The 142,842-nt window shown below is 50.0% G+C and overlaps 2 protein-coding genes across 3 annotated transcripts; both read right to left on the reverse strand.

The window, feature by feature from the left end:
• Positions 1-6,874: 6,874 nt before the first annotated feature.
• AMOT (angiomotin) lies at positions 6,875-83,597 on the reverse strand. Of its 2 annotated transcripts, XR_007243355.1 has the most exons (13): positions 83,243-83,597; positions 63,138-64,054; positions 58,889-59,345; positions 57,800-57,944; positions 45,024-45,116; positions 33,966-34,111; positions 24,216-24,365; positions 23,536-23,729; positions 21,019-21,141; positions 14,903-15,135; positions 13,751-13,978; positions 9,576-10,661; positions 6,875-9,486 (listed from the first exon to the last, which is right to left on the reverse strand). XR_007243355.1 is itself a non-coding variant. In XM_048482986.1 (12 exons), the coding sequence occupies exons 2-12, from the start codon at positions 63,995-63,997 to the stop codon at positions 10,561-10,563; spliced, it is 2,730 nt and encodes a 909-aa protein (XP_048338943.1). In that variant the 5' UTR covers positions 63,998-64,054; positions 83,243-83,597; the 3' UTR covers positions 6,875-10,560. The 2 variants fall into 2 exon arrangements, 1 of the variants encoding a protein (XP_048338943.1); XM_048482986.1 differs by having other exon boundaries at positions 6,875-10,661.
• Positions 83,598-106,757: 23,160 nt separating this feature from the next.
• LOC125425372 (phosphoglycerate kinase) lies at positions 106,758-125,374 on the reverse strand. The gene is made up of 10 exons (XM_048482987.1): positions 125,302-125,374; positions 124,561-124,716; positions 124,304-124,448; positions 117,171-117,274; positions 115,743-115,862; positions 109,248-109,362; positions 108,614-108,793; positions 108,318-108,495; positions 108,002-108,100; positions 106,758-107,236 (listed from the first exon to the last, which is right to left on the reverse strand). The coding sequence occupies exons 1-10, from the start codon at positions 125,331-125,333 to the stop codon at positions 107,196-107,198; spliced, it is 1,170 nt and encodes a 389-aa protein (XP_048338944.1). The 5' UTR covers positions 125,334-125,374; the 3' UTR covers positions 106,758-107,195.
• Positions 125,375-142,842: the final 17,468 nt, after the last annotated feature.

Genomic DNA, 142,842 nt, shown 5'->3' on the forward strand with positions numbered 1-142,842 from the left:
AAATCTCGAGGAATTTCCCAGCCTGAAGCTGGCAGGCCTAGACACCTCACCTGCACTAACTTGCTATATCCGTCTGTCCATTCCCTTGATCTAGGGAGGGGAAAGAGCAGCAGTGACATAGTGGTTAAGAGCAGGTGCATTCTAATCTGGAGAAACTAGGTTTGATTCCCCGCTCTGTTGCTTGAGCTGTGGAGGCTTATCTGGGGAATTCAGATTAGCCTGTGCACTTCCACACACACCAGCTGGGTGGCCTTGGGCTAGTCACAGCTTTTCGGAGCTCTCTCAGCCCCACCTACCTCACAGGGTGTTTGTTGTGAGGGGGGAAGGGCAAAGAGATTGTAAGCCCCTTTGAATCTCCTTACAGGAGAGAAAGGGGGGATATAAATCCAAACTCTTCTTCTATCCATCCAACACACTCACAAGGGCTGTTTTTTTCACGGTGAAATTGTACCTGAGTGGACCCAGGATCTCACGTACAGGGTCAATTTTGCCCCAGTCTGTGATTCTGCATGGATCCCGACTTCTGCCCCTGGACGGCTCCAGCTATTTCTGCATGGGCACAGGGCTTTATTCATTAGCCCCACAATCTATTCCGCGCATGCACAGACAACCTCTGGTTGTGGTTTGATGTGTAGTTTCTGCTCAGCCAGCCTGGCCTTGGTAACATTCCACGATCTGGGCTGTTTGCCCAGGATGGCTGCTTTCGTTAACCTTGCTGTCTGCGCTTATCATGTATGTCTGAAGCTTGCCTTTCTCTATCGTGGGAAACAGTGTTGGGAGTAGTGGGCGGAGTAGATTTGCCCATAAAAGCGGCAACCTGCTGGGGGAAAGTCAGAATCTGCATTCCATGTACTGTGTATCGCGAAGTTTAAGTAATAAAGAACTCTTCAAAGTTACTTGATTTCTAGTCCTTCCAGGTTCCTTACAAGGAGGCTGTGGACTCAGGCATTGAGTCTTGTGGCACAAGTGGGTTCACTAACTGATTAGCAAAAACTCTGCTTAAAAATACACCCTTCCTTGTGAGCAATGTTTTTCTTTTTAGCACTAGGGAGGGAACAAATGCCGATTTAAATGTTAGGACAAACCTCTGTGGTTGGTGCATTCGATGTGGATAAATTCTGTCAAGAGCCTCAACAGATTGCAAATCTATAGTCTTTAGCCTATTTCCCAATAATATTTTTAAGTTATATTTGGAATCCCTCAGGGAATTCCATTTGGGGAGGCTTCCTTTATAGTTAAATGCGATCACACAGATTTTGTTAGGCATCAGTTTAAGCTGCTGCTGGGAAATTTTGTTATTGCTGATTTTACACTTTTTCCTAGGACTTTGATTGTCAGAATTGCCACTTGACACTTCTGTAGCAGGGTCGTAGCTACTGGTTGCTTGAACTGATGTGGAATTTCCTGTATTTTTTGCTTTGGGAGGAGAGTCATTGGCATGACGCATGCGTGGTTTTTGTTGTCTAAGCAGCCTGTCTATTTTTCCATCAAGGGATCTTAAATGCACATAATTTTTTTCCAAGGTTACTGCTGTCAAGTTACAGAGCATTATTGCATCATTCTTAACTTCTTTGCTTTACTAATCCCACTGTGGTTGAATTGAGATAAGGAAATTTCAGGGCTTGGTTGGTCATCGGTAGGGACACTATTTTCAGTAGTCTCGATGTGCTCATTAGCTTCGGATGACTGTGCGTTCTGCTCTGCAGTCTCTAGATGACTCAGCAGGGCAAACCGGTTGGCAGTTGGAACTCCAGTGTGATGGATGCAATCCTCAGAAGAGTCTCTTGTGGCAAAATATGTATTTATTTTTAATTGTTTCTGAGCTGGCCAAGTGTTCAAATCCTCCATGTCATGCTGACGCTATCTGGCACTCATATTCTATCAATGAATTAAAACAGATTAATACAAACTGTTGTTACAGTTGGGGTGGGCACCTTAAGTTAATTGATTAGTTAAAACTTCCCCTTAAGGCTTTGGGGATTCTAAAACCTTAAGGCTTGAAGATTCTAAAACCAAAACAACAATGAAACCCAATAAAACAGTAAAACAATTAGCTAGGAGCTAGCAGTTACTAAATTTTTTTTAAAGAAAACCTTTAAAAAAAAAGTTAAACGGACTCTAATTACCCTAATAAAAGGACACTGGTATCAAGCCCAGGAATAAAGTTGTTAAAAATTAAAATATACTAAAGCTAAATTAAAAGCCAATAATAGCTAGAAGATAGTAGGTTTAAAAGTTTTAAAAGAGACTCAAGTAACACAGAACCCAGTCAAATGAGTGCAACTGGCATGTCACCAGCATTAAGAATGATAAAACAATTTTAGATTAAAAGGAAGTGCTAATAGATAAAAAGTGAGCGAGGGTTAGAGGGAGCATCAGGCATGCCGCGCCTGGGTTTCTTCCTTTTGGACTTGGCCATTTAAGCAACCAGGCATCTCACCTCTCCATCAGCTTGTATGGTCTCTTGATCTTCCAAAGAGTTCACCAACAGCAAGGATTAGGACGGCACATCTGCTCAGTTTTGGGACACAATACAGCTTCCTATCTTACTAACCCTTGGCAGCTCCTGTGACCCTCCACAGATGTTTCCTCTTCATAGCTAGTAGCCATAATCACACAGTGCTTATGTAGATCTGTGTGGGGTCTGAACAAAATAAGTTGGTACCATGAGTCAGAGTGGCTGTAATGGGAAGATCTGAATCGACCTCCCTGTAACAGGAGCAGCCAAGTCCTACCTCTGAGTTCCTGATATCTGTCCCTTTCCTGAGAGAACACTGTGGCTAGAACCAACCCTAGCTGAACACTGGCACTCTCCAATATGGGGGTTATGAAACTTTTTGAGCCTGTGGGCACCTTTGAAATTCTGGCATAGCGTGATGGGCACAGCTACAAAATGGCCACCGCAGGTGAAATAGCCAGCAACAAAATGGCTGTTGGATCTTACCTTTAGTCACACAGTGATGGTTTGATCGAAGCTGCTGCCAAAGCAATGTTTTTCTTTTTTTAAAAATCTGCACAGCTAATAAAATCTCCAATGGCCAATCAGAAGCCTTGCTGGGCAAACACCCCCTCCCCCGGCCCTGCCCATTTTCTTCAAATGCTTGGTGGGTGCCATAGTCCCAACTGCTCTAACACATCTACATATGTCAGAGCTCCAACTGGCATATCTATATGCATTAAGTGAATACTCTTCAAAATTCTGATTAATATCACAAGGCAGTTTTGTTTAACATGATAAGTGTAATGGGGTCCTTATATTCAAGGCGAGGGAGAGATATTATCCCACCACTAGCCACCAACTGTAACAGGACATGTGTGGCCTGCAATCAAGGTTCCCACTAATCTGACCATTGGGGTTTCCTTGGCCACCCAAAATATCCCAGGTTAGTGTTCAGGGATCTTCTTTTTACTCTGCTGCCACCATTAAAGAGAAGTAAGTAGGAATCCCAAAACTGCTGCTGGCTGCCAAATATAATAAAGGATCCCACCTCACATTCGCTCTTGGTCTGAGGGGAATGTCCTTCAGAGTCCCATATACAGAAATAAAGGGAACTCAACATTGGCTGGGATTCTAGTCGCTCCGACAGGCACTCTTCAACCCCTCACACACAAACGCAGGCTGGCACGAGGGTAACTTGAACACAACAAATTAAATTTATTTTAAAAACAAAAGAAAGGCTTCTTAAACTGGCTCAGAGAAGGACTAACGCTTGATGGTTTCAAAGAGGTTTTTTTCACTTAAAAGTTACAAAGCTTCAGATGTTACTTAGGTTTTACACACACGCACGCAGGGGTCTCTTCAGGAACGATTTTGCTTTAGTTCTAATAAATTTCTTCACAAACACTGGTCCTTTCTGATCCACAACCCACTGAATACACACACACACAGTCTATGCCCTGTGAGATTGTGGCATACGAAGCCTCCCTCTCTCACACTAATCCCAAACTGACCTCACTGCCACTAGATCGGGCTTTTCCCAGACTGGTGTTACACAGGAGTAGGGCAGACTCTAGGTCTGGACAGGGTTCACTGTCAAGCCACTGACTGGCGTGTCACTTTGCACCAAACTCAGGGCCTCCTTTCTCTGACAAGCCTCCTCAGCTTGTAGAATGGCTGGACTTCTGTCAGCTAACTCGGCTGAGACAGAATCCTTCAGCTTCAGACCTGACAGACTGCTGTCTGGCAAACTCTTCCTGAATCTCTCTCCCAATCGTGACTCCTTCTGATCTCTGTATCAGAATCTCTTCAGAGAGAGTGTATCTGCTGACAGGCTCTGCTCTGTCTATTTATACTGCCAGCACTCTGGCTCCCCCTATCCCTGGCCATAGGCAACTGTGCCTTTGCTCAACCAATCAAATGGAGTCCTTAGTATAGTGGAGCCTGCTGCCTTAACTCTGGCTGTTACTAAGGCCTTTTCATTAGGCCTTTTACCCACACCAGCCCTTCAGTGTGGGGCAAGTCCATTACATTGAGCTACTCACCACAACCACCACCACACCAAGAGTTTTTTTCCCCCTTTTGAATGCTAAGAAACAAAACATGAAAGATCTGGTTGTGGCAGGACTGTGAAAGAGGACAGGCTCTGGATCTATGACCAATAGCTGTTTTTCAGAGTGAAACTGGAAAGGGAGAGAAACCAGTCCAAGTCAGGTCTCCCACTGCTTTTCATGCTCTGATGTGATGTTACTTCTAACCAGAATCTGCCAAAGGAATGATCACCCTGTGACAGTGCAGCTCTGGAAGCTAAAACCTCCTTGCTTTTATGAGATTTAGCATCATTTGTGCTATTAGTTTTGAGATCTGATTTTAACTTATGGTTTTTAATATTTTGTATCTGTATAATTTTTGCAATTTCAAAATATGTCCAAATTTTTATTTGGAAATTATATATTGTGGTTTTTATACTCATTTAACAATTTCTGGTCTTTGACCTAATAAAACTGATGATTTACTGGATTTTCCCAGGTTTGGCTCCTGAAATTGAAAAGTGTTCATTTTGTCCCAGGTTTGCAAGAAAATACTGAAGATGACTGATTTTGGACAATTGTCAATTTCATCCCATGGGAAAGGAGATGGTGATTAGAATACAGAAACAGAACCAATACAAGCTGTACATAAGAGAGACACACCATTTGCAGGGTTTGCTTGCGGAATGAATAGTTCCCATACAAAGGAGAGCATGTAGTTTATCTTTTATCATTTATCTTCTCAGTAAATGAAATTGCCCTTATTTTAAATGGGCAACACATATCTTCCAGCCACAGTATGCATTATCCCAACCCTAGAGTTCGGAGGACATGTAGTGGTGCACATCAAAGGTGAAAGATATGCATATTGCCCAATTCACACACAATAGTGCTTGAACATACTAAGAGAACTATAGCTGAACAAGGGCTTCTGACCTGTCCATCTGGTTGGGACCCTGTAGGCTTCTTTTCATTTTCAGAACACGCATTCAATCCAGGATTTTTATGGATACAATATATATGTGAGATATATTTCTGGTTTATATTGATGCTAACAGCTATATATGATGTGGAGCAGCATGAAACAGGCTAAAAGCAAGTCTGGAAAAACAGCAAACAGTCAATAGAGAGTTAATCTACTCATTTGCTCCCTTGATGTCCACACCCAAGCCAGAGCTAGTTAATGGAGTTGCGAATGTACACTGCGCCTTGAATTGAGATGCAACCTTTCTTCCCTTCAGCTGTTCCTAAAACCTCCTGAGTACTCCCATCCCTGATTTAATCTCGCTGCCTCTGCAAAATTACAATAGCCAGAGACTGACTCTGCCGGCCACCTATTCAAGGTGCTTCTAATGTAATCAAGAGAACAATTGGCTACCAACCCCTGGGGTTCAGAACAATAGACAGAGCTGCTAATTAGCTCAGTCCTGTAACCCAACACAGATGCAAGAAACAAAACCTAATGCAAAGGGTCTCTTTTCCCGCCAAACCCTATAAAAGTCCTGCTCACCTTAAGCTCATTGCTAATTTCTAACCTGAACCTCCCTTGGTATGAGACATGATATTGTCCTTCTATGGGATCTCTGTGCTGGCATAGAGTCCCTGCCTTCTACTTTGTCTGCTGCATTGGAACCATTAGGTAACGTATCACCCTGCTTCCTCCCACTTCCCATTCTATCATCCAAACCTATTTTTCCCACCTTTTTATATCTCTAGGAACTTGTATGTATGTGCCTCCATATCTTACTGTATGTGTGCTTGAAACCAAATTTATAAGAACATAAGAACAAGCCAGCTGGATCAGACCAGAGTCCATCTAGTCCAGCTCTCTGCAACTTGCAGTGGCCCACCAGGTGCCTTTGGGAGCTCACCTGCAGGAGGTGAAAGCAATGGCCTTCTGCGGCTGTTGCTCCCAAGCACCTGGTCTGTTAAGGCATTTGCAATCTCAGATCAAAGAGGATCAAGATTGGTAGCCATAAATCGACTTCTCCATAAATCTGTCCAAGCCCCTTTTAAAGCTATATAAACATTTTAAACTTGATTTGGACTCCTTGTGTTACTCTGCGGAACGCTCCATGCCATTTCCCCCCATATACATAGTCTCAAAGATCCCAACCTAGCCTCCTCTCGCGTTACCAAGTGAGTTACCTCTTCCCAAAAGCGCTGCCAAGCTGAGTTGCTCTCCCCATTGCTCTGCCAAGCTAAGCTCTTTCCCCAACATATTTGCCAAACCGAGCTATTCTTCCCCATTGCTAACCCCAAAAGAAATCCTTCCCCCTGTTAAGCTAGGTAACATCTGGCAGTGATGCTTATGTAATTTAAAGACGGGGAGCCAACTTTAGAAATGCTTCTCATCAATGGCCAAATGTGGTTACTAGGAATATAAAACCCACTAAGAAAATGTAAATCCATATAAATTTGGTTTTAATACAATTGTTATACAGAAAAAGGCAACATTGCTACAATATCTAAAAGCTGTTAACTAAACAGTTCATTTTCGTTCAATGTAGGCTTTTGTATTTTGGACTTTAAAAGACAAGCAGCATACACTGGTCCCTTCCTTCTGTAGTTCTTCCTTATTGGATGCAATTTATCAAATGTTAATAGAGTTATTGTTCCATGTATACATATGAAGAAACTGAATATGTTGCCTATGAACTGGTCTTTCCTTCACCAGAAACGAAGGTGCAATGGGTCCAATATGATCTTAACAATTTTGCCGCCCCCCCCCCCCCCATTGAGTCTCATGATAGCCCTTTCCGTTTTCTGGTGCCCATCAGAAACAAGAAGGAAAAGTCTGCCAAAGGCTTTTGGTGCATACTTTTGGGCAAGAGGCCTCCTCTTTAATTATGCCAGGCCTGGCTAACTCACCTGGTGACGCAGCCAGTGATCACTTACCAATTGTGTGTTAATGGCCTGCCAGATCTCCAAGAGGCACCCAGATGGCCTTAATTTTGGGTGGTGAGTCTAGAGTCTGCCCTTTCTGAAGGATGCTTCAGTGAGCAGGGGGACACCCAGCCGAAGAGCAGCTCAGTGCAGGAACAGCAGAGCTGCGGAATCTGTGGCTCTCCTAGGTCTGGCAGAGAAGAAGGGAGCTGCCTTTTGCTACACTGGATCTGCAGGGCAGCCAGGTCCTAACCAGGACATTGGGTTCCTGTTGCTGTTCTGCTTGTCCCACCTCACCTCTGCCTTCCTCCAACTTTGGGACAAACTGCAAATCCAACTTGCTTCAGAAGGTGACAGGGATGGGAGGATGACAGGCTGAGGAGGGGTGAAGTTGCAACCCTGTGAATTTGGCATCAAGAAACAGGAGGTCTCTTGAAATCTTAGGAGGCAACATTTGGCTCATGCAGAAAACAAAGATAATTTTTAAGACCCACCCCACAAGGATGTAACCATAGTACAGAAATGAGAATCCTGCACTCTCCCGAAAGTTGGTTCCACTGGATCATATGAAATCAACTCTTAGCAGGAGAAGCATAATGCTGCCCACTCCCTATCCAGTGGCTAAGGCAGGCGTTGAGTGGCCACCATTTCTTCTCAGAATCCCAGAGCACCCAGCAGCTATTGGTTCTTTGGTATAAGGATGCTGTAAGGCTCCAACTAAAGGCTGAGGAGCCCTGTGAGAAGAACACACCAGGAAATGCCCAGATATGGGCCTTGGATTTAGCACTGACCATACAAAGGGAAGAAAAAGTGTGCTTTAGCAGTTACTGAAAAATATAGAGCTAACACTGTCCTCTGAATTCTTTGCAAAAGGAAATGTATTTTCTGTACAGTACAGTTATAATGATGAGGTTTACATTCTAGGCATAAAACACAAGTTCCTATACAAGTTCAAGGAAAGAAATATATCGAGGCACCAAACAAAGACATTCAATGTTTTGGAACACTGCAGCATTTCCCTAGCCAGGCAGTCACTTCACACTCAAGGCTGTCTTGAGATAAATGGAATTGCAGTGAAGACACTGGAGCGTGTGAGAAGTAACCGAGCCTAAAATCCATTCACCTTGTAGAAACAATATACAGAGTTCCCGCAAGGCCACGTACAGCTTTGCTTTGATTACATGAGTTCATCTCAACTCTAAAGCTTGGTTCACACATGAAGGTCATCAGGGTTTTATAACATTTGTCTCATTTCTGGTACAAAAGCGGGGGGATGCTGTTTGCCGAGAATCTGCTTTCCTTTCTGGATAAGTGGACCAAAGGCTGTGCATGACCCTAAGGACCTATCTTGTCTAGATTCGCTTGAGGAAAAAAAGTATTGGGTTGACAGGCCCTAATTGGCGGGTGTGGACAGGAACTGTCTACGTACCCTCAGATCCTGTAACAAACCCAGCAAGTGTCAAGTGAAACACAGCTTCTCCAGAACCCCCCTTCCTCCTTTAATTTAGGGCGGAACTTGAAACCACAGAGAACTTCATCTGTGACCTGTCTGGAAGTAAATAAACCAATCTTCTTGGTGCTTCTAACATACTGTGAAAAGTTATTTCTACAGAAAGAAGTTATGCAGAAGCTCCAGAGGCCTTCTGGGATGCAATTCATGCTTTGCCTCTTGTGGTCCAGTGTGATGCTAGGAGCTTTCCCTTCAACACACCACACTGTAGAGAGGATGCTCGCCAGACTTGTGCCGCTTAGAAGCTCCCTGAGCAATGCAAAGGGAAGGAGTAGGGAACTCATCTCACACTGCTGAAAAGGTCCGGTCACACTTCACCTTTTGTTGCAGGTTCCACTCATGGCTTCTGTATATTTTTATTTTCATATTCATATATGAAGCCATATCAAAAACAGGAGAGAGGAAGAGCACACACCATCGCTAACAGGTGGGAACTTTAGGAACCACTTAAATAGTTAATGTCAACGTTGTGCACTGAAGGGAATAATTTTTCTTTTAGAAAAAAATCTCAGCAGAAACTGTTGGCCAGATGCTGCAAGGAGAGTGGTGCTGGCTCCCAGAGAGAGGAAAAATGAAAGTTACTCCACATGTTTCCACTGTAAATGATGGTTTTCTAATAATTTCTGCAGAAGGAAAAAAGCATTTTGGATTTCAGGAAAATGCAAGATTGGCAACCTGGAGAGTTTCTTTATTTCTTAAAACACTGACCCACCTTCAAGTCACTATTATCACGAATAAGGCACTAAATTCTTAGTTGTTAATAGACAAGTATTAGGAGGACAGCTGTTGTCCTGGAATGAGCTGGTGACCGACTGGCAAGGCATTTTGGAAATCTGGAAAAAACAACGGAGAAAAATCTTCACTCCGGTCATGTGAAGACAAACCTCTTCAGCTACTGAACAATCCCAAGGCCCTGTTGTGGTTTGATACACGACCACTAAGAGAACACAGGGTGATTTCTGTGAAGGCAGCTGAAAAGCAGAGAACAGAACTAAAAGCAAAACGAACTGATGCTGCTTATTCAGTGAAATCCTGAAGGAAAAAAAACATCTTGACATATATGAGCATAGCAAACTCTCTTCATCTCAGGATATCTAACACAGAGAATGCTGAGAAGTGCAGGCACATTGTGAAAATGCAACACTCGCTCCATCCTGGAATGTTTAGTGAAAATAGACACACTCTCACAAGGAGAAGGAGATTCCTGACATGTCTTGGAGGTTTATGTATTGTTGATACTCAGGAATATCTGAATATTCAGGTCATTTACATGACAATAAAAAATGACAGCACCGAGATATTGTATGGCCAGTGAAGAACCTGGTGATAACAGGCTTGGTAAAGGCCTAGCAGACTTCAAAAGTTAACGATTTTTCTTTTCTTTTTTAAGACAGGTTTTTTAAAACAATACTGACAAAAAAATTAGTGCATTTAAGACCTTGATTCATCCAGATGCCAACAGATCCAGTATTTTTTGTTTAAAAAGATGGTTGGGCAAAATTATCTTCTCAAAAAGATCAAATCTACCCTAATGTTTTGGAACAAATTATAAATTAAGCTGTCCATACTTTAGGGAGTGTATATACTGTGACATACAACTGTACATTCCTTTATGAATCAGGTATTTGAATTTGCTAACTAAAAAAGAAGTCCGGGGGCAGGGGAGCGAGGCTCTTCTGCTCCAGCTGCACATTTCTTCAGATGAGATACTCCACCATTTCTGTGTCGTTGAGGTCCTGCCCCAAACTTTGAATGGGGTTTTTTCTTTCCAGGGTGCTGGAATGGAAAACTGGGCCATCTACAAATGGGGGGAGGACACAAATGAAAGAAGGCGTGAATGCTTACAAAGCGGGTAAACAAGCCACAGTATCAAAATTCTCTTTTATATCCAATCATTATTGTTATTGTAGATTTCACAGCTGGTTGTTGTCCTTTCATTACAATTCGAACCTCACCCAGAGGCCTAGGAAGTTGTAATGTATTGGCGCAGTATTCGTGCAGATCCCAGCAGGGCTGCTTTCTGAATCTGACAGATGTTAATTTTGTCAATTCGAAGATGTTTCAAGTGCTGCCCTGGTGTTTTCGGAATGGCGTCCAGCATGCCGACTGCTCAGCTGGTTTGTGCTATAGATGTTAAAGCACGATTTTCAAATTGTGGTTTAATTAATTGATTGATTTGGTATACCGCTCTACTCCCGAAGGGCTCTGAGTGGTGTACAAGCATAAAACAAGTAAACATAATCATATAATACATTGAAATCTATTAGAATTTACTAAAATCCCATTAGCAGCAATACCCCACATAGACTTATTTGCAGGCCCATAATTGTGATAGGGAAGGCACGGGCACTGCAAGACCCTCCGCAGAGGAGGGGATGCACTCAGAGACCCCCATTCGTGAGGACCAGGCCACCCAACACCAAAGGCAAAGAGCAGGCTTTACTTTGCCCACAGGAGCAATGGCAGCCACACACTTAAAGGAAAGAAAGGGACTGCCCAGTGAGGTCACGCCCGTGGCTTCCAGTAACTGCAACTGCCTCTGCCTCCAAGGCCCAGACTGCTCCTACCATTATGATCACACCATATTGAGCTCTGTTTCTTCTAACGCTGAAGTGTGACTGAGCGTTTTGGATCTGCCTTTTACTTCAAAAGCTAGCCAGTGGCCCTCTATCTAGTGCCAACTTTAGGCATTCAAGTTAGGACACTGCTCACCAGAACTGTTCTGACCTAAAGTTAGCCAGTTTTTGCATTGGTTCAATGAGATTTTGAGCCAGTTAGTAAATGGCCCTGGTGTGTACATGCTGCAGGTGCAACAACATTCTACCTCCGAATGCACTGAAAATACATTCATGACGATACCTGTTCATGCACTCTGTCCACTGCAGAAAAGAACCTTCACACGCATTAAGTACCAGTTCATAGTACCATCTGCATGTGTTGTACCTGCATGTGTCACTTGCTGCATGGCTTGTAGAATGTACATGCCAAATGTGGGCATAACTACTACCCCCGCCCTCCAACGTATATATGATATTCATACCTGGCACAGTCACATGCATACATCCCAATTCACCTGATCTCCCTGAACCTAGGAGGAGATAGTGGGAGTCAAGTGTGTGCTTGGGGTTATTCATGACAATGAATACTGAACCCAGCTGAGGTTGCTCCACTGCCGCCCCACCATGTGAAGAAGGTCTCCCACTAGGGCAGTCTGATAAAGGCATTAATAAACATTTCTAAGTGATGGCAGTTCTGTGTGTACATGTCAGCATATTCTAAACTATGTGGAGCAGTTCATTTTTAGCGGCTGCTAGACTTCCCACACAACTCAGGCATGTGTACCATATGGATTACCTCTCACACACTGGCATGGATAGCCCAGGTTAGCCCAATCTTGTCAGATCTCAGAAACTAGGCAGGATGGGGTTGAGTTAGAACTTGGATCCTCAAGGAGGTCCATCCAGGGCTGCTACATGGAGCCAGGAAATGACAAGACACTTTAATTTGTCTCTTGCCTTGAAATCCCTACAGCCACTGGCATAGGGCAGCTTTTCCCCACAGCTGCCAACGTGGCTAGTTCATTGTGGAACATCCCAGCCTTCTCCTCCAAAAGACGTAGGGAAGATCGTACTGCGATAAGGTCTGAAGTAGTTGCCCGGAATGCCCCTACTCTGTACTGACCTCCCCCACACTTTCTCCCACCTACATTCTCCCCCCCGAGACCCCCCTGACTTTCTCCCCAGTGGGGTCTGAAAGTGGCTTATGTGACTGTTTTCCTCTCTTCCATTGTATCCTCACAAAATCAGATTTATGAGGTACGTGAGCAACTGTCCCATAGTCTTACCAGGAGGTTTCCATGCTATTGAGGGGGTATGAGTTTGGGGGTCTCCTAGATTTTAGTCCAACACTCTAATCGTTACACCGCACTATCCTTGACCAATTTACATGCCCTTAAATCATAAAGTGCAACTGGAAACTGATTTGAACTATAGCAAAATAAGGAAGCAAAGGTTTACAGAGGGACAACTTGAAAGTACAGTTGACTTCTTTGTCACTTGGGGGCTTGTGGCCTGCTCTAGACGAACAGCTCATTGTATGGGGGAACTGGGATTAATTCAGACTGCAGGTGGGGAATTTGCAGGATTCAGTGGTACCCACAAAAAAAAAATTAAATTCTGATACACTGAAAACAAGCAAGTCAGAAGGGTAGGCTGAAACTCTTCTCCCCAACAACTGGTTATCCTGATTTCCCAGGGCAACCGGGGAAGGGGGGAGGGGGCCGAGAAAATAATGTAATCATGCAAATCACCCCCTCCCCTTTTGCAGTCTGACGCCATCCCATCCAGGAAGTCAGTTACTACATGATATGATGCTTTTCTGAACTTGCCTCTGTCATGGTTGCTTTCCACAGGCTCTTGAAAAAGAAACACAACATTGCATAGAGCCAGGATTGGGGAGACCCAGGTTTGGCTCTCCACTAGTGCCATAAATGCTTGGTGGGTGACCTTGGGCCAGTCACATTCTCTTAACCTAGCCTACCTCACAGGGTTGTTGTGAGAATGAAGTGTAGGAGAGGAGAATGATGTAAGCCACTTTGATCCCCACTGGAGAGTAAGGCTGGGGATAAATGAATTAAACAAATAAAATAAATGTTCACCATCAGAACTGACCCAGAATCAGGGCATGACTTACAAACTTATAAACCCTGCTCTTAGGAGCCTTCGCAGGGGTGTTTCACATCTCTTGTTAGGGCTGTACATTAACATGTAAGTGGGATGTGAAACTCAAAGCTCATTCTGCTGTTCTGTGCCCCAGAAGATCGGCCTGCCCCCAATGGTTCAGAAACAGCCATAGAGTACAGTCCTGGCACTAGAAACCTGAAGTTACCTGCTTTCTCTGCAGTGTAGGACAGACTCATAGCAGGGAGCCTCCCCTGCACTGGAGGAGCAGCAGTGGAGGCCGGGATCTTGTTCTGCTCACTGCCACGGTCTGTCTGAGTGCTACAGTCTCGGCTGCCAGTTTTTGAATGCGCAGAGAGTAGCGGAGTAGAAGGAAGAACAGGTGAGGGGGTTGAAGGGATGGATTCCGAGCGGCATTCTGTTCCCAGCAGAACACCTGAGAGAAGAGCAAAGAGAGGGCGAGATTTCAAGACAGGTACCCAACATCTGCACATGCCCACCTTGGTCCCAGCAGCAGCTTCCCTTTTTAGCCAATGATGTCAGACCCTCACATGTCTACAGACACTGCTTATGAACCATTCTGAAGAGTTCTATAAGCAAAGCAACTGAAACAAATTTTGATTTATTCAATTTAGATCCTGTCTTTTCCCAGCCAAGCTGGGTTTAGAGCGGCTTCCAAGAAACAATGCACCAGGCGCTTTCCCCCCTTGCTATGCCTCTGGGCATGAGTCTCATATGACAAACAATTCTGTCAGGCTGGGGCCAGAATCTGGCTGTGGTTGAGGACAGCCAGGTACTTTTGGGGCAGAGACTACCAGGAAGCTGTTTCTTGAAGGGCATAAAGCTCTCTGGGGAATATATCGGGAGAGGCAGCCCCGCATATACAATGGTCGCAGATTGTTTAGGGCAGTGGTGGTGAACCTTTGGCACTCCAGCTGTTATGGACTACAATTCCCATCAGCCCCTGCCAGCATGGCCAAATGGCAGGGGCTGATGGGAATTGTAGTCCATAACAGCTGGAGTGCCAAAGGTTTGCCACCACGGGTTTAGGGCTTTTTACAGGTAAGTACCAAAACCGTGAACTTGATCTGGTACTCAATCTGGAGCCGGTGCAGCTGGTGCAGCATGGGATGGCATGGAGTTGTGAACCTGGGCTTCCCACACTTGGGTCCAGCACTCTTAGCCACTGCTCAAATCTCAGCGGCTATCTAATGTGACAATCATCAGTAAAGGAGAACTGTGCAGTCACACTGCCTTATTTTCACCTTGCTTATTGCTGCCATGAAGTCACTTGCGCAAGACTATAGCCCAGTTGAGAGCTGCGCCAAGTTCCTCCCCCACCTGATTACAAATAAATTACCTAAGCTGCCTTTCCAGCTCTTGTCCTCCCTCTTCTCTTCCAGAATGGGGGTGCTGCTCAGTGTGGAGGAGTGGGAAAGCAAGCCAGACCCCGTGTTGGAGATCGACATCAGGGACTTGGCTGGTCTCATGGAAGACAGCTGATCAGTCTTGCTGGCCTCTTTCCGAGACCGCTGTTGGAGGACTTTAATCATGGCGTCCTTCTCAATGATCTGAGCATGGAGAGTTTTGATCCTGGGAAGAGACAAAAGATACTCTGTGTTACGGCTACCACCCTCTTTCCAGACAGTCAGGGAATGATGCAAACAGAGGTCATCAGCCAAAGTACCCAATGCTTCCTGGCCTAGCTCAGAATCACCTTCTCAAGAAGAGGAGCACCTTGATTAATTTCTTTGGGCAACAAAAGCCACAACTTCAGAACAATGTATTTATGAAACTCAATGGCATTGCTATCAAGACAAGAAAAGACAAATGGGAGGGGAAAATATACCCTTGTTTACTGGGACAATTCCTTACATAACACCTAATGCTGTGAGGTGGGCAATGTTTCCCTTCTGTCCAAATTGTCCATTTGGTGCTGGAGAAACACGATGCTTACAAGACAACAGGAACGTGCAAATTGGAGAGCAAGGCAAACTGAGAACTGAGCAAGGACTCTTCTACAGAAGATGAAAATTACTCTGGGGCATTAAAAAAATGACAAGAAAAACCTCAGGCCCCTTTACTTGCCAGATAATGGAGCCTCTTTCCATGCAAGACCCAATGTTGTCATTAATTTGAGAGGGTAGCCATAATGGTCTACAGTAATACAAGTAGACTCAAGTCCAGTAGCATCATAGAGAACAGCATGATTTTGGGGGTATAAGATTTTGAGGGAGATAAATACATCTTTGTCCTGGGAAAAGGTTCAAGCTGCTAAATTTCTGCCTGACCCACAATTCTTTAACATTTAAAAACTTCGTTAGACATCAGGTTGGACAGTCCAAACAGACAACTGAGAAACTAAGCATCTGTTCACACTGTGCCAAACTAAAGTTTGGCATTACCATAGTCAGGTGAGACAGGTCTGATCTCCATAGCAGTGGCGTAGTGGCTAAGAGCAGGTGCATTCTGATCTGGAGGAACCAGGTTTGATTCCCAGCTCTGCCGCTTGAGTTGTGGAGGCTTATCTGGAGAATTCAGATTAGCCTGGGCACTCCCACACACACCAGCTGGGTGACCTTGGGCTAGTCACAGCTTTTTGGAGCTCTCTCAGCCCCACCCACCTCACAGGGTGTTTGTTGTGAGGGGGGAAGGGCAAGGAGATTGTAAGCCCCTTTGAGTCTTCTACAGGAGAGAAAGGGGAATATAAATCCAAAACTCTTCTTCTTCATAGTAGAGTGGGGAATTTGGCAGCAGCAGTGGTGTAGTGGTTAGGAGCAGGTGTACGCTAATCTGGAGGAACCGGATTTAATTCCTCACTCTGCTGTTTGAGCTGTGGGAATTCAGATTAGCCTGTGCTCTTCAACACACACCATTTGGGTGACCTTGGGCTAGTCACAGTTAGACTTGGAGATTTGGGTACACCGAATCCTGGATTTGGCCCGAATCTGGCGCATTTGGGAATATTCAGCTGAATATATCCTGCCCGAATATGAACGAATGGAAATGCAAGGCATTTGGGCTTTTGGGGGATATTTTTTGGTGTTTTTTTGCATTTTGGCCTGCAGGGGATGCATTTTTAAGTTGCATTAACATAGGGCATCATCCAGAGACACTTGATGGTGTCACCCAAATTTTGGTGAAGTTTTGGTCTAAGGTCCAATGTTATAGACCTCAAAGTGGGTGCCCCATCCCCCTTGTTTCCAATGGGCGCTAACAGGAGCTGGGGCTACCACTTTGAGGGTCCATAACTTTGACCCCCTGAATCAAACCACACCAAACTCAGGTGATATCATCAGGACAGTCTCTCGATGAGACCCTGGAATTTTGGTGCCAGTAGCCTGACAGGCACCCGAAGAAATCTGCCCCGATTCTCTACTCTGCAATGCCTTGGAACCATTGTAGTCAATGGGGGATTTCTGAGTGTGAAGCAGGATGCACATTTGTGAAGATAGTGGATCCAGACTTTCAAGGTGGCTCCAAGAGGTCCTTCTGGTAATAGAATGCAGGCTTGGTGAACTTTGCTTCTGGGGGTTCAATTTTATGGGCCCCCAAAAGGCTTATTTTGTTTCTCCACTCCAACAGATGAAGTCTGCTGGCTGAGTTATCTCAGAACTCTCTCAGCCCCCCACCCCATCCCCACCCCCAGAAGCAAAGTTCAGCAAGCCTGGATGCTATTTCCAGGAGGCCTCCTGCAGCCACCTTGGAAGTCTGGTGCTTCTAGCATCAAAAATCTCTTGTAAGATCTTGGGGGGATAAGAGCAGAAAGTCTTCTCCTCTGATGAAACACAACTTACACAAGCAGGCAGCTGTTTACACTGGCAGTCCTGTGCTTTTACTGAAAGATTGGACTGGTGTTAGCAGCAGATGAAAGAAACTGTTGAGTGTTAAAAACTGTATGGAACCATGGTGGTCTACAATGAAACTGAAATACAACCGAAATATGACACTTGTTTATTAGACCAGCCCAAATGTAACAAAACAGCACAGACTTTTGAGTTCAACAAGCTTGATGTTAAGTGCAACACAGGTGAAGGAGGAAAAGACATTAAGTGAGCACAAAAAGGAAAAATCAAAATTTCTGCTCTAAGTTAGAAGTCTCGTATAGGCCCTGAATAACAGAAGCCAAAATCTGCAAAGGGAAAGGCTACGTAGGCTTTTGCACACAGCTCATTGATATTCTGGCCTAATGGAATTCATAGTGCTAGCAAAAGACCCCTTTGTTCTAAATCATACCTAGGAATGCAAGAATCCGACAACGGCCCAGCATTTGTTTCTCGTGTAATACAACAGGTCAGCAAGGTCCTAAGGATCCCTTGGAAATTGCATGGGGCCTGGCAGCCACAATCATCTGGGATTGTGAAGCGCATGAACAGAAGTTTAAAGATTTCTCTGACCAAGATTTTACTAGAGACCACTCTGAAATGGCCAGAGGCCCTCCCTCTAGCCCAGGGGTAGGGAACCTGCGGCTCTCCAGATGTTCAGGAACTACAATTCCCATCAGCCCCTTTCAGCATGGCCAATTGGCCATGCTGGCAGGGGCTGATGGGAATTGTAGTTCCTGAACATCTGGAGAGCCGCAGGTTCCCTACCCCAGCTCTAGCCCTTTTGCGGGTCAGAACTGCTCCAAACGGGCCGTGGAAAGTTAGCCCTTTGAAATACTATTTGGAAGGCCCTATCCTGTTACAAAACCCTACGCCATTGAAGTGGGGGCGGTGGGAGATGTTCTAACTGTGCAATACTTGTGTCGCCTAGCTGCCTCAGTCTCGCACCTACATCGAGATCTCAACGAACTCCACCCTGTGGGTCTCACAGTTCCGCTACATCCATTCGAGCAAGGTGACTGGGTATTCCTGAAATCGTGGAAAAAGGAACCGCTGAATCCAGTCTGGAAAGGTCCACACCAGGTTTTGCTAACTACTTACTCCTCTGCTAAACTACAGGAAGTGAAACCTTGGATCCATTACACTCGGCTGAAATGTGCTGATCCGCCTCCTGTAGTCCACGCCCGAGGAGAAGCTACAAAGCAACCGGACGTGTGGACCTCTGAACTTGACCCAGCTTTGCGCCTGTGCCTACGTCATCACAAGCACAGTCATCCAAAGGCTCCGCCTCCCCAGGTTGTCTACCTGAGGGAGGGGAATCGGCTACTGACTCAGACTCTGAATAATTCCATTTGCCCATGAGCCACAGGCTGCTCTGATCTCTGTACTTCTCAGGTTTTCCCCTGATATAGGGACTTGGGCCCCGTTTGCTCACGGACGCTTTGCTGCAGAAGACTTTAATCAAGATCCACAGATCAAAATCAACGCATCTGCAAGACTGGGGTAGCTACTCGATCAAGAGTGTTGTGCTTTTATTATTGACTATACGTTACGCTTTGTTTTGCTTTGTTACTTATTTACATGAATTCTCATTCACTATATATCCCCGTCCCATATTATATTCTACCACCTCCACCAGTCCCGTGGACAGGGGCGTGGGTAACTGTTGGACCAGCCCCTTCCTTTTCAGCGTGCCTACACTATTTCTCTTCCATCTACCAACTCCGCGATTGTGAAGGAAAGACCGTAGCTTTCCTTCTAGTATTCCAGAGAATCCCGGCTGTATCTAGCCAGTGGGGGCCGCCTAGGGGGTCGCTTTTAGTAAGGGCAAACAGAGCAATGAATCTGACCCTTGATCAAATAGTCTACAGTTGCTTGACTACCCTTGAAAATTTCATTTGTTATCCCATATACTCGCCCCGTTTGTTTTGGCAATCAACTCTCCCCCGGCTTACCATTTGTGATTGCCAAGTATACACTTTAGGTCCAAGATGTCCACACATACGTTTCTAGCCAACCTTAGTTTCCTGCTATTGGTTTCCGCACTTCCTGATCATCCTTTAAAGCCTCCTCTGCAATATATCGCCACCTTGGGAAATCTTTCTGATTGTTGGCTATACTATAAAACCCAAATAGCTTATATGGGGACCTGGGCACATTATACTCACATTCCCAAGACTTTAGCCTGGTGGTTTGACTTTACTGATGGTCCTGGTGATTTCTATGACTATACAGAATGGCCTGCCAACTCCCCAAAGCAGTTCGAATGGGTCCAGGTATCTTCCAATTGGAAGTTAGACACGGTTGGGAACTGTACACCACCTCAGTTTGCACGGGCCATGTGCAATTATTTCCGTTATGTTTGCGAAAGACAGAGGGCACCAAAGACTACGGTTCCTTGGATCCGGAAAAATGTGGTGCCATCCTGTCTTTCAGCCAGTTTGAATGGATGCCAGAAAAAGGAGAAGTCGTTTACATGGCCCGACCCAGAGGCAGCCTACATGGCTACTTGAAAGTTTCTGACTCCCACACCACTGTTTATTTCTCAGTCCATTCTCCTGAAGCCTATGGACACATATACAAAATAGCCCAGTTGAACAACATTACTCAAGCCTGGGAGGGGACAGCAGAATCTATTTTACCCTGGTTAACCTTAATGTATACTTGTACCTATGAAAAGGTGTTAACTGCCAGTATTACTGAACCCTGCCAAGTTCTCGATTCCATCGCTCAGAAATTTGGTCGATCTTTACTGCTTTCAGAAAAAGGATTGTATTTTATATGTGGCCCTGTTGGCCAGAAAGTGATACATGCTGAATGGAAAGGTTTATGTTCTTTTGGGACTGCTGTATTAGAACTTGAAAAATGTGACTCAATCCCTCCCGGGCAAGTGTTAAATCTAGGCAATCGTTTCTCTCGGGCTGCCCCCACTAGGGAGGTTATTCTAAACCCTCTAGTGGGCGAGTCCCATCCATGGTGAGGAACTTTCCTTCGTGCCTTGTTCCCCTTTTATGGTGTAGCCGAAATTGAAAAAGCTGTCAAGAATCTTTCAGCCATTGTTGAGTTTTGACTATTTGATTGCGACTCTCCTGATGCTAGCGAAGCCCTCGTTGGGTTGAATAAAATTATTTCTTTAATTTTATTCTGTTATCGGTTTGGCTTATTAGCCTCTGGGTCTGTACCCCTCACCTGTGGTAACAATTTCAGCGCATGATGGCAAAGCATGATGATTTTCTTAAAATTAAGACCAGGAGGTGTTGATGATTAAGATCACATATTGCAGAATCAGGTTTCAATATGCCCCAGAGGCTCTTGGGATAAAGAATTAAAAAAATGAGTTATTCTCTCTTTGTGCTTTTTGGAGAAGTATTGCCCCACAGTGGAATTTTGAGCTGTAAAGGAGCCCTCCTAACTTGACTTTCTCCCATGACAGTGACCAACTTCCTGAATTGCAAATAAAGCCCAGTGATACATATGAAAGGGATGCAGATGTGTGAATGCGAGAAGCAAGTAACCCCGCCAGCAGGGCAGCACAGCAGGAAAGCCTGTCAAAAAAGCAAGCAACAGCCTGGCCACTGGCCTGCATCTGGAAATGGCACTTTTGGGTTTGACAAGAAGCAGGAAGACAACAGCCGCTCAGCCTGCGTTTTACCTGCCCTCCATATCAAGGCACCTCCTGTTGGCCATCATAATCTCCTCCTCTTCCTTCTGAATACGAGCTTCCAGGGAAGTGTCGTAACTGGCATTGGGGGAGTGGCTGATGACAGTGGTGTCCCTGAGAACAAGAAGATCAGAGGTGGATGGCAAGTCAGCAGTGAGTTATCTCATCCACTCACATTTCCTTCAACAGCTTTGGGGAGAGTAAATGCAAAGTTTAATTATCTCCAACTCCAAGCAAGCTACCCTATGCACAGGATCACAAAATGCAGGACTACATTGACTTGGACTGTGAGGAAATAGGGGGATAGATCAGAAAAATGTTTATAAAATATTCTGTGCTGCAGAAAAACAGCATGCAAGACAAACATAATCAAGCCTAGCTTTCTCAAAAATATAACCCTTTTCTTTATTCAGGGTTTTTGTTCCAAGAAGCCCCACCCCTGCCCCAGTTCTGGTAACGACTCAATCATCAAACCTTTTTTTTAAATGACAACACTGAAGTTAAGAATATGGTGTAAATATTATACTGAAGGAGGCCAGAGCACCAACCAAAGATCCAAACTCCCAGGATAGAGAAAGCAGCATCTATATCTCCTTTTAAAAGGGTGGCAAAGTGTTACAATTATTTGGCATGTTTCTACCAAATGTTTTGGCTGGCATGATTAGATTTCTTTCCATCTCCTTTTCTTGGTACATGTAACAAAGCCTATAGTTCTCTAAAACATGCCCATTTTCTTTGTTCAGGGTTACTGTTGAAAATGTTCTTTAAAAATTTGACTGTTCTGTTCAGTAACAAACACAAGGGTAAAACCTATAGGAGTATAGAAAACAGTTCTACACGGTGCCTATTCAAAAGGCTATCACACCAAATTACTGGTTGCCTTGACTGAGTGAAGGAATGGTACAAACTACTGAAATGTTTTAAGAGACTTAACATCCTACTTTGGATTCAGGTGCCTTTTGTCATTAGAGATAATGTTTGCCTATTTCGGGGATGCTGATGTCTCAAGCAACTGTCTCAAGACGCAGCTGAGCCTGCTGATCTAGATAGAGATGAGAAGGAGAAACTTTCAAGGGTCAACTTTGCCAAGCAAAAAACGTGAAACTCTGCTAATACATTTTTTAAAAAATAGAAAAGCCTTAATGTGACAAAGCAGAGGGGAGGGCAAATGAAGTTAGCTAGTGATCAAAAGCTGCTAAACTCTACCTAGTAATTATAAGGTCTGGGTCATCTTTACACATCTGCATGCCAGAGGTCCACAGGCAAGCCTTAATTCCAGTAGGTCTTGCAGGAAACTGAGAACTTAGGGTGGAGGCTGATGCCCACAATGTGAAATTTAGGCCCTTGCAGAATTTGGTTGACAGAACAGCTCTGTTTGAACTAGTTTCTTGCATTTGTGAACATGCATCTAATGAACACGCAGAAATTGGGGGGAGGGCTTGCAGTGGAACTAGAGGCAAATATAAAGACAATATGGGCCTCATGGTTTGGGACTGAGCTACCTGAAGGCCACTCTTTTCCCTTATCTTCCAGCCTGGGAATTAAGATCACAGGGGGAGGCTCTCCTGACTGTCCTTCCAATCAAAGGAGCTTGCCTGGTAGGCACAAGAGCAGACCTCTTTAGTGGCAGCCCCGCAATTATGGAACAGGGAGGTATACCTGGCCTCCTCACTTTGAATTTTCAGGAAGCTGCTGAAGATTACTTTATTTAGGGTTGGCATTTGGTTAAATTTACTAGCAGTTCTAAATTGTTACTTGGATTTTGGTTTTTATATTTTATTTAAGCATTTTTATTTATTTTGTCTCTTGCACTCTGCCTTCAGTGCTGTAAGGAAGAAAAGTGGCTAACAAATGCTTTAAATAAAGAAATAATAAAACAAATTCCGCTTTCTCCTTCCACTGCTGCCCACCTCAAACCACACCTGGTTTCATTTCTTATCACCCTTCTTTTCTAAAAACGGGGAAAAAAATCAAGAGGCAAGAGAATTGGCAAAATAGGTATTATTTATTCCAAGCATTTTTAACAGAATGGGGGAGGGTGTGTGTGTATAAAGAAATGGTTCCCACTCTTGTTTGGCTCTGCATCCTAATCCTGAACAGGATTAGAGACAGGCAAAATAGAGGGCCAGGGATCTGGAAACCAACCCCAACAAGGAAAGACTGGAACTGGATATGCTTAGCTCAGGGCAGGCTGAGGGGAAACTGCACTCAGCAAATGGCGGGGGGGGGGGGGGGGGGGGGGACATTTATTCTCTGATGCACTAGAAGGTAAGGTTGTACCTAATGTCCCAAATTACAGGAAGACAGACATTGGTAGAATACTAGGAGAAACTTGTAAAGAAATGTTTGACAATAGGACCAATTGCTGGGGTGGTTGCAGGTTCCCTCTACCTGGACATTTTCAAACAGAGCTTACAGAGCCTTCTGTGGGGGATTTCCTGAGCAAGAGTTTGGACTAGATGGCCTGCAAAGCTCCTCTCTGCCCCAGGATCTGAATTCTGTTGTTACCTCTGTGCAGCAACAGTAGCTGCTGCATCCAATGCAAACTGACGCATCACACTTTCTTCTAGGTACTTCTGCTCCCACTTGGTCATGTCAGCTTCCAGAGCAAGGATCCTCTCCTCTTTTTCCCGCAGGAGCTCCATCAGTGAGGTGGCATTACACTCTGAGATGCTGGCAGGCTGAGATGCAGCACCCTGTCGCTAATGGGAGAAGGCAAGAGACAAGTCAGTTGGCCAACTGACTAGCAGCCTGGTGCCAAGACACACTTTCACAGAGACACACAGATCATAACTGCTTCTTTGAAGGTAAAGAGTGGTTTATACAAGCAAAAGCCAGCATTTTCAAAAGACACTACAGTTGGAGGTATGGTTCCATCACGCCCCAGAATGGCTTCAGCCTCCAATCTGAAAAAAGTCCTCTGTGCATCTCATCATGGGCTAAAATCTCTTCTGGCCATGGAACAGACCAGTCAGACAACTGCTCAGGTAAGAGGCTAGCTGCAATGCACACTGAACTCAAGCATTTTTTTTGAAACAACAAAGTAGCAAATAAAAAAACAACACTCAAAAAGCCCAGAAACTTCCCCAAATACAAAACCATCTCCATTTGGTTTTCATCTTTGCTTAAAAAAAAGAAATTCACTAGATTCTGCAGTTTTAAAGAAGAAAGCACTCAGTCCCCTGTACCTGCTGCATCCGGAGGGACTCCAGCTCCCTCTCCAGCCTAGTTCTGAGCCGGTGCTCCAGCTGTTCTCGCTTTTCACAGGCGGACTGCAGCTGAGCCAACGCCTGCTGCATTTTCTCCACCTTGTCCACATAAACATGCTTCTTCTTCACCTGCATCAAAGGAAGGCAGCAGATTGTACATTGTATGCAAAAAGATTAAAAAACATCCTTCCAAAGTTAATTGGACAAGAGCAATACGGCTTTATTAGAGGTAGTGATATCTGTCGCCTGTTAAGGAATGTATTAAATGTAATAGAACATGGCAAAAATGAAAAATATGCAATGATAAAGTTAGATGTATACAAAGCGTTTGATACAGTTAGTCATAATTACTTATTTCAAACTCTAGAAAATTTTGGGTTTGGAAACAACTTATAAACATTATATGAGAGATTTATAAAGGAGGAAGGGCAAAAATAAGAATTAATGACGGGTGGACAGGAATTGTTAATATTGAAAGGGGAGTGAAGCAAGGATGTCCATTATCACCACGTCTGTTTATATTGGTAATGGAATTTTTGACAGAAAGGATATATAATAACGGAAGGATAAAAGGTTATAAAGTGAATCCGGCTGATACAATGAAAGAATTAAAAATAATTCTAGAAGACTTTCAGAAATATTCGGGATTGAAAGTTAACATGGAGAAAACAGAAATAATGGGGGTTAATGTGGAAAAAAGACAATTAGAGAGAGGATTAGTAAAAAAGAAGATTAAATATTTGGGTATTACAATAACACATAGAAAGGAGAAGATGTTTAAATATAATTATGAAGCAAGGTGGAAAAAAATATTAAAACAAATAAAAGAATGGGATAAGAAGACCTTATCGATCACAGGAAAAATAAAAGCATTAAAAATGTGTATATTGCCGAAAATTTATTTCGAACTCTTCCGTTGGAAATTAAGAAGAAACAATTTGAGGAATGGGATAGAAAGCTGAAAGCTTGGGTGTTTAATAATAAAAAACCAAGAATCGTGAATAAGATTATATATATGACAAAAAATTCTTTAGGTTGGGGGATTCCAAAAATGCAAGAATATTATGAAGCATTCCAGATTAAGAGTCTGATGAGTATAAACGAGGATAAAGTAAAAAATGGATTAAGTTTGAAAATGAAATAAACGAAGGAGTTGGTGCACATGGTATCTTCAATAAAGAGTTGAAGAAAGGAAATCAAAAAGCAATAGGACCAAGAAAGGTCTTGCTAGATATATGGGAAAAATGGAGAGGTAAATGGTTGCCTGACACCCTGGATGTGGCACCTTTGGGAAGTGTGGCTGGCAAAGAAGGAAAAAAAGTAATAAAAATATTGAAAAGAAAAGGAATTCAAACTGTGGCAAATTTGATTAGGGGAGGAGGAGAAATTATGACATTACAAACTTTTATAGAGATAGGAGGAAACGAGAACTGGTTGGTTTTGAGAGGCATTTGGGAAAGGATAAAGGTTTCACGAATAAGAGGAGAATGTATAATGTCGAAATGTCTGGAACTATATGGAAAATGCAAAGGGAAAATTCTAGGGCATATATATAAATATATGGTAGATGATAAGGAATTCATGATAAGAACATTGAAACAAAAATGGGAGAAGGAAGGATTTCTAGACACTGGTAATACTGAAAAATTAATAGATAGTTGGAAAAATATAAAGATTGAGAAATATATGGAGTTAGATGGGAATTGTAGTCCATAACATCTGGAGTGCCAAAGGTTTGCCACCACTGGTGTAGGAGGATTATACCTGGTGAGCGGCTAACAACAGTGCAGGCTTTTGCCCTTGCTGAAGGAGACTGCAGCCTTTCCTAATCGGTCTGTCCAACTTGTATACTACCCTTTCTTCCAGGTGCACAATGTGACTTATATATAGCTCTCCTTCCCTTTTTTTATTCTCACAACAACACTGTGAGGTAGGTTAGGCTGAGAAAGAGTAATTGATTCAAGATCACCCAATGGGCTTCATGGTGGGTGGACTTTTGCATTCAGATCTCCGCAGTTCTACAGAGTTCTTGGAAGGGGTCTGAAAGTTCATATGTACTCTAAGCATTGTCATTTGGATCTTTTGTCATTATGAATGGATGCAAGATCTAATGTTCCTTAGTGATATAATGAATCATCTACAGATTTCTCAACTTGGCACTCCAGAGGAAGGATAAAATTGTTTCTGATTTCACTCAGACAATTTTCAGGTTTCAGAATAAGAGTTTCTCAAAGAGACACATTGTCAAGAAATTCAATTTATTTTCCCAATCTCAAAAGGCGAGTCAATGCATTCCCTAATATTGAAATAAAAGATGGCAAACATGAATAACACAAAGATAAATTACAAAGATAATTTTCTATACAGGTTTAAGAACTTGGAAAATCTGAAATCCTGCTTCGCCTTTCTTGTAAATCCACTGATGTAATCAATGATGATTGTCCAATTCCCAAACCCCTGGTGCCATGGAAATGGAACTAATTGAATTACAGGAGGACCTGGGCCTGAAGATGATCCATAAATTTCAATCTACAATTGAGTTTTGAAGGCAAGTTCCAGAAATAAAATATCCTGAACTGAAGAAAAGGTGCATAGGACTTATCTCGATTTTCAGCATAACATACTGCTATGAATCCTTGTATTCTGTAACGAAGTTTGTGAAGTCAAAGTATCAACACCTGACAGAGCTAATTCATACAGCCTTGGCATCGTATCACCTGGATTTTAAACAACTCACATCAAAGATGGAGACTTGCAATATTTCTTCTAGCAGTAATAGCCAGTAGCTATCTCTAATCTGCATATTTTTCTCCATATTTTGACCGGATAGTTAGAGTCTTAGACAAAGAAGCATAATAAGCATTTTTCTGTTTCTACATCTTTTGTTTTCATTTTTGGCTAACTCATTTAATGTTAATAAATATTATATATATGATTAATTATTATTGTGTATTTCTTAATATTTATATAAAAGGTCTGTAACAAACTGCCTATTGCAGTAAAAAATGAGTGTCATATTTGTTCATGTCCTGTGGCTTTGAAACATCTGAAGTTTATTCTATGTGGCTCTCATATTAAGCCAGTTTGGCTACCCTTGCCTTACCCTATCTCTAGCTCAATCAGCATTCAAGGAAATAGCCCCACCCTCTTTCCATGTAGCAACAGTCATAGACTGCAAGGTGTCTGTTGGACTCAACATACTTGCTTGGCTCCAATTTACATTTGGCTGGTTTGGGGGAAAAGTGAGTCTCTACTTTATTTTACTTTTCAGTTATGTTATCATAACATTGCAATTTGGAAATGGAACACAGGGGAAGGGTAGTGCCTATGCTTACTTGTTGAAATACCATATGGTTGCATACACAAATATGTACCCTCTTAATCTTTCTGTTGTCTCTTGGTACAAACTGAAGCAAACTGCCAGCAAACTATGAGTCTGCAGTGCCCTTGTGGCTGTAGCTTACTCAACGTTAAGATACTGCAGCCAAATCCAGATCCCACCCCCCACCCCCCCCAGAAATGGAATTGGAGACAACATTTCCTGAATGCATCAACAGGCTGAGGGCAAAGAGGGAAAGAGAAGCAATACTGAGGAAGGATCACGCTTTGGGGGCTGCTGGGAGCCCCATTATTCAGCCTTGGAGTCTCCAATATTTTACAGCCATGGGGCACCTTTGGAATTCTGACACAGGGTAGTGGGCACCACCACAAAATGATCACCACAGAAGACCGACAGATTACACACACTGTCTAAATGCAGGGGACAGGAGGAACAACTTTTCTTTTGTGTGTGTGAGTGGAAAGGGACAGCTGGTGGCAACAGAGGGATCAGAAGTGAAGGAAACACTCCTGCAAAGGAGAGTAGAGGATCTGGCTTCCATTTGTTTGATTGCAATAAGCTATGGAGCTCTCATGAAGTGTGCCTAATTCCACAAGCACCTCAGGAGTGCAAATATAGCCTTGTAGCCATCCAGATGTACAACTTATGAGAACCAGAATTCGAGATCCACACCATCTTTTTGAGCCACTGCAACTGAAGTACCTCTAGACGTTTTCGTTGCAGAGTTGTAAGGGGCAATGTGCAGCCAGTATGTCTCCCATTATAATCCACTACAGAAAAAATGAAAGCTGAGAGATTTTGTTGCAATAGATTGCCATAATGCCACAGCAATATAATGATTACTTTTTAAATGCTCAAAAGAGGGAGGGATGGGTAGCTGCAGGGATCAAAGTCATGGAAATGGTACTGATGTGGGAAGGACCTGGAAACAGGCATCTTCTCACCCACACAGCATCCAATGGCACTTGGACCATGATCTTCTCAAAAAGATTGTACCAAAGAAAGACAGGAGCAAAGAAGGCGGGGGAAATGCAGGAAAAACAGACAACAATGCCATGTGGATGCTCCCTGAAATAATGCTGTGGAAAGGAAGCCAAGGTGAAGCAGAACACCTCCGCATAAACAGCCTAGTCTAAGAATCTAGGATGCTATTCCAAGAAAGTCTACATAGAAAGACTGGCTTTCCTGCTTTCCTACTTTATTCCACTGGGTCCAGGAAATACTCTCAGAGCTGCAGCCTAATCTGAGAAGATCTGGAGCACTTTGTATCTAAAACAATAAAACCTATTCAAGGTAGCCCAAAACATGTAGTAAAATAAACTGAACCGCTGCCAACTGAGCCAGGGATGCTTATGGACACATCACTGCCAGCTGCACTTGTGATCATTGCTCAGCCCACCTCCAACCTAGCAAGCATGGCTACTGTGTACGAGGAATGAATCTGGACTCCTCTTTAGACTGCATCCAGGAGGCCAATGCCCAAGTCATTGTGAAGGACCCACAAAACGGTCATGGCTTCTCGTGAGGCTGTGCCCTCAACCTTTCCCTCAAGTACCACCTGCCATTTTTGTCCCCATCATAAAAAGCCTGCGCTGGCTGCAGCCCAGCCCTCTCCCACTGCTTGGGAATGGAGACTGAACAGAGACGGAAGCAGCCTTCCCTTGTGGCTCATCTCCGGCTCAGAGTTCCACCTGACCGATCCAAAAGTTCCTCAAAAGTTCCTGACACACTCCTACATCTACAGAAGTATTCCTGGCTACACAATGCTTTTAGGAAACAAAAGGCAATGGAAATCCAGGCTACAGAGAGTGTCTTTAGCAAGACAATACACATCATTCAGAAACCTCGCCATTCAGTTCTTCCTCTGGGACAGTTGCCAGCACACCAGCATAGCCAACATTGGGTAGCTCCCGCTTGGCCACCCATTTGATGATATTAGGAGTTCAATTAGCAGCTGTCAACTCTTAAAATTTCCCCTACAGAAATGCAGGAAATTACTGAATTGTAACCTTGGCACAAGACAGCAGGAGCTATGAAGAACACCAAGAACTGCCAACTGGTGAATTAAAACACTCTCAATTAATTGACAGGAATCTGATCAATTATACTTCCATAGGAGTCCAAGCATTTTGTTGTTCCTAGCACCATCACAGAGGAGGCCTTCTGTCTTGCCTGGTAAGAGACTTAGTTTTTCTCCACCTTTTCTCAAAGACAGAGCACTTTTTTAATGGAGAATCAACATGACCTCATGCTCTAATCATCCTGCTTCCAGATTTTCCTCATTCTCAATATCCCCAAACTTGCCTTACTCAGATCTCTTTGAAAAGAACACTGTCCAGGCACCAGACATTTCACCAAGATGGAATGATGTACATTAGTCTGCTGAAAACAGCATATCTCTTATCAACCCAACTTTCCTTCCATCAGTTATTTCCCTAACACTTTTTCCTACTGTGCCATCACAGGGCTTTTTTTAAAAAAGGTCATTGCTACTAAACTATAGCACTGTAAAGACCTTAAAAAGCAATCTTCAGTCCTTTTTATTACAGGGATATAAGGAGAAAGACAGTTTTGTACTGGTTAACTGAAAAGGAATAGGGAAAGCAAGCTGCAAGACAACTGCAGGAATACTATTTGTATGTCAGTATGGCACTAGATGACTGCAGTGATCTATCACTGTAATGATGATGGCAAGGGTCTATCACAACGTATCTATGTCAGTCTTTAACTGAAGTGTCATAATGTTATATTGCTCGAGTAAAGAAAAGAAAAAAAGGGTGAGTTCAGAAAGAGGAAAGTGTGCAGAAACCCCCCCCCCCCCACATGTCAGCATATCTGTCGCCAGCAGGCAGGTCTCTGCATCTGCAGCAGCCATTAAAGCAAAGGAGAGAAAGTGGATGAAGTGTTATGATGGCTTCTGTCACTGCCTTTTATAAGTATCTGTGCTGAAAACAGAGTCAGAGTGCTGTAGTGGTAAGGGTAATCTGGAGAACTGGGTTTGATTCCCCACTCCTCCGCCGGAACGAAGGACTCTTATCTGGTAAACTGGATTTGTTTCCCCGTTCCTACACATTCAGTCTGTTGAGTGACCTTGGGCTAGTCACAGTCCTCTCAAAGCTCCCTCAGCCCCACCTCCCAAAGTGCCTCTTGTGGGGAGAGGAGGGGAAGGCGACTGCAAGCTGCCTTGAGACTTCTTACAGGAGAAAAAGGGGGATATAAATCCAAACTCCTCCTCATCTTCAAGCTGTATAGAATTGCACAGAAGAAATAAAACTGGAACCCCCTCCCACACCCAAAATGTTCCCTTCCACAATTCCCTCAGGAGCTTGAGCAGGATGATTCCACACACGCACCCCTCTCAGCTGCTCACAGCACCCCAAACCCTTGGCAGCATTTTTAGTCCCAGCATCACCAGTCAGCCACAGCCCTATCTGAAGGCTTTCATTTAAAAATGATCCTAGCCTCATGGCTGCAAAGATGAACTTGGAAGGACACAAGAAACAAACAAAACAAACAAACAAGTGACACAAAGGTTGGGGAAAAGCAAACAGAAGAAACATGACTGCTTGAGCTCTTGGGGCTCCACAAACCCAGATTTTTCACATTCAAACATAACTCATGTTCATTCAACTCTGTATCTTCAGGCTGAAAAGTCTAAGACTTTTCAGTTTAGAAAAGAGGTGGCTGGGGGGTCAGTTTATAAAATTATGAGTTGGGTGAACAGAATGGACAAAGGGAATTGTTCTTTCTCTTCCACAATATTAGAACTTGAGGGGCTGTAGATTCAGGATTGACAAAAGGAAATCTCTCTTTAAAGAACAAGTGATTAAAATGTGGAATTCACTGCCAGAGGATGTCGTAATGGCCACAGGCACGGACGGCTTTCCAAGATGATTAGACAGATTTATGGTGAAGAGGTCCACCAATGGTTACTGGCCCTGGTGACTAAAAGGAACCTCCATATACAAAGGCAGCAAACCACTGAATCCCAAAGGAAAAAAAATCCCACTGCCCTGTTGCTGGACCTCCAAAGGAACTGGTTGACCACTTGCATGAGACAGGATGCTGGACTACGTGGACTACTGGTCTGATCCAGCAGGGCCTTTCTTGTGTTCTAATGAAGGCTTCTGAAGCCTCTATGCCCAATTCCTGATCTCCAGAGGAACTGGCTGGCTACTGTGTGAGACAGGATGCTGCACTAGATGCACCACGGAAAGCCATGAGTGAAGCCACGGGGACTGTGTGTGGAAGTGTGTGCTGGCTAGTCTCTGCCACCTTCCCTGACGTCTGAGAGGGTTTAGGAGCCAATTGCTTAGTAGAGCATTAGTTAATGTAAGTCCTGTTATATAAAAGCCTAGAAGTGGTGGTGATTACCCACTTCTAGCCAATGCCATGAACCACTCACTTTCAGCTCATCAGCCCCCCCCCCACAGCTTGGGGGCGGGGCTTACACAGGATGGGCAAAAAGCCAACACTAACAAAATAGTAAAATGTGGCAGTTACTCTCTCACATGCTCGCCCTTCTCCCTCACTGCTGAATAAGTACAGTCATTGTACTGTCTGCAGCTGTCTGAGCAGGTGCAGGCATTGGCCACTTCCTGTGGGAGGGTTATGCCTGCTGGCGGCTGCAGCTGTGCTGTTAACTGTTGTGTGGCAATACAGGCATCCGGGAAGAGGAGGAGGGAGCTGGTGACATGGGGCAAAGGGGGGAAGAAAGGCAGGAGGGGTTGGCCCCCTCAGTGGGTGCTGTTAATCTACCGACAGTTTTATAGAGCCCATCGTATTTGTTCATCCAACAGGCTTTACTGCTAGTTTGTGAACAAATTTACATACTGCACTCTTAAAAATTTTAGGCTATTTCCATTATTAATAAGGGCAAAATATGACTGGTTTTGTAACTGGGTTATCGTTTGACACAGTGATTTATGACATGGTGTTATTTTACTGGAAACTGAAGGCTGTGTAAGGAGCCATTGTAAGGAGATATAAATGGTTTCCAGACATGTATTGTTAGCAAGTACACAGAAGAACAAGCAGTTGCAGCTGCTACAAATCTCTTCACTTCCTCACTTCATCCCTAGCAAGAAAGGTCCATTCGTACCCTAACAGTTTGTCCCAGTTAGAAATGAGAGAGCTTCAGCTTTCGAAATGGTGGCTACATATTGAAAAAAAGATCTTTTCCTTGGGCTTCTCTTGGGAGGCCCTACAAATGCTCACCGCTCCGGAGATTTACCATCGCTTAAAGTCTAGATTATTTGATCAAGAGTACCAATTTCTCCTGAGCAAAGCACAAAGCTCTTGCTCTCCAATAGTCTTTGGGATTATCCCTCAGAAAAACTAGCCCTGCTATATATCACCGCAACAACTTATTAATTACAATTAGCAGATGGGTCATTGACCAGAGCAAGGTGTAACTCTTTTCCGTCAGCACATCTTCAAGGTCGCTTCTCTGGTATTCCACAAGATGAGCGTCGCTGACAATTCTGTCCTGATACAACTGATACACTTTCTCATATTCTGCTCCATTGTTCAAAGTACAACAACATCAGAACCAATTTGAGAACTGTGTTACCAACAGGATTTATGCTCCTCTCTGATAAAACAAAAATGGCTAAGCTTCTAAATAGCTCTAGTGTGGAAATACCTGAAGCTGTTGCTGTATTTTTGCTCGGTGTGCTGCAAGTTGAGCAATAATGATCTTTCTATTGCATCTGAAATTCTTGGCACCGGTTTTATGCCTAATGAAGGTTTCTGGAGGTCCATTCGCAGGTGCACGTGGTGATGGCACAAAGCCCCAGCTGGAGGCTACCGAAGCGACAGAGGGCATCCGCAAAAATTCCCCGGCACCAAGAAGTCCAGATGCCCAGAACCCAGAGCAGCACTTTAGCCTCTGTGGAACCTGTGACTGAAGATCCAACTATGATCAGGAAGGTGCTGGCTGTGCACCTCTGGCTCTCAAGGTGACACCAGGTGCAGCTCTCGCTTTCCAGCTGCTGCACTCTTACTCCCAGTGCTCCTCAGAAGAATCCTTACCAAGCTTGCTGCAGCCACACATTTCTGCAACTTCACATAGTATGCAGCTTCCTCCCCCTAGTAGTCTTCATGCTTACTGTCATAATGTACTTTGGTGAGATTGTAACTTATAATAAAAACAGGTATGTGCTGTGCTGCAATGGCCAGTCTGGCCCTCCAATCTAATGGAAGCTCTTTCTGTGTAATATGTCAATGTTTTAAATTTACCTAACGTGAAGCAAAGCTAAAGCAAGCCACCACACATTTTTGGTACCATGTAAAAAGAACTCCCAGCAGCTTCTTTGATCCTGAGTCACCCATGGGTGCATTTAACTAAGTGGGTTATGAATGACCTCGTATGAATACAAAACGAATACCTCTTCCTCCAGTTTCACCACCTTGGCCTGAGCATTGTTCAAGGCCTGATCCCGGATCTCGATGTGCCTCCGCTGATCCTCGTTTGTGGAGCGAGCAGCTGCCAGTTCTACCTCCAGCTTCTCTTTCTCCCTCTGGGTTTCTTTATCTGCCCAAACAAAGTGGGAGGGAAGGAAAGAGAAAAGATGAACTTAAAAGTGGACAGAAGAGCCAGGCCAAAGATTACGACAGCAACCTCTGACTGCAGTCTCCCTTTCAAGGAGGATTAAGAGAACCCAGAAATAAGGAAATCTTGGACATGAAGACAGACATAGCAGCAGAGAGGTTAAGGAAAGGGGACTTCTGGATCTGCAGTGAAGAGACTGTGAGTGTGTCTCATTAGGGTAATTTCAGTAGAAGGGAAAAGGAGAAAACCAGTCAATGGGGGGAAAGAGAGCAGTTGGAGGTGAGAAAGGCTGTTGGGAATAATCAGTATGCTCTAACAGTTTAATAACAGAAGGGAAGTTTGATGGTGGATGGAGAGAGAAGCTGCATTAACAGGGTTGTTGTTTTTTAGAAGGATGGAAGTCAGTGGTGGGGTTAAACGCAACAGTCAAGGAGCAAGAGGAGAGATACAGCATCCCTGTGCAGTAGAGAAGAGATGAAGTGGAAGAGCAGATGGCAACCAAAAGAAGGGAGGGGAGAGGTTCAAGGGCTCAAGTGGAGAGACTGAAGAAGGTCCAAAGGGTGGTCACCTCATTAACTCAGCCACAGACAAAAAGATTGAAGGCTAAGTTGAAGAGAAGGTACACTGTAAGGAACAGATGTGGAGAAGCTGCAGCAGTGATCATCAACTGTTTCCCTGAAGGAGGCAAAGACTTGAGTACAGAATGGGAAGTGAGAATGATGAGGGAGGCCTTCATGGGAGAGGAGAGAGATGTAGGAGTTGGGATGGCTGGTGAGGAGAGGACAGAACCAACAAACTCTTCTGCTCTCCACACAAGGAGTTCATGCTCTTGAGAAGATGATCTAAGTCAGTGGTGGCGAACCTTTGGCACTCCAGATGTTATGGAGTACAATTCCAATTGGCCATGCTGGCAGGGGCTGATGGGAATTGTAGTCTATAACATCTGGAGTGCCAAAGGTTCGCCACCACGGATCTAAGAGGTCAGACATACAGAGTGAGATGAGAATGGGAAAGTCAATGGTCCACGGGGAGATTTGGGCAAATGAATAAAGGGTTCAATGGGAAAAAAGAATTGGACAGATAATAGGACAGCATTATCAAAACACAACAAGTGGACACAAATGAGAACCACACAGATTACACCTTCCAGAAGCTGCTTCAATTGTGTATGAGCGACACCAGGTCCCAGGTGATACCGGGAACCCTACTAGTTAACAGACTATTTTAGAGGTTTGCTGTTAAGTATTACAAGAAGTAATGTAAGTGAAGCACTCTGAACATATGAAAACACTATGGAACAACTAAGCATAAATATACAAAGCTGCATTATATGGAGTCAAATTCTGTGTCATTTATTTATTAATTGAAAACATTCTAACCTGCCCCTCTGCCTCACAGAGGGCCAATCATCAACACTGAGAAGACAAGCAGTAAAATTCAGTTTGCCATCACTGTTAACCAAAAGCCCCTTAAAATCACTCTCATTGTCTTCCTGAAGACTTACAAGGCAGACAGGCTTCTCAACCCTAATGGGAGAGAGTTGCATAGGACCACTACCAAACAAGTTGCATAGAGGTCATTACAAAACAAGTCTGTAAGTGGGTTGAAGTTACTGTAACTATCCTGAAGTGTGATTCAGCAAGAGGATGATGTTGCAGGGAGTGTAAGTAATACTGGGTGAGGTGGTTTGTTTGGTATGTAAACCCTAGGTTATAAAGGACTGTACAGGTAAGAACTAGCATCTCTCTATTAGCCCAGAAACAGCCAGGCAACAAGTGAAGAAAGATGTCTCAAAACAGGTGTCGGACTCTCGAACGTGGAAATAACAGAGACCATAGGAAAGTACAAAAGCAGTTTATTCCAGGTAATATGAAGAGTAACAATGTAAAGCAGGATCTGAGCTAGAGAGCTCAGATCCAGGACCTATATCCTTTAACACACACACACCCCGTTTCGCCCACACCAAATGTCTACTACAGTTTCTACTACAATTACACTACAGAGCTTCAAAGGACCTGGGAACCTTTCACACCTCTTTGAAGGTGGGCTGACGCCAGGAGATTGCCAGGAAGGGAAGAGGGAAACAAGGAAACATTTGCAATTCACACACAGCAAGACATCAAAGCACTGACAGGCATGGTCCTGACAACAGGCATAACAGATTCAAACTGCTAGTCAAAGGAAAGCAGCCATTCTGCACCAACTGAAGTTTCTGAGTTGTCTTAGTTGTCTACAACCCCATTCCACAGAGTGTTACACAAGTCCAGTCTTATTGTAACAACACAGAACCACGAAACACAGAACCAGATCAACTATTTCAAGGGGGATAATCTCCATGTCAAATGCAATTGATAAAAGGCCCTTAGATAACCTATCAACCCATTTTTCCAACAAGGCGCAAGTCCACAAATGTTTGAGCTCTTGACTGGGTCAACCAATGGCAGATTCAACTAATCAAAGATGGTGAAACAACCCCTCTTAGATCATCCACTGGGCTTTTGGAGTGTCCAACCGCTGATAAGTGCCCCCCCTGATAAGTGCCCTGTGCTCGGGGTCCCTTTACCATCTATGGGACCCCTTTCCCCCTCTTTGGGAGAGTTTTAATAAGGGTTTTATTGTTGATGCTGTTTTATTATATTGACCACTGTGTTTTACTTTAATGGGCTTTTAATTGTATATGTTGTACATTTATGCTGTCCACCGCCCAGAGCCCTTCGGGGGTAGGGCAGTATACAAAACTCAGTAATCAATCAATCAATCAATCAATCAATCAATCAATCAATCAATCAATCAATCAATCAGGCTTCGTGACCAGCATCACCTCTCTCATCTGTATTTAGTTTGTTCTCCCTCAGTTACTTGACCACGGCAGCAGTTACTACAGTCTCCCCCAGTTACTCGACCCAGCAATGCCCCAGGGGCCCTGCAAGGAGGAAGGGCTTTCTTCTCTTTTACTACTGATGGTCCTTTCTGGAGACACTGATGACTGAACCTTCAACACTTGGCTTGGACAAGTAGTTTGAACCTGGAACCTTCTGTATGGGTTAGGCCTCAAAACTTAAGCCAATAAACGGACCCTGTAGTATTGATCAATAGCGTTTATTGATGAGGCATCCAAGCACCAAACCTTGGCAAAGCCAGTTCAGACAAACCCTTTATCCCCCTGCAAGTCCCCCGTCCCAAATTCCCAAGAAGTTGTGAAAAAGTCCCAGGAGCTGAGGTACCCCAAGGTCAGTAGCAATAGTAAGAGAGAGCCACCTGGCTTCCTGCCCCCACAAGATAACGGATGCAACTCCATTTCTCATGAGACCAGGGTGGCAAGGGGAAGCCTAGTTATCTACAAAGCGTGTGAAGCCATAAAGTAATTTCCTGTCTGGGTCTGAGCAGATTACACAGACCTGTTCCGTGTGTAAATGAGAGGACAGCAATCCCCAACAGGGATCAAGGAAAGAATGTCCAGGATGGCAGTGGTAACATAAAGCAGGCTGGTTGCATATTTCTTTTAGCAGCATTGATTTGTAACATTAAGCAGTTACAATGAGGTAGGAATGCATCTTAATCACATAGATACAATCCCCCTGGACAGTATGCGCTCAGTCAATGACTTCACCTTCATCAACCAAACTGACAAGTTTCAACAAACTCAGTAAAACAGACCTAAATTTCAATATCAGTTTTAATTGCAGTGTTTCACTCTTTGAAAAGGGGAAATTACAGAACTTTTATTACACTTAACAGTTATATTAAATGTTCATTAATTTCCCTGTTGGGGATTGCTGTCCTCTCATTTACACACGGAACAGGTCTGTGTAATCTGCTCAGACCCAGACAGGAAATCAAATCCATCAGGTCAAGGCTACTCAACCTTACCTTCTGTGGTGTGAAAGCCTTTTCTGTTTGCTGACAATTTTGTGCTTTAACTCATATCAACCTCAAACTTATGTACCGTATATACTTGTGTATAAGTCGACCCACATATAAGTCGAGGCACCTAATTTTACCACAGAAAACTGGGAAAACTTGTTGACTTGCGTATAAGTCGAGGGTGGGAAATGCAGCAGCTATTGGTAAATTTCAAAAATAAAAATAGATACCAATACAATTACATTAATTGAGGCATCAACAGGTTAAATGTTTCTGAATATTTATTTCAAAGAAAAACAGTAAACTAGCTCTGTAAGTGGAAAAGGGAGTCAACAAAAACAGTATGGTCTCAACAATAACTTTAAAAGTACAATAACCTTAGCTCAACCAGCAACCAAGCTAAACCACAAGAGTTAAAATCCTTCAAAACTGGATTTTTGGTCAGGGGAGGAATATTTATGTTAGCAGTACCAACATTTCAGAGTATCTTTAGGAGACCCTCCTGATGATACCACCCAGGTTTGGTGAAGTTTGGTTTAGGGGTCCAAAGTAATGGACCCTCAAAATGTAGCCCCATCTGCTATTGGAAACAATGGGGGATGGGCACCCCCTTTGGACCCCCTAAACCAAACATCACCAAACCTGGCTGGTATCAGCAAGAGATTATCCTGATGATACCACCCAGGTTTGGTGAAGTTTGGTTCAAGGGGTCCAAAGTTATGGACCCTCAAAATGTAGCCCCATCTACTATTAGCTCCCATTGGAAACAATGGGAGATGGGGGCACCCTCTTTGGGGGTCCATAACTTTGGACACCTTGAACCAAACTTTACCAAACTTGGCTGGTATCATCAGGAGTGTTACCTGATGATATTCTGAAATTGTGGTGCAGCTAGCCTAAAAACTGCACTCCTTGGCGGCCAACAAAATAAAAACCCTAAAATATTTTTTAAAATACAGCTGACTCATGTATAAGTCGAGGGGGGGGGGCTTTTTCAGCAAAAAAAAATGTGCTGAAAAACTCGACTTATACACAAGTATATACGGTAGTCCCAAAGGACAGTGAATCTCGACCCTTCCTCTCTACAGGCAATCATAAATAATCCAGGGTGTGATACTGGGAACAGAATGTTGCCTCCAGTTTGACTGATTCCCATCGTAAGTTTTCCCACTGGGTCTTTTCAAATTGTAAAACTAATCACCCAATCACCTGTGGAATGCAAACCTTCCCCCCATCCAAAGGACTGAATGCAGCACTTTAAAGAAGGAATCATTTGTAAGAAAACAGAACTAAGACTCTGCATGCCACTGAAGCTTGTGGTGGGTGGTACGCAAAATCAGAGTTTGTACTAGTGCAGAAGGACTTAGCCGGCCAGCACACCAAGTGCAGAGAGCTTTTTTTTCTTGGTGGGGGGCAAAAGGGGAGAGGTATCCAGCCATGAACAGAGTGGTTCTCCATACTAATCTTTAACCAAGGCCCACTAGTTTGTTGGAAGCAAAAAAAGCTCACAAGAAATCCAAATCCAAATGGGGTGCAGTCTGCTTGAGCCTGAATTTCCACAAAAAAGATGCACATAAAGAGTCCAACTTTTCTGAATATCCTGGAATCTCTACAGATGGCAGATGCAATAGTGCGGAATTCAGACTTTTCAGGAAGAAAACAGGCTAAATCCAAGAACTCATGGAATACAGGCCTGAACAGCAAAAATGATGGAAGAACACAAGAATGTTGTACAGCATACTTTTTATACAGCTGCTGCCACACTCAGCTTTCCATTAGTTACTGCCAACACTGGCTCAGCTACAGTATACACCTTTGGAATAAAAAAAAAGTCCAGCCCTACCAAATGCCAACTTCCCATGACCAAGGAATGACACCCAATGGAAACCTGGTGACAGAGCTAAGAAATGCTGTGCTTGCAGTGTCAGGACTGCAACTCCCAACATGCACCGTTCCCGCCTTTTTCCAAAAAGTGCGGGAAAGCAAACTGAAAAGCTACATCCCACTGGAGCTTCAGAACCAATGAGAGACCAGGAGCTGGGAGGAAGGGAAAAGCTGATTGGTTTCTTTCTGTTTTTGTAAATAGTTTAAATACTGGAACTGAGGACAAGAACCTAGGGCGACATATATCAATAAAATTCTGTTTTAAGCTGCTTTGAGTGTTTTAGCCTTACATTGTGCTGGAACTCACCCTTATTGTTGTACCACATACCACGAACGTCTACAGGGACTTCATCCCTGACTTCCCCTCACTGACCTTCTCTGCACCAAAGGTTCCGGGCCCGGTGGGGCCAGGCCGGGGTCACCACTTGCCTGGACAGCAGAGTGCCAGGGGGTTTCCAGGCACTCAAGGGAATCTTCACGTCGGAACCGGTATTGGTGCATGCGGACCCCAGCAAACCGTTCATTCTACATGTCGACGCTTCGGACGTTGCTTTGGGGGTTGCTTTGCTCCAACGGGGGGAGGACGGGAAGCTACATACTTGTGCGTACTTGTCCCATAAGTTTTCCGGCCCGGAATGAAATTGGACAGTGGGTGGCAAGGACACCTGCACCATCCACAGGGCACTGGCGACCTGGAGACATTGGTTGGAGGGGGCCCAACACCCCTTCGAGGTGTGGAGTGACCATAAGAACCTGGCCTACCTCAAAACGCCCAGCAAGTTCACCACCAAACAACTCTGGTGGGCTGACTTCTTTGCTTGGTTTAATTTCACCCTTAACTTCTTCCTGTCCATCCCGGGTGGACGCCCTATCCCGGCTCCCGGACTCCGCTCTGGCCAAGCCTCGTCCCATTGGCACGGTCTTCTCCCCCACTCAACTCAGCCTCCAGGCTGTTACTCGTAGCTGAGCGCAGCAGCCAGGTGCCACCTCCGATCCCCCACCCACTCCACTGCTTCTGGAAGCAGAACTTCACAGCCTCGCGTCTTCGGTACCTGAGGGGGAGTGGGCGGCGGGCAACCTCTCGGAGGGGGGGCTCTGGTGGAGAGGGGACAAGGTCTACATTCCAGCCAGCCTGCGTGCCAAGGTGCTGGCGGGTTATCACGACGCCAAGTCGGCGGGTCAGGAGGCAGTTCTGGTGGCCCTCCCTCCGCAAGGATGTGGCGAGTTATGTCACTGGCTGCCCTGTGTATGCCTCGGCAAGTATGTCCCGGGTCTCCAGCCTGGGCTGTTACAACCACTACCTAGCCCCGAGGCCCCTTGGCAGACCATCTCAATGGACTTCATTAAGCTTGCCCACAAGTAAGGGGAAAACAGTTGTTTGGGTGGTAGTGGATTTGTTCTCCAAGCAGGCCCACTTCGTCCCGTGGAATGCTCAGAAATTAGCCCGCCTCTTCCTCACGCACATGTATAGACTCACGGGGTGCCTCGGAAAGTAATCTCGGATTGGGGCCCCCAATTTGTCTCCAGGTTCTGGTGGCAGTTTATGAAGCTACTGGGGGTTGAGCTGGGATTGTCTTCCGCCTACCATGCGGCCACAGATGGGCAAATGGAGAGGGTGAATGGGATTCTGGAACAGTACCTGTGGTGCTAGGCTAACCAGCACAACAATAATTGGGCTGACCTACTGCCCTTTGCCAAATTCACATACAACAATGCTGCTCATACTAGTACCGGGCAGAGTCCCTTCAGGGTGGTGTATGGCCAGGACAATAACCCGTTTCCCCTAGAGGACTCTATTCCGGATGGGCCGGCTGACCTGCAGGAGTGGATTGCGTCTCTACACGCCACCTGGCGGATTGTACAGGACTCACAAGGTAAAGTTAAGGCGGATTATAAACGTTTCGTGGACCACAAATGGCGAGCAGTCGTTTATATGGTGGGCGATCGGGTGTGTCTTTCCACCCAAAACTTACGGGGCCTCCCGGGGATCAGGAAACTGGGTGCCAAGTTTATCAGGCCCTTTCGCGTCTCCCGTGTGGTCAATCCGGTAGCTGTAGAACTTGAACTTCCGAAAAACTTTACATTTGCTCACCCTGTCTTTCATGTTAGCCTGTTAACGAAAGCTGCCCCTCCGGATGCTTGGCACCCCAACCTCCCCCTGGCTGAGTTGTACGAGGTGAATGGCGAATTGCACCAGGAAATTAGCAGATCATTGATTCCCGGTTGCACAGGGGTCGGCTACAGTACTTGGTCCAGTGGAAGGACCTACCCTCTGGGTTCAATGAGTGGGTGGGAAGCTGTCATGTGTTGGCCCCGCACTTTGTCCGGGCGTTTCACCATGCCCATCCAGACAGGCCAGGTGGAGGGGGGGCTTAGAGGGAGCAGGCTGTCAGGACTGCAACTCCCAACATTCACCAGTTCCCGCCTTTTTCCAAAAAGTGCAAAAAAGCAAACTGAAAAGCTACATCCCACTGGAGCTTCAGAACTAATGAGAGACCAGGAGCTGGGAGGAAGGGAAAAGCTGATTGGTTGCTGTCTGTTTTTGAAAATAGTTTAAATATTGAAACTGAGGACAAGAATCCTGCATTCCAGCACTCTGTACCTAGGGTGACATATATCAATAAAGTTCTTCTTTTTAAAGCTGCTTTGTTTGAGTGTGTTTATCCTTACACACAGGGTGTTAGGACAGGGTGTTAGGACAGGTCCATTCAGAGGGCCATCGACCTTGGGCTAGGCACCAGCTCGTCTGCTCCCCCCTCCTCTCCTTAGCATCAGACTTGTAAGCAGGAAGGGCCACGGCCCTCCTAGGTGTTGTGGCTCCTGCCTTTTGTGTTAACGTTTTGTAATTGAATCACTGTATTGTTTCCTCTGTTTCTATGTTGCAGCTGTGGCACCTTGGCCCGGCAAGGGCGGGCCCAAGGCTGTGGGGTTTTAGTGTCCTTAGAAATCATCTATCTCTCATTATGCCTTGATCACCAATAAAGTCTATAGTTTTAAATCTACAGATTGCTTTATTCCGGGACTGAGGTCTTACTCAGGGCTCCAACAAGATGATTCCTATTACTCCGTTAGCAGCCAATCATGCACAGGATGCATTCACATCCCATCCACTAGTGGAATGTTACCTGAAATTATCCCTATTGTGGAAGCAGTTCCATCCTGTGGTGGCTATGGGGTGGTGCAATGCTCTGAGGCAACTGCCTTCTGCGCTGAAAAATGCCTCGTCCATCTACTCTGGCATCTCCTATGAATTCTTGATACTTCAATTGCTCATGAACAAATAAAAACGAAGGACACAAGCTTTAAATTAAAGGTTGATAGTATGTAAGCTAGAGAGCCAGCATAGCATAGTGATCAAGGGTAGCCAGATGTGACTTGACAGCAAGGAAAAAAAGCATGTAAGCGATGGGCTCCCTAAAGGTGCTGCCCCCCCTTCTTGGGGGGCAGGACTACATGGGGAACCCCAGCAGTGCCACCTTGGGTTGCAGACCCCCCAGCAGCCCCACTGAGCTCCAGGGGCTTTCCTGGCGGATGGCAGCCTGGCTGAGTCCGGATGAGAAAGACGATGCCAGGTTTTAAAGGAGTTATTACCTGAAGCCCTGCAAGGTTGCACTCGTTGGGGCTGTTTGATGGGGAGGCGGGGGTAGGTGGGAATTGTTTGCTTCTGCATTGCCAAGGAGGGCAGGAGACATGGGGAAAGCCTTGCACATGGATCTTGGAAGGTTTACTTCAGAATAAGCCAGTGAAGGGTAAGCTTGTAGATCGTGGAAAGGAGGAAGGCCAGGATCATCCTCAGCCATGGTTGTCGCGGGTTGCCAACTCCCGGCGGGCAAATCCCAGGACATTTGGGGGTAGATTCTCAGAAGCTGGCTTTTGGGACCAGGGCAGGAGCCATGCTCAGTGAGGAATATGGCTGTCGAGTCCACCCTCCATGGCAGACATTTTCTCGGGGGGGGGGGGGGGGCAGAGTTCAGCCCCCTGGAAGTTGACAACTGCATTAAAGGCACCAATTTTGATCCACCATCCAAGTGGAATTTGAGGGAGTTCTTGGGGGGGGGGGCATAATCAGTCTTTCAACCCAAGAAAAGAGAAATGGGTGAAATGGGGATTCTATTGCAGGTCATTTGAATCATGTACAAAACAACAGACTTATCCCCCCTTCCTTTTTGTTTGCTTTGATGGGTAAAAAAGGGCCCCAAAGAAGGGAACTTCTCCCTGCATGAGAATATATACAGTGTTATCTTCATTTTAGATGTCAAAAAGTATTTGCGGCTCCAAGTGTTTTCTTTTCCATGGAAAACGGGTCCAAATGGCTCTTTGGGTGTTAAAGTTTGCCGACCCCTGCACTAGAACAAGCTTTCTTCCTGCAGTTGACCCCACCCCAGCCCTCACAAAAAGCCCAATACAAGCCTTGCTACCTGGAGGCTCTTTTCCAGAGTCACAAAATCCCAGTCTCAGAAGGAAAAGGTTGCCTTCACCCTTCTTAATGCTGAGGCTGACTCAGGGTCTTCCACCCAGAGGGGTTCCCTGGGCTCTGGCTGGCTGACCAGCACTGGGATCTGCATGAGGCCTAAAGCACGAGGACTGGTCCAGAGCCCTGGAGGAGAGGTAGGACTTTTGAGGGTGATTGCCACAATAAGCAGGAGATATTAATTGTAAGTAGCTGTGTTGGTTCATCAGAATAAAAGCCCAAGACTATTTTGTGCACACGCCCAGAAAAACAGAGACATAGTACATTTCTTCTGCATTTATGGAAAGGGAAACTATATCCTTACAAGGAATATTGCCACGATGGACATTCACTCCCATTGTGCACAAGAAACCTTGTGCATAATTGGCCTCAGTGATGTTTCAGAGAAGAGGTATGCTTAGAAAGGAAAGAAGCACACCAGGCCTCCTCTGTGTGATCTGCTCACCACAATTCTATGCAGCAATGAAACAGCTGAAGAATACAAGTTAGTACGAAGAGAGGTTCAACACTGGGCTGCTCCACATCAAGATCCAAGCATCACTTTTTAATGCATGAAGCTGAACAATTCTCAAGTCTTCCCTGTGGCATCACCTCAAACCTATACTTACCATGTTTATCTCGCTTTAAGTATTCACATAAGAGTTGTTACAAATTAGGATAGTAATCTGGACTCACTTTGTGCAAAGAGCTGGGAGATCGTTTTCCTATTCTCCTCAGAACCCTCAAACTCTTTTTCTGCCAGTTGCTTGTTGGCTGTTTCCATGCGTTCTGCAGGGACAAAACAAATTAAAGAAAATTAGGCAGTTTATAAAACCCAAGGAGCCTACTGGCCACGTGTACATCTTATTTGATATGTGGCACGCACACACACACACACACACACACACACACACACACACACACACACACCTGCCGCAACATCTGCATCCTCCCAAACGTACAAACACACAAATAAAAGACCTCAGAGGACACAGAAATGTTTTGCCTAGGAAAGCACGTCGTGAAGCACAAAACAGGGTTAGCATTTCAAGCAGCATTTACTTCTTAGGGTAGCTTGCCCCCACCCCACCGCACACACAAAATCTTCCTTGTACAAGGAAACAGATTCAGCTGCACAAAGCCATTCTATCTAAAGGCCCTTAATAGCAAACTCATTTCTCTGTGTGAATGTCCACAAGATTGCCTGAGGCAAAGAAACATATTATGCCACACAAGGGAAAGACACAATCCCTAAAGCAAAGGACTCTGGGAGATGCAGTCCAAAGGGTGCCATTTCCGAAGCAAAGAGGGACTGACTGGACTACACCTTCCACAAGTCTTTGCTTTAACCACTGTCATCACTGATATGTCTTCCCTCCCCACTCTGAGAAATGCAACTCGTACACACAAAGCCTCAGCCCCACTCACATACCATTCCAAAAAACCCCTCCCACACACACCAGCCTCCTCAGGTGGGGAAAGCACCTGCAGTCAGGTCTCCTCCCAGTGGCCATTCAAAGCCACTGCCCAAGAGCCCCACCACTTGAAAGGAGAACATTAGAAGCAGCATCCGCCAGGCCTCTCCATCACCTAGGATGCACATGGGAAAGGGGGTGGGACTGCTCCAAGGATGTGGGAACGGATCAGAATGTGTATAAAATTGTTTAATCAAGGAGGATTAAGTTATAGAACCAAGGATTTGCAATGAATCAAAATGGAGCTTCTGTGTAAGTGACCAGCAGAAACTTGCATGTTTTGCAAAAGGTCAGAAGCCAGGTTTCTCAGTGAATATGAAGGCCAGCAAGATAACATCTTTGGTATCTTGGCACTGAGGGCCTACGTGACAGAAGACAAGATGCATTTTATTACCTTGTTTTCTTGGTTAGGTTTTTGGGTTAGAACTAGCTAAATGAATGTGATTAGTTAAATTACAAAGTGGTTTTTCTATATAGTTAAATGAACACAAATGATAATGAGTGATTCATATTTACATGTATTAGTATTTTCTATAATTCTATTGTCTTAGAATCATTGTATAATTGTTAGAATCATGTTTTAACATTTCATGCTGGGGAATTGAACAGAGAGGTTTTATGATCCAAAAGAATGTCCTGCAGACCTTGAGGACATAGCTCTCTCTGAGAGCCAAACTTGGCCAAACGGGTTTTTCTTGAAGACAGTGAGCTAGCTTTTATGGCAGTCCTTTGTATATGCCTAGAGGCCATAAGCTAACAGCATGCAGCGTGTGACGTAGAATAAGAGGTTGTCTTTATTCGTGACCAGGAGACAGATTCTGACCAATTAGATTTTTAAGGTATATGGATCATAATACGTAGAGTAAGGGGAAGGACTGTGTGACGTCTTTGCATCTACAAAAATTCAGGTCTTCCTCTACTGGCGGTGTCTCTCGCTTGAGAGCACCAAGGCCGCTCCTTCGGGAGAGGTCATCTCCTGTAACATTCTAAACATTGTATTGGGGCGTGCCTCTCCTTAGGGAGAGGTCACCTTCTGTAACTTATCTGTATTCTGTAACGTTCTAAATTCCAGGTCTATCACTCGAGGGCACTGGGAGTGTTCACATTCTGTAACTTGCTATATTCTGCTAAGTAAAACTGTCTGTTTGTTTTTCTAATATCAGATGTCTTGCTTTTATTTCTAACTTAGTTTTTCTTAAAACTAATCTTGCTGTGTAGGACCAGAGAGCGGATCTGGCCCCACAAGGAGGACCAAGCACTGCCCATAGCAAGCAGGGGGAGGGGCGGGGGCACGTGGCCAGGCCTCTCTACTACCAGGGAGATAACGGAAAGGAAGGACACTGCCAGCAGCAAGGCTCTTGCTGCCCAGCAAGTGGCCCATCCCAGCCAGGCCGTCAAGAAACTCATAATCACACTCCCTAACAGTTTTCTAGAGCCCACTGTATTTGTTTGTACAAGAAGTTTTACTGCTAATATTTGGATATTTGACTAGTGGCACACATTTTAAGCAGAATCTTACAAAGAATACATTTGAATTAGGAATGTTTGCCAAGCCCCTTTGAACACTGATGCATTGCTGAGAACCCACTTTTCTTTGGCTTTCCATCCTACCACAATGCCAGAGTAGCATCAGGAAGGCCAGAACCACACGAGGCAGCCACCTGAGTCCAACTGCTGCCTTCTTTCTGAAACAGGTGAGTGTGACAGGCTCTTTTTTTAAACCAAGGGTATCCACAGTGCCCGTCTGATGACTCTGGGGCACTCAGTTGGTTTTGAGATATAAAGTTTCCCCTCAGTTACAGCATAGGAAGTGTTAAAGTTTTGGGTTTACTGGTGTGAGTTTTGCGAGTGAGCAAGAACATGGAGGTCACTGAGGAGGAGATGCATGTAAATACCATATATAAGTCAACTTTTCCAGCACATTTTTATGCTGAAAAAGCCTCTCGCAACTTATATCGGGTCTTATACCCAAGAATATAAGGTATTTGCTGTATGTGCTGTAGCTGAAGCTCTGTGTAACCTGTCAGGACCATGCCTGTCAGTGCCTAGATGTCTTGCTGTGTGGGAATTGCAAATGTTTTCCTGTAAATGCTTTTCTGTTTCCCTCTTCCCTTCCTGGCATCCTCCTGGCGCCAGCTCATCTGCAAGAAGTTGTGAATGGTTCCCAGGTTCTTTGAAGCTCTGTAGTGCAAATGTTGTAGAAACTGTAAGGGACATTTGGTGTGGGGCGAAATGAGGGGGTTGAAGGATATAGGTCCTGGATCTGAGCTCTCTAGTTCAGATCCTGCTTTCTATTGTTACTCTATGCGTTGCAAGGAATAAACTGCTTTAGGACTTTCCTACGGTCTATTATTTCTACGTTCGAGAGTCTGACATTAAGCAGGATCTCCCAGTTTGACCCGCACTCGGATCCATGGCCGGGAAAGGATGGAACAACTGGCGGGTCCCTCACTGGCGAACCTGATGAGGGAAAGGGGCTGGTCCTGGAGAAGGACGAGGAGCCCTGCGACCCGGACTCAGGAGATGAGAAGGATGCCCTCATACCCGACCGACATGATCCTCCCTTGGGTGCCACGCGAAACACCAGCGGTGGGGAGAGCATGGGATCACCCTACTCTTGAGCCCCCTCTCAGCAGCCGTGCTGGGGGGCCAAGGCGGCTGGGCGGCGTGCGTCCACTTGGCTCACACAGCCCATAGACCAGGACATTTATTCGGAGTGGGACCCAGCAGTACAAAGTGAGTGGTCGCGGGCCCAGGTTCAGGCAGGGGCGTGGGCCCCTGAGCAAGGCGCGGTTGTCTGATGGCGAGAGCGAGATGAAATGCGGCAGGAGATACACTTCCTACAGCACAACATGGAGCTCCTCTTGGCCCGCGCAGAGGCAGCAGAGCGGGATCGTCAGGATCTGCCGCAGTTGCTGCCGCCGCAGCCTCTGGAGGGGGAGTGGCCAGTGCCCATGCCCCCCAACGACAGGCCACCCGGGCAGCTGGTGCCACTGGGCCCTCCTGGGCCGCAACCACCACAGGCCCCACAGCGGCGGCGGCGTTTAAAGGCCCGTTTTGACGGTACGATGGAGAAGCTGGCCTACTTCCTCGTACAGGTCGAGGCGCATATGGAAAAGCACGGCAGTGACTACGAGGATGAAGTTGAGCAGGTACATGAGGTGGGGGCTCTCCTGGAGGGAGAGTTGGTACGTGGGACTTTACAAGGGCTGAATTGCATTCCTTCCCTCACTTCATGTTGGCTCTGCGGCGGCAGTTCAAGGATCCGTTCGTGGTGGAGAAGGCCCGGGTCAGGCTACGTAGAGTGCAGCTACTGAAACAACGGGGCAACCCTCCGCTGGCTTCCCCCTGTCCCCCGTTGGAGGGCACCTCCCCAGCTTGTGGTGGCAAGGAGGCAAGGGAATCGCTTTATGCTCGACGGTGGCGGCTGGGGCTCTGCCTGAGTTGCGATGGTGAAGGGCACAAGGCGGCTGTGTGTCCGAGTAAGAAACCTGACTCTCTGGTGGTCCCTGCCAGCGGCACAGTGAAGGCCGGGGCCGACTACGGATCCAGGGAAGAAGTCCCCATTCAAGAAGGGTGTGGGACTACAAGTGGTGTCGGGCAAGGCTAGTTCAGCCTCCGAGGAAGCAGGTGGTCCCGAGTCCAGCAAGGAGTCGGTGGGAAACAACAGCAACCTGGCCTGAAGTGCACCCAATGCCAGGGCCCTTCGAAGGGCACGGAACTGACGGTGAGTGGAACCAGTGGCCCGTTCCTTCTCCCAGTGACTGTGTCAAAACAGACTTGTGGGACTAGTGTGCTGACACAGGCTCTTGTTGACTCAGGATGCACCCGCAGCCTAATGCAGCCAACCCTTGTAACCCTGTTGGGGCTACAGCAGGTCCCCCTGCACTGCCCCATCCTGTTTGAGCAGATGGATGGGGGCACATTGGGGGTAGCACCAGCCACGCATCGGATGGAGCGAGTCCTGCTCCAATGTGGGGGGCACTGGGAGGAGTGGCGGTTCATCATCGCGGAGGTGGCCAAATATTCCCTGGTGCTGGGGGTGCCTTGGTTGCGGGGCCACGATCCGGATATCTCCTGGTCCTCCAACTCTATTCGATTTGTTGATTCCCCCTAGGGGCGACCATATTTCTGGTCCCCCGCCGATGCGGGTGGTGGTCTCCCATGAGGTGGCTGGGGGTGCACTGGACGCCTTGGCCATCCCTCAACCCTACCGGGACCTCTGGAGGGTGTTCGAAAAGACGGAGTGCGACAAGCTGCCACCCCACCGTAAGACTGACTGTAAGATTGAGTTACTCCCTGGGGCTAAGCTCCTGAGAAGTCATCTTTACCCCATGAATCCATCGGAAGCCCAGGTGCTTCAGGAGTTCTTGGACAAAAACTTGAAACGGGGCTTTATAAAACGGGTGACCAGTGACTTTGCCGTGCCTGTCCTGTTCGTGCGGAAGAAGGATGGCTCCCTACGCTTGTGCACTGACTATCGGGGACTGAACGCAGTCTCCGCTTGTAACAACTACCCCCTCCCACTGATCAAGGACTTACTAAGTTGCTTAGGCGAGGGCAAGATTTTCACTAAGTTAGACTTGCAGAAAGCCTACTATCGGCTGCAGATTGCCAAGGGCTACAAGCATCTGACGGCTTTCAACACGAGGCTGCGCCAGTTCGCCTACCCTACAGCATCCTCCCGTTCGGATTATCCAGGGCGCCCGGAACTTTCATGTGTTTGATAAATGAGTGCTTCGGGAGTTTCTGTTCAAGGGGGTGGTAGTGTATTTGGACGATGTACTAATTTACTCCCAGTCAGAGGAGGAGCACATCGCAGCTGTGCGGGCTGTGCTACAGCGGCTCCTCGACAATGACCTGTCCGTGAAGCTTTCCAAATGTGACTTCCATAAGGAGCAACCAGACCTTCTGGATTACCGGATCTCCAGCCGGGGGTTGGAGATGGACCCGGGTAATGTTCGAGATATGGTGCAGTGGCAGGAGCCCCGCACCAGACGTCAGTTGCAGTCTTTCCTGGGCTTTGCCAACTTCTATCGGGATTTTATACCAGACTTTGCCCAGCTGGCACTCCCTCTCACCGATTTGCTACGCACGAAGGAAAAGAGGCCAGCGGCGACGAGGTCTTCGGTTCCGCTGCCGTGGTCACCGGAGTGCGAGGCAGTGTTCCGGCACTCAAACGCACCTACACGTCGGAGCCTCTCTTACGCCATGGCGACCCCTTCAAGCCCTTTGTTATTCACGTTGACACTTCGGACAAAGCTATGGGCGCGGCCCTACTGCAGAAAAGGGAGGACGGGAAGTTGTATCCCTGCACCTATTTTTCCCTCAAGTTATTGGGGGCTAAGCGTCACTGGACGGTTGGTGACAAGGAGACGGGAGCAATCAAATGTGCTTTGACTACTTGGCATCACTGGCTGGAGGGAGTGGCCCTTCCTTTCAAGGTGTGGACTGACCATAGGAACGTGGCTGTGCTCCGCACCCCGGGGAAGTTGTCCACCAAGCAACTTCGTTGGGCTGACTTCTTCTCCCGTTTCAATTTCACTCTGCATTTCCTCCCCGGGAAGGCCAATTGCCTAGCTGATGCCTTGTCTCGATTGCCAGATCCTTCCCTGGGGAACCCCGCTCTGGTCGGGACGGTGTTTTCTCCCTCTTAACTGGGCTTGGCGGTCGTCACTCGAAGTCAGGCAGTGTTTTGCTCCAGCCCCCCGGCCATTCCCGCCTCGCTGGAGGGGGCCCTACGGGGCTACAGGGCTCCCATGATGTCAAATCGGCAGGTCACTTTGGGTTTGTGAAAATGTTGCATTTAGTCCGTGGACAATTTTGGTGGAAAACGTTGAGGGGGGATGTGGAGGCTTATGTGAAAGGTTGCCCTACATGTGTGATGGCCAAGAGGGCGCAAGGGAAGGTGTCCAGTCTCCTCCAGCCCCTGCCGGCGCCCCCCGCGCCCTGGAAGGTGATTTCTATGGATTTCATTACCGATCTCCCGGCCAGCAGAGGGAAGTCGGTGATCTGGATGGTTGTGGACTTGTTTTCAAAGCAGGCGCACTTTGTCCCTTGCGCCTCGCTGTTGACGGCGAGCAAGTTGGCCCTCTTGTTTGTGACTCATGTCTACCAGCTCCACGCTGCTCCTGATAAGATAGTATCAGACAGTGGCGGGCAGTTTATTTGCAGTTCTGGCAGCACTTTCTGAAGCTGCTGGGTACAGAACAAGCTCTTTCCTCAGCGTTTCACGCAGCTACCGACGATCAGAGCGAACGCACGAATGCGACGCTTGAGCAGTATCTACGGTGTTACATTAATTTCCAACAGGACAATTGGGTTGACCTGCTGCCTTTTGCTGAATTTGCCTATAATAACGCGGTGCATAGCAGCACGGGGAAAAACCCCTTTGAGGTTGCGCAAGCTTTCGGTGACAATGCGGCGTTAAGCCGTTTCCATTTCACCTGGGGAGGTTCAGCGGGGGCCGTGGAACTTCAGGAATGGAGTGCAGTCCATTTGGCAAGCATGGGGGCCGATGCAGCAAGCCCTGGAGAAGGCAAAGCAGGGGTACAAGCGGCAGGCCGACAAGAAGCGGCAGCCAGTTACTTTTATGGTGGGGGACTGGATGTACTTATCCACCAAGAACTTGTGGGGGCTGCAAGGGTGTAGGAAACTGGGGGGAAAGTACATTGGCCCTTTTCAGGTACTCAGAGTGATTAATGATGTGACAGCCGAATTACAATTGCCAAAAAACTTGAAGTTTGTACATCCTGTTTTTCATTGCAGTCTCCTCAAGAAAGTACCTCCCCTGGATGACTGGCACCCTCGGCCGGTGGTACCGGTAACAGTGAGGGGGGAGCCTCACTACGAGGTGGAGGAAGTTTTGGACTCTCGGGTGCACTGTGGCCGGCTACAGTATTTGATCGCATGGACTCATTTCCCCGGCTGGGGACAATGAGTGGGTCAATTCTAAACATGTTCAAGCCCCTCGCTTAGTGAAGGCATTTCACCGGGCTTACCCTGATCGCCATGGGGGGAGGTCTTAAGGGGGGAGGAATGTCAGGACCATGCCTGTCAGTGCCTAGATGTCTTGCTGTGTGGGAATTGCAAATGTTTTCCTGTAAATGCTTTTCTGTTTCCCTCTTCCCTTCCTGGCAACCTCCTGGCGCCAGCTCATCTGCAAGAAGGTGTGAACAGTTCCCAGGTTCTTTGAAGCTCTGTAGTGCAAATGTTGTAGAAACTGTAAGGGACATTTGGTGTGGAGCAAAACGGGGTGTGGGGGTGTGATAGTTCCTGGATCTGAGCTCTCTAGCTCAGATCCTGTTTTCTATTGTTTACGCGTTGTAAGAAATAAACTGCTTTAGGACTTTCCTACGGTCTCTGTTATTTGCACGTTTGAGAGTCTGACATAACCCAGGGAGCTAAAGAACTCAGATTTTCCATACAAGGAGGGAAGGAAAGGCTCCATTTCCTCAGAGGCCTGTAGCTGGAGGCCTGTGGCTGGAGCCAGAACTTCACAGAGTTCAGTTGTTATGAACTGTATTTGCATATTTCAGGTATGAGAATGTTTGTATTAATTGTTGAGAAGGGGATATTATGTTTATATTGATTGACTATTAATTTGTATTTTGGTTTCCTGTTATAAAATGTTATAATGGGTGCTATATAAATATTATTTTCCTCAGAATTGTTAAGAGGCATATTTCAGGGCTACCCTTGAAGGCTTGACAATAAGGAGAGAAGGCTTAGCAAAAAACAACAAAGCTGCAAGTCCATCAACAGTGCCACAGGACACAGCTTGAGAGAACTGTAAAGGACTGAGCCCCTGCTAGTCTGTTTTGCATAGCAGGCCAGAACTATTATATGTTGATTATTGTTTCTGTATTGGTTTGTCATATTTCATTGATATACTGCACACTATTGTTTATGAAACAGATTTAAAGTTTCTTTTGTTGTATAAGTCTGGTGAATGTTAAGGGTCACAAGGTGGGATCACACTGTCAAAGACTTGAACTCTTTTTCCATTTCTGATAATATCCCTCTTAAAATCTAAGTTGGGTTACATTTGGACATACAGATGAGGAGGAGGAATCCAGTTTTGAAGGATTTTAACTCTTGTGTTTCAGCTTGGTTGCTGATTGAGCTAAGGTTTTTGTACTTTTAAAGTTATTGTTGAGACCATATTGTTCTTGTTGACCCTTTTTCCCCACTTGCAGTGCTAGTTTACTGTTTTTCTTTGAAATAAATATTTAAAAACATTTAACCTACTGATGCCTCAATTAACGTAATTTTATTGGTATCTATTTTTATTTTTGAAATTTACCAATAGCTGCTGCATTTCCCACCCTAGACTTTATACACGAGTCAATAAGTTTTCCCAGTTTTTTGTGGTAAAATTAGGTGCCTCGACTTATATGTGGGTCAACATACACAAGTATATACAGTTACAAAGTAGATTTATTATTTACAGGCTGGTTTTAAAGAAAAGATTGGCAACTCAGGACTACAGATGGTCAAAGGAGAAACCAGCCTGCGGCACATAAACTGTAGCTAACTCTGGGTTCAGAGTGTGGTTTGAATTCCCCTTCCTTTCTTTTCATTCTTTTAGAAGTTCACTGATTTACAAATCTTGAGCAGCAGAAAAATGGAATAGTCTTCAGTTTTTGAACGCATGGGATAAAATAGAAAATTTTGTGACTACTAAAGTAATCTTAGTGTCTTTATCTGTAAGCAAATAAAATAGAGATTTCAAAATATGGAGAGGTGCCATTTCCATAAGTGACTTAATATAGTAATCCCTGATACTCTAAAAAAGCATTCAAGAAGAACATGAAACAATGAGTCAATCTTATTATGGCCACAAGGGCAAATTCTATCAGAATAAGACCCAATCAAAAATCTTCCTTTAAAATTAGGGTGTAAAGTACTTAATCACACAAACAGAAAAGCTCTACAGTGGTGCAGAGCAGGCATGATGATTTGGTAAACCTCAATCACTGGAAAATCAGGAAAAAAAAATTTCTGCTTTTTTCTGGTTGTTCTTCCACAGATAAAAAACTCCAGGTGTATTCAAAAAGCTGAACACACCTGGGGCCAAAAAGCTTTTTCAATCCCACCCCTTCCCAGGGAGAGCCCTCCATGCTGCACTGAATGGAGAAGAATCTGTCCCCTGCCAAGTATCCTGTTTAAAGAACCTTAGGAATTGCTCATTTGTTTCCGAGGGGGAGGGGGGTGTCTTCAGACTCAGAAAAATGATCAGATTGGTCTGGTTTCTCCCCCCTCGCTACAATCCTCATAATTTTCTCCAAGGACATCAAGGGGGTCTCTGGCAGAGAGGGCACCTTTCAAGTGGGGGGGGGGGGGCTGGGAGATTTAGGGGGGACCTAGGTCTAACTCTGGGCCTTGGCTGATTCCTTCCCTGGTGGAAATTGATGATTTCTTCCCTCATTGTCTCTCTAAACATATCCATCAATTGCCTGGGGGAAGCATCCCTCCATGAATTTGGGCTAGAGTCCAATAGCAAGGGATTGGAGGAAGATGAGCCCCTGGTGAGTGGGGGACTGGCAGAGGGATTTTGTGTAGGCGAGGCAGCGGTATCCCTGCACTCCTGGTTCCCTCTGTCACAATCTTGACTAATCTCACAGGCTGGAGCTTCTGGCGATGTTGCTCTGGCGCCCTCCACAACCCTGCATGGGTCACTGGCACCTTCCTCACGGCCGGAGCTCCCATTTCCCGCGGGAGCTCACTGATCGCCTCCTCCTTGCACTTGCTGCTTGTCTCAGCCACCCGCCACCAGAGGATAGCGCTGCAGTGGCGGAGGAGTTTCACCTCCATGTGCCTACATGGGACGCTGGTGCTCCCCTTCCGAGCCGCCGTTTCCTTGTGGCTGTTTGGCTAGTTTTGTTCCCTCCTTCTCCGGAACCTTCTGGGCTGAGGGGGCTGCGGTGCCTGATCCGTGGCTGCAATCTGGGGTCCTTTAAGTCCCTTCTTGACTGCAGCCCTAGTCCCCTCCGCCGAGGATCTGCAGAAGACCTCCAGAGGGGAGTAAAGGAGTGAGCCGCCATTATGTGGACTTGTTCTGCAGCGGGAAATTCAAAAGCAGTCTCGAGCTGCCGGGAAGCTTGAGTACTGAAATAGCCTACCAGGGAGGGAGGGCACAAAAGGACAGACAAACAGGGCACGAAAGGAAAAGGGATGGAAAAACAGCTAGGATGCCTCTAGATCCAAAATAATCCTGCTCTCTCTGCTGAGGCAGGAAAAATACTGGGGCTCAAGATGGATGCCATAAGGGTTGGAAATCACCCATCCGAGATGCCCTAAGTCGCCCCCAGGAGAATCTGTCCCCCGCCAAGTACTGCCGGGGGAAGGGACAACCAGATCTCCAAGCAATGGGGGGAGCAGAGAGAACTCAAAAATTTTGGTTTGGGCTTTTTTAACCCAAATATTTTCAGTAATAATTCAGTACTTAGCAATGGATATCGGCTTTATCAAAAAATTCTGAGTTAAAAAAAACCTGAACCTGAAATTTACCAATAATTTTTATCAGCACTGATGCCTAGTGTGAAGTAATTAAATAATATATAAAAAAGGGATGAAGATCTCAAAAGAGAAATACTGAAGGGCAAGGGTGAACAAACTTGATAAGCTTTGAATAGCAAACTCCCATAATCAATTCTTAGAACTTGCATTTTAATCAGATTAAAAGCTTCTGTTTCACCCATATCAGTAATAAGAGTAGTCACTATATCAACCAGTGGCAATTTCTTGTTTGAAGTTTTCATGCAACCTGATCAGAAAGTGTCCCATTTTAGGGCAGCAAATAAACCACTACCTAAAAATACAGTTTTAGTTTCAGATTAAAGACATAAAAGCCAAGCTCTGGCTTGCAAAGATACTTGACCTAATTCTGCCTGCAATACAACATTAGATAAGCAAATGAAAACAAAGCCAGTTTAATGCTTACAGGTACAAACAGGCTCTCACTGACTTGCCAGTGGGTTGGAAGATCCTTTCACACAGACAGGATTCCACCCACATTAGCCTGCCCTTGCCCAAGTGTTAGACGAAATGGCTCAAAGCCTGCTCATCCCCAGAGACAGGCCGCTCTCTCATCTCAGGGTCAGGACGGCCTTCTGACCATCACAAGGGGATGAGCAGGTGATCACCATCTGAGCTCCCCAACATGACTGTCACAGCATCAGGCGAAGCCATGTGTGACCCCAGCAACACAGGGAGGAGTCCCAAAACAAGGGTTTCTCAGGTATCAGTTGAAAGCTGAGAAAACTTTTTATTACAGGGACCAAAACAATGCTGGCAATTGTACAGTTTCCTTCGAGAAAGCCATAATCTTTAGATTTAAGGCCTTGTGATATGACTTCTGAAGACATGATTTTAAAAAAACATTTCAAAATCAAGCCTTGCCCTGCTTTAAAGAAGAATCTGAATTTTTCTGAAATCAGAGGAAACAAATGGATCTGAATGAAAACTCCAAGAGGAATTTGCCAAAAAGGGCATGTCTACTCTGACCTAGATCTGAGAGAAGACTGTAGGGTGTGTATGTGAGAAAGAGTCCCTGGTGGTTTTTTATGTAATTTGTGGTCTTCTTGCTTTCCAAGGCATAATGTCAAAGTGATATTACCAAGGAAACAGTCAGCTTCGGTCGCAGAGGGTGGGACAAAAATGTAGCCTTAGGTTAAGAGGCCTGGAGAAGGCAGGTCAAATATCAGAAAAGTGTCATAATAATGAGATAAGTCAGCAACTTCTTATACCCTTAAAGAAGCAGCCATCAGACAGTCCCTCTTCACATATTTGAAATAGAGCATAATAAAAATGTACTTCCCAGGTGTGCTGTGCAGAAAGCCAAATTACCAGAGTGTTTGCAAAAAAACACAATAGCAAGAAGTCAAAGTGCTTCAAAACTGAAATAATTATAGTTTTAAGAGAATAATCTTTTAAGCCACATTATTAATTTTGACTGTATACGTCCATGAACTTTTTTGAAACAAATTATTTTACCTCTGAGGTCTCTGTTAAAGTCATGGAGCCTGCGGATTTCCCCTTCCAGTTTATTTCTCATGGCTTTTTCCAAGGTTTCCCTCTTTGAAGAGGACTTTTCCAGATTTTTGTAAGCCTCCGAAACTTGCTGAATTTCTGTTTCCAACTACAGCAGATAATTAAAACAAAGAGAGACATTTTATCTCTTTATTATGTAGCATGGAATACATACAGGATATTTATACACTTTCTTAGATGCTATAAAAAGACCTGATTAAACCCTCAGGGAAAATGCAAGTGTAGGTCAAACATTTAATAAAAGACAGATTTCTTACATAATTATCTACAAACACATTGTGTTGCTCTGTACACAGCCGGGGAATTGTCTGCAAACAGCTCCATGTTCCCGTGAAGAAACAGGAGGGTGCTGGTGTCAAACATCCAAACACACAGGCAGAATCGTATCTTGGCTCCTTTCCATTTCACTGAGGAATCCTGGGATTGGTGGGTCTCTAATTGACACATCTCAAGAACCTTCACAAAGTCACAATTCCCAGATTTCCTTGGAGATACCAGGGCAAATAAAAACAGAACAGATGTGTCCAGAAATGCAGACTGCATCAGTACATCAGGAGCAGCAGTGGCGTAAGAGGTTAAGAGCTTGTGTATCTAATCTCGAGGAACCAGGTTTGATTCCCAGCTCTGCCACCTGAGCTGTGGAGGCTTATCTGGGGAATTCAGATTAGCCTGTACACTCCCACACACGCCAGCTGGGTGACCTTGGGCTAGTCACAGCTTCTTGGAGCACTCTCAGCCCCACCTACCTCACAGGGTGTTTGTTGTGAGGGGGGAAGGGCAAGGAGATTGTAAGCCCCTTTGAGTCTCCTGCAGGAGAGAAAGGGGGGATATAAATCCAAACTCTTCTTCTTCTACACTGCACAAATATTTCAGAGGCAACTGGTTGTGCTGGGTTTTCCGGGCTGTGTGGCCGTGGTCTGGTGGATCCAGCTCATCCAACAGGCTGGATTTTGGTGCTTCCCAAAAGTGCGGTACAAACACTGACCATAGATCTTATGCAGAAAAAGACAGAAGCTACACCGAATCTCCTACCTTTTGCAATCTTGCTACTTTCTCATAACACCCATCCAGCTCTTGCCGCAGAGACCGATTTTCCTCAGAGAGGATCTCCACCATCTGCTGGGCCCTGGAGACAATGGCAAAGGGATCCACTGTCAGCTGCTGGTAAGGAGAAGGTGCTGGCTGAGGCCTTGGCAGCGCTGAGTACGAATCCCCTTGTTGATGTTGCTGCTGTCCAATCACAGGTTGACAAAGTCGGTAAAGATCGCCCTGATGGATTTGGTTGGATAGAAACAACTGCTGGGTCCGTGGCAGGGAGAATGGGTCTCCTTGGCTGGGAGTAAGTGGAGGCTGATGCTGAGAAGGAGACAGCCTGGAGGGTGGCAGAGACTGCAGGAGTGTCAAAGATCCCAAAGACGTTAGTGAAGACGTTGGGCTGTGATGGTGAGGAGGCCTCTGCTGTAAATGCAGCTGAAGGTCTGGATTCTGCCTGCAAAACAAACAGCTCATCTGGACCTGCCCTAAAGCTGCAAAGAAAGCCAATTCTGATAAGTGAGGACACCGTCAAGTTACTGCTAATGGCCCAGGCAGCAAGCTTCTGACTTCAGAGAATGCACATTGTACATGAAAATGTCAGGTTAACTGGCATGTTTTAACCAGAATTCACATGCACACATGCACACTTACTGCCAGCACCAAGGCATGTGAGCTGCAGCTTCTCCACTACTACCTGTTGAAGATCTCTTCCTCCCTTCCTACGATACTTAGATACAAGGTAGTGATTGTCAATCCAGGAACACTGAGGGGACGGGCAAGTGGCTTCTGGAGTGAGCACAAGGGAAACAGGCTCGGGACAGGGCTGAAAGCTCAAGTAGCCCAGGTCTCTAGGAAGCTGACCCCATTCAACACAATACAGAAGCACAGCTCACCAGGCCAGCCGGCCACCCACAAGAAAGGACCGGATATCTTCTAACCCAGGGGTAGGGAACCTGCGGCTCTCCAGATGTTCAGGAACTACAATTCCCATCAGCCTCTGTCAGCATGGCCAATTGGCCATGCTGGTAGGGGCTGATGGGAATTGTAGTTCCTGAACATCTGGAGAGCCGCAGGTTCCCTACCCCTGTTCTAACCTAATCTTAATAAACTTGCCACAACACTTCTACCCTACGTGACTGATTACACTATTTGCACGCAAACACACACCAAGATGCTTCCCACTTTGCTTCATCTGAGCTTCTCATCCCATAGTAACTGACTGCACCCACTGCTCCAGACTAGTCCCTACCAGCTCCTTCCTCAATCCTCATATAGTGTAGACAGAATCTCTTGGGGCAGAGACTGGACCACTTCCATACACTGTACAACTCCTAGCACACTGCTGAAAGTGACCACATTTTAAGAAAGCAAAAGGTTGAGAAAAAACAGATAATGAACCAATGAGGGAGGATTTTGTTTAATGAATGCCACTAAAATACCAGTTTTAGTGGTGTTAATTAAATATATATGAGCCTCCCTCATTGGTTCATTATCTGTTTTTCCTCAACCATTTAGTTACTCAACCTGTTTAGGTGAGTTGAGTTTTCTTTCCCTTTACTCCCTCAGTAATTTCATCTGCAAAACATGTTGAAAGGATTGCCCTTTGATTTATTTAAAATATTTATATACCACTACTCTTTTTTGTGCTCATATTCTACACAAGGGAAAAGGAAGTTGAAAAATACTGGTGTATTCAAGAACAGCCATAACTGCCCACGGGGCGGGGGTGGGGTGGGCTGAATTTAGATCCCACAACCACTGTCCCAGTCAGGTTCAAATCCACTCCACCTACTCTCAATTTTGATGTCCCTGAGAAGTGAAATGGGGGGGGGGGGGTAGGGAGAGAAGACCACACAAAAGTCCTTGTACAAACATCTAATTTTCTGTGAGGAGAGCATGTTTTTCCATGAAGAGCAATCAAATCACCTACAGTCTGGAGTGGTGTGAAGCCAAAACCAGGCTGACATCCTCCATGACCAAAATGGGGAAAGGTCTGGAATCCATGCGCTATGAAGACATAGGAAGCCCGGCATGTTGAGTCTGGATAATATTTGATGTTTGATGTTTAGACTGGAGAATATTTCAAATATTTGAAGGGATATCATATTGAAGAGGGTACAAACTTGTTTTCTGCTGCTCCAGAGACTAGGAGAAGGAGCAATAGGTTCAAGGTGCAGGAAAAGAGATTCCACTTAAACATTAGGAAGAACATCCCGACAGTCAGGGCTGTTCAACAGTGGAATACACTATCTCAGAGTGTGGTGGAGTCTGTTTCTTTGGAGGTTTTTAAACAGAGGCTGGATGGCCATCTGTCAGGAGTGCTTTGATTGTGTGTTCCTGCATTGCAGGGGGTTGGACTTGATGGCCCTTGGGGTCTCTTCCATCTTTATGATTCTATATGAGAATCAGACCTCCCTGTGACCCAACTGGTGATGGTGGAAAGTGCTGTCAAGTCACAACTGACTTATGAAGAGAAGAAGAGTTTGGATTTATACCCCACCTTTCTCTCCTGTAAGGAAATTCAAGGTGACTTACAAGTTCCTTTCCCTACCTCTCCCCACAACAGACACCTTGTGAGACAGGTGGGGCTGAGAGAGCTCCAAAGAACTGCGACTAGCCCAATGTCACCCAGCAGGAATGCAGGAGCGCAGAAACACATCTGGTTCACCAGATAAGCCTCCGCCGCCCAGGTGGAGGAGTGGGGACTCAATTCTGGTTCTCCAGATTAGAATCCTCTTGCTCTTAACCACTACACCTTGATGGGTCTCCCCTTGGTCACCGCTTGGAGTTTTCAAGGCAAGAGATGTTCAGAGGTTGTTTGCCTTGTCTGCCTCTGCATTACCCCCATAGTATTCCTTGGTGGTCTCCAATCAAACTACTGAACAGTTCAACCCTGCTTAACTTCTGAGACCTGAGGAGATTAGGTTGCCCTGGGATATCCTCGAGAATATACCAATAGTTCACAGCAGTGGCACCTAAGGAGTACAGGAGGCCGAGGAGTTTTCAAACTGGCTGAAACAGGCAGGCACAGATCTTTTAAAGATTTAGTGAGAACGGAGACAAAGGCAAATTTAAAGTTTCACTCTCGCAACAGGATTTGTTTGGATTTCATAAAGAATCATGGCAACTCAAACACCACTAGTCATGTCCACACAGCTTGAGCAGCAGGGTTCAGAACAGAAGCACTGCCCAGGCATTCCATGTCCACGCGTGTTCATATACACATATATGTGTGTGCCAAACACACAAAATGCATCCTCCGTTGCACAAATGTGACTACGAGCCATCTGAGGAGAAATATTCTAAAACTGGAGTGAATGCAATACAGAAACTTTCTATGGAAGCAACAGTTCTAAAGGAAAGAAAATGACTGAACTCAGATTAAGCTTTTACCAGCTTTTGTTTCTCATCACAAATTCTCTTCCCTGTTAATTTTCTCAGTAAACTCCTTGAACAATGGAGGAGAAAGAAATGGGTTTCTTTGTTTCAGCAGCAGGCAGAAAAGATTTGTATTTCCTTAAAATACATTTGAAACCACATTCAGTATTATATACAAACCCAGCAGAATACGAAGTTTAAAAGACACAGAAATGTCTCATCTGCTTCCCGTGATCAACTCTAAGAACCTCCTTTGCTATTTGGAGAACATTCTCTGTGTTTCGATCCTGTCAGCCTTTGGGCATTAAAGGACATTTTCTGCCATCTGAATGTAATAGCAGGCTCCCAGCCCCTATATGTCTTCTTTTCTGATGAATGCATTTAGACCACAGAGTTCATCTTGAGACTGTCCCGCCCTTTTGATTCAGATTAAATTATTCCTGTTTCCAGCATACAAGAAACTGCACCAATTTTCCACGTCATAGAAGCAGTAAAATTAACATTTATGCCTAAAATGTTCCTCAAGGCAAGCTAAAAGATTCTCTCCTTGCACAGAAACCATCTGGACAAAGTTTTTATCAAGGATCTCCTCTTGCAGGTCCAGCTTCTCACACAGCAACTGGATTCTGATATTTAAACACATCTTTAAATGAAATAACCTTATAACTTATAGGATGACATTTTTTATGGAGGCTGTCCACCTCACCTTCAAAAACAGCAAGAGTCTGGCACTCCACTCCTCTGTGCTTCACTGTGGCTTATACACAGCTAGAGAATGGAGGGCATAAAAATTTGCAACAGGTTCCCCCAACCCAGACAATTTCATCCCCCTCCCCATTTTTTTTGGAATTTGAGAGATGCTACTCACCTGACTGATCCATACTCAGGAGGATGCTGGTACCTCATCATGGGCCCATCAGACCTGCCTTGCTGGGCCATGCGATAGTCACCATAGAAATGCCCAGGATCCTGTGGCTTACAGCTCATAGGTGTAGACATATTTCTGTAAGGATACTCTGGCGGGGGACCCCTGTGCTCCATGCCTTTCATGTTTGGCTGAGGAGGGCTTGGCAAGGAGCCTTTGTAGAACTCACCGGCCCCTGAGCTCTTGTACAAGTCATTAGTCTGCTGTGAGGAAAGCGGAGAGAGCGGGGCGCTTGTGACGGGAGCATGAGCCTTGACACCACTGGTGGCTAGGGACAGCTGCATCAGCCTCTCACTCAGCGAGCGAACATGTCCTTGCTTAAGGTCCTTAAGTCCTTCATCCTGATGAACTTTGCCAGGGCTCACACGCTGAACAGTAGGCCGCCCTTCGGTCCTCATCTTCTGATTGGAGACTCCTGTCACATAAAATGCCGCCCCGATGCTGGCGTGCTGCTGGCCCCTGAAATACTGAGACTGGACTTTGGCTTCCTCGTATGTTGGGAGATCTTCACTATTCTGGAGCCTTGGGGAGAGCTGCTTTTCCATGATGCTATTGTCCATTTGTATCTCCTGGCCCTGAGGCTCTTGGCGAGCAACATGGGTGCCAATCTGATGGTCTTGGGGGCTCAGCCCTTCATTTGGAATTCCTGGGCTCCCACTGCTGGCAAAAGGGGGTGCATTACCCGTGGCTTGTTGGTGCAAGGCAAGAAGGTTGCGGTTGTCATTTGGGTTCCCATATCGCAGCTGTTCCTGCAGCAAACGCTGTAAAACTGTCGTGGCCGTTTGCTCTTCTGAATTCCTCATTGCAACTGTGATGCTTTGCTGGTGGACTGCGAAAGGGGACACTAAGCAGTCAGAGACCTAGGGAGGAGGCAAAAAGAGATTACTAGCTGAGCTTTTGTCAAAAGGAGGAGAAAGTGGTATACTCATGCCACTCCACATTTGTGGCAGATTATAGTTAAACCTTTTATTGTGAACAAAAGCCATTAACACCTTTAACCTTGGTAAGGACTGGTATGTTTTTTAAATATGTTATTTTTCTTGTTTTTTGCAAGATTGAGGAAGCAGGAGATGAAGTAATTAAAGTATAAACTAATTAGTGTTACAGTTAAATTTCTGAATATAATAACATAGAAGGCAATACTGATTATGGAATGTTATAAGTCATTGACTGCTTTCTTTCTTTTTTCTTTCCCTTCCCGTTAGTTATAATACTATAGAATAAAGTATTAGTAGGTGAAGAAGGGGAAGTCCAGTTAAAGGAGTTAAGGGGGAGAAGGAGGGGGAAGTAGGAGGGGGAAACATTATATTTGGCTGTTTTAATGACAGACAGGAGAAGAGAAAGATTGATATATGTATTATGGGGAGAATGGCAATCATAACTCTCTATACAACATGTTTTGTGTTGTTTTGAAATATCAATAAAGTTATTTTCAAAAAGGACTGGTCTGAAAAGATAGGCAAAAAGATCTTCCTCCAAGGAACATTATTGCTCCCCAGCAGTACACTGGAGTGCAGCAAATTGCATTAACATGACAGCATTTATCTATACTGCCCAAAACAAATCCTCCCCACCCACCCTTAACAGAACACAAGAATCCACAAGGCATTTTAGGCTCATAAGTAAAAGTTGAGTGTTTTACAGCAAGCTAAGTAAGGGTCAAGTTTGGGGACAAGCTGTTTTGGGCCACAAGTCAAGCCAAAAAGAAGAGATGACACAAATCAAATATAGCATGTACTTTCCCACCTCATCTTGGAATGGGTTTACCACTCATCTGCCAAGCTGAGGAACAGGAAGCAGCTGCACAGCTCAGGAGAGCTCCAGGGCAGACCTGATTCAATATCCACAATGCAACAGCAGACTACAAAGGATGATTCTATGTTGAAATTGGGGACTCTTTAATTGAGCTGCCCCAAATCAATAAAAGAGATCCCTGTTTTTATTTTATTTAGTAGCACCATACAATTCCTTCTCCTGTGCCTGCAGCCAAATTTAGCTTTATATTTAGCTAGTAATTTATGGTTATTAACAAATCATTACAAAAGTACTTTTCAACAAGGATTTTGACAACAATTGATAAGAAAACAACATTCACAACTTCATTGTTACTTTTGCTTAGAAAAGGCTATGCAGAAGTACCGGTACCTCAGAAGCTCTTGGGCCAGTATTTTGCTCCCATCCCACCCTTGTCAGAACTGCAACTTCCAGCATGCACTGGTTCCCGCCTTTTCCCGAAAAGTGCGGGAAAACAAACTGAGAAGCTACATTCCACCAGAGCTTCAGAGCCAATGGGAGACCAGGAGCTGGGAGGAGGGGAAGAGTTGATTGGTTGCTGTCTGTCTTTGTAAACAGTTTAAATACTGGAACTGAGGACAAGAATCCTCAGTTCCAGCACCCTGTAGTTAGGGTGACATAAATCAATAAAGTTCTTTTTCTAAAGTTAGCTTTGTTTGAGTGTGTTCAGCCTTACACCCTTTGGTATTTCTATGACTGAAGGTGAATCTCAGAAACCCACCTATTTCCTTCACTCCAGTTCTCTCAGTCAGGAGCATTTCTAGTACAAGAGGCCACATTTGTCTATCTTTCTTACTCTGAAAACTCTGGCTTCCTAGTAATTTGAATATTTCATCATTTTTGTATACTCTAGAACATCCTAAAAAATAGAAGATGGTGCAAACTGATTACAAGAGTTACCATCAGAAACTAGTTCCATTAGCAATTATACATTATTCTAAATTCTAGCACATGCAGGAATCAAGTAACTAAATACAGTAATTATCAACAACTTTACCAATACTATGCTGCAAGGTAGAGGCGTATCTAGGCAAACTGGAGCCCATTGGCAAAATCTGAGTTTGGCCCCCCCCCCCCCCCCAGGTATGGACAACCACCCTCCCCCACAACGACCAAACAATGATTTTTTTGCACCAGCACACAAAACACCTCCCACCCCCAGCAAAACATACATGGCTCTCTCCCCACCAACTCTCTTTCCTAATTTTCTCCTCACACCAACCCTATGAGGTAGGTTGTTAGCCTCAGAACAGCTCCAAGCCAGTGCAAGTAGGAATTAACTTTTAAGCATGTCAATCTCTCACAAATCACCACCCCCATCAGAAGTTGGAATAAGAGAGCCCTTCCCCCCAAAAGTAATTTGAGCAAAGAAAGAAAATCAGAGAGACAACTGTGAGTTGGCTGAAGTGCCTTGGATAGCAGGCTTTCCCCATTTATCTTTGTGGATCTGATGTGGGGTAAATCTGCCACCTTGCAGTAGTGTCTTTACCTGTACTCTACTCATTTTAAAACAAGTGTCAAGGTTCCAATGTTCTTGTTACCAGACAAACCTGTAGTAGAAGGGGTGGGTGGGTATTTTTTAGAAACAGTGTTTATCATTTCTGCAAACTCCCCATGGCATGCCCAGGTGGAGACGGCCTGGCAAAGATGCAGGGCCTTCCGAGTTAAGCATGGGGACTGGGCGGTCTGCCGCCCCCACAAAGCCCCCAGAGTCTGGAGTGGGGAGCCATGGCTGCTGAGGCGCATGGATGGCCCCCACGGCTGACAGGGAAACCATAAGTGGGGCTTGATGGGGGGTGGAAAAACCAGGTCTTGCCCCCGGTGCTGGCTGGGTAGGGGGCGAGGGTGGAAAACGCTTCTCTTGCCCTGGGCATCATTTTCTGCCAGTGTGCCTCTGAGTTTTTCAATTGACAGTATGCTGAGAACAGGGATTGCTGTAACTCACAAGGTCTGCTCAGGAATTGGTCTGATGTATTTGGATGGCTAGTACTGGAAACTAATTGCTGGACAAGATGGAGATAGGTCCCCTCTTGAAGGCCACAAACAGTAAGCTTCACCACCACATGATGCAGAAGATCAGAACCTCATGCTTTTGTAAAAAGCCAAGCAGCTGAGGAAGGGGGAAAACAAATGGATGTTTGACCAATTCCCCCCTATTTTTTTCGTACTACAAATTGACTTTCTATCAGAGCTTCTATTTTGCTTTATTGGCCAACCTGTTCCCTCCAAATTAAGAAACCAGTCACTGCTCTGGAGAGGACCTGCTCCCAACACCCTGTGGCAACAATCTGTCTAAAACAAAATATTCAAAAGAATCATAAGAGACCCTCATAATTGATTTTATAGGTAATTTAGTGCTAAGTGTATGGCAAAGATGAATGAATGTGCTCTTTTCAGCCTGGTGGCATCTAATCTGGAGAACTGGGTTTGATTCCTTATTCCTCCACATGAGTGGTGGACCTTTATCTAGTGAACTGGATTTGTTTCCCCCCTCCTACACATGAAGCCTGATTGGTGACCTTGAGTTAGTCAAAGTTCTCTTTGAACTCTCTCAGCCACACCTACTTTACAAGGTGTCTGTTGTGGAGAGAGGAAGGGAAAGGAGTTTGCAAGCTAACAAATGCCTTCCTTTCCTCTCCCCACAACAAACACCTTGTGGGGCAGCAGGTGGGGCGGAGAAAGCAGGAAATCAAACTCAGCTCCCCAGATTACAGCCCAGCCCCACAGCAAAAGTTAAGAAGCCAGGTGCTCCATGCCCCCCCCCCCCAATCAAGGCCATTCACAATTGCAAACAAGATTTTAGGAATAGAAGAACAGTTTGGATTCATACATTGCCTTTAAGGAGTCAACAAACAGCTAACAAATGCACGCGCCCCTTTCCTCTCCCCACAACAAACATCTTGTGGGGCAGCAGGTGGGGCAGAAAAAATGGGGAATCAAACTCAGCTCTCCAGATTACAGTGCAGCCACACAGCAAAAGTTAAGAAGCCAGGTGCTTCATGTCCCCCCCCCCCCCATCAAGGCCATTCACAATTGCAAACAAGATTTTAGGGATAGAAGTGCAGTTTGGATTTGCACATTACCTTTAAGGAGTCTCCAAACAGCTAACAAACATGCCCCCCCTTTCCTCTCCCCACAACAAACACCTTGTGGGGCAGCAGGTGGGGCAGAGATTGCCTCCCTAGCTGGCCTATGGACTTCTCCTGTGCTGGCCGGCACCCGTCTGCTGGGGAGAAGGCTTGAGAGCAATGGCAATGACTTAATGGAGAATAAGGCACTGCATTCTGGGTGAGAGGGAGGGGAGTCGGAGCTCCCCAGCCCTCCTCCTGGGAGCACAGTGGTATTTCTCCCCCACCCTCTGGACACTCAGTAGAGAGTAGGTGGGGCTATGTCAGGCTTCCTTAATTCTTGCAGCAACCAGCTTCCTCAATTCCAGACTTGCTGGGGCTTGCAAAATCAGTCTGTGTGGGGGGACGTTTTGGCACCCCCCCATGTGACTGCAATGGATGCGCCCAGGGACATGGGGTACCCCTTGTCCCTAGGCAAATACACCACTGCCACAAGGCACCTTACTTAGCTTGCATTCCCATTCAAGTTTTTTAAAGATTTTTATTTTAAATAACTATAAAGAGAACCAAAAAAAGCAATACAGACCAGATCACAGCAACAGTTACAATTACATCAAAAGAAAAAAGAAAAAGTAAACATAATAGACAATGATATAATAAACAAGAAATGATGTTGGCAACAATTATGAACAGTAAATAGTAATACAATTGTGTGCATTTAATAGCAATTACCATAGTAATCTTAATAGTGATTATCATAGTAATCATAATAATAAACATTAGTGCAAATCCTATGATACCCTATACAATATTTGATAAACCCTCTATTAACTGGTTGTTGTGAGTTTTCCAGGCTGTGTAGCCGTGGTCTGTTTCTAATGTTTCACCTGCATCTGTGGCTGGCATCTTCAGAGGTGTATCACAGAGGGAAGTCTGTTACACACTGTGTCCAGACTTCTCTCTGTGATACACCTCTGAAGATGCCTGCCACACGTGCAGGTGAAACGTTGGGAACAATATCTACCAGACCACGGCCACACAGCCCAGAAAACCCACAACAACTAGTTGAATCCAGCCGTGAAAGCCTTCAACAATACCTCTATTAACTGTTAGCAATTCTTGGCCCTAAAACTATCTGGCGGTCCTTGACCAGGGCCAGGGCCATGGTCAAACCAGAGCCTCCCACCTGCCTGTTTTCTCTTTGTTTTTGGTGGCGTAGCCTTTTAATATCCTGCATGGCGCTAAATTGGACTTTCTTCACCTTCAGGACTAACGCCAACCCAAGAATGTTCTCTATTACTAGCATTTTAATGTTTCATAGATTATAGCAAAGCTTTTGACAGTGTGGATCAGGAAAAGCTATGGCTAGTTTCAAGGGAAATGGGTGTGCCACAGTATCTGATCATTTTAATGTGCAACCTGCGCTCTGGACAAGAGGCTAGTGTTATGACAGAATATGGAAAAACAGAACGATTTCCAACTGGCAAAAGTGTCAGACAATAATATATTTTATCACTGTCTCTTCAATCTGTATGCAGAATGTATAAGGAAAGCTGGAGTAGATTTAGATGAAGATGGAGTGAAAATTGGTGGGGGGGCATTAACAAATTGAGACATGCCAGTGATGTCTCACTGCAAGTCCTTGCAAGTCCTTCAAATGCCTACGGCTGAAAGTTAAAGCAGAAACTGCCAAAGCAGGACTACAGCTGAACATCAAGACGACAAAATTAATTACTAGTGGGGAATGATACAACTTTAAGGTTAATAACGAACAATTCATTTATGACAAATTAAATAGAACTGGCCTCAAACCAATTCTTATAGGGGCCAGTGGCTTATATCCATTCATTTCAAAACTGGCAATTTATTCCTGCTCTCTGCTTCCTGCCATTTAACCTACCAGGTATTTTTAATCCATAAAAGTACTTTTAATCCTTTTAATATATGACTGCTAAACTTATTCAGTAGTCTTTGGTGAGCAATCTTTTCAAGAGCATTTGAAAGTCTGGGGATGTGACTTTTCTTTAAGACTGACCTTTATCCACATGCTTGTAAATTCTATAACTTCTATAACTTCTATAACTCCAAGAGGTTGGCAAGACAAACCATGCTGACATGCCCTCAAGCAGACTTTGTTCCTCAATGTGCTTTATAGTTCTCTCCTCAATAATGAGTCTACTAATTTACTTCAAATAGATGTTGAATGGCCTGCCATTTTCTGGATCCCCTCTGTACTCCATTTTTAAAAATTGGGGTGACATTTGCTATTTTCCAGGCATTTGGCATGGAGGCTGATTTTAGCGACAAATTACATATGGTGTATAATATCAAGACTTGTAAATATTCAGTTTGCCTCACAGTCCTAGAATTTCATTTCTTATCTCAATTTCACTCAGTACTTTAAACACCCTTCCCTAACACACAGTTCTTTAAACACCCTTCCCTCACTCATTTTCCTGTGTTTGCCAACTGTATCCCAGGTGTGGCATCAAGCAGGTACATGGACAAGGGTCAGTATTACACATCCTCATACCAGAGGGACACCATCATCCTCAAGAGAGTGAACCAACTCCTGTTAATCAGAAACATGAAATGATACAAGGAATTATGTTCATATTCTTAGCATGAGCTCAGGTGCCCTGCTCTTAAGGTAACCAGACATTCAGAAAAAAATGCACAAGAAGCAGTTCGTGTGACTAGCGGTGGCAATAGAAGAGTCTAATTTCAACTACTTCCAATTTTAAGGAAGGTATTTAATCCATACACAGCATTTAATACCCCTCACAATCACAACACTGGAAACAGATAACCATGAATGAAAACATGATGCTTCCTTTATTTCAGCTACTGCAAGAATGAGGACGACTGTTCTGATACAAGGTTCAATTACACATGGTGGTCACAACAGGCAGACATGTAAATTGCCTGTTTACCTGGTACACAGAAAGTATGGGAAATGGATGCAAAAGTCACTTATTTATAATGTGCACAACTGCTCTCAGGCCTGGTTGGGACATCCTAAAATCTGTTGATAACATCAAAGAAAAATGTAACATACAAACCAGAACAATTACATTAACTGGCATCACTTACTGTCCGCTATTTGTGTATCCCTGGTTGCTGAAACCTATGTCGCTATACTTACATAAATGGCTTCTGCAAAGCATTGCCCATCAAATGAGCCAGCAAGAGGTCGAATTGTTATAGCCTCTGGCATTTCACTGTGTGAGGTAGTCACACGGCAACACTTGATGCTTCAATCTGCCTTGCTCAGTATCCAGCCATTGGTCTGTCAAGATGTGTAGTTCAGTTGGAAACCTGATTCAGCCCCTGGTAGTTCAGTGAGCCTGGTGGAGGGGGGGAGGTATTGTGGTATAAATAAAAATAATAAACATGACCATTTCAAACCTAACAGAGTTATATCCTTCTGAAGCCCACTGAATTAACTGGCCTGGAAGAGTTTAATTCTGGATAGGATGCATTCAAGTGTTCTTGAACCACTGAGGAGTAAGTCTGGTTTGCAGCTCTCTCTTATACCCATTTCTAGCAACCTCATAACATTGTTTATGTAATATTAAACAACATTGATGGATATGGCCTTTATGAACTTTTAAGTATTTGAAATATGCAGGTCAAACAGGCATTAACCTACTGATTGCACTGAACTCCCAATGTAGGGGTCACTCCTGCCACACATGCCGAAAAAGGCAGGGAAGACCAGGTGGGCAGGGCCAGTACTCTGACTAAGGTGCTTCTAGCATCACTGGTGTGGGCAATGATGGAGAAGGAGTTTCTGTTCATCAGTGTCTCCCTGGTTCTTGGAGTCACTGGCTAACACCCAAGCAAGCCCCTGAAAAGCCAGGAGCACTGGGAGGCTGGCATGTCTCAGCCAACCACTGTCTCTCTCCTCTACCTTTGTTTGCTTAAAAAAAAGTATACACACTTTTTTTAAAAAAGCCCTTGGCCCAAAAGGTTGGTTATTCCTATTTTAGTGCTTCTCAGAGGCTGATTAACCACAGCTCTGTTAAAAGCTATTTAGTGGAGCTGCGGTATCCTCGCCAGTAGTTTGGGTCTCATCAAATGCTAAAATGTAAATAATTCAATCATTCTCATGATGTACAGAACTGGATAGTTTTCCCCACTACACTGAAGACTTAAATTGCCTCTGTGTCATCCCATAACTTTGGACCCCCAGGAATGTCTCATGGATATTCTCAAAGACGACACATATGATTACTTGGACATCAGTTGCCAACTGACTGCTTTTTTATTAAGGCGTTCTGTGGAGTAGCCTGTATCTTAACGACGTTATGTAAACAAATAGTTACAGTAAAGTTGAGCAAACACATCCCTACAGGTTTGAACCCAGGAAATATAACCAAACTGATTTAAGGGAAGGGAAGCCCACTGTTCCACAGGAGCGTTTTTACATCTGCCCTGGAGACATGAGACAATACAATGCTAAGGATAGCAAAGTCTAGCTTCCACTGTGAACCAGCATCTCACACACAGAGCATTTAATCTCTGTGGAGAAATGGCTCCCCCCCCTTTCCCCCCTCCCCTCCTCCCATCAGGTACTATAGATTTGGAGGACTTAGAAATTCCAGATGAATATCAGGAAGAGATACCTGACCTATGGGGAAAAGATATCTTGACCCAGTCTGACCAGGTTAAAAGAGGGTGGGGTCTGGGATCTGATAAACTGCTGGGAGTAGAGGGGTGAGGCCTCTTTCTCAGGCTTTTCTGCTGGGACACAGAAGGGAGAAGTCTTCTGGCCAGGGCTGGGAAGGGAGCAGCCATTTTTGAACCATTTGCTCATCCAGGGAGCACACCCAGCCTGCCAGGTAATGAGAGCTCTTTGAGAATTGCAACCTTCTAAGCTTCATGGGCCTACCCTATTTTCAACAACTGCTAGCTAGGATATGTTAAGAGATAGGGGCAGGGGGGTTGCGTTTATATCTCCTTTGCTTTGGAAACCCTTGCTCAATCTGGTGCTGCACTAAAAGATACTTGTGACTTTTATTTTTAATGAATACCTTTAAACGTTAGATGTGGAGAACAGTTTTCTGTACCATGAATGCCCCATTGTCTTTGTCTGCTCTAGCTAGCTAGGAGGGAGCTGGGAGGTTGGAAACTGGCAATCAGCTTTTCCTCTGGGACCTCCAATCTGCCCTGTGGAACCCAGGAGAAGGGAACCAAGGGAAACTGAGGCAGTGGCCTCACAGTTGGAAAGGAAGTTGGGGAACCTTGATCTTCCCCAGCAGGCAATTCCTCTCCATCAGGCGGTGGCAGCGGTTTACCTGGAGAGAAAGAAAGTCTTCCCCAGGAAAAGTTGGCAACCCCTGGGAGAAACCTGGGAGCGGAATAGGGCCTTCTAGGCAAAGCAAGCCCATTCCACCACAATCTCTATTATTTTTCTCTCCTTCTTAACACTGTGGGTCTTGCCCCTTTTCTGCCCTTACCAACAACATTCCAGACATTTCAAGAATGCATCAACATTGTTCCCATTTCCTTGCATGGTTTTGCCATTCCTTTGCTGATTTATTCCAGACCTCTCCTCTGGGTTCCCAGTTAATAAAAGCCATATGAGATTACCATGTAATCTCCAAGTACCATCTGAATCAGTACCATCTGAATTAAACAAGCACAAGCAAAATATCTTCAACAGGACCACTTTGTCCCTATCAAGGGGGTCGAACTGCATCAGAGGCTTAGGTTGTAGCCCAGGTAAGCACAACTGCAATTCAGGAGCCAAGAAAACCACTGGCAAAAGTCAACAGGCCAATTCAGCCTGCTCTTCATTTATTGTTCGCAAAGCACGCAAAGTCTCCAAGTTCTATGCAACAATAATTTTTAAAATACAGAACCCATTTCATAAGTTCACATTCTTACCTTGTTACTTTTACACTAAAAGGAAGGAGTCTGACAAGTTGTCTTAATACATAAACTGATCCTAGTGCCACCAATCATGAGGAAGGGTCAAAGCATACAAAGAGCGTGGGGGGAAGTAAAATCAAAATGAGACTGAGTTCAGTGCCAGCAGTAAAAGCAGCAAAGACAAGATGAACAATACTGTGCTGTAGTTAGCGCACAACGATTCTAAATTTCAAGCATGAGAACGTGGAAATCTTTGGCTAAGTGAGGCACACACCTTTGTGAGTATCTAACCATGATCAGGCAATCAGAAATGTCAGTCTGCCTTCTACAAGATGAATCTACCTGGGCACTAAAATCATCTAGCAAGGCCCTGATTGGTAGGATTCCTAATAGCAGGAGGCCCTACGTAGTACAAAAGCAATACAGCTTTTTAGCTGTGCCACCAACACTATGGCAGCTCCTCTTTCTCACCTAGCCTTTCATCTGGCTCTATGATTCCATCACTATTTTAACCTGATGCCTTTTAAATATCTTTTGTTGTTCATGCTTTTTTTTTGGAGTTTACACTGACCGTGTGTGCAAAAAAACCACCTCGGGGATAAGTCTGTGTCAAAAGTGAGAATATATTTTCTGTAAAACATGCCCCATGAGCTTACCCTCCCACATATGCAGGTCTTCTTCCCTGCCCTTTTCAGAATTCATTTTGGTTAGTGTTACATCATTAGTAACAACAAATGGCAGCAAACAAACAATCTGAAGCCACAAAGTGGATTTGTATTTGCGGGGTAATGCCAACTGCAGTTACTGGAAATACTGGTGCCTCAAGCAGAGTTTGGAAATGGGACACCAACAACCCAAATACATTTTTTTAAAAGTGGGACAAAAGTACACAAATGTGTCCTGGTGCCCCACTGCTCAGTGGCCACATATGGGAGCAGGAACCTGACAACACGGTCATATCCCACATTAGCTTCTCAAACTCACAGGAAGGGAGGGTGTTGGTACAGGAAGCCAGCCACACAATTTGTCATTCCTGATGATTTAATGAGGTATAGTTTGAACTGGCTGACCACAAGGTCTTTGCATTTCTGTACTTGAAAGCAAAGATATAGATTTTTGCTGCATGCAAAATTAATTAGAAAATAAGCCCTCATGATTGCTTTTGTTTTTAGAAAAAGGCAAGTTTCTAGCCCATATGACAGCGCGCGTGTGTGTGTGCAGTTTCTGGCAAAATTTCCAGTGATAGGAAGCTCTGAAAGATTTGTACTGGTTATGGGGGTGGGCATCAATGCGCAGGCAGAGTTCTTGGCTCCCCCCCCCCCCACCCAGAAGCAGTATTGGATAAGAGATACAAATGAATGTAATTGCTTAATTTGTATGATTTTTTTTCAATGAGTTCGCCTTAAAATACTCAACATAGCCCTATTGGTGTAATTATTTGCTTTCCCTTGGGGAAAATCTGCCCCTGGGAAAGTGGCAAAGTCAATCATTAAATCTGCCCAAACCTCTTTCTGCTTTTACTATGTCATACATCTGCTCCTGGCCTGAGAAGAGTGAAAGCAAGATCTAGACACAATATAGTCACATGTTCCCCACCCGACATTCTCAACATTCTGTTGTACTGTAGAGTGAGCAGTGAATACAAGCCTGGATGAGGCCATGCAGATGAGAGAGGACTGGAGTCCCAAAGGGCAGGGAACGAGTTTCAGGACTCCACTAGCCGAGCCAGGGAGCACAGTCATTAGGTGGTGCTTTTCAAATCATGCTGCAACTGGGAATAAGGAAAACAAGGGGGTGAACCCAGCTGCGTTCCTTGAAAGCAAGGGTCCTGGCCTTCAGCAACTCAAGAGGGAGTAAGGAAAACAAGGGGGTGAACACAAGAGCAGCAGTGGTGTAGTGGTTAAGAGCAGGTGCATTCTAATCTGGAGGAACTGGGTTTGATTCCCCGCTCTGCCGCTTGAGCTGTGGAGGCTTATCTGGGGAATTCAGATTAGCCTGTGCACTCCCACACATGCCAATTGGGTGACTTGGGCTAGTCACAGCTTTTCGGAGCTCTCTCAGCCCCACCTACCTCACAGGGTGTTTGTTGTGAGGGGGGAAGGGCAAGGAGATTATAAGCCCCTTTGAGTCTCCTACAGGAGAGAAAGGGGGGATATAAATCCAAACTACTACTACTACTACTACTACTACTACTACTACTCTTCTCCTTCTATTCAGGCCCTCCTACCACATGCACCCTGCCCAATGGAATGGTCAGGTCACATTTGGATAGTATTGATAGTACTCTGGAAGAATCAGTTATAAGGTGGGATGTGGCAGCGCCTGTGCCCACAGAGCAGGTATGGGAAGTGCGTGTATGGCGTGGAGGCAAGGCTGGTTATTTAAACCCACCCATTTCTTCCTACTGCAATTTGATGGGCATTTATTCAGGACTAGACCAGACAAGCAGGGGCCCCATAGTGACTTGTGGGGAGAGGAGAATCTCACCCCTCCACACACTTGTACTGATGAGTAGGCTGATAGGCTCAAGAATAGGCTGATATTGAGAAGAAAAAAAAATATAAAAAAGGTTGTACTGAAAAAAACGAGCAGCCCCATCCACAGTCCAGGATGCCAGGACGCTAACATGGCACCCTGTCGCCTCCAGATGGCGTTCAGGAGTGCAGGGAGGCAGAAAAAACAACAAACCTCCCCCAGCCAGAACCCTTCGGGGGTGGGGCAGTATATTAAATGATTGACAGATAATAAACGAACAAACAAGCCAGCCAGCCAGCCCGCCCGCCCTCCATGGGACTGAAGGGATTTACACCATGCTTTCAGAATGTCCTGGCCCACCCACTCCCCCTGCACTAACGTCCGAGAAGACACCAACACAACCAGCCTCCCAACACAGGCTTGGCACTGCCACGGTCTGCAGTACCCTCCCCCCTCCCAGTTTGCCCACCCACTGGCGTATTTGCAAAATGCACTGGCAGGGTGGGCAAACATGCCAGCGTGAACTCTTTATCAGTTCCATTGAACCATTCAACCTCACCCTTTGGAGGGGGCTGAAACTCAGCTTCACCAAAGTTCACACTAAGTTTTACAAGGTATTTTATTCATCCAAGTGTGCCAGAGGGCAGGGAAGACTAGACCTGCAAGCTAATGGGTTGTCAAGTACCCCTTTTATATGTAAGACCAGGCCCTTTACCCTTCAGAGAACCACTGATGGGGGTTTTCCTGGAAAACCAGAATTGGAAAACTTTCTGGAAAAAAATCCTATTCAAATGTAAGTAAATAATTTAAATAGTATTAGCAAAAAGGGGCACATATACTGTGTACAAACCTGAACTATGTACAAGTACTGGGATTTGTCCATGCTTCATATGCCACGTATAGTCCATCTAATGAGATCAATTTGCTGCTAAACAGCCCTGATAACTATAAATAGGCTGCATTTACATATTTGGGACAGACATTTTTCAATAGAAAAATGCTTCAATTCCCCATTATTTCCAATGGAATCTAATAGTAGATGGGGCTACCCTTTTGAGGGCCATTGCTTTGGACTCCCTGAACCAAACTTCGACTTATATGCAGGTCGACTTATACACGAGTATATACAGTATTTGTTAATGAGCTTGACCTAGAAATAGAGTGATCTGAAATGTTGCTTTTCTGACTCACAGCTTTTTACTCATTAAATTTTACAAGTTTCTTCTCCTTTTCTTTCCAATTTTTATGGCTGAATCAGTTAAGTCTTGAAGCCAGTGCTATGTAGCAGATAAACTGTCACATCAGCACTGAGAAGACCTGGCTTCAATTCAGCCTTGAAGGTCACTGAGTGACCCAAAAGCAGACTCACGGGTCAATATGGAGAGGAGAGAATGCTGAACACAATTTTGAGCTAGTTGGTAGAAAGAAAGGATAACAAGGAAACAGAGATTCCTGGATGAATAAATGCTCACCAAAAAAAGCATTGTCAGAAACATATTCCACTCACCCTTCCCAACATATGTACGTTGGCCACATATTTAACAGAAGACTTAGGAAAAGTATACAAGGATGGAGAAGACACCCAGAAGATGAAGAAGTCGTACGTTCCAAATGCTAGGACAGTGGTGGCGAACCTTTGGCACTCCAGATATTATGGACTACAATTCCCATCAGCCCCTGCCAGCATGGCCAATTGGCCATGCTGGCAGAACTGATAATCCAACATCTGGAGCAAGGAGATTACGCCCTGCAATGCTAGGAAGATGGTGCAGAAACTCAGTAAAGAGGCCTCAAGAAATTACAGCATTGAAACTATAAGTATATATAGTACCGTTATATACTCGTATAAGTCGACCCATATAAATTAGAGGCACCTAATTTTACCACAAAAAAACTGGGAAAACTTATTGACTTGCGTATAAATTCGGTGGGAAATGCAGCTTGGCTGGCTGGTAAAATTTCAAAATAAAAATAGATGCCAATAAAATTACATCAATTGGGGCATCAGTCGGTTTAAATGTTTTTTGAATATTTATTTCAAAAGAAACAGTAAACTGGTTCTGTAAGTGGAAAAGAGGGTCAACAAGAACAATATGGTATCAACAATAACTTTAAAAGTACAAAAAACCTTAGCTCAACCAGCAACCAAGCTAAAACACAAGAGTTAAAATCCTCCAAAACTGGATTCCTCATCATCATCTGTATGTCCAAATGTAACCCAACTTAGATTTTAAGAGGGATATTATCAGAAATGGAAAATCTACTATTAGCTTCCATCGTAAACAATGGGGGATGGGGCATCCTTTTTGGGGGGTCAATAACTTTGGATCCCCTGACCCAAACTTCACCAAACCTGGCTGGTATCATAAAGAGACTCTCCTGATGAGACCAGCCAGGTTTGGTGAAGTTTGGTTCAGAGGGTCCAAAGTTATGGACCCTCAAAAGGGTAGCCCCATCTACTAATAGCTCCCATTGAAAACAATGGGGAATGGGGCACCTCATTTGGGGGTCCATAACTTTGGACCCCCTGAACCAAACATTACCAAACTTGGCTGGTATCATCAGGAGTGTCTTCTGAGGGTACCCTGAAAGTTTGGTGCCGCTAGCATAAAACCTGCGCCCCCTGCTGGCCGGCAAAGTAAAAACACACAAAAAAATTTAATGACCCGCATATAAGTCAAGGGGAGCTTTTTCAGCATTAAAAATGTGCTGAAAAATTCGACTTATACATGAGTATATACGGTACTTCTGCATAGCCTTTTCTAAGCAAAAAGTAACAATGAAGTTGTGAATGTTGTTTTCTTATCAATTGTTGTCAAAATCCTTGTGGAAAAGTACTTTTGTAATGATTTGTTAATAACCATAAAGCTAAATTTGGCTGCAGGCACAGGAGAAGGAATTGTATGGTGCTACTAAATAAAATAAAAACAGGGATCTCTTTTATTGATTTGGGGCAGCTCAATTAAAATTGCCCCCACAGCCCTCCTCCCCTGCGCCAACTCGGCTCCGGGGTCAGCTTAGGGGAGGAGGGGATGACACATTATGGGGGGAACAAAATCGCCCCCCCCTCCACCCCCACATCAACTTGATTCGTCTGAGTCACCACAGGGGAAGAGGGGATGACTCCCGGGGGAGGGGTGCAAAATCACTCCCTCCACCCTCTTGGCCGGCCACGGCCCCACCAGGCCACTCCTTTAGCCGGCAGAGGCTGAAGGAGCGGCCTAGTGGGGCCATCACAAGGCACCCCTCGGTCCCACCTCACCAGGCCTTACAGAGGCCGCAGTAAATCACCCCTCGGCCCCACCCTGACAGGCTGCCCGGGACTACTGCAGGCTCAAGTAAGTGAGTCACAGAGGGCATAGGTATCACCGGGTGCAGGGGGCACCATTTTGCCCTGGGCACCATTTTCCCCCACTACGCCTCTGATACTTGGTCAGATGCGCAGCATACTCTTGAAAACTCAGACCCTCAAAATCTTGTTGGGTTTCTAAGGTGCTACTGAACGTGAATCTAGTTGTTCTACTGCAGACCAGCATGGCTCCCCTGTGAAACACACAGGCAGACAACTCTTATTTGGAGGAGGGAAGGATAGGCTGTACTTAACTGCAAAGCACTTTAGCCAGGGGCGGAGCAAGGGGGAACTGCTGCAGCGCCGCCCATCCCTGCCACACCCCAACCACGCCCCTGCACCAGGGCGCGACCAGGGCATTACACCCCACCCTACCATACCGCTACACCACTGATTTTAGCAACTGCGCAGAAACCGTCAATGCAATACGCAGCAAGTCAAATCAGATCCTAGGGAAGCAGTGGCCACATTACAGCCTTGGAGCCATGGCTCCTTCCATCCAGCTCCCACAGTGATTATTGATTTGCTTGAGAGCATCACCAGCAGAGTGGGGAGAGAACCTCATCTGGTCCCCACCTGCAAGAGCAGGCTGTAACCCAGATGCGGCCATTAGGTGATGCATTTGCTGGTGAATAATGTTGCAATCGTGCTTGATTGAGAAAGACTCTTCAGTTTGGAGAGGAGACGTCTGAGGGGGGATACGATTGAAGTCAAAGGATGTAGTTAAGGGGGGGTTCTCGGGTTCAACCCGCCCATTCACGCCCGAAGCTCCGCCCCCCGTTGGTGGGTTTTTTAAACATTTTTAGTGTTTTTTGGGTTTTGGCCTGCAGGGGGCGCATTGTTTAGGCTACTTGCAGTGGTGGCGAACCTTTGGCACTCCAGATGTTATTGACTACAATTCCCATCAGCCCCTGCCAGCATAGCCAGTTGACCATGCTGGCAGGGACTGATGGGAATTGTAGCCCATAACATCTGGAGTGCCAAAGGTTCGCCACCACGGGGCTAGCAACACCAAACTTTCAGGGATTGTTTGGGTTAGGATTAGGGTTATTTGGGGGGTGCCTGCTGTCAGGGTGCAATTGTTAAGCTAGAAGCACCAAACTTTCAGGGTATCTTTAGGAGACTCTCCTGACGATACCACCCAGGTTTTGTGAGGTTTGGTCCAGGGGGTCCAAAGCTATGGACTCCCAAAGTGGGTACCCTCTTCCTCCATTGTTTCCAATGGGAGATAATAGAAGATGGGGGCTACGCCTTTGAGGGTCCATAACTTTGGACACCCTGAACCAAACTTCACCAAACCTGGGAGGTATCATCAGGAGAATCTCCTAAAGATACCCTGAAAGTTTGGTACTTCTAGCTTAACTATTGCACCCTGACAGCAGGCACCCCCCAAATTTCCCCAGATTCTCCTTTTAAATCCACCCCATTCGGCATGGATTTAAAGGGAGAATCTGAGGTCCTCAGTTTAGAAGAAGAAGAAGAAGAAGAAGAAGAAGAAGAAGAAGAAGAAGAAGAAGAAGAAGAAGAAGAAGAGGAGGAGTTTGGATTTATATCCCTCCTTTCTCTCCTGTAGGAGACTCAAAGGAGCTTACAATATCCTTGCCCTTCTCCCTCACAACAAACACCCTGTAAGGTGGGTGGGGCTGAGAGAGCTTCAAAAAGCCGTGACTAGCCCAAGTCACCCAGCTGGTGTGTGTTGGGAGTGCGCAGGCTTATCTGAATTCCCCAGATAAACCTCCACAGCTCAAGCGGCAGAGCAGGGAATTAAACCCGGTTCCTCCAGATTAGAATGCACCGGCTCTTAACCACTACGCCACATTGAATGTGATGCTGTTTCAGGGTGGGGGATAATCCACCCCCAAACAGCATCACTTTCAATGTTGTTTAACTGGGGACCCCAGATTCTCCCTTTAAGGTGGATTTAAAAGGAGAATTTGGGCTCTCTAGTTTAAACACCATTGAAAGTGATGCTGTTTGGGGGTGGATTCCAGCATCACAACAGCTGCCGGGGGGGGGGGGGCGCAAAAACTCAGATTTTGCACCGGGCTCCATTTTCCCTCTATGCCTCTGCCCAGAGGGAAGGGCAGAAGGAAATGCCAGCTGCTGGCTGGGAGCCCAGCTGGTGGGGGGCAGGGCAGGGGAGTCTGCCATCCCCGGCCTCAGAGAGCTGCTTTTATAAGTGCTGGGCTGGAGGCGGGGCTTGGGGAGGCGTGACCATGCCCTAGGGGCGGGTGGGGGTGTGGCTCCGCTCCCAACCCCGCCCCCAATATAAAAAATCTATACCTAGGTCCCTGTTGAAGTCTATAAAATTATGCCTGGGGTAGAAAATGTTGACAGAGAGAAATTTTTCTCTCTTTCTCACAATACTAGAACCAGGGGGCACCCATTGAAAATGCTGGGGGGAAGAATTAGGACTAATAAAAGGAAACACTTCTTCACGCAACGTGTGATTGGTGTTTGGAATATGCTGCCACAGGAGGTGGTGATGGCCACTAACCGGGATAGCTTTAAAAAGGGCTTGGACAGATTGATGGAGAAGTCGATCTATGCTGGCTACGAATCTTGATCCTCCTTGATCTCAAGATTGCAAATGCCTGAGCAGACCAGGTGCTCGGGAGCAGCAGCAGCAGCAGAAGGCCATTGCTTTCACCTCCTGCAGGTGAGCTCCCAAAGGCACCTGGTGGGCCACTGCGAGGAGCAGAGAGCTGGACTAGAGGGACTCTGGTCTGATCCAGCTGGCTTGTTCTCATGTTCTTAACCAAACCACAGTTTATCCCTGTTTCTGGGGAAAAGCAACAGAAGCCTGGACCTGAATCGAGATTTCACTGGCCAGACAAGCCCCCCCCCCCCGCCCCTCTGCACACAAAGCAAACTGAAGAGGCAAGTCCATCCCTTTCATCGCTGCGTATCTGCAGTGCCAGGTGGTGTCACACCCCAGCATGGGAACGCGGCGGCGGCAGGGCTGCACTACCGGCTCCACAGCATTCTTCGGCAATAGCCGGGCCAGAAAGCGAAAACCAGAGGGCGGCTCGGCGGCAGGAAGGCCGGCGTGCGCTGCAACCCCGCGGGGCCCAAGTGGGCGGCTGCCGGCTCTTCCAAGAGGCTCCTGTTTGTGACAAGGAAGCGCAAGATCTCCTGCCACGAACTCGGCCATCTTGACCAGCCTGAGCGTCGTGCCACAGAAGGCGGAAGCCCCACAAGCCGCCCCCGCCCGCCCGCCCGCCCGGTCGCCAGCGCCGCCGGAGCGCCCCCCCCCCCCGCACGGCTGCCGGAAGGGCTGCGGCGCGGCCGGGGCGCCAGAGGCCTTCGGGAGCCGCCCCCGCGGGCTTCCAACCGCCGCGTCCATCCCGGCAGGCACACTCGGCCCCGCCCGCAGCGGCTGCGAACAGCCAGGCCCCGCACAAAGGGAGGGAGGGAGGGCCAGGCAGGCAGGCAGCCCGCCCGCCCACTCACCCACCCACCCACCCACCCCGCCCCAGGCCCACCTGAGGCCGGAGGGTCCGGGCGCCCAGCGGGCCGCCGCGCAGGAAACGCCCGGGGGCTGCGCGCGGACCATCGCGGCCACCCCGCAGCAGCAGCAGCGCCGCCCGCCAGGGACGAGGGCCGGAGCAGGGGCCACTCCGGCGGCGGCGGCGGCGGCTTCGCGGGGGACTCTCGCAGGCGGCTCCAGCGGGCCCCGCACGACGACGACGACGACGACGACGACGCCCCTCGCCCGGCCCGGCTGCTCCCCGCCGCACGAGACGCCGAGACGCGGGTGCCGAGGCTGCGGCCAGGGGAGGCCCGCTCCAAATGCCCACGGCGCCTCCCGATTGGCTGCGGCGGCCTCAGCTGACGCTCGCGGTTGGCCAGGGGCGCTGTCACTCCTGCAAAGCAAGAAAGGAAGCAGCAGCAGCAGCAGCAGCAGGCCCGGGCGGGTGGGCGGGCGAGCGGGGAAAGGGCGCCCTCAGCAGGAGCAGGAGGAGGAGGAAGCCTCGGACCGGCCGCCTCTGCCGCCAGATCCCGCCGGGAGCAGCACCGACCGCGGCGGGGGCCCGCCCTCCTAGGCGCCGAAGCCCCAGGCTCCTCCTCTCGGCAGCCCCCTGAGCGCACCTGTCTGTCTCCCTGGAGCCGCGGGGGCTCTTTGAACCCGCCCGGACAGCCCGCCTTTCAGCACGCACCCCGCCGCTCCCGCAGAAGAGGAAAGACGCCCCAGGGCCAGCCACACGGAGCTCCCGCCCAGTCCCTTCCACACGACTTGCGCCAGGTTTGCACCTGCCAGCTGGTGAACATTCTGCATAGCATAACTGAAGCCCTGTCAGAATAGCGCAAGTGTTTGGATGGGAGACCACCAAAGAAGTCCAGGGTTGTTACATAGAGGCAGGGAATGGCAAATCACCAACTTTTGCCTTGAAAACCCTCTGGGATCCTCATAAATCAGGGGCAACCAGATAACCCTTTTTATCACCAATCTCCATCTACTTTCAGGAGTGGTACATTTCAGAGGTTGAATTACCATGTAAATGCCAAGTTACGTTGTAGAATTCATTTGGCTCCCCTGAAATGCTGGATGAGTTTCTCCTATCCTGAGCTATCAGCTGTTCTGACTACAGCAAGGATCAATTATCTTCCTAAATTTATCATTAGTGCTTGGTCAATTATATATACTCCTCCTCCCAAACTAGCCTGACCCCATCACATCTCAGAAGCTAAGCAGGATAGACTCTGGCAAGTATTTGGATGGGAAGAACACCAGGGCCATAATGCAAGGCAGGAAACGACAAACCACCTCTGAACATCTCTTGCCTTGAAAACCCCGCCAGGGTTTGCTCTAAGATATGACTCGAAGTCAAGAAGAAGAAAAGATACACCTACTATTGCTGACAACAATGATGGCTTTCAGTGAAGTGGGAGAAGATGTGGATTTATTCACCAGTCTCAAAAAAGTGTCTCATCTTTTAGAACCAGCATCTTCTGTTTATTTTATGAATATTCAAGCAAGAACACTGCATTTTAGCCAAACAAGCAAGAGATAAGCTTAACCTAGCAGGAAAGGAGTCAGTTGAGCAGCAAAACATCACAAGTTCTCTTTGTCAAATAGTCTTCCATTCCCACTCCCCACCCCTAGGTTCCACTCCAGGAGCCCTGGCACACCGTCAAGGCCCTGCCAGGTAAAGGAAGTTTGCAGTTGTCCATGAATACATCATGTCAAAATACAGGAAACACCACAGGGGAAGTGCTCCAAAAACTCACTCATCCCAGCCACTTTCTTCAGCCAAGTAATGCAATTGGGCAAAGGTTACTCCTAGTCCATGGAAAGAACATATTACTTAGAAAGCCATTTAGAAGGTGTGGCAAAATGGGCTTGCCTATGGTTTGCAGGCCCTATTTCGCTCTCAGCCCTCTCCCAGAGTTATCACCTTTTCCCTGGAGAGGGCTATCTCATTCCCAGGGTACGCTGCCACCACCTGGCCAGTTTTAGGACTGCCCACTGGGAAGGGCCAGGACCTCCCAGTTTCCTCTTCCACTCGCGTGTCTGAACCGGGGGGGGGGGGGGGGAAGCATCCGCAGTACAGAGAACGGTCCACTCCAGGCAAAGACTAAACGAAGTTAAGTTTTATTAACAGTAGAACATTTAAGAGAACTTTTCTGGCACGGCCCCCACAGACAGCAAGGAACACGAATGAAAGGCAAACTGCAAGCACGCTGGCCCTGTCACTGTCACATACCTTGGGGATGGGGCCGTCTACAAACCCAAATAATAAATAAATAAAATACCCTGCCTACTAGTGGTTGCACAGCAGGGTAGTAGGTCCTCGGCTTAAGCAGGTCTTGTCCATGAGGAAGCTCCCATCACTGGGCCTCGCACATGGCCTGCAGGGAAAAGGCCGCTGCCTCCTCCCCCAGGCAGAGCCTCCCTCTTCCCAGAACCCAGCAAGACAAGAACCCACCCACAGGGCTCTGGCTGGTTTTATCTTCCCACACTTTTTAGGCTCTCCTGATGTTGTTACCAGGCTCACTGCAACTTCTGCCCGCCCGCTCTATGGTGCCTGGTTGGGGACAAAAGGGGAAGATAGGAAGGGAGGGGGAGGGGAAAGCTATTTCTCCACAGAAGGATCCAAATATTTTGTTGTTGTTGCACAAAGAAATGTAGTTGGAGAATTTATCTCAGATTACTACAATGGATGGTGCCAATCACAGGTGCCATTTATGACACAGAGGGAGAATATGACTGCTTAGTATTCCCAGTTATTTAGACACATCCTAGAAAATGCATGATGCAGAATGAGGGCTGCCTACCAAAAGAAGCTGAACAGGATCTGCAATATTCCATTCATATTTATCTCCCTAAATCCCTGCACAAAACACACCTGAGTCATTAAACAAATACAAAGATACAAGAGACGTAATCAGACCCATTTGTCTGAGCTGTACAATGCATTATAAACAAAACCCCAACATCTTTGATGCTCTACTGCTTGTTAGATTAAAGATTAGAGGAAAATAATGTGTTTTCTTTAAATTTAATTTATGTTCCTTTAAAATTTACATATACCAGATATTGGAGATAACCAGTTAAGATTTTGGGCCCAGGGATCATGCATGATGATGGTGGTGGTGGTGGTGGTGGGCCCAGGGACCACAACCACCCCACCTTTCATATGTGCACCAAGCTAACTTCTTGTTTCAGAAGTGTCCATTGTGTAACTCCTGCTAAGAATTCCTATCCTTAATAAGTCCAGAGGTTTTCTGCCTCACCTGAATCCCATTCCAGCCCATCTTATCAAGCAGCTGTATTGTACGCAGTAAGACAGCGCAACTCATATAGAAATGAATACAAACTAGGCAAAGTGTGGAAAATGTGAGAGTTGAAAGTCTATTCATGCCCAAGGCTGCTTAGAAAGGAACCCTGACACTTGTTGTGAGAGTTCCTTCTGGCCTGAAGAAGGGAAGGCATCTTAGCATGGATGATTTCCATCTGGCAGTTAAGGAGGCAGGTCTTCTACATTTTCTGTTCCCATTGGTGGGGAGTCACCCCACTCCTCAGTTCAGCAGCTCTTCTGACCTCTCCTAAAACCATATAAGCCATGTAATAGCGTCTTCTAAAGGTAAACACACCCAATAGATATTGCAGAATTCTGAACCTCAATAAAAAGAAGACAGAAGACCATTATCAATGCAATGGAACTATATCTCTAGAGCACAGGTGTCAAACTCGCGGCCCTCCAGATATTATGGACTACAGTTCCCATCATCCCCTGCCAGCATGGAACTGTAGTCCATAACATCTGGAGGGCTGCAAGTTTGACACCTGTGCTCTAGAGAGAGAGAGAGGTATATAATTATCAGGACTGAGCCTGTCAGTGCCAAATGGCAGGTAGGGCATGGGGAGGCGGTGTACCATCCTCTGATGTGGGGTGAAAGCCTGGCGTCTTCCCCTCGGCACCACAGGGTATCCGGACACAGATCTTATCAAAGGAAGGTGTGAACTGTTCCAAGGCTCACAATGCTTTGTAGTGAATGCTTTGTAGTTTGTAGAAGAGAGTAGAAGATTTGGCTCAGTGGGAGGGGGCAACGGGATATAAGTAAGGGGTTTGCGTGGGAATTGCCAGATTCCTCTTTTATGATGTTACCTACGCTCTGAATTAAAGGCTTTAGAACCAATCTACACTTTCCGTGATGCCCACTTCCAAGGTTTGACAATAACGAGCCCAAATTGTTTCCTCCCTTACTCAGGGTGAAATAAGATACCTGTCAGGACCACCCCCACCCCCAGACTGTTCAGGGAAAGCACTTCTGTTGTAGCAAAAGTCTTTATTCAGAAACAGTGATTCAGGTAAAATAGGTCACCATACATTTACTGACAGAACTGGAAAATCCCCACCAAAGCTCCTCTACAAATACAGAAAGCAAATGACTAATCATCCCAATCCAAACCACACACATGTCCCTTCCCAGAGAAATCCCTCTTTCTCTCTCAGGCAGAAAGGAATGCAGCTTGGCCTTCTTATCTCTACCCTATGTGGATATAAACAAAAACAGAATCTGGATTCCCAGGTGTAGTCGTACCCACGAGGTCCCAGGGAAGAGACGACACGCAGAGATTTCATCTGGTGGAGAGAGCCAGCGAGCAGGAAGTGCGGGATCCCGTGATCCTGGCAACTTTGCCGTGCACTCGCCCCTCACACCTTTTATTAGGGTTTCAACGGGAGAGCGGGAGATCGGGCAGGCGGGAGAGCGGGAGAGCGGGAGATCATCATGTGATGCATGATCTCATCGGGCTGCTACGTGCGGGAGGAAGCATCCGTGTCTGGGTCTAATCTTCACCTGAGGGCAGGAGCCCTTTTGTCCTTTTGTATGGGACACCTGGTGACCGCGAGTCAGGCAGTTCATGACCCGTGACTCATGGGGGAGCGGGGGGTTGAAGCCGCGTGTGCGCCCGGAAGGCTGTAGCCGGCACCGGCATGCCTGGCGCTCCTTCTACGGTTCTGCCGGGTTTGCAGGCTCACCCCTACATCTCCCCGTTTCTTATATTTTAGGAAGGAAGCCGAATTAGTTGGGGCAATTTAGCGGGATGCTTGCCTCCCCAGGGACTTGCTCAAGCTGGCTGAGTTGCTTGTGCAGCATGAGGACCTGGTTGCGGCGTAGGGGAAAGTCAAGGGGTTTCTTACAAATGTTACAGGCAAAAGTACATACACACTGAACAAGGCAAAATCCAACAACAAGGCATACAATTAAGCCAACGAAGAATTGTACAATAGTACTTAACCATCCCCCCGGCAGCCAGCTCCAAAGGGCTGACCACCAGTGAGGCAACATATCATTTTTCAGATTAGATACAACATCTTGTAACTCACGAACTTTCATATGAAGCAAATGGGAATTATCAGAGAGATTAAAACAACACATATTATGTACATTCTCGCAACCTTGGTGATGCAGTAATAACAAATAATCAATAGCGGCACAATTATCCTAAAGTAAACGCTTGACGAAGTTCTTTTGTTGCTTTCGGAGGCCAAGAGCATCCAGAGCGGTGGAGGAATGGAGATTAATGGATTCTCGCCAAGGGCACACAGGCCAGCCGGCCAATAGTCTTAGCATTATAGGTGGCGAGTCCTGGGACTCCCACCAGGGAGGTCGCGAGGGAGACGTACTCGGCTTCGGAGAGGGTAACCGCGTCGTTCCGGCAGGAAGGGTCGAGGGAAAGAGCGGAGAGGCAACAGCGTTTGGGCTCCCGGGGTGGAGCCTGGGGCAGGACGATGGTAAGACGGCTAAGGCAACAAAGAGTCCCGGCAGAGAGGCGAGCGGGGATGTAGTTGAAGGTCCTCTCCCCGTAAGTCCAGAACCAGCCTTTAGGGAGGAGGATGTTCCCATATATGGGGGGAATGTCCTCAACATGTGTGCAGTTCCAGTTGGCCGAGCCGGTGACTGGGCTCGGGCCAGTTTCCTGTCCCGCCACATCAGCAATGCGGGCGCAAGTGTTGAACAGAATGCGTGGTTGGCGGCCAGGCCAGTGCCTGGAGTGATGAGAGAGAGAGCGCCAGCGGGAGGGTTTGGACAATGGGCCCCCCCCAGCTACGGTGCTCATGGAGTACCCGGATAGACGAAGAGGGGCGTTCATAGAAAGGAAGACTCAGGCCGGACGCTCTTCCAGGAAATCTCCAGGGAGCTTTGCAAGACAGGGGAGCAGGCAGGGAGGCTTAGCAAGCTTCCCACTCCGTGAGATACTGGCCCAGGCAGGAAGGATGAAAAGCGTTAGCAGCGGCAGCCAAGCAGCTCCCAGTGATGTTGACTTTGGCTTGATCTCAAAGGGGTGACCGAGCGTCACCGGCAAGAAGAGCAGCAGAGCAGGAGGCGAAGATGATGGCTGACTGCGAGGTTTTCGCGGTGATGATGGCAAAGATGGCAGCGCCAGAGACCCTGCGGGTGTCTCCGGGGCAGCCTTGCTGCTCTGCAGCAGCTCTCGGAGCCTGGCCGGTTGTTGCCTTGGCGTCTCCCCAAGTCATCCTGGGTCCCTCAAGCCCGTTCCTTCTGGCGCTTGGCGGCTGAGTCTCCGTCGGGGCCGGATCTTCCAGGGAGATCCAGCTTCCATCTCTGGGATCCGGGTTGTAGTTTCCTTCTGAATTGCCATTCCATGGAGTTGGCTGGACATGCGCATGGTGAGCTGGTGCATCCCACTGGGGACCTGTAGGGGAGAGGGATTGAAGCATACCCCGCTTCCCCCCCAGGGTTTATGAGGGGGCCGGGCCCTCACCAGAAGCTTGGTCTTGGCTCAGGTGGGAGTGGAGTCCGAGAGCAGATCTGGAATTGTTCAATTTCAATTCTGCCTTCAATTCTGCAGGGGCAGGCCAGCTGCCATGGGAGGCCCCACCTACTCCCTCTTCTTTAGATTTGTTTGGACATGGGACAGGGAAGTAGTGCGAAGGGCAGACAACTCCTATGGAGAGTTGTGGCTTCAAAGACGTCATCTTGCGGGAGGATGCATCAGGAGCGATGGTCCAAGCCCCCCCCAAAGAGAGGGGGGGCGAGTGGACCCGGTCAAGGGATTGTGGGTATGCATATCCCTAATTTGTAGGTGAACAAAGGGACTGTGGAGGCGCTGTTTAAAGCAAGGGGATCGCGTCAGAATTGCAAGACAATGCGCACATTTGGGGAGTTGGTCTTTGGGACAAAAAGGACTGGGGAAGGTTCCACTCTGGGGCAGATACACTTACCGTGGATACATGCAGAGGTTGGAAGCAGGCATGGCGTTCAGAATTTGGGGTCGAATTTGAGTATCTTGAGGGGAGTGCAGCCTGCCGTAAAACTCGCACTCCTTAAGGAGGCGGTTTCGGCCAAGTGCTCCGGCGATGTGCGGCAAACCACATATGCCAAACAGGTTTGTTATTAGGGGCATAGTGGCGGCAGCCCCTTTTTAACCTGGGGCCTGTCCTGGCAGTGCTCTGCCCGGTACCAGGATCGAGGCCCAGATTTTAATCCAGGGAGGGCCCAGTCAGCCAATTGGCCCTCTCCGCCTTCTTGCTGGTTGAAAAAAATAGAAGCAAGGTAAGAGAAAGAAAGGAGGGTGTTCCAGAGCGAGGGGCTCTGGGGTTTGGAGAGAGTAGGAAACACAGTCAAAGAAGCTGGGGGGTGGGGATCTCAAGCGTGGGCTACAGCTGCTATCTGTTCAATTCTTCTGGGTAGCTGGCCATGGCGGAAGAGGTGGATGTATCCATCCCCAAAACTAGGAAGTCAGTCTTTTACTTACGACTCACATGAGATCCGCTTCCCACTGAAGTTAACACATGGATGTCCAAAGCGATGGGAGGCATGGACTGTGAGCTGTCGCTCCAGCCCTGGACCTACTTGGACGCTGTGAGCGGCGGCAGTGTCTCCCGTCTGTGATCACAAAAGCTTCCCCCACCCCAGATGCAGCGGGCAAGCCTCTGTTTGGCAGCCACTGATCAGCAGGCCACTCGGCTGCTCTGATGATGGTTCCCCGATGAGGCGCCCGGTGTCCACAAGTCCCTTGAATGGACACCCCTCTAAAGTGGAGCTCCAGGTATCGGGCGGGAGCTGCCCGATGAAAGCGTTTCCACCACCCGCCACGCAGTGAGTGCCGGTTGTGCCCCGATGGCTGATTTGGGCTCGCGTGGCCTTTTATGTAGAATCGGCGGCGGGCAGTGGCAGTGTGTGTGAGAGCAGGAGGATCAGCACAATGTGCGCAGCTGGTTCCACTGGAGTGACAGACTATCCTGCGGGATGTTTGTCCCACACCTGAATGTGAACTTGGCTCCTTGGTGTGTAGGAAGTCCAATGACTCGGAGCGATGAAGGCAGTCCCTGCTCAGCGGCCGGAGGCTTTGGGCAAGATCAACCCGGCAGCCTCTGGGAAGCGATGGGATCGCTGTACTGGGTCGGAGCAACGCTTGAGGATCTCATTAAAGGGAAACTTGAGGGGAAAGAGGCTACAGAGTGCAGGAGAGAGGGAGATACCGCTGGGAGGAGGTGGCTTGGGTTCAGGCCTTGCCTTAGTTCACAAGGGCTGGATTTAGTATTCTCCTCCCTTGGTCCTGAGGCTGGGGAGAGGCTACGGGAGGGTAAGAGTTTCTAGCAACGACACTCGCTTCTCCAGTGGGAAGCCCTCCCGGCACCGGGGGAGGCATTTGGTCCGGGGGGCTTCCCTGGGGAGCGCTTCGTCTCCCAGGAGGAGGAGAACCCCCCCCTCTCTGTCGAGGATTTGCTAAGCCCCCCCCCCACCCGAGCTGCGACCTACAATCCCTCCCGGAAGTGTCCCCACTCCTGCCGCGAGCGCTGAAGCACTTCGTCTTGGGGAGGCTGTCCCCGGGTGATGGAGAGTGCTGCGGACTGAGGAGAGCTGGCCTGATGGTGAGGAGGAGATCCGATATCCTGGCAAAGCCTTAAGCATGTCCGGCCAGCTTCCGGGGGGGGTTAGCTTCCCTAAGCCCACTGTGATGCGCCCTGCAGCACTCAGCCGGAGGCTGTTCTCTTTGGTGAGGCGCATGAGGAGCTGCGTGGTTGGGTCAAAGGCGTCGTTGTCGACTTGCCTTCTGCAGGGCCCTCCTGGAGCCTGTTCAGGAATTCAGGCGTAAGGCTCCTGAGAGCTTCTGCCCGAGCGTTGGAAAAGCTCTGGGTTGGCTGTCCGGCAGCGGGCACTCTTACAAAAGCGCCTTTGTAGTGGAAACGCAGTCAGAGAGAACAACCTTAAAGTGGCTTATGGCCTCCGGCAGAAGGGCGATCTGCTGGCGTCGGGAAGAGGCGAAGCCTTCGCGAGCCATAGAGCGTGAGCGGCAGTATAGAGCGCCGCCAGAGGCTGCTCCTCTGCTTATGCATTGTTGGCGGTATTACGCTTTCCCCAAACAACAAATTCGCGCAGGGTTCAAGAGCATGTGGAAAGTGGTTTTCCAGTCCTCCGGAACCATTATGTGATTCATGGCCGAGCTTCCAGCATGCCTCTCACATAGGGGCTGAGTGGATCCCCTATCGTCCCGTATGCCGCCTTTGCGGAGCCTCAGTGAGAACGTTATAGCCTATGGGAAGCGATACTCAACGACCATCGTTGGGCGAGCGCTCCGTCCTCCCCCCACGTGGTCAGTGTAGCCAGTGGAAGGCTGGGCAGACGGGCTGAGGAGGAGTTGGCATCGAATCTTTCCATCAGGGTTTCCTTCCTCTGCAGATGCGTGGGTAATCACGGCTCTGCGCTAGAGTTTTCGAAGCTCAGCAGCCATTACGTGGCATTGACGGAGGTGCGGTGGCTTCAGATTAACGGTGAGGGGAAGCGGAGGAGAATGGCGGAGCAAGAGGAGAGAGGCTGACCTGGCCGCCATGAGCACGCAGCCGAGAGTTCGAGATGAGGGAAGGAGGAAGCAAGTGAAGCGGGGAGTAGGGGCAGAAGCGTCCTGTTTAGTGGATAGAAAAAATTCCAGAAGCTTGAAATTGGGGAGGTGAATGATCAAAGGAGGGAGATCCATGGCAAAAGACACCATGGACCTGCAGGCTGATGGCGCACATAACACTGTATCTCCACGCATTCAGTAGCAGCGACATTGGAGCGCGAGGAGCTCTCTGTGCAAGAGTGCTCCGATGTTTTCCCAGTCCTTAAGATTGAATGTCCCCCCCTTTCTGGGTACCATGGACATTGCCTATCAATCTTCCTCAACCAATTGGCCGCCAGCTCCCCTCTCTTCACTGGAGACCCTGCCGCTGTTTCGGCTAAGCGCTTTTCCAGGGGTGTTCAGCTTAACGCATGCTTGTCAAAAGCGCGTGCTTTACAAAGCTGTTTCCAATGCTTACCGGTACGGATTCGGATCCAGGCGAGAGAGTGTCCGAGAACGCCATGAATCCCTGGATGCGCCCGATCCAGCCGGATGAAAGGTCAGTACCCGAGGGGGTGGAGTCCCTGGATGCGCCCGATCCAGCGGACGCATTGGTACCCGAGAAGCCCTTTCCCGAAGGCTTGACAGTAAGTCCACGGCGGAGGGTTCGAGGATTCCCGAGGTTTCCGGCACCAGCTTGTAGTCGTACTCCACGAGGTCCCAGGGAAAGAGAGGCGACATTACGCGGAGAATTTGCATCCTGGTGGAGAGAGGCCAGCGAGCAGGAAGTCGCGGGATCCCGTGGATCCTGGCGAAAGCTCTGCCGTGCATGGCTGCATCCCTGCACACCTTTTGTATTAGGGTTTCAACGGGGGCGTGTAAAGGGAGTCTCAGGCGAGGCGGGAGAGCGGAAGGTCGGGGAGAGGCCCGGGAAGATCATCATGTGATGCATGATCTCATCGGGCTGCTACGTGCGGGAGGAAGCATCCGTGTCTGGGTCTAATCTTCACCCGAGGGCAGGAGCCCTTTTGTCCTTTTGTATGGGACACCTGGTGACCGCGAGTCAGGCCCAGTATAACACTGGGCATGATAACATCCTCCATTCCTCAGAGTAGGAGGAACCCTCAAGGTAAATACCAATGTTCCTTTCTTACTTTCAGGAGAGGGCACCTTAGCATGGGATGTCCAAAAGCAATTGTTGGCATGTTGGATGGGAGCCCGGTGTCCCAGAGTGGCCAGCTGCAATACTGTGCTGAGTTTGATCCCTACAGAAGTCCGTTTCAAGTAGCTGGCTCAAGGTTGACTCAGTCTTCCATCCTTTTGAGGTTGGTAAAATAAGTACCCAGCTTATTTTCTTTCTGGTATGTAGACATTAGGTTTTGTTGTTTTATCTGTGTAACAAAATTGCACCTTGTATTCACTGCTATGTTTTTAAACCTATGTTTTACTTTCTTTAATAAATTTTTTAAAATATATTTTGTGTCTGGAGTTCTGGTTCAGAGGCCAAAGGCTGGGTCAGGTCTTTGACACATGTCTGGAGAGCCATCTCTACAAAGAGTTATTATTTTCCAAAGTCTCCTTGGTCATCCCAAGAGAAAGGCTACAGTCCAAATTTTTAAGAGCAATCCTTCAACTTCCTCCAGGAGTCCCAAATACTTTTACTAGGCTTGAAACAGGAGTAATGAGACTGAAAGATAAGATAATAATAACGGCATATGAATGGATAAAGTTACACACTGATTCAAACGGCCTCTGGTCTTTTCAAGCGAAAGATTCTTATAAATCTAGGTGGGCTCAAGATATGGAGAGATGCCTTAATAAATATGGCCTTCCATATAACATCCATATGATCACAAATTGGGATCATTTTAAAAGTGAACTTACTCAAAGAATCAAAGATGTTTCACGACAGTCTGATCTGGCAAGATATTCAGATTTTCCGCTCTACTCTACACAGAAATATATCACTGCCCCTGCTCCTTACTTAACTTATCTGGATAACAAAGATCTAAGGAGAGCTTTTACTCTTGCAAGAAGTGAACATTTACCTTCTGTACAGTACAGTACAGTAAACCTTTATTAGGCATAAATAATTCTACATACAGTATGTTCGTTTCATAAACAACAATACAACAAAGCATCCAATACACTAGGTTAGGATAAATTATACACAAACTTTCTGGAGACCTATTGTGATATCCATATGTTAATTAAAGCTGATATGAACAACTTCTCATGAGCCTCAGACATTAAATCAATGTAATTTAGATGATTTGATACATCAAGGGACACATTTTAGTATCGTCTTTGAGATATTACTTCCGCTAGATATGTAGCGACCCTAAAGGTTATCTCAGAAGATGCATCACTGAATAAATACTTCACTACATAAGCCGAAGGCAAATTTGTTTTATCTTTGATAATCGGGGTTATATAGTGACTACGTAGTGCAGAGTGAAGCTGACATTCTAGGAGGATATGCTGTATTGTATCCACGGCATTTACAGAGCATGGGCATCGTCTGTCAGCAAATAAAACACCTTGAAATCTCCCGATTGTAACTTTGGAAGGAAAGGCATTAACTCTGGCAAGCATAAATGCTCTGAGACGAGATGGACTGTCGAGACTACAGAGGTATTTTGCTATCTTCCCATGTAGGATGGGTAGGTTTAGAAAGTCTGGAGAGCATACTGCAGGTTATACTGGGTGAAGGGACTGAAATTCCATATCAGTCAGTCTTTGGCTGAGCAATCTAAATATATATTCCTCGCTAAGAGGTTCGAGAAATTCCAAAGAGAATCCTAGAGTTCTTATTTTGGATTCGATATGGAACAACCAGGATATGCTCAGTCGGTCAGATTTAAAATAGGAGAATAACGAACTTTCCTTTACCCTAAAGAATATTTTTAGCCAAAATTTAAAAAGCATAATCCAAGCTTTCGTTTCAATAGAGTGTATACCCAATTCTGCATAGATCACCCTATTTGGGACACATTTTGAAACACCCAAGATTTTCCTGTAAAAGGAGGACTGTATTTTCTCAATATTAGAGTCAAACTCCTGTAGCCAAAGTTGCGAGCCATATGGAAGGGATGAAATTATTTTTGCTTCAAATATTCTTACAGCAGCTGGAACAATTTGGTTACCTTTGGCGTAAAAGAATTGTGTAATTAAGGAAGCTGAGGAACTAGCAGTTCTAATTACTTTTGCTTTTTGTTTGGACCATTGAAGTTTATGCTGGAAAACAATACCAAGATAATTGAATTCCTTAACTTGTGTGAGCGAGTTGTTACCAATAACCCAATTTTGCGGTTTCCAAGATTTTGAGAAAACTAGAATTTTTGATTTGGCATAATTGATAACTAAACTGTTTTTTTAACAGTAGTCATGGAAAATTCACAGATATCTTAAAAGACCAACTCTAGTATATGACAAGATTGTAGTGTCATCAGCATAAAGTAGTACAGGGGTATCCCTAGTATTTAATTTTGGGGGGTGTCCATTTGTTTTTTGTAGAATTGGGGCTAAATCATTCAAATATAAATTAAAAAGATGAGGAGCCAAAATACAACCCTGCCTTACACCTGTCGAGATTGGAAATTTTGGGGTTAGGTTGGCCCTTATTTGTGAATTTCACCTGGCCGTAATTATCTGAATGGATTTTTTTAATGAGGAAACAGAAGCCGAGGGATCCATTTGTAATAATTCCCTTCTAAGTTTTTCCCACACAGTGTGCTTCTTTACAGGGAATCAAAAGCACTTTTCAAGAGTCCATGAAAGCCACATAAAAGTTTTCTTTTGTGCCCTGATTCATATATTTATTGGCCAGGAATGCTAAAAGAAAGCAATGATCTATGGTTGATTTGCCTTCCATAAACCCGGTATTTGTTCCTGATGACCTATAATTGAGTTTTTTAAGTGTCCAGGTCTTAAGATAACAGCCTTCCTAGGTGCTTTGCAGGTTATATAATCTCTACCTATTATGGACAAGAGAGTTATGGGTCTGTAGTTTTTCAGGAAGGTTGGGATTGCCTTTTTTTGAAAAATGGGGAATTATAATGGAATTGAGCCATGTCTCTGGGATAATTCCATAATGATGATCTACAAGGGTAAAACAAATGTACCAGTGGAAGGAGCCCACCATTGGGGGTTCTGCTTTAGTAACTCGGGCAGGAATGCCATCAGGCCCGGGCGCTTTGCCTGTTTTTAGATCATATATCAATTCTTCAACTTCATCCACTTTTACAGGAGGCCAGACTGGAAGATGGTTCATGCAATGTCATTGTCAAATCTGGTTTTAGTGGAGCACTGGACACGCTTGAAGATTGAACAACATAGTAATTAGACCAAGAAGAACATGGAATATTTTGAGTTTGAATTCGACCTTTGGGATTTAGGTGTTTTGTAACTGTCTGCCAAAAAAAAAGAGTTTCCCCACTCCTTGATTTTTTAGAGAAGTAAATAATTGTTTCCAATTATTTTGATGGAAATTTTTTTCTTTAGGAGAATTGTTCTTTGGTAGGATATTTTTTTTTGCTAAGATAGCTCTTATAGGACTCACAATCATTTGATTTCTTTTGAAACTGGCTAAATAGGGCTCTTAAAAGTTTCTTATTCTTACTACACTCTGTATCAAACCATGTTGGAGTAGGTCAATGTTCAGAAGCGGGAAAGTATTGCCACGGCTCTTCTTTAACTTGGTCCATCAAGTTAGAATAATGCATGTTGATGCTTTCACTGGACTGAGAAGATATTAGCGGTTTGATCTAATTCCATTAAGTCTGCGTTTGAGTCATATAATAATGTTAGTTTCTTTCTTGAGCTCTTCAATTGACCAAAATAATTCTTTTTATGATGTTAGAATAATTATGTGGAGTAGTGTGAATGACTGATTCTCTGCTATTAGTTTTGGTCTGTAAGAGAATTTCAATCGGGCAGTGATCACTTTCTGTTCTGTTACCGATGGCCAAATGAATCAATTATTTTTAGGGTATCATTTGTGCAAAGACCATAGTCGACATACACCGCATCCCTCGGCGAGTTTACAAATGTAAACCTTCATTAGAGTGAGGGAAAAGATTGGACTGAACCATTTAAGAATTATTAAATTGTTGGTTAGGGCAGAATTCAATTAATTCTAGCACCCGCCTTTGTTTATTTTAGGATCATTAGATTTTCTTGGCAGGGGCGAGAACTGTCGGAAGAGTCATCATTTTTATTAAAAAATTCATCTGGGGCAATCAGAGCTGAATTGTTTACTGCCTCTATCCTGGCATTGGAAATCACTCCTAAAAAGAAAGAAAATTGTGATAGAGTTTCATTCCTCCTTAAGGCCATTATATAATCCGTTAATTTTTTCCCATTGCAATGACATGGAAGAATAAAGAGGTAAAAGGCAGATAAACATTTAAAAACCCGCCAGAATAGGAACCTTGGCTTTTAATTGAAAAAGCTTGGGCAATAAAAGAGTGCTAAAGTGGTGGAATTAAGGACACTTGTAAAGTGTTGTCTATAAAATATGAGGCTAGCCCTCCACTAGGCGACTCTCCTGCCACACTTTTTGGGCAGACAGATTCCAGGAAGCAAACCCATCAAGTTTTATATCTCTTAACAACCATGTTTCCTGCAAAAGTATACAATCAAATGATTTTTATATAGTTTAGAAAGTCTAGATCCAGGCATTTGTTTTCCCACCCTGCAATATTCCATGAGAAGTAATCGTGATTCCTTTTGTGGAACAGATCCTGAGGGTAGGATTAGATAGTCAATCTTCGTGTACTCATTTTCTTCTGGATCAAGAGAATTACCTGTATCAAAAAAACACAAAACCATTTACATGTGTCTGCCCAGAGGTTTTGGGACATTTTGAGTTAACGCTACAGAATCGGATGTAATACAATTCCTGAGAAACAGTTGTTCCTGTGGTGTCTTCTCCCCTCCACGTCTCATGAGGTTGTTGTTATCTGCGAATAGATGAAGGGAGTAAGTTCTAGAAGTTCTTGGAGCCCATGATTTATATTTTGAGGGGCTCAAATCTTTCCAGAAGCATTTAGAGTTGTGCTACCCACGAGGATGATCAATGTCAGATTCCATTTGCAGTGTTCTATATGGGTCAAATGATGATTAGAAGAATTTGATCTAAGAGGTTGAGATGGGGTAGGATAGGCATAATTCTTCCGGTCATTGACCTTCTGGGGAGGTGTAGTCAAAGAAATAGCTTCCAGCGTTGGTAAACAGTTGGTCTTCTGCCACAGTATGCGACTGTGGTATGTGTTAGGACTCACCAAATTGACTTTGTAAAGATCCCATTTCAGTGGTTGAGTAAATCTTTTTCCTTATTGTTTGATTCAAAGTTCCTGTTCCAATTTTTTTTGCAATAGAACTGTGAGTCGCCCCATTGGAAGATGGAACATCAGTGACTTGAGCAGCTGAGGGTATTAATAGTTGGCTTCCAGGAGGGCAGCCGCTCTCAACATCATGGACTTTTGTCAGGAGAATAGATTTTATACAATTGTTATTTGGATTATAAATTGAGTGGTATTATATTTTGCATTAGAGAAAACACGAGTTAATTGGATTCCTTTCTGAGCAAGCACCGGTGAGTGGCGAAGTAAAAGTCTTGGTATAAAATCTGAGCCATAAGTGAGGATGACTCTTTGGGGTTCATATTCATATAAGTTATGGAATGCATCCAACACTTCAATTCCCTCCAGATCAATGGAACTGGGCTTCCTTTTGAGTAAGATGCTAAGATGACGTTTAGCCAAATTTATAGAGTTCCACTCTGGTCGAAGGCCACGATGATTGTAAAACTTATACAGGCAAATTTTTTTCTTTTCTTTCAAGAGATAGACTTTGCATATCTTGCATATCTTTTGTAATATTTCCTTTTTTAAAGGGGAAGGGGATGGCACATCAGGGTGTGGGTTTTGAAAGCAACTTTTTAACAGTGGTTAAATGATCATTGATACTGCCAAGTTCCTTGTAGATATCAGTAAGTGTTCTAGCAACAAGGAAACAAAGCTCGTGTGTATTTAGAGCAGCAGCAGCAGGCACCGGTATTTGAGAAAGGTTCTTAGTATTTGCATTATTTTCTTTTGCAGTGCCATTAGTGTCTTTTGCTGAACCAACCCCCGACTCCCTTCCACTGGTTAAAGAAATAGTGTTGTCTTGAGAGGAGTTATCCTCATCCTCAGGAGTAATTGCCATTTGTTCTGTTTCAAGTAAAGAAAACCTGTTGGCAATTGGAATTTTGGTTGTTGGTGACAATGCCATTTGAGAGTCATTTGGCATGATATAGTCTCTCATTTTTCGTTGCTTGCATGAAGGAGAAGGAATTATGTCAGCTTCCTCAACAGCTCTCTTGTCAGTTTTTTTTTCCGAGTCATTTTACACCCAAGGTATCAGGTTTGTTATCTTGTTTACGATGCTTTTATTAGTGGTGGGTAATAGCTTTCAGTCCCACCCAGACAACCGTAAAATTCCTTTGTACTGCTTCGTGCAGCTTCGTACTGTTAAAACTGCTTTAAAATTATAGACTTAAAGTTAAAAGTTTAAAAAATTTGGTTAACTGCAGCAACAGCAGCTGCAACACTTGCTGTTGAAAGACACTTGCAGGATATTTCTCTGTTTTAAGTTAATTTAGCTTGTTATCAGCTGGCAACTGTCAAGGACTCCAAGACTCCAATAATAAAAGCACAGAAGAACTAAATCAGCAGCTGCAGTACTCCTACAATACGTTGATAACAGTTAAAATTAGAAGCTGAGATTGGAGGTTTCAACAGACCTGTTGCCGCGACGCCATCTTTGGACCTTCTGTCTTAGAAGGGAAATATCAAAAGATACCTTATGCTGCAAGGTTATGTTCTTGCTCTCTGAATTCTATAGAAACTATAGAACATATTGTCGAAGAACATATGTTTTAAAATGCCCCCTTTATGAGGAGGCAAGGGGAAAATGCCTGTTACATCTGTTACATAAGATGACATATTGTTCTGATAAAGTTTGTTGTGAAAAACTATTACAAGATAAGGAGGAGAATATTACTAAACAGGTAGCAAAATTCTGTTTATACATTATGAAAAAAGAAAAAAATTATCTGAATATGGCATCCCCTTAGCTACTTTTGTTTTGTTTAGTATTTTTGTGCTGTTTGATGTTTACAGTGTATAATGATATATAGATGGATAGTGCTGGAGCACTGGAGAGAGATCTGCATTTCTTGTTGTGTTGTAGATATTTTTGCTAAATTGCAGATTTGTAATATATTTGGTCATTGACCGTAAATAAAGTATTCTATTCTGGTCATCCCAAGACAAATTTTGATGTGATCTAACACAGAATAGTGCTCTAGTAAGGTCAAGGAATTTGACTTGAAAACACTGAAATTCTGGACAATTTGGAAGGTTAGTATGTCAGACTGCACAGGGAGATCATTGAAATTCACAAACACCAAGACAACTTCAACATTCCTCGGCTGTGTTCAAAACCCCCCCATTCATGTCCGAAGCTCCGCCCACCCGTTTGTGGGTTTTAAAAACATTTTAGTGTTTTTCGTTTTTGGCCTGCAGGGGGCGTATTGTTTAGGCTAGGAGCACTGAACTTTCAGGGTGCAGGATTCCAAAAGGACATGAACTTGTTTCAAGTCCAAACTGCAGGATGCATTTTCAACTGCCACTGTCCTCTCCCTCAAGGTGAGTCAGAGCCTGCCTTTTCTCAAAAGTTAGAACCACGAAGCAAGCTTCAATGATCATGTTTAAACAAATACTGGGCGATAACTATCATAGAGCCTACAGCAGTGGTGCTGAACCTATGGCACGGGTGCCAGAGGTGGCACTCAGAGCCCTCTCTGTGGGCACGCATGCACAGAGTTTGTCATGTGGGGGGGAATCGCCCCCCCCCCCACATCTAGGGTGGCCTGGCCCGCTGGAATTGATGTGCGTGCACCTCAGCGAGCAGGGAGGCTGGTGGGCCTCATGCCTGTGCTCCAGGTGGCTGCTGCCCAGGGGGGTGGGGGGCAGAGGTGGCAAAGATGCTGGAGAGGCGCAGAGCAGCACATGAGGAACTTGGTGGAGGCTACAGCAGGCTGGCCCCTGCTCGAGGGGGTTATTCAAGTTAAATTGTCACGGCACTTTGCGATAAATAAGTGGGTTTTGGGTTGCAATTTGGGCACTCAGTCTTGAAAAGGTTCGCCATCAGCCTACTTCGTTATAATGCCCTTTCGCCTTACTACACAATGAGATTTATAATAAAGTACCAATTGGGGACAGAATTTGCAGCTGTCATATAGGAGGCATTGAAAATACAGAACATATACTATTTGAATGCTCATATTGTGATGATATATGTTGGATGCTTCTTCCCCATGACCAGGCAAACTCCTTTTTGCCTAAGGAAAGATTAAAATACAAATAAACATCTAACACACTCTGTTGCCAAGTTTGCCTGGATATCTAGTAAAATCAGGAAGGCCCGACATTGCTCCATTGGCTCTGCCAGCTAATTTTTATTTGTAATATATTTATTTGTATTCCTTATTTATATATTTATTTGTATTCCTTATTTATTATTAGCTGGATAGTCTATTCATTAATTTGTGCTTATGTCTTGAATTTTCTGATGCCTACTAGCTGCATTTTATTATCTGTTTTAATTTGTATTTTGTAATTTCTGCAATTTTTTGTGATTTTAATTCTTTTGTACCTTGCTGGTCAATGACTGTAAATAAATCATTGATTGATTGATTGTTGATACTGGGCGATAGAGGATAACATGATTTTATTCCAGAATAAGGTTGGTGTGGCGTTCCCCCTCCTCACCCGGGCCCTTGGGCGGTGTATCCTTCCCTCCTGCCCTAACCTGGGGGTTGGTCTCCCCAGACCAGGGGTTGGGAACCTTTTCAGTTCAAAGAGCCATTTGGCTCGAGCCAGCCTAGCTCCCCGCCAGTACGCCTCGCTCATCCTCTCTCACTTCACGAGAGCTTGCCCATTCAGCCCCCCCTTTGCTCGCCTCCCTCCCCCACCCGCCTCGGGCCGCCAGCTCACTCGCTCACTCCCTCGGGCTTTGCTCACACCCCCGCCCGCCTTCCCTGTGCTCCCCCTTGCCCCCCTGGGCTCGGTCGCATGCTGGCTAGGGCCCGGCCCACTCGTCCCCTCGCAGACAAGGCACCCCCCCCCATTCCATGCCTTCAGCTGTTTCTCTCTCTTTCCACTTTCTCGGGCCTCTCTCGGGCCTGCTTTCTTCTGCAGTTCCCTGCCTCCCCTCGGCCGCTTCAGCTTTCATCCACTCGCTCGCCTACCTGCTTTCCCGTGCTCCCCTCGCTCGGGCCAGCTCACTTCGCCAGCTCTGGCTGCCTCACTCAACGACTCCCCCACCTGCCTTCGCGGCTCCCTCACTTCGCCGCCTGGCCAGACTCCCCGCCGCCTGGCCAAGCACCTCTGTCCACTCTCCGCTCCCTCAGCCTCCCTCGCCCCCCACCCCTCGCTTGCCCCTCGGCCCTGCCTCGCTCCACTCGCTCGCCCGCTTACCTGCTCGCCTCGCTGCCTTAATTTCTGCCCAGGCTTCCCCAGGAAGGGGCAGCCATGCCAGAGCCGCACGAAAAGCGGCGAAGAGCCGCTTGTGGCTCGCGAGCCGCGGGTTCCTGACCCCTGCCCCAGATGATGACTCTTCCCATTGGCCCAAGGGGCCAAGAGACAACCGCGCCCACAAAGCACTGGGTGTACGGGGTAGCCCACACCCACGCCACCCTCCTACTAGTAGGTCTCCCTGCCTCCCTTCCCCTATCTGGCTTGAGAGCTCACACCCTCCCTCTCCCTTGTTGCTTCACAGGGAGAGGAGTTTCCAGGGTTTGTCTCTCCCCTGTGGCCTCACAGGGAGAGGTGTTTACCGCTTGTGTGAAAGACTCCCACCCTGTTACTGCACAGGGTGGGGACCAGCCTGAACCGTGGTCTGGGATCTGATAGGGGGTCTGGGCTTCAGGGTTCTCCTCCCTCCTTCCCACCATTGAGCTATCCCCTTCCCTTGGCTGTTCACACCACCACCCACATTCCCTGCTGCAGCAGCAGCTCCTGACTCTCTCTTTCCCACTTCCTTATATACCTTCTGTCCTCTCATTCTTCTTTCACCTCCCAGCTGCTTCTCCAGCCCATCTTCTGCAGCTGCCTCAGCTGTGGGCGGGCGAGCCCTGCCTGGTCTGAGCTGCTCCTCCAGCCTATCAACCCCATTTGGCTCAGCTGTGGGCTTGCTGGGCCTACTCCTCCTCTCTTCCCTGCCTTCCTCTCTTAACAAGGCTTCTGAGGCTTCAAGAGGCTCCTCTGCAGCCTTTCCATCTCCTGCTGTGCCAGCCTGTGTGTGACCCAGCGGGGCAAGTCCGGGTGCTGCAGCTGAGCCCGGACAGTTGGTACTTGCTGGCAGGATTCCACAGGGTGCTGCCTTATCTCCCATGCCATTTGATCTGTATGTAAAGCCCACAAGAGAAATCATTCCCAGTTTTGGAGTAGTCTGTCAGCAATATGTTGATGACAATCATCTCTTTATCCAAATTGCCTAATAATTATATAGAGATTTTGAGCCAGTGGCTGTTAGTTGGCTAAGGGTGAACAAATGGAAACTGAATCCTGAAAAAATGCTGATTGGAATGGTTGAAGTCTAGAAGGATGTTCCACTACTTATATTTGATAAGGTCCAGCTGACACCCTCTGACTCAGCTAAGAGGCAAAGGGTTATATTGTACCCAGCATTACTGTTATTTTAAGTGGGCAGTCTCCACTTTTTAGTTGGGGAAATTAGCTGAGGGGATCTAGAGCAAGAGGGGAGTAACTGGGATCAATCACCTGTGCAGAACAGGATTATCCCAGTGAGAACTCTTAAATAAGTAGGTAGCTGTGTGTCAGACCTCTGATCTGGAAACAACGGAAACTGTAGATTTGTTCTAAAGCAGGGGTAGGGAACCTGCGTTCGAGCCGCGATCGCGACTCTTCTTAAGCCCTTTGCACTGCGGGCTCCCACTCCAGGCTGAGCCGCTGGCCCCATCCTTGCCCGCCCTGAAGGCAGCAGGGAGGGCACACCAACTGCCCACGGCCGGCTGGGCCGCGCCGCGGGCTTCCCCTCTCGCCTGCCCCTTTGGAGCGGGGCAGGCGCTTTCCTGGCGGCCAGCGAGGCCGAGCCGCTGGCTCCATCCTTGCCTTCCCTGCAGGCAGCAGGGCAGACGCATCCATGCGCTTCTCAGAATGAGCGGAGTAAAAGGTAAAAAACCCCAATATATACAGTGTTATCTTTATTTTTAATGTCAAAAATTATTTGTGGCTCCAAGTATTTTCTTTTCCCATGGAAAATAGGTCCAAATGGCTCTTTGAGTGTTAAAGGTTCCCTACCCCTGTTCTAAAGCCTTTATTTCAGAACGTAGGTAACATCTTCGAAAGAGGAATCTGGCGATTCCTGCGCAAACCCACTATCTATATTCCATTGCCCTTTCCCACAGATTCAAACTCCCCCTACTCCCCTCTACAAACTACAAAGCATTCACTACAAAGCATTGCGAGCCTGGGAACAGTTCACACCTTCCTTTGATAAGATCTGTGTCCAGGATGGTGCCAAGGGGATGAAGCTGGACTTTCACCCCACATCAAAGGATGGTAACCCCCCCCCCCCCCCCGCAGCCCTACCTGCCATTTGGCACCAACAGGCTCAGTCCTGACATTGTATTGTTAGACAACTGACTTTTTAAAAATAAAACAAAAAAGAATGCATTTTAAGCAATAAGAACGCACATGCGGAGTGTACAAGGGCTGATTAAGACAGAAAGGTTGAAAGTGCAATAGGTTTTCACAGATCAGTGGATATCGCACTGAGGATGGAACTGACCAACATTTCCAGGGGTAAGAATGGGGCTGCACACACAAATCCAGAACACACGCACTATGAATCGTCAAAAGACTAATATTTATACTCAAAAATGAATCTTGAAGCAGTATGTTTTCCTAAACTGTTTAATTGCTGGGATTGGTGCAGGGGATTGCTGGGATGGATGCAAATTAAGGTGAGTTAATTTGCATGAAGCACTGATTAAATCACTTTAGGTTGAGAAAATGGAGATTAGCCATGTTGTCCCACCAAGCACACCTGTAGGCCAGGTGAAAAACACAGCTGCCAGCCACGTCCCTTACCAGGCTTGCCACACGAGATGAATTCCAAAATTATCTGAGAGGCATCCATTTTATGTGGAGCAGTGTCTTGCTCTTATGCCAGTCTTTGGTTCCCATGCCTTTATGGCACCTCTTAGCAGAGGAGGGATTTGGCTACTTATGTTACTATTGAAGAAGCAGCTGCAAAAAATGCATTCACCCTCCTGGCCCCTTTGACTTGGCCATCCAGACCATGAGGATCCATGCCATGGCTACTTCAAGGCTAGACAGCTGTAATGCTTACCTCTGCAATTTGTTTTTCACATTGTAATTCAATTTTATACCCCTAATCCTATTCTACTGTTCATTCAATAGCCTACTGTATAATTACTCCTCCCCCCCCTACTCTGTATGGCCTTGAGTCTCAGAAAAAAAAACAGGTGATGAATGAGCTAAATAAATAGATAATATAATTGATGAAACTAAACTGCAACAGATTGACATGTCAACATCTCTAGAATGTAAATACAGCAACAACAAAAATAACAGTCAATGCAAAAGAAGGAAGCTGTAAACCTCCAATTCTGTTCTTATTTTAAACATTTATTTAGAAGCTAATATTGTGGTAAACATCTCTTACATTTGAATTGTGTCAAAGTGTGTAATAGCAGCAGCTATGAACACTTTGGAAGACGAGCATTTGTTTTCAGAAACTGACATTTAACTGCTCTTAAAAGGCAAAAAATATATACACTCTAATTCACACAAAAAAGCGAGAAACCACTGAATGCACTACAGTTGCTTCAAATGGGATAATGATGGATAAATCAATATTGCGTAAACTGCAGACTCCACAAAACTGAGCCACCTGAACCTCTCAATCGCTCCTTTTTGCTTCCAGTTTACATTGTGGGATCTGCCACTTGCACAGATACTAAACCACTGCAGCAGGTGCTCGAAGGGCTGGATGTGCAGGAACGTCCTAGGGGAGGGGTTCTTACTCATCTCAGGTTTTAGCCATTACACATTGCTCAGAGCAGCTACTCCCGGAAGAACTTTACCTGTAGGTAGTTTAAAAATACACAAAAGTCAGCTCATCATTGATCGTAAACTCATCTTGCACTCTCAAACTGCAGCTAGCATTATTGCATTTTCAGGTCAACTTTGTCACAACTCCTCTCCAGACAATTTGTAACAAAACACAAGAAAATTCAGGTCACAAAACATCAAAAGGCAAAGAGTGTAACCAAACAGCAACAAAATGAGCTAACCATGAACAAAGTGGCTTATTGTAATCTCTGAAGCAACAGTGGAAAAAGTTCCTCAAGTTAAGATAAATCAAGAATGATGGCTTCTTTGCACCCAAAACTGTAAGCTATCATAGACTTTCTTTTAGCAGTTTTCATTCTTTCCTTTCACCCTAATTTCCCAGGCAACGGAGACAAAGGGCCTGTCAAGAACACAAGTCCTGGAAAAGCCAGTTACAGGCTAGTTCAGTTCAACTTCTTTTTCAGGGAATACACTGCAGAATGGGAAGATTTACAGAGATTGGGAAACAGCTAGTTATCAAAGGAAACCAAAAGGCATTCACAGCTCATGAAAAGCCACCTATTAATTCTCGTTGCCTTAAAATACAAGCTTTTACATACATACAAAACAGAATGACTTCCAGAGGAGATTTCAAATATTATGGCACTGTGTGCTTCGTGGACACAATCCCCATGTGGAGTCACTTATTCTTTTCTGCTTCTAGTCCTGAGGCACTTGAGAACTGATCTCAAGACAGTTAGGAAAAAGCTGTGTCAAAGTAAGGAAAAATGGACTACCTTCTAGAAGTTCCAAACTGGCACCACCACCGGTGCTCACATGACTAACTTTATCTTCAGTGTTCCACTTGGCACAACATGTAGCAGTATCTCCTCCACCTGTTCAGCAACACAAATGGGTTACCATTTGGAGAGTAATATGTGCATAATTTTAAAATTCTGATACAGAAAAACATTAAGACTGTTCTATGGAATATGAAGGAAAAAAACTAGCTTATCAGAAGGCATAAGAAGCTTTCATTTGAAATTTTTAAAAGGCCAAGATTTTTTCAGCTACATTTCAACAAAGGGAAGGAAATGGCATATCAGTCCTTACCAATGATGGTGATACAGCCTTTTCCTGTAACTTCAACAACCTTATCCATCACAGCTTTGGTTCCTTTGGCAAACTTGTCCCACTCAAACACACCAACTGGACCATTCCAAACAATCTGCTTGGATCTGCCCACAGCTTCGACAAACAGCTTGATGCTTTCAGGGCCACAGTCCAAACCCTTACACCAGAAAGGGGAGAAATCAACTGTACAGTCACTTCACCTGAACGCTGAAAGAAGACAGCATTGCAAAGCCCCCCCCCCCCCCCCCTGCCCAGAGCTTTCCCCCTCAAACTACCATCCATCCAGCAGGAATCCCAGAGGCCACCGTGGATTCTCCAGTGTTGGCATTCTCATCAAATTTATCTGCAGTGATAAAGTCCATTGGCAAAGTGATTCGCACTTTATTCTTCTCCGCTTTGGACATCAAGTCCTTGACTATTTTAGACCCTTCTTCATCAAACAAAGAATTGCCAATCTGAAAGCAGAAGAGAATACAATATTGCAGCCACTGCAGATTTGCTTGCTATCCAGACTGCTAAACAATGCAAAACTTCAAAAGAAAGACTTGCTCCGGCTATACCCCCCCCCCCTCTTTTAAATGAACAACATATGCTTGTGGGCCAATGTCCAGTGTCAGGCTACAGAATTCCCCTTTTAACTTCATTTCTGAAAATTCTAATCAGAGCAAAGGGCCAAGGAATTACAAATTACTTCAAACACAAGGTGAATTTTATAACCCATAAGCGACCCAAAATTCTAAATTTATTTTGCATCTTTTTAGGTAGGAAACATGTCTCAATAGAATCCATATATGTCTAGAGCCCAATTTAAGAAGTATAGTTGTTTAGGAGGACTATGAACAGTATACAAAGAGAATATTCATGCCCACCTAGCCTCTACCTGAACAGCGGACACTGTAGGCTGCCTACCTCCATGTTGTTGAGCACTTTGAGGAAGGTAAAAGCCATTCCACCTCCAATAATCATCTCATTGACCTGATCCAGCATGTTATTGATTAGCTGAATCTTATCCTGAACTTTAGCTCTGATGAATGGAAATGGAAAAAGAAAGCCATATCACTATTCAAATCAACAGAGGACAGAATTGTAGAATATTCAAGACAGTTCTAAAACACTGGTCAGGCTTGTTAAGAGAATTATATTTCCTCTTATAATTGCTATCAATACAAAGAAGACAGAAACACCATAAAGACTTGATAATGTACCAGTCTTTATTAAAAACAGAAAGTGAGACAAAACTGTAAAAACTAAGTAGATCTAGGTTACTTTTCAATCTAAGGCAAGAACACAGGTCCATCTATTTCTACCACAAGCAAACCTTTATACATCAAACCTTATTTCATTTGTTATTTTATTAATAATGGTTATAAGTTTTCCTTTTTGCTTTAAAATGCTGGTTCATGCAATCACTGAATACACATTCCCTGCAATTTTTTTTAAAGCTAACATAATTGTGATTTCATATCTGTAGCTTTGTCTTTCAAAAGTTTTAGAAATGCAAGGAGAACAAAATATTTAAAATGGCAGTGAAAGAGCACAATTGATAAGGAAAATCATTTTTAAGAAATGTTGTAAGGAACTTGTAAAGTCCAGGCCAAAAGTAACATTTGAGTTCTTTATTGATCTGGCATTCTAAGTCAATCACAAGCAATGCGGGAACTGGCCTCCCAGCGTTCAAGCAGCCGCTTTTACGGGCTCCCCTCCCAGTTCCCGCCAAAGTTAGATAAGCATCTGTAGTTCCCATCCGAAAACTACATTGTAACAGTTTCACACAGACAGGGGAAACAGAAGATACAAAAGTTAGAAACTGCAGATACTGGAAACATTCCCCAAATCTGGGCTGTGCGCCAACCTTGGCAGAGGAAACCTTCCAAGGTTAAGCAGCAACCTTACACATGTAAAGACACTCAAGTATTACCTGTGCAGAAAGTACAATTACAACATGCTAGGAGCCAGAGGAGATCCAGATGGCATAATGGTTAAAGTGTTGGAGTAGCATTTAGGAAACCAAGGTTCGAATTCCCACTCTGGCATGGAAACTTGCTGGGTGACCTTGAACCATTCACACACACTCAGCTCTGACCATGGCAATTATCTGGATGAGAGACCTCCAAGGAATCCCAGAGGCATGACACAGAGGAAGGAAATGGCAAACCACCTGTGAACATCTCATGCCTTGAAAACCATGTGAGGTGTCAGAAGTTAGCTATGGCTTGACAGCAAAAAGAAAGAAAAAGAAGAAGTCCTAGAGCTCTGAGATGGTCCAGGCTGGCCTGATCTCATCAAATCTCAGGGTCAGCCCTGGTTAGTACTTGGATGGGAGACCACCAAGGAAGTCCACGGTTGCTACCCAGAAATGCAAGAAGTTAGACCCTTCTTCTGCTAAGAAGCGCCAGGAGGGCACAAGAGCCAAAGACTGGCATAAGAGCAAGACACTGCTTGTCACAAAATGGCTGCCTCTCATAGGTTTTGGGATTCATCTTGTGTCAAGCCTGGGAAGGAAGGCGGTTGGCCACAGAACCTTTCCCCAGGCCTGAAGGTGTGCCTGGCTGGACAATAGGGCTTGATAATCTCTACTGTGTCTCCATCAGGTGATTTAATCAGTGCTCCCTATGCAGAGGCGTAGCTAGGGGAAAGGGAGCCTAGGGCAAAATTTGAGTTTTCCTTTCCCCCCCGGCCCCTGCCAACGTGAGGCGGCCACTCTCCCTCACCATGACCAAGCAATCTACTAGCAGCAAAGTCAACTGCTAGGGAGATGCACTGGGCCTTAGAAAAGGGTGGAAGAGGAAGGATCTCCCCAGCAGTGGGCTTTAACGGGGTGTAGCAGCCCCCACCCTTGCTCAAGATGTGACACTTACCTGGGAGTTCATCTGTGGCTCAGGGGTGGGGCAGGTTGAAGAGTGTGGTTTGAAGTAGGAAGGTGAGGGTAGGGGAGGGTGGAGAGGAGAGGAGTGGGGTGGGGGTGGCAAAGGGGGGGGATGGAGTGGAGGAGGATGGAACGGAGTAGCTTAGAATGGGGGAGGATTGAAAAGCCAGGCTTGGTGTGGCAAGTTGGGAGAGGGTGGAATGGGAGGCTTCAGGTGGGGGAGGTCAGAAAGGTGAAAGTTCTGGTGGGGCAGGGGAGCAAGGTGAGGCATGGGCAGGGTTGAAAGGTAAGACTTAGGGTAGTGGGAGGTAAAAGATTTTGCTGGGGTGCGGGAAGGTTGGGTAGGGTTAGCAGGTTAGTGTTGGGGTGGGGCAGGGTGGCAAGGTAAGGCTTCCGGTGGTGGGAGGGTTGGAAGGTGTGGCTAGGGGAGGAGGGGTTGGTAGGTGAGTATGAAGCTGGGTAGGGTTGGCAGGTTAGTACTGGGGTGGGGGAGAGTCGTAAGGTGAGGGTGGGGGATTAGAAGGTAAGGCTTGGGGGTGGGGAGGATTGGAAGGTGTGACTAGGGGTGGGGGGAGGGTGGAAAGATTAGGATTGGAGTTAGGGAGGGAGGGTGGAAAGTGGCTGGAGGGTTGGTAGGGAAGTATGAGGGTTGGGAGTCAGTATTGGGGTGGGGGAGGGAGGCAAAGTGAGGGTAGGAGAGGGGGAAGGTTAGAAAATGTGGGAGGGTGGGAAGCTATAGGTTAGGGGGTGGTAGGGCCCGTGCTTCTTTGTGGGGGCGGGAGGGAGGCAGGGCATGGCTCAAAGAGCTGCTCCACGCGCTTCCTTGAAGGGGGGGAGGAGACGGGGCTTTTAGAGCCCTGGAGCAGTGGTGGCAAGGCACCGATGCCCCCGGGCAGGGGTGTGGCCATGTGGGGAGTAACTTCCCCTACCCCACATGACTGAATGGCGGCTGCCCCAGATGTTTGTCCCCAGGTCATCCTGTGGAAGCTCCACCTCTGGCTCCAAGCAGCCCATTACTTACCCTCTCTGCACCCTCCCAGCAATCAACCAGTATTCAGGAGAATAGCTCAGGCATTCTCTTGGGTCCTGGTGACTCATCAAGTCTCTTTAAGTTTTTGTTGGAGCCCCGGAAAAGAACTTTCTGACTTCCTGCCAGCTTATTTCATACCACCTCATGATCCATTCTGGGGTAGAAATAGTGGTATTTTGGCCATTCACTGTGTGTGGGTGTTTTGGATCTGTGTGTGGACACTCCCACTGCTGCGTAGGCTCTTTTCTTTGCTCCTGGAAACACTGGCTGCTTTCCTCTTCGGTGCTGTTTTCCCTGGTAACTGTCCCACACCTGTGAAACCATATCCAGCTTCCTCATTTTTTCTGATTGGCTCTTGCATGCTTTATGTTTGTGTGTTCATTGCTTAAAATATATTTCTTGTTTTACTATGTTGATTCTTAAATAAAACCACATTTCAATCATACCACCGCCTGTTCATCTGACAGTTTTCACCCAGGACTATGAATGCATCGGTTGACGATGGTGGCCCCCTCCTGCTTTCTGTCACCAGCTAGTTCCCCTCAATTAAAGTGAAGGCTGACTACTTAGCAAACCACCTCTGCTATGTCTTTTGACTTGAAAACCTGAAAGCACTTTCCACCACCACAAGAAACGAGAACCAGAAACAAATATTTTGCCCACTGAACCTGTCCAGTGTTAATATGGCTACATCCTGCTTCATGAGAATATGAAATGATATAGTAAAAACTAATATGGAATATTAGTAGGGAGGAAGAAAACAAGCGAGCAGAACACACCTGGGCCAATTCTGGACTCCAGAACTCTCCAGTGTTCTGCTGCCCTCTAGTGCCCACTCCGGTGTCTATTTCAAACTCTTGCACTTCTTTCCCATTAACACAGGCAACAGTGGTTCTCATTGCTACAAACAGCTGGTTGAGCAAATGTGCACTTTTAGTTGGTGACAGACTTTTCATTCATCTTGTTCACCACAACCAGGAGAAATTAATTACCTTTATAAACTGGTGCTAGGATGATTATTATCCTGGGACGATGTTTGCCAAGAACAATACAGAAGCAGCAGACTTAAGGATGTAGGTAAGGGGGGGGTTTCTCGGGTTCAACCCCCGCCTTACATGTCCGAAGCTCCGCCCCCTGTTTGTGGGTATTTTGTATTTTTAGTGTTTTTTATTAATTAATTAATTAATTAATTAATTAATTAATTATATTTGTATACCGCCCTCCCCGAAGGCTCAGTTTTTGGCCTGCAGGGGAACAGTTTCCAGGCTAACTAGCAGCACCAAAATTTCAGGAATTTGTTGGGAAACTCTCCTGATGATACCACCCAGGTTTTGTGAGGTTTGGTTCAGGGGGTCCAAAGTTATGGACTCCCAAAGGGGGTGCCCCATCCCCCATTGTTTCCAATGGGAGCTAATAGAAGATGGGGACTACACTTTTGAGGGTCCATAACTTTGGACCCCCTGAACCAAACTTCACCAAACATGGATTATATCATTAGGAGAGTCTCCTAAAGGTACCCTGAAAGTTTGGTGCTGTTAACTTAAGAATTGCGCCCGTGACAGCAGGCACCCCCCAAATTTCCCCAGATTCTCCTTTTAAATCGGTTTAAAGTTTAAACATTGAAAGTGAGGCTGTTTCAGGGTGGGGGATAATTTCCCCAAAATAGCATCACTTTCAATATTGTTCTAACTGGGGACCCCAGATTCTCCCTTTAAGGTGGATTTAAAAGGAGAATTTGGGCTCTCTAGTTTAAATACCATTGAAAGTAATGCTGTTTGTGGGTGGATTCCGGCATCACAGCGGCCGCCCATGGGTGGGTGGCAAAACCCAGATTTTGCACTGGGCTCCATTTTTCTCAGCTACGCCTCTGCCCAGAGGGGAGGGCCGAAGGGCCTGCCAGCTGCAAGCCCAGTTGGTGGGGGGGGGGGGGCAGGGGGAGTCTGCCATCCCTGTCCTCGAAGAGCTGCTTTTATAAGCACTGAGGCCAGGGGCAGCACTTGGGGAGGCGTAGCCACGCCCCTCAACCCCCCCCCCCCATAAAAAAATCTATACTTACATCCCTGAGTACACTACAAATACATGTGGGCAGACATCAGTTTCTACAATAATGGTTTCAAACTGGGCAAGCTGGTCTTGCTGTTCGTGCTACCTGGATTTTACTTTAATTACACAATGTTAGTGATTCCACAGAAGGGAGACAGCATGAACTTCCCCAAGGGAGCTTTTTGAAGTCACTTTTCCCTCCTCTTTGTTTTATGCTCAGGACTGCTCTTGCAGAACAGAGAGCGAAGTCAGAATCCAAGGACATATGTGTGTGTTTAATGCTGTCAAGTTGCCTCCAACTCATGGTAACCCTATGAATCAATATCCTCCAAAAATATTCTATTGTTAACAGCCTTGCTCAGGTATTGCAAACTTGCTCAGGTATTGTAAACCACCTTGCTCGGTCTTCCTCTTTCCATGCTGTCTTCAACCTTTCCTAGCACCAGAACATTCATAGTGTCAAAATACAATTTAAGCAACATTCCTAAAGAGTTTAAAGTATTCCTGTAGCCAAAAGAAGAAGAAGAAGAAGAGGAGGAGGAGGAGGAGGAGGAGGAGGAGAAGGAGGAGGAGTTTGGATTTATATCCCCCTTTCTCTCCTGCAAGAGACTCAAAGGGGTTTACAATCTCCTTGCCCTTCCCCCCTCACGACAAACACACTGTGAGATAGGTGGGGCTGAGAGAGCTCCAAGAAGCTGTGACTAGCCCAAGGTCACCCAGCTGGCGTGTGTGGGAGTGTACAGGCTAATCTGAATTCCCCAGATAAGCCTCCACAGCTCAGGTGGCAGAGCGGGGAATCAAACCCGGTTCCTCCAGATTAGATACACGAGCTCTTAACCCCCTACGCCACTGCTGCTCCAAGAAATGAAAAGCCTTGATGGATAACTGAGGAAAACTCCTAAGATGACTAAAGAGAGACAAGAACCAAAAGTACGAGGTGACAGAAACAGAATGAAAAGTCTAACTGCAGTGTTCCAGCGACTTGAAAGCAAAGATGCAAAGAAATAGTATAATATCCAGTGCAAAAGGAAAAAAGAGAGAGAACCCCCCAAAAAGGAAGAACAAGAGATCTGTTTCACAAGATCCAAGAAATCACAGGAAAATTTAAAGCACTGCTGAAAGCTCAACATGAAAAGTTGCATTGAGAGCAATACAAAAGAACAGACAGTGTTTTTTACAGGAAATTGCTGGAGAGAGTACATATTTGCACTCCGAACTCTGGTAAAATTTCAGACAGATTTGCCCTGCAACTCAAAGGGCTTGGAACAGCTTAAAAAAATAAAGCCAAATGCATCAATTGACTTGATTACAGCCTTGGAGGTTTACAAAGGAGTATTTGCCTACAGAGGAATCTCAACCATTCCTACCAGAACTGATCACAGTTATTTTAAAAAGTGAACAGTTCAAACAGGCTGAGAAAAACCAACAACAGGCAGTGAAAGAAAAGAAATGACAGGATTCTTACCCTCCAAGAATTGCCAAGAAGGGGCGTTCTGGACTCTCAAGAGCTTTAGCAAAGTAATCCAGTTCTTTCTTCATCAGAAAACCAGCAGCTTTCTGTGGCAGGTTGACCCCGACCATAGAACTGTTGCATTGGAAGAGGGGAAAAAATCAGTGATCTGTAACACAGATTAGTCTCTCTGCTTGCTCTTTTGAACCTACCAGAGATCAGTCACCATAAAACCTCTGAAGTCCATAACTGCGCAAATATTTACACTGAAAACATAACAGTAGAAGTTGTGATACTGTAGTAGTGCGCGTATATCTTTCTGATCTGACAATTCACTGCAGATTCTGCTTTTTATACTAGTGATTGTAACCTTAGACCAAGAATAAGAAAAGCTGGCCCCCTAATCTAGAGTGCTCTCTTTCATTAAAATACATTTTTTGTGCAGCACCAATCCAAAGGCATTCCCATTCATGGCAGAGAAAAAAAATTAAATAATCTGTAAGATATGACTACTTATATTTCCTACAAAGCAGACAAGGCTAGATAGAATATTAGCAAGAATCTTAAACTGGAGATCTGATTCTTTTGGAAGGAGGATGCCTAAGGTGCAGAAAAGTCCTTCCCATCATTTGCTACCTGATATACCAAGGATTGTGCTCTACCACAAAGATTCACTTCTAAAGCTCAGAATTGCTCAAATAGAACAATCACAGTAACCTATTACAAATTCTAATGCAGTCTTTTTATATTTCTAGTGCAGTGATCTCCCATTTCACTCTGGACAACATGCTCCTGGCATAAGACAAGGTTGTCTTGCTGTATGTTTACAAAGAATGACTACCGCATATACTCGTGCATAAGCCGACCAGTGTATAAGCCGAGGCACCTAATTTTACTGCCCAAACCTGGGAAAACTTATTGACTCCAGTATAAGCCGAGGGTGGGAAGCCGGGAGGCAGAGGGAGCTCTTTATTTGGCCAGTGACATCAAGGGGAGTAACTGCCCAACAGTGAGCTCCCTGCCTCCCAGCTGGGTTTGAGGAAGCCCAGCCAGCTGGCAGGCAGAGGGAGCTCCTTATTTGGGCAGTGACTCCCCAGGAGGCAGAGGGAGCTCCTTATTTGGGGAGTGACTCCCCCTGATGTCACTGCCCAAATAAGGAGCTCCCTCTTCCTCCCAGGGTTTGAGGAAGCCCAGCCAGCCAGGGTGCCTCGGGGTTCCCCCTTCACACTCAGAGGAGGGCAGCAACAAGGGGCTTGTGCAGCTGCAGGGAGGTCGTCCCGTCCACGCCCCCAGCCTCACAGAGGCCTGAAGAGCCCACTGGTAAGCGGTGACTCCTGTATAAGCCGAGGGGGCATTTTTCAGCCTTAAAACAGGGCTGAAAAACTCAGCTTATACGTGAGTATATACAGTAGCTATGGTGTCACAAAGATAGCTGCTACACACCTGTGAGCTCTGTGTGCTGTTCCAAAAGCATCATTGACATAAACATCTCCTAGTTTAGAGAGTGAGGCCCTGAAAGCATCCACCTTGGCAGGATCAGCCTTGATCTGGAAAGTGAGAAAGAAAAAAGAATTAACAAGCCAGTCACGGCCACTTCGCTATCTCAAAAGGCATTAAAGTCCCCAAATCATTTGCTGTGTAAAACGAAACTATTAAAAAGCATTTCTGACAAACAGCAACCTACCCAGGAAACATACTTGGGAATTAGAGAGTCTCTCCCCAAACCTTGCCAACTTGTGTTACACCCCATCTGAACAAAGGCATCAAGGAACTGAAATTGAGTCTTGTGTACAGGAAAAGGGAAAGTAAAACAGTTGTGTTTCAGGCTGTATTAATACAGTCAGCTTCAACACTTGTACGGGGATTACTTTAGAAGGCCTGCCTTACTTTTATACAGTTGAGGACCCTGGTTCCCAGCACTGACTCCATGATGACACACAAGCGTCCCATTCAGGTCTCGCCAAGGTTTTGAAAGCCTAGGCAAACAGAGGTTGCACAAAGGGTGCAGCTGCCCCCACTAAATACCCCAAGCAAGTGGCATTCTGACATACGCAGCCTTTGCAAATGGCAGCCACTGGCCATGGGAATGGCAGCCTATAAATTTAATCAATCAATCAATCAATGAATATCCTCCTCCTCCTCCTCCTCCTCTAGGAAACTTGTGATACCATCAGAATGTGATTTACTTGATCAACATTTTGAAGAAGAAAGACCAGCTAACATGGAAGGTCCCGTTTCCAGGAACAGGTCTCGATTTCCAAAATACAAAAGAAAGAGATGGAAAGTGCAGGGGTAACCCCCAGAGAGGGCTGGCCCATGACCCACAGGCTGGGGAACTCTGCTGTAGGAGAACACTGCACCAAGAAGAAAAGGGGGATAAAAATGTTTTAACAAATACATCTCCATACAAGGTAAGAAGTTTTCAATTAAGTCATTCAAAGATATCTCCGCTTTCTGAAGCACCACTAGCTCTCTTTTTTGTGGTAAGCAGAGCCGGCGCGGTTGCAGTGGTTAGTGTTGCTCTAGGACGGATCTGGGAGACTCAAGCTCAAACCTCCACTCAGCCAGGGAAGCTCGCTGAGTGACCCTGGGCCAGACACCATTTCTCAGCCCAACACTGGAAAAGGGATGTTTGGTGACTTTGGCAGAACGCTCTCTCTGGTGTTCCTCTACTCCACTAACCTCTGACATTACTTAATTTTTACAAATGGTGAAGGCAGGAGGCTGAGTAAAAGAATATAGGCTTGAGATAAGGGGAGAGCTCTGCTAAGAGAAAATTCTGTGCACAAATGCATAGCATACCTGGGACAAAACATACACAGGAATAGAAAGCATTATGCAAATCATAAATGTATAGTACAGCTTAGCCCTGTCGCATTCTCCTTCACGGAAACTGCTTCAACAGCATTATAAATAGTCTCAGTTGACTTGGGAACCTCAGTTGGGTTCCTCAGCATAGGTCTTTAAGTGCTTCGATGGTACTCAATAGCAGCTTGAAGTAAGGGAAGGCAACGGCTACTGAAGAAAGGGTCAAGACAGTCCTATTTTTGTTCGCAACAGCATATCAGCAAAGCAACACCCTTTGCTGTACCTTTCCTCACCCCCACCCCACCCTCAAGAAGCAACCTATAGCCACAAAAGCTGCAGACAATTCAAAGCAAGAAGACAAAAACCAGGATTAAGGACAAAACTTTTATCCTTGAAGATGTCTGTTTCTCCAAGATCAGAGGTACAATTTCAAGAAATTTTGAAGGTACTGGGGCAGGAGGAATATTTGCTTTTCCCAAAGAAAAAACTGAAATATGCAATATGTACTTTCTTATTGAATTTTTAAATTGCATTTTATAAACATACACATGCATAGTTAATTTTTCTATGTGACATATTTATGAAATTCAAAAGTTTAAATTTAAACATTTCTATAGGTAAAATTGACAATATACCCTTTGGTATAGGGAGTCCCTCAGGGGGCAATCTTCTCCCCAATGTTACTGAACACACATATGCCACATCTCATCCAGTTAGTCTGGAGTTTTGGGCTGAGTTGTCATCAATATGGGGCAGACATTGCACTGGTCACCCTCACAGATGACCTCTGTAGACAACTGGATTGGGGTGATTTAGTATTGCTATTACTATTGATCTTACAGCAGTATGTGGCATGGTTGAACACAATCTTGTGACCTACTGCCTCACCAATACTGGGATACATGGGATAGTCTTGCAGCGGCTGGTCTCATTCCACCAAGATTGGGGATAGAGGATAGCGCTGGGGGAGGGGGTATCACAATAGAGGTCGCATAAATTTCTTCTTAGCAGCCAGCGGAGTATAGCGGTTAAGAGCAGGTGGACTCTTGTCTGTGGACCAGCTTTGTTTCCCCACTCCTACATTCCTGCTGGGTGATCTTGGACTAGCCACAGTTCATTCAGAACTCTCTCAGCCCCACCCACCTCATGAGGTGTCTGTTGTGGGGAGAGGAAGGGAAAGGAGTTTATAAACTGTCTTGAGTCTCCTTACAGAAAAGGAAGGCGGGGTATAAATCCAAACTCTTCTTCTTCACTGCCACCACATAGGATCTCATTAATGTCCTATAGGATGCTGTTGCAGCTTCATTTTGAGTAAGCTGCCAAACTCTCACTAGCTGCCAAACCTCCAGCTTTATCATCTGTAACTCCATGAGCTAAGTTGATGCAGGTCAAAGAGGCCGTCAGAGAGTGATGTTGTTGATGGCTTCAGAAAGATGGCTATGTCAGTAATCTACCAGCTTACCAAGCAAATCATTGGGGATCCAATTGGATCCATAAGTCTTCATGGGCGAGAATAAATTTGCTTACTGCCTACCCAAAGAGGGGCTGGGAATTCCAGAGGGGCCTTCAGGGCAAAGTGGGCTGACCATGGCACTCTATCAATAGAAATTAGATCAACATCTACCACCACACCGAAGATCAAATCCAGCACAGGGATTTGCAGGACCTGTGCAGGACCTGACAACACAGAGACTGTCACAGAGCCCCGATGGAGGACACTAGGTCTGAAAACCTGCAAAGAGGAGGCCATATTGACACGAGCCCTGAAATCCTGTGGGACCATCATTCTGGGGGACTTCAAGGCCCCCACGGAGTATCATCTGGCACACTATGTGATCAGTACACCAGCAAGATGGCTAAAATATCTACAGCATCCCACACCAGACCAACACAATCAATGCCAAAGATGGCTGGGATGGGGATTGCCCCAAAGGAGGAAAACTCCTGAGCCCTGCCCCGCTGTCCACAATTGGTGAAGGACCAAGAAATCTGGGAAAGCCAGTTCTTTGTGGGCAACTGTTCCGCCCTCCTTCGCCCTGGTCTCAGTCACGCATGCCAGGCCAACTCTATGAGCACAAAATGGCCCTGCAGCATTGCAGTCTTATTACTGATGGATGTGGCATTGCATAACAACAGTGTCAGAGAAAGGCTCCAGTTCCTAGCCACGTCATTACTATATCTTGGGATGGGCCAAAGACTGGAAGGAGACTGAGCATGAACATATCTCAACTTCCTTCTCTTGTAGCACAATCTCCTACAACTGTACCTCCCACCCACCCTCAAATCACCGGGATCCCTAACCCAACGCTGGCCTCCCACGAGGAGACAAAACTTGTCCGCTCCTTTCTGATTTGGTCACCTAAATCAATACAGTAACATACTGGGATACGTCAGGCTGCTTAGCTGCCTGCCTCCAACTGTCTACATGTAATGCTCTGCACAGTTACTGAGCAATAAGCAGGATAAGTTCTTGGGCAGGAGACCAACAAGGAAGACCCTGCTGAAGACAGCAATAGCAAACCACCTCTGCTTCTCACGTGTCTTGAATGCCCTTTGTTGGGGTTGCCATAAGCCAGTTGCAACATTATTATTATTATTATTATTATTATTATTATTATTATTATTATTATTATTATTATTATTATTATAATAAGCACATCGCATGCGTACACTGCAGCACATCGCATGCGTACACACACACACTGGCTTCTTTTCAATTGGAACAACAATATAAAAAAAGATGGCAAAGGGTTAACACTGTAACTTGGACACTCCTCCTTCAGAGTTCATTTGCATGGTCTGCTGTATTTTTATAGCACACGATGGTATTCTGTGTCAGCCTGTGAAAGGCCACCATACTGTATATCACCGTTTCACACTGTGGTTGTATATAAGGGAGCCAAAGCTGGAGGCTGAACCAGGTCACAGATGCTAAGAAAAGAAACCTCTTGGGACCAAGTGCTCTTGCTGACCTTCAAGGAAATGTCAGAGGTGCAAGAAGGTATGGACCCCGTATAATTAACTCAAGAGAAAGTAATTTGTGTGTTTCAAGCATTTATAAGTCTCAGAATGGGATGTGAACCTCTCACCAGCATAGACCACAGTCGTAGGTTCTTCCTGAAGGCCCGAAAAGGAGAAAGCTTCCTCTCCTCAAATACATTTTCTACCAGAACACTGGTCACAGCTGTGAATTTCTACTGGGCAACCGTACTCCCCCCACCTTTGGTTGGCAGGCCTTGGTGACCTGCACTATCCTAGGAATACAGTCATAGGCATTCAGTTTATACGATATATCAGCACATCAGGCTTCCAATTACGCCACAAAACTAGCCATTACGAATAACTTTCCATTAGTTCTAAGGCTACTGTAGATTTTATCAGCTGTGCAGATTAAAACAAATGTTTCAGCAGCAGCTGTCTCCAGAATTGGTTTGACTCTTCCACTCCCCTTCCCACTGGTTTCTTTTAGACATATTATTTTCATTCAAGCAGAGTATTCTGAGGCAAGGCTGGGGGTGGGGGCAGGGGAGGTGGGGGTGGGGGCGGGGAGGCTCACACCCTCTGTGGCCTTGTCTCCACTCCCAGGGTCTTGCCTGGGTGACCTCGGCACACATGACGTGAACGAAAATATGATATTTAAAGGCACCAAAAGGGTTTTTTTGTGGGGTCAGCAGAGGGATGACGGTGGCCAGGGTGCCTCCATGCATCTGGGGCAAGAGACCACCTCGTCTTCCCTCACTAACCCCCTGGGCTAGAGATCTCTGTATTTAGAGCATGTGTCAATTGCAGCAGCTAATAGAGGAACGATGGAACTGTCAGAATGCTGCTCTTCCTTAAAACTGGGAGTTAAGGCTGACTTCCTACTCCAAACAAATACATAATTGTCGCTGTCACAGATATGCTCCGTATACAGCTAGACCGAGGCGGATCGGCGCTGCTGGTGTGGTTAGATCTCACTGCAGCGTTTGACCTTTTGACCCACCGCCTGGCTGCTTCTGGGGTGTGAGGCACTGTCCTTCAGTGGATTGCCTCGTTTCTCCGGGACCGGACACAGCAAGTGTGGTGTGGGGACCAAGCCTCCCAGAGGTGCCCACTTCAGTGTGGTGTGCCTCAGGGAGCGCTGTTGTCCCCGCTATTATTTAACATCTATATGCGACCCCTTGCTCAGTTGGTACGGAGCTTTGGGCTGACTTGTCATCAATATGCTGATGACACTCAGCTCATTCTGTTGATGGAGAGGGGAACAGTCATCGCCCCTGTGGCTCTCCAGCATTGTTTGGAGGCGGTTGCTGGTTGGTTGAAGCAGAGCAGGTTAAAACTGAATCCATCGAAGACGGAGATCCTCTGGCTGGGACGGGAAGGAGACGCTGGGGATTTTCAGCCGCTGGTGTGGGAGGGGGCTACATTGGCACCGGCCTCCTCCGCTCGCAGCCTGGGGGTCCACCTGGATTCGTCTCTTTCAATGGAGACCCAGGTGGCCCATATAACCCGGGTTGCGTTCTTCCACCTCCGTCTGGGCCGGCGGCTGGCCCCCTTCCTCTCCCAAACGGACCTGGCTACTGTGATCCATGCAACGGTCACCTCCAGGCTAGACTATTGCAACTCACTCTACGCAGGCCTTCCCGTGCGTCTGATTCGGAAACTAAAACTGGTCCAGAATGCGGCGGCTCGTCTGCTTACACGGGGTGCCACCAGAGACCATATTCTACCTGTGCTGCGCCGCCTGCACTGGTTGCCGGTCGAATTCCGAATCATTTTCAAGGTGTTGGTATTGACCTTTAAGGCCTTACGCGGCATGGGACCTCCGTACCTACGGGACCGTCTTGCCCCATATGTCCCAAATTGACCTCTGCGGTCAGCAGAGGCCAATCTGCTGGTGATCCCTGGCCCCTCAATGATGCGGCTGGCCTCCACCCGGGCCAGAGCTTTTACAGCTCTGGCCCCTGCCTGTCTCCAGCTACACGGGCCCTGCGGGACCTTAACGAGTTCCGCAGGGCCTGCAAAACCAAGCTGTTCCACCGGGCCTTTGGGGAGGCCGGCCGCTGATGGTGCCCCCCCACCCTTTCTTCTTTCTATAACATCTGTGGATCCTACCGTTCCTTCCTCTTTTTCTTCTTTGGGGATGCGTTAGTAGGACGCCATCTATATATTTGACTAATCGCTGCTTTTAATGGGGTGATTTTAACATTGATAGAGCCACTGTTTAATGTTTATTTAATCCAATTTGATACTACTGATTTTATTGTGTGCTCTATTTCTATGTTTTGTTCACCGCCCTGAGCCCTTCGGGGGAGGGCGGTTTATAAATACAATAAATAATAATAATAATAATAATAATAATAATAATAATAATAATAATTACTGCATTAAGTTATTTCTTCATCTCAATGAGACACACTTGTGAAGTGAAACGCTTTCGCTCCTCCAGTATAAACCCGCATGTAAAATATCAACCAAGCAGGCCGCTAAACTGCCACGAGTTAATTTAGCCGTCTGCCTTATTCATATTCCATGGCAATTCACTCAATAGTGATGGTTACTTGTCTTGAGACAGTGGCTACCTGAAAGGCCATTTCAATATTTTGTACTATATTTGACCATTTGGGCTGCTCTTACCATTCTCACAATATAGAATTCTAGCTGTGTCAGAAAACATGAGCCATGCCTCACTTCCTGTACACTTCTCTTAATGCGGTCAGAAAACAGCAAGTACACCTTGCAGAAATGCAACAAAGAAACCTTAGCATGAGGCCAAAAACCCATCTCACCTTGTTCCCTGAAGCATCCTTCCCTTTTCCTTCCTCTTCTACATGGAACCGGAGGTTCTCCAGGAGAATGACTGAACCAGCGGGAGGATCAGCACAGGCCTTTTCCACCTCTGGACCTGCGCAGTCTTTTAGGAACAAGATATCCCTGGAGACATGATTCAGGATATTAAGATTCAAGACATTAAGAGCAAGATATTTGCCAACATTCAGGGAATATCACAGCACACTCCTTTAGAATAACAATCCGGATGCCATACCTGCCTAGCAATGCTTTGAGTTCTGCTACCACTGGCTCCAAAGAGAACTTGTCAGGCATAGGGACTCCATCAGGTCGCCCAAGATGACTCATCAGTACTACAGACTTGGCTCCATGGTCCAAACAATGCTTGATGGATGGGATAGCTGCCTTGATCCTGCGCCAAAACAGAAAACATTGTGAGACGGGGGGTGTGTGTGTGTGTGTGTCTGCGTACAACAAGTTCTCACATCAGTTCCCTAAAGAGGCATCTCTAGTGATATCTACTCTCCATACTAACAAAGCAAGGCTCAAACAGCAGAAGTTATGAATAATACCTGCAAAGTCATGGGTCTCTTAATTATTAAGTCAAGTAATCATCAATCCCAATCATAACATCTTCACTCTCATTTTGCCAAAGGCAGGTCAGGATAGAATAAAAATCTAGCAGACAGTTCACTTTACTTTCTCTAAAAGACACTCATGTTGTTGATCCCCACCCTCCTCATGTCTAGGGTGATCACAATTAAACATCTGTTAGCAGAAAACATGGATGGAAGGATATAGGGAGCCATCTTGCAGCAACGCTGGCTAGCTTTCAGCCAATCTGATGTGACACACTGAATGCCAGTGGCTCAGATTTTAGCAGGAGATTCCAAGGCCAAAATTAGCACCTTACTACAGCAAATGATTTTCTTCCAGTGAGTTGAAGCTTGCAGGGGAGGGGGTGGAGATAACCCCAACTCAGTTTTATTGTTCTCACCTCTGGTTGTTGGTTATTTTGTTGTTCTTCATTGGGACATTGAAATCAACCCTGAAAAAAAAAATCACATAAGCAAATTTAAAAAATACCCTTCCCTGCTCCATCTTTTGGGAACTATTGTTAAAGACCAGTAGCAATATCTTCAGCTGCATTAGTTAAATGGGTTTGGGAGGGGAAAAGTAGAAAATGTTGTGTGTTGCACGATTATCATACTATTGGCATCTAATGCCGAGGTGGAAAGGTCTGGCTGGATTAGGGCTTCCCAACATGTGCAGAAAGGCCTAGCCAACCAGGCTCCACCTCTCTATTGTGGCTGTTGTATTAATTGATAAAGAGGGAGCAAGAGCATGGTCAGAGGAAATGCTAAGCAAAGCTAAGCCAGATTTCATGATGGAGGCTGTCAAAATCCTACCGCCATGTACAGGATGATCAAGTGTGAATAAAACACTAAGAAAATACCCTAAAAGGGAAAAAGGACTAGTTAAGAATTTTAATAAGATTAGACAAGTTATCACGTTATCAGAGATGCCACTGACAAGAAAGCACAAATTGAGTACAGAAGGAAAGACAAACACCATGAACACTGCCTCAAAATTTCTTTGAAAATAAAGAACAGCATGATCTTAGAAGCAACACTGAACACTTAACAGTTCTTGCAATCTAGGAACTGCGAACTAGCAGACAGCACAGGGACATTTTGGATACTGTTGTAAGCCCTGGAGTTATTCTCTCTCCATCACCCAATTAAGGGAGGGTACAGAATGCACTGCATTATGGGTGTGTGTAAGACAAGAAATGTCACCATGCAGCGGACAGCGATGGGCTTGTGCAATGAATATTCACTGTTAGCTCTCTGCAGAGTAACCACATTGGGAGTTGTGAAACTTGTTGATTTAATTACTACTGTCTCCTATCCTCTATGTATTACTACATAAGTTTTAAAAAATGAACTCTGTACCTTAAACTTCTCTCTCATGGAAGCTTACAATCAACCCACTTAACACAATGATCTTGACTTAGCATTGGGACTCCTGACTGCTAGAAAGTCCCAATCACTAAACATTTCTGAGCAAGCACTTAACACAGACAACTTTAGAGTTTTATACTCTCACTATCTGCAGAGCAGAATATTTGCATCACGAGAACAATATACTGTGCCTGACTGCGACTGGAACTTTCTCAAACTCTCATCTCACACATATGGTCACAGAAGGCTATTTCTCAGCAGCCTATTAATGTACTTGGCAATGTCAGATGCATGAAAGGGGAATTCCAGAAGCTACTCTTGCAAAACCATGGCTCCTGTGCACAGCTGAAAGAGACAGGAAGTTGCACTGTCATAAGCAAAATAATTCATACTGAGTGGACTAGACAACATTTTCAGCAGTTAAGGTTACAACAGACAAATCAAACTATGTACAAAATTACTGGCCCTTGGGATGGAAAGAAATCAGCAAACTACCGGTAGTTCCACTCTGAGCCCTTTTGTTCATGTAGGGCCTTATTTTGCTAAGGATGTGGTTATTATTTCTATATTTAACCAAAATTACCATCTGATTATAAACCAGGTGGTAATTTTAGCTTGAAAAATTTGGCACATAACAATGAAGAAGAAGAACCACAGAGTTTTTCTCATGTGAACTTCACACCCGCACAATGTCCACAAGAGACTTCTGTAGAGATGTAAGCTTTAAACAGGGAGGCCATTTTCCCTTCTAGCTCCTCCCTCTTACTCTGCAACTGCTTTCTGGTCTTGTGGAAGAGTAGCATACACTTTCAGTGTAAGTTACCAGACATTCCAAGCTATAGGGCCCTTGTGTGAGTTGTAAGTATTGGTAGTTACTATTGTGAATTTGCCTAAGAAAAAAAAAGGATATGACTTAAAAATCAAACAAGCCCATGAAGTTGCCCTCACTTAGCAATGCTGGTGTCTTCTGGAATGGGGCCTGCCATGCTTTAGGTCAAATTATGGAGAGTGAATCCAATTCCATTTGCTTTATGCAGGGCATTCAATGTACAAGTGCCACACTCCATTCTAGAGGAAACAAATAAACTAAGATGGAAATGAGTAACAAAAATTAATGCTTTTGAAGTGAAAAAGAAGGTGTTTTGCTGCATTTTGCACCTTCTTTTGTGGAGGTGGGAGGATTCACCTTTGAAAAATCTTTGCAAGATAATAAAGGAATGGACTGGGATTTACAGGATAAAAAGCTACTGAAACTTTCACTGACAGACAAAAAATAAAAATCAGGCAATTTCTTTTCAAGGTACAAGCAGGCATTCCAGTATTGAAACACAATTATTGGATGACCTTGAAAAAACTTTTGTATTTACAGAAAAGCCTAAAGGTGCATTACACATGTAAAGAACAAAAAAAACCCTTATATGGGATTTTACAAATTACAAAAGTAAATGCATATTTTCATAGTACATTTATTAAGAACATAAGAACAAGCCAGCTGGATCAGACCAAAGTCCATCTAGTCCAGCTCTCTGCTACTCGCAGTGGCCCACCAGGTGCCTTTGGGAGGTCACATGTAGGATGTGAACGCAATGGCCTTCTGCGGCTGTTGCTCCCGATCACCTGGTCTATTAAGGCATTTGCAATCTCAGATCAAAGAGGATCAAGATTGGTAGCCATACATCGACTTCTCCTCCATAAATCTGTCCAAGCCCCTTTTAAAGCTATCCAGGTTAGTGGCCATCACCACCTCCTGTGGCAGCATATTCCAAACACCAATCACACGTTATGTGAAGAAGTGTTTCCTTTTATTAGTCCTAATTCTTCCCCCCAGCATTTTCAATGAATGCCCCCTGGTTCTAGTATTGTGAGAAAGAGAGAAAAATTTCTCTCTGTCAACATTTTCTACCCCATGCATAATTTTATAGACTTCAATCATATCCCCCCTCAGACGTCTCCTCTCCAAACTAAAGAGTCCCAAACGCTGCAGCCTTTCCTCATAAGGAAGGTGCTCCAGTCCCTCAATCATCCTCGTTGCCCTTCTCTGCACTTTTTCTATCTCTTCGATATCCTTTTTGAGATGTGGCGACCAGAACTGAACACAGTACTCCAAGTGCGGTCGCACCACTGCTTTATATAAGGGCATGACAATCTTTGCAGTTTTATTATCAACTCCTTTCCTAATTATCCCCAGCATAGAGTTTGCCTTTTTCACAGCTGTGGTGGGGGGGGGGGGGGGTGGGGGGGGGGGGGGGTGGGGGGGGGGGGGGGTGGGGGGGGGGGGGGGTGGGGGGGGGGGGGGGTGGGGGGGGGGGGGGGTATCCTCTCCAAACTAAAGAGTCCCAAACGCTGCAGCCTCTCCTCATAGGGAAGGTGCTCCAGTCCCTCAATCATCCTTGTTGCCCTTCTCTGCACTTTTTCTATCTCCTCAATATCCTTTTTGAGATGCGTGACCAGAACTGGACACAAGTACTCCTGGCGCGGTCGCACCACTGCCTCATATACGTGCATGACACTCTCTGCAGTTTTATGATCACCTCCTTTTCTAATGATCCCCAGCATAGAGCTTGCCTTTTTCTACAGCTGCTATGCATTGAGTTGACATTCCCATGGAACTATCAACTAAGACGCTTAAATCCCTTTCCTGGTCTGTGACTGATAGCACTGACCCCTGTAGCGTGTATGTGAAGTTTGGATTTTTTATTCCCTGTGTGCATCACTCTTTACATTTTGCTACATTGAACTGCATTTGCCATTTCTGAGCCCACTCACCTAATTTATCAAGGTCCGCATGGAGCTGAGAATCCTTTGTGGTTCTCACCACCCTACATAATTTGGTATCATCTTTTGCAAACTTGGCCACCACGCTACCCACCCCTACCATTTCCAGGTCATTTATGAATAAGTTAAAGAGCACTGGTCCCAAAACTGGATCCTTTGGGGGGGACACTAATTCCGACATCTCTCCATTGTGAGAGAACTTCCCATTTTACACCCACTCTTTGTTTCCTGCTTCTCAACCAGTTTTTAACTCCATAGGAGTGACTTCCCCTCTTATTCCTTCATTGCTGAGTTTTCTCAACAGTCTCTGGTGAGTGAACCTTGCCAAAAGCCTTTTGGAAATCTTAGTAGATCCTGTCCACTGGTTCACCCTTTCGTCCACATGCCTGTTTACACCCTCAAAGAACTCTAGTAAGTTTGTAAGACAGGATTTGCCTCTGCAAAGTTTCATGCTGACTCTTTCTCAGCAGGTCTTGAGCTTTTCTACATGTTTGCAATGTTATCTTTAATGATAGATTCTACTAATTTACCAGGAACAGATGTCAAACTGACTGGCCTGTAATTTCCCCGGGTCCCCCCCAGATCCTTTTCCTAAAGATTGGTGTGACATTGGCCATTCCTTCCAGTCTTCAGGGATGGAGCCTGATTCCAGGGATAAGTTGCATATTAAAGTGAGAAGATCAGCAATTTCATGCTTGAGCTCTTTAAGAACTCTTGGGTGAATGCAATCTGGGCCAGGGGATTTGGTAATATTTAGTTTATCAATGGCTGCCAGAACTTCTTCCTTGTCTACCACTATCTTCGCTTAGTTCCTCTGATTCATCTCCCACAGTTTCTGGTTCAGGTGCAGGAATGTTCCTCACCTCCTCTTGGGTGAAGACAGATGCAAAGAATTCATTCAGCTTCTCTGCAATCTCCCTGCCATCTTTTAGCACACCCTTTGTTCCTTATTCACCCAACGGGCCTACCGCCTCCTTTGCTGGCTTCCTGCTTTTTGATGTACTTGAAGAACTGTTTGTTGCTGGTCTTGATGTTCAAGAAACCATGCGTTCCTCATAATCCTTTTTTTGCCTCCCTTACAGCTAGCTAACTTGGCTTCTTTTAAGCAATCATTTGTGTTCCCTCTCATATTCTTTCATCAGTCAAACTGGACTTCCCATTTTCTTAAAAAAGACATTTTCTTTTTTCTGATAATTTCCTCAACCTCTCTTGTTAACCATGGTGGCTTTCTTTTGGACTGGGTGCTGCCTTTTCTAACCTGTGGAACACATTCCAGCTTTCGAGCTTTTATTACTGTGTTTTTTAACAACCTCCAAGCATCCTGGACAGTTTTGACTTTCTCTTGATTTTCCCTTTCAGCCTCCTGCGCAAGACTATCCCCCCCTCATCTTTGAGAAATTTCCCTTTCTTGAAGGCTTAATGTAACTACATTAGTAGGTTGCCACTTGTTCAAGCATGCTGAGATACTGCATCTGACAGCATTGTGGTCTCTGCTCCCTATCGGCTCAACAACACTGGTTCCTGCACCAGGTCCTGGGTCCTACATAGAATTAGATCTAGGATCACCTTCCTCCCCTGGTTGGGGGGGGGGGGGTGGGTTGGGGAGGGGGGGGGGGGGGGGGGGGGTTGGGGGGGGGGGGGGGGGGGGGGGGGGGGGGGGGGGGGGGGGGGGGGGGGGGGGGGGGGGGGGGGTGGTGGAGGTGGGGGGGGTGGGGGGGGGGGGGGGGGGGGGGGGGGGGGGGGGGGGGGTGGGGGGGGTGGGGGGGGGGGGGGGAGGGGGGGGGGGGCGGTGGGGGGGGGGGGGGTTGGGGGGGGCGGGGGGTTTTGGGGGGGCGGGGCGGGTGGGGGAGGGGGGGGGTGGGGGGGGGGGGGGGTGGGGGGGGGGGGGGGTGGGGGGGGGGGGGGGTGGGGGGGGGGGGGGGTGGGGGGGGGGGGGGGTGGGGGGGGGGGGGGGTGGGGGGGGGGGGGGGTGGGGGGGGGGGGGGGTGGGGGGGGGGGGGGGTGGGGGGGGGGGGGGGTGGGGGGGGGGGGGGGTGGGGGGGGGGGGGGGTGGGGGGGGGGGGGGGTGGGGGGGGGGGGGGGTGGGGGGGGGGGGGGGTGGGGGGGGGGGGGGGTGGGGGGGGGGGGGGGTGGGGGGGGGGGGGGGTGGGGGGGGGGGGGGGTGGGGGGGGGGGGGGGTGGGGGGGGGGGGGGGTGGGGGGGGGGGGGGGTGGGGGGGGGGGGGGGTGGGGGGGGGGGGGGGTGGGGGGGGGGGGGGGTGGGGGGGGGGGGGGGTGGGGGGGGGGGGGGGTGGGGGGGGGGGGGGGTGGGGGGGGGGGGGGGTGGGGGGGGGGGGGGGTGGGGGGGGGGGGGGGTGGGGGGGGGGGGGGGTGGGGGGGGGGGGGGGTGGGGGGGGGGGGGGGTGGGGGGGGGGGGGGGTGGGGGGGGGGGGGGGTGGGGGGGGGGGGGGGTGGGGGGGGGGGGGGGTGGGGGGGGGGGGGGGTGGGGGGGGGGGGGGGTGGGGGGGGGGGGGGGTGGGGGGGGGGGGGGGTGGGGGGGGGGGGGGGTGGGGGGGGGGGGGGGTGGGGGGGGGGGGGGGTGGGGGGGGGGGGGGGTGGGGGGGGGGGGGGGTGGGGGGGGGGGGGGGTGGGGGGGGGGGGGGGTGGGGGGGGGGGGGGGTGGGGGGGGGGGGGGGTGGGGGGGGGGGGGGGTGGGGGGGGGGGGGGGTGGGGGGGGGGGGGGGTGGGGGGGGGGGGGGGTGGGGGGGGGGGGGGGTGGGGGGGGGGGGGGGTGGGGGGGGGGGGGGGTGGGGGGGGGGGGGGGTGGGGGGGGGGGGGGGTGGGGGGGGGGGGGGGTGGGGGGGGGGGGGGGTGGGGGGGGGGGGGGGTGGGGGGGGGGGGGGGTGGGGGGGGGGGGGGGTGGGGGGGGGGGGGGGTGGGGGGGGGGGGGGGTGGGGGGGGGGGGGGGTGGGGGGGGGGGGGGGTGGGGGGGGGGGGGGGTGGGGGGGGGGGGGGGTGGGGGGGGGGGGGGGTGGGGGGGGGGGGGGGTGGGGGGGGGGGGGGGTGGGGGGGGGGGGGGGTGGGGGGGGGGGGGGGTGGGGGGGGGGGGGGGTGGGGGGGGGGGGGGGTGGGGGGGGGGGGGGGTGGGGGGGGGGGGGGGTGGGGGGGGGGGGGGGTGGGGGGGGGGGGGGGTGGGGGGGGGGGGGGGTGGGGGGGGGGGGGGGTGGGGGGGGGGGGGGGTGGGGGGGGGGGGGGGTGGGGGGGGGGGGGGGTGGGGGGGGGGGGGGGTGGGGGGGGGGGGGGGTGGGGGGGGGGGGGGGTGGGGGGGGGGGGGGGTGGGGGGGGGGGGGGGTGGGGGGGGGGGGGGGTGGGGGGGGGGGGGGGTGGGGGGGGGGGGGGGTGGGGGGGGGGGGGGGTGGGGGGGGGGGGGGGTGGGGGGGGGGGGGGGTGGGGGGGGGGGGGGGTGGGGGGGGGGGGGGGTGGGGGGGGGGGGGGGTGGGGGGGGGGGGGGGTGGGGGGGGGGGGGGGTGGGGGGGGGGGGGGGTGGGGGGGGGGGGGGGTGGGGGGGGGGGGGGGTGGGGGGGGGGGGGGGTGGGGGGGGGGGGGGGTGGGGGGGGGGGGGGGTGGGGGGGGGGGGGGGTGGGGGGGGGGGGGGGTGGGGGGGGGGGGGGGTGGGGGGGGGGGGGGGTGGGGGGGGGGGGGGGTGGGGGGGGGGGGGGGTGGGGGGGGGGGGGGGTGGGGGGGGGGGGGGGTGGGGGGGGGGGGGGGTGGGGGGGGGGGGGGGTGGGGGGGGGGGGGGGTGGGGGGGGGGGGGGGTGGGGGGGGGGGGGGGTGGGGGGGGGGGGGGGTGGGGGGGGGGGGGGGTGGGGGGGGGGGGGGGTGGGGGGGGGGGGGGGTGGGGGGGGGGGGGGGTGGGGGGGGGGGGGGGTGGGGGGGGGGGGGGGTGGGGGGGGGGGGGGGTGGGGGGGGGGGGGGGTGGGGGGGGGGGGGGGTGGGGGGGGGGGGGGGTGGGGGGGGGGGGGGGTGGGGGGGGGGGGGGGTGGGGGGGGGGGGGGGTGGGGGGGGGGGGGGGTGGGGGGGGGGGGGGGTGGGGGGGGGGGGGGGTGGGGGGGGGGGGGGGTGGGGGGGGGGGGGGGTGGGGGGGGGGGGGGGTGGGGGGGGGGGGGGGTGGGGGGGGGGGGGGGTGGGGGGGGGGGGGGGTGGGGGGGGGGGGGGGTGGGGGGGGGGGGGGGTGGGGGGGGGGGGGGGTGGGGGGGGGGGGGGGTGGGGGGGGGGGGGGGTGGGGGGGGGGGGGGGTGGGGGGGGGGGGGGGTGGGGGGGGGGGGGGGTGGGGGGGGGGGGGGGTGGGGGGGGGGGGGGGTGGGGGGGGGGGGGGGTGGGGGGGGGGGGGGGTGGGGGGGGGGGGGGGTGGGGGGGGGGGGGGGTGGGGGGGGGGGGGGGTGGGGGGGGGGGGGGGTGGGGGGGGGGGGGGGTGGGGGGGGGGGGGGGTGGGGGGGGGGGGGGGTGGGGGGGGGGGGGGGTGGGGGGGGGGGGGGGTGGGGGGGGGGGGGGGTGGGGGGGGGGGGGGGTGGGGGGGGGGGGGGGTGGGGGGGGGGGGGGGTGGGGGGGGGGGGGGGTGGGGGGGGGGGGGGGTGGGGGGGGGGGGGGGTGGGGGGGGGGGGGGGTGGGGGGGGGGGGGGGTGGGGGGGGGGGGGGGTGGGGGGGGGGGGGGGTGGGGGGGGGGGGGGGTGGGGGGGGGGGGGGGTGGGGGGGGGGGGGGGTGGGGGGGGGGGGGGGTGGGGGGGGGGGGGGGTGGGGGGGGGGGGGGGTGGGGGGGGGGGGGGGTGGGGGGGGGGGGGGGTGGGGGGGGGGGGGGGTGGGGGGGGGGGGGGGTGGGGGGGGGGGGGGGTGGGGGGGGGGGGGGGTGGGGGGGGGGGGGGGTGGGGGGGGGGGGGGGTGGGGGGGGGGGGGGGTGGGGGGGGGGGGGGGTGGGGGGGGGGGGGGGTGGGGGGGGGGGGGGGTGGGGGGGGGGGGGGGTGGGGGGGGGGGGGGGTGGGGGGGGGGGGGGGTGGGGGGGGGGGGGGGTGGGGGGGGGGGGGGGTGGGGGGGGGGGGGGGTGGGGGGGGGGGGGGGTGGGGGGGGGGGGGGGTGGGGGGGGGGGGGGGTGGGGGGGGGGGGGGGTGGGGGGGGGGGGGGGTGGGGGGGGGGGGGGGTGGGGGGGGGGGGGGGTGGGGGGGGGGGGGGGTGGGGGGGGGGGGGGGTGGGGGGGGGGGGGGGTGGGGGGGGGGGGGGGTGGGGGGGGGGGGGGGTGGGGGGGGGGGGGGGTGGGGGGGGGGGGGGGTGGGGGGGGGGGGGGGTGGGGGGGGGGGGGGGTGGGGGGGGGGGGGGGTGGGGGGGGGGGGGGGTGGGGGGGGGGGGGGGTGGGGGGGGGGGGGGGTGGGGGGGGGGGGGGGTGGGGGGGGGGGGGGGTGGGGGGGGGGGGGGGTGGGGGGGGGGGGGGGTGGGGGGGGGGGGGGGTGGGGGGGGGGGGGGGTGGGGGGGGGGGGGGGTGGGGGGGGGGGGGGGTGGGGGGGGGGGGGGGTGGGGGGGGGGGGGGGTGGGGGGGGGGGGGGGTGGGGGGGGGGGGGGGTGGGGGGGGGGGGGGGTGGGGGGGGGGGGGGGTGGGGGGGGGGGGGGGTGGGGGGGGGGGGGGGTGGGGGGGGGGGGGGGTGGGGGGGGGGGGGGGTGGGGGGGGGGGGGGGTGGGGGGGGGGGGGGGTGGGGGGGGGGGGGGGTGGGGGGGGGGGGGGGTGGGGGGGGGGGGGGGTGGGGGGGGGGGGGGGTGGGGGGGGGGGGGGGTGGGGGGGGGGGGGGGTGGGGGGGGGGGGGGGTGGGGGGGGGGGGGGGTGGGGGGGGGGGGGGGTGGGGGGGGGGGGGGGTGGGGGGGGGGGGGGGTGGGGGGGGGGGGGGGTGGGGGGGGGGGGGGGTGGGGGGGGGGGGGGGTGGGGGGGGGGGGGGGTGGGGGGGGGGGGGGGTGGGGGGGGGGGGGGGTGGGGGGGGGGGGGGGTGGGGGGGGGGGGGGGTGGGGGGGGGGGGGGGTGGGGGGGGGGGGGGGTGGGGGGGGGGGGGGGTGGGGGGGGGGGGGGGTGGGGGGGGGGGGGGGTGGGGGGGGGGGGGGGTGGGGGGGGGGGGGGGTGGGGGGGGGGGGGGGTGGGGGGGGGGGGGGGTGGGGGGGGGGGGGGGTGGGGGGGGGGGGGGGTGGGGGGGGGGGGGGGTGGGGGGGGGGGGGGGTGGGGGGGGGGGGGGGTGGGGGGGGGGGGGGGTGGGGGGGGGGGGGGGTGGGGGGGGGGGGGGGTGGGGGGGGGGGGGGGTGGGGGGGGGGGGGGGTGGGGGGGGGGGGGGGTGGGGGGGGGGGGGGGTGGGGGGGGGGGGGGGTGGGGGGGGGGGGGGGTGGGGGGGGGGGGGGGTGGGGGGGGGGGGGGGTGGGGGGGGGGGGGGGTGGGGGGGGGGGGGGGTGGGGGGGGGGGGGGGTGGGGGGGGGGGGGGGTGGGGGGGGGGGGGGGTGGGGGGGGGGGGGGGTGGGGGGGGGGGGGGGTGGGGGGGGGGGGGGGTGGGGGGGGGGGGGGGTGGGGGGGGGGGGGGGTGGGGGGGGGGGGGGGTGGGGGGGGGGGGGGGTGGGGGGGGGGGGGGGTGGGGGGGGGGGGGGGTGGGGGGGGGGGGGGGTGGGGGGGGGGGGGGGTGGGGGGGGGGGGGGGTGGGGGGGGGGGGGGGTGGGGGGGGGGGGGGGTGGGGGGGGGGGGGGGTGGGGGGGGGGGGGGGTGGGGGGGGGGGGGGGTGGGGGGGGGGGGGGGTGGGGGGGGGGGGGGGTGGGGGGGGGGGGGGGTGGGGGGGGGGGGGGGTGGGGGGGGGGGGGGGTGGGGGGGGGGGGGGGTGGGGGGGGGGGGGGGTGGGGGGGGGGGGGGGTGGGGGGGGGGGGGGGTGGGGGGGGGGGGGGGTGGGGGGGGGGGGGGGTGGGGGGGGGGGGGGGTGGGGGGGGGGGGGGGTGGGGGGGGGGGGGGGTGGGGGGGGGGGGGGGTGGGGGGGGGGGGGGGTGGGGGGGGGGGGGGGTGGGGGGGGGGGGGGGTGGGGGGGGGGGGGGGTGGGGGGGGGGGGGGGTGGGGGGGGGGGGGGGTGGGGGGGGGGGGGGGTGGGGGGGGGGGGGGGTGGGGGGGGGGGGGGGTGGGGGGGGGGGGGGGTGGGGGGGGGGGGGGGTGGGGGGGGGGGGGGGTGGGGGGGGGGGGGGGTGGGGGGGGGGGGGGGTGGGGGGGGGGGGGGGTGGGGGGGGGGGGGGGTGGGGGGGGGGGGGGGTGGGGGGGGGGGGGGGTGGGGGGGGGGGGGGGTGGGGGGGGGGGGGGGTGGGGGGGGGGGGGGGTGGGGGGGGGGGGGGGTGGGGGGGGGGGGGGGTGGGGGGGGGGGGGGGTGGGGGGGGGGGGGGGTGGGGGGGGGGGGGGGTGGGGGGGGGGGGGGGTGGGGGGGGGGGGGGGTGGGGGGGGGGGGGGGTGGGGGGGGGGGGGGGTGGGGGGGGGGGGGGGTGGGGGGGGGGGGGGGTGGGGGGGGGGGGGGGTGGGGGGGGGGGGGGGTGGGGGGGGGGGGGGGTGGGGGGGGGGGGGGGTGGGGGGGGGGGGGGGTGGGGGGGGGGGGGGGTGGGGGGGGGGGGGGGTGGGGGGGGGGGGGGGTGGGGGGGGGGGGGGGTGGGGGGGGGGGGGGGTGGGGGGGGGGGGGGGTGGGGGGGGGGGGGGGTGGGGGGGGGGGGGGGTGGGGGGGGGGGGGGGTGGGGGGGGGGGGGGGTGGGGGGGGGGGGGGGTGGGGGGGGGGGGGGGTGGGGGGGGGGGGGGGTGGGGGGGGGGGGGGGTGGGGGGGGGGGGGGGTGGGGGGGGGGGGGGGTGGGGGGGGGGGGGGGTGGGGGGGGGGGGGGGTGGGGGGGGGGGGGGGTGGGGGGGGGGGGGGGTGGGGGGGGGGGGGGGTGGGGGGGGGGGGGGGTGGGGGGGGGGGGGGGTGGGGGGGGGGGGGGGTGGGGGGGGGGGGGGGTGGGGGGGGGGGGGGGTGGGGGGGGGGGGGGGTGGGGGGGGGGGGGGGTGGGGGGGGGGGGGGGTGGGGGGGGGGGGGGGTGGGGGGGGGGGGGGGTGGGGGGGGGGGGGGGTGGGGGGGGGGGGGGGTGGGGGGGGGGGGGGGTGGGGGGGGGGGGGGGTGGGGGGGGGGGGGGGTGGGGGGGGGGGGGGGTGGGGGGGGGGGGGGGTGGGGGGGGGGGGGGGTGGGGGGGGGGGGGGGTGGGGGGGGGGGGGGGTGGGGGGGGGGGGGGGTGGGGGGGGGGGGGGGTGGGGGGGGGGGGGGGTGGGGGGGGGGGGGGGTGGGGGGGGGGGGGGGTGGGGGGGGGGGGGGGTGGGGGGGGGGGGGGGTGGGGGGGGGGGGGGGTGGGGGGGGGGGGGGGTGGGGGGGGGGGGGGGTGGGGGGGGGGGGGGGTGGGGGGGGGGGGGGGTGGGGGGGGGGGGGGGTGGGGGGGGGGGGGGGTGGGGGGGGGGGGGGGTGGGGGGGGGGGGGGGTGGGGGGGGGGGGGGGTGGGGGGGGGGGGGGGTGGGGGGGGGGGGGGGTGGGGGGGGGGGGGGGTGGGGGGGGGGGGGGGTGGGGGGGGGGGGGGGTGGGGGGGGGGGGGGGTGGGGGGGGGGGGGGGTGGGGGGGGGGGGGGGTGGGGGGGGGGGGGGGTGGGGGGGGGGGGGGGTGGGGGGGGGGGGGGGTGGGGGGGGGGGGGGGTGGGGGGGGGGGGGGGTGGGGGGGGGGGGGGGTGGGGGGGGGGGGGGGTGGGGGGGGGGGGGGGTGGGGGGGGGGGGGGGTGGGGGGGGGGGGGGGTGGGGGGGGGGGGGGGTGGGGGGGGGGGGGGGTGGGGGGGGGGGGGGGTGGGGGGGGGGGGGGGTGGGGGGGGGGGGGGGTGGGGGGGGGGGGGGGTGGGGGGGGGGGGGGGTGGGGGGGGGGGGGGGTGGGGGGGGGGGGGGGTGGGGGGGGGGGGGGGTGGGGGGGGGGGGGGGTGGGGGGGGGGGGGGGTGGGGGGGGGGGGGGGTGGGGGGGGGGGGGGGTGGGGGGGGGGGGGGGTGGGGGGGGGGGGGGGTGGGGGGGGGGGGGGGTGGGGGGGGGGGGGGGTGGGGGGGGGGGGGGGTGGGGGGGGGGGGGGGTGGGGGGGGGGGGGGGTGGGGGGGGGGGGGGGTGGGGGGGGGGGGGGGTGGGGGGGGGGGGGGGTGGGGGGGGGGGGGGGTGGGGGGGGGGGGGGGTGGGGGGGGGGGGGGGTGGGGGGGGGGGGGGGTGGGGGGGGGGGGGGGTGGGGGGGGGGGGGGGTGGGGGGGGGGGGGGGTGGGGGGGGGGGGGGGTGGGGGGGGGGGGGGGTGGGGGGGGGGGGGGGTGGGGGGGGGGGGGGGTGGGGGGGGGGGGGGGTGGGGGGGGGGGGGGGTGGGGGGGGGGGGGGGTGGGGGGGGGGGGGGGTGGGGGGGGGGGGGGGTGGGGGGGGGGGGGGGTGGGGGGGGGGGGGGGTGGGGGGGGGGGGGGGTGGGGGGGGGGGGGGGTGGGGGGGGGGGGGGGTGGGGGGGGGGGGGGGTGGGGGGGGGGGGGGGTGGGGGGGGGGGGGGGTGGGGGGGGGGGGGGGTGGGGGGGGGGGGGGGTGGGGGGGGGGGGGGGTGGGGGGGGGGGGGGGTGGGGGGGGGGGGGGGTGGGGGGGGGGGGGGGTGGGGGGGGGGGGGGGTGGGGGGGGGGGGGGGTGGGGGGGGGGGGGGGTGGGGGGGGGGGGGGGTGGGGGGGGGGGGGGGTGGGGGGGGGGGGGGGTGGGGGGGGGGGGGGGTGGGGGGGGGGGGGGGTGGGGGGGGGGGGGGGTGGGGGGGGGGGGGGGTGGGGGGGGGGGGGGGTGGGGGGGGGGGGGGGTGGGGGGGGGGGGGGGTGGGGGGGGGGGGGGGTGGGGGGGGGGGGGGGTGGGGGGGGGGGGGGGTGGGGGGGGGGGGGGGTGGGGGGGGGGGGGGGTGGGGGGGGGGGGGGGTGGGGGGGGGGGGGGGTGGGGGGGGGGGGGGGTGGGGGGGGGGGGGGGTGGGGGGGGGGGGGGGTGGGGGGGGGGGGGGGTGGGGGGGGGGGGGGGTGGGGGGGGGGGGGGGTGGGGGGGGGGGGGGGTGGGGGGGGGGGGGGGTGGGGGGGGGGGGGGGTGGGGGGGGGGGGGGGTGGGGGGGGGGGGGGGTGGGGGGGGGGGGGGGTGGGGGGGGGGGGGGGTGGGGGGGGGGGGGGGTGGGGGGGGGGGGGGGTGGGGGGGGGGGGGGGTGGGGGGGGGGGGGGGTGGGGGGGGGGGGGGGTGGGGGGGGGGGGGGGTGGGGGGGGGGGGGGGTGGGGGGGGGGGGGGGTGGGGGGGGGGGGGGGTGGGGGGGGGGGGGGGTGGGGGGGGGGGGGGGTGGGGGGGGGGGGGGGTGGGGGGGGGGGGGGGTGGGGGGGGGGGGGGGTGGGGGGGGGGGGGGGTGGGGGGGGGGGGGGGTGGGGGGGGGGGGGGGTGGGGGGGGGGGGGGGTGGGGGGGGGGGGGGGTGGGGGGGGGGGGGGGTGGGGGGGGGGGGGGGTGGGGGGGGGGGGGGGTGGGGGGGGGGGGGGGTGGGGGGGGGGGGGGGTGGGGGGGGGGGGGGGTGGGGGGGGGGGGGGGTGGGGGGGGGGGGGGGTGGGGGGGGGGGGGGGTGGGGGGGGGGGGGGGTGGGGGGGGGGGGGGGTGGGGGGGGGGGGGGGTGGGGGGGGGGGGGGGTGGGGGGGGGGGGGGGTGGGGGGGGGGGGGGGTGGGGGGGGGGGGGGGTGGGGGGGGGGGGGGGTGGGGGGGGGGGGGGGTGGGGGGGGGGGGGGGTGGGGGGGGGGGGGGGTGGGGGGGGGGGGGGGTGGGGGGGGGGGGGGGTGGGGGGGGGGGGGGGTGGGGGGGGGGGGGGGTGGGGGGGGGGGGGGGTGGGGGGGGGGGGGGGTGGGGGGGGGGGGGGGTGGGGGGGGGGGGGGGTGGGGGGGGGGGGGGGTGGGGGGGGGGGGGGGTGGGGGGGGGGGGGGGTGGGGGGGGGGGGGGGTGGGGGGGGGGGGGGGTGGGGGGGGGGGGGGGTGGGGGGGGGGGGGGGTGGGGGGGGGGGGGGGTGGGGGGGGGGGGGGGTGGGGGGGGGGGGGGGTGGGGGGGGGGGGGGGTGGGGGGGGGGGGGGGTGGGGGGGGGGGGGGGTGGGGGGGGGGGGGGGTGGGGGGGGGGGGGGGTGGGGGGGGGGGGGGGTGGGGGGGGGGGGGGGTGGGGGGGGGGGGGGGTGGGGGGGGGGGGGGGTGGGGGGGGGGGGGGGTGGGGGGGGGGGGGGGTGGGGGGGGGGGGGGGTGGGGGGGGGGGGGGGTGGGGGGGGGGGGGGGTGGGGGGGGGGGGGGGTGGGGGGGGGGGGGGGTGGGGGGGGGGGGGGGTGGGGGGGGGGGGGGGTGGGGGGGGGGGGGGGTGGGGGGGGGGGGGGGTGGGGGGGGGGGGGGGTGGGGGGGGGGGGGGGTGGGGGGGGGGGGGGGTGGGGGGGGGGGGGGGTGGGGGGGGGGGGGGGTGGGGGGGGGGGGGGGTGGGGGGGGGGGGGGGTGGGGGGGGGGGGGGGTGGGGGGGGGGGGGGGTGGGGGGGGGGGGGGGTGGGGGGGGGGGGGGGTGGGGGGGGGGGGGGGTGGGGGGGGGGGGGGGTGGGGGGGGGGGGGGGTGGGGGGGGGGGGGGGTGGGGGGGGGGGGGGGTGGGGGGGGGGGGGGGTGGGGGGGGGGGGGGGTGGGGGGGGGGGGGGGTGGGGGGGGGGGGGGGTGGGGGGGGGGGGGGGTGGGGGGGGGGGGGGGTGGGGGGGGGGGGGGGTGGGGGGGGGGGGGGGTGGGGGGGGGGGGGGGTGGGGGGGGGGGGGGGTGGGGGGGGGGGGGGGTGGGGGGGGGGGGGGGTGGGGGGGGGGGGGGGTGGGGGGGGGGGGGGGTGGGGGGGGGGGGGGGTGGGGGGGGGGGGGGGTGGGGGGGGGGGGGGGTGGGGGGGGGGGGGGGTGGGGGGGGGGGGGGGTGGGGGGGGGGGGGGGTGGGGGGGGGGGGGGGTGGGGGGGGGGGGGGGTGGGGGGGGGGGGGGGTGGGGGGGGGGGGGGGTGGGGGGGGGGGGGGGTGGGGGGGGGGGGGGGTGGGGGGGGGGGGGGGTGGGGGGGGGGGGGGGTGGGGGGGGGGGGGGGTGGGGGGGGGGGGGGGTGGGGGGGGGGGGGGGTGGGGGGGGGGGGGGGTGGGGGGGGGGGGGGGTGGGGGGGGGGGGGGGTGGGGGGGGGGGGGGGTGGGGGGGGGGGGGGGTGGGGGGGGGGGGGGGTGGGGGGGGGGGGGGGTGGGGGGGGGGGGGGGTGGGGGGGGGGGGGGGTGGGGGGGGGGGGGGGTGGGGGGGGGGGGGGGTGGGGGGGGGGGGGGGTGGGGGGGGGGGGGGGTGGGGGGGGGGGGGGGTGGGGGGGGGGGGGGGTGGGGGGGGGGGGGGGTGGGGGGGGGGGGGGGTGGGGGGGGGGGGGGGTGGGGGGGGGGGGGGGTGGGGGGGGGGGGGGGTGGGGGGGGGGGGGGGTGGGGGGGGGGGGGGGTGGGGGGGGGGGGGGGTGGGGGGGGGGGGGGGTGGGGGGGGGGGGGGGTGGGGGGGGGGGGGGGTGGGGGGGGGGGGGGGTGGGGGGGGGGGGGGGTGGGGGGGGGGGGGGGTGGGGGGGGGGGGGGGTGGGGGGGGGGGGGGGTGGGGGGGGGGGGGGGTGGGGGGGGGGGGGGGTGGGGGGGGGGGGGGGTGGGGGGGGGGGGGGGTGGGGGGGGGGGGGGGTGGGGGGGGGGGGGGGTGGGGGGGGGGGGGGGTGGGGGGGGGGGGGGGTGGGGGGGGGGGGGGGTGGGGGGGGGGGGGGGTGGGGGGGGGGGGGGGTGGGGGGGGGGGGGGGTGGGGGGGGGGGGGGGTGGGGGGGGGGGGGGGTGGGGGGGGGGGGGGGTGGGGGGGGGGGGGGGTGGGGGGGGGGGGGGGTGGGGGGGGGGGGGGGTGGGGGGGGGGGGGGGTGGGGGGGGGGGGGGGTGGGGGGGGGGGGGGGTGGGGGGGGGGGGGGGTGGGGGGGGGGGGGGGTGGGGGGGGGGGGGGGTGGGGGGGGGGGGGGGTGGGGGGGGGGGGGGGTGGGGGGGGGGGGGGGTGGGGGGGGGGGGGGGTGGGGGGGGGGGGGGGTGGGGGGGGGGGGGGGTGGGGGGGGGGGGGGGTGGGGGGGGGGGGGGGTGGGGGGGGGGGGGGGTGGGGGGGGGGGGGGGTGGGGGGGGGGGGGGGTGGGGGGGGGGGGGGGTGGGGGGGGGGGGGGGTGGGGGGGGGGGGGGGTGGGGGGGGGGGGGGGTGGGGGGGGGGGGGGGTGGGGGGGGGGGGGGGTGGGGGGGGGGGGGGGTGGGGGGGGGGGGGGGTGGGGGGGGGGGGGGGTGGGGGGGGGGGGGGGTGGGGGGGGGGGGGGGTGGGGGGGGGGGGGGGTGGGGGGGGGGGGGGGTGGGGGGGGGGGGGGGTGGGGGGGGGGGGGGGTGGGGGGGGGGGGGGGTGGGGGGGGGGGGGGGTGGGGGGGGGGGGGGGTGGGGGGGGGGGGGGGTGGGGGGGGGGGGGGGTGGGGGGGGGGGGGGGTGGGGGGGGGGGGGGGTGGGGGGGGGGGGGGGTGGGGGGGGGGGGGGGTGGGGGGGGGGGGGGGTGGGGGGGGGGGGGGGTGGGGGGGGGGGGGGGTGGGGGGGGGGGGGGGTGGGGGGGGGGGGGGGTGGGGGGGGGGGGGGGTGGGGGGGGGGGGGGGTGGGGGGGGGGGGGGGTGGGGGGGGGGGGGGGTGGGGGGGGGGGGGGGTGGGG

This window comes from Sphaerodactylus townsendi, unplaced genomic scaffold, assembly GCF_021028975.2.
Source record: "Sphaerodactylus townsendi isolate TG3544 unplaced genomic scaffold, MPM_Stown_v2.3 scaffold_34, whole genome shotgun sequence".
Classification (NCBI taxonomy): domain Eukaryota; kingdom Metazoa; phylum Chordata; class Lepidosauria; order Squamata; family Sphaerodactylidae; genus Sphaerodactylus; species Sphaerodactylus townsendi.

Bases quoted from the DNA above. Each gene is read 5' to 3' on its own strand.
- AMOT (XM_048482986.1), bottom strand. From the start codon at position 63,997: ATGAGGAATTCAGAAGAGCAAACGGCCACGACAGTTTTACAGCGTTTG. The intron at 57,945-58,888 runs GTAGGAGATTCG...TATCTGCTGTAG, and splicing joins AAGTAGCAAGATTGCAAAAG to TTGGAAACAGAAATTCAGCA. The intron at 15,136-21,018 runs GTAAAACGCAGG...GTCTCTTCCCAG, and splicing joins TGCCTTGATATGGAGGGCAG to GATCAAAACTCTCCATGCTC.
- LOC125425372 (XM_048482987.1), bottom strand. From the start codon at position 125,333: ATGAAGAACAACAAAATAACCAACAACCAGAG. The intron at 124,449-124,560 runs GTATGGCATCCG...TCATGTCTCCAG, and splicing joins CTCAAAGCATTGCTAGGCAG to GGATATCTTGTTCCTAAAAG. The intron at 108,496-108,613 runs GTAGTTTGAGGG...TTCTGGTGTAAG, and splicing joins GGATTCCTGCTGGATGGATG to GGTTTGGACTGTGGCCCTGA.